This window comes from Gopherus evgoodei, chromosome 6, assembly GCF_007399415.2.
Source record: "Gopherus evgoodei ecotype Sinaloan lineage chromosome 6, rGopEvg1_v1.p, whole genome shotgun sequence".
Lineage (NCBI taxonomy): Eukaryota > Metazoa > Chordata > Testudines > Testudinidae > Gopherus > Gopherus evgoodei.
This window is the reverse complement of record NC_044327.1, coordinates 134,952,315-135,069,521: the sequence shown is the minus strand read 5'-3', so window position 1 is coordinate 135,069,521 and position 117,207 is coordinate 134,952,315. Positions and strand designations below refer to the sequence as shown.

General features: G+C 54.9%; 4 protein-coding genes across 11 annotated transcripts; all 4 read left to right on the top strand.

The window, feature by feature from the left end:
• Nucleotides 1–5,356: 5,356 nt before the first annotated feature.
• On the top strand, nt 5,357–14,486 carry STOML2 (stomatin like 2). The gene is made up of 10 exons (XM_030567156.1): nt 5,357–5,460; nt 7,206–7,358; nt 8,578–8,677; nt 8,958–9,016; nt 9,906–10,007; nt 10,894–11,028; nt 11,843–11,987; nt 12,418–12,497; nt 13,293–13,421; nt 14,173–14,486. The coding sequence occupies exons 1-10, from the start codon at nt 5,416–5,418 to the stop codon at nt 14,302–14,304; spliced, it is 1,080 nt and encodes a 359-aa protein (XP_030423016.1). The 5' UTR covers nt 5,357–5,415; the 3' UTR covers nt 14,305–14,486.
• Nucleotides 14,487–24,232: 9,746 nt separating this feature from the next.
• PIGO (phosphatidylinositol glycan anchor biosynthesis class O) lies at nt 24,233–46,874 on the top strand. 5 transcript variants are annotated; one of them, XM_030567329.1, is made up of 11 exons: nt 24,233–24,312; nt 27,256–27,749; nt 31,377–31,520; nt 33,910–34,033; nt 35,102–35,201; nt 36,009–36,182; nt 39,536–41,105; nt 41,717–41,920; nt 42,205–42,410; nt 46,127–46,197; nt 46,736–46,874. In XM_030567329.1, the coding sequence occupies exons 2-11, from the start codon at nt 27,257–27,259 to the stop codon at nt 46,854–46,856; spliced, it is 3,207 nt and encodes a 1,068-aa protein (XP_030423189.1). In that variant the 5' UTR covers nt 24,233–24,312; nt 27,256; the 3' UTR covers nt 46,857–46,874. The 5 variants fall into 5 exon arrangements, with proteins under 5 accessions (XP_030423189.1, XP_030423187.1, XP_030423190.1 ...); XM_030567327.1 differs by having other exon boundaries at nt 35,102–35,261; XM_030567328.1 differs by having other exon boundaries at nt 24,249–24,300; nt 35,102–35,261.
• FANCG (FA complementation group G) lies at nt 46,863–72,020 on the top strand. Of its 4 annotated transcripts, none has more exons than XM_030567333.1 (14): nt 46,863–47,084; nt 52,069–52,159; nt 53,281–53,412; nt 54,235–54,428; nt 55,711–55,864; nt 57,999–58,129; nt 60,047–60,193; nt 61,049–61,209; nt 61,514–61,580; nt 62,231–62,571; nt 62,789–62,829; nt 63,895–64,059; nt 64,524–64,656; nt 66,541–72,020. In XM_030567333.1, the coding sequence occupies exons 1-14, from the start codon at nt 46,962–46,964 to the stop codon at nt 66,650–66,652; spliced, it is 1,992 nt and encodes a 663-aa protein (XP_030423193.1). In that variant the 5' UTR covers nt 46,863–46,961; the 3' UTR covers nt 66,653–72,020. The 4 variants fall into 4 exon arrangements, with proteins under 4 accessions (XP_030423193.1, XP_030423192.1, XP_030423194.1 ...); XM_030567332.1 differs by having other exon boundaries at nt 64,524–64,726; XM_030567334.1 differs by lacking the exon at nt 66,541–72,020 and having other exon boundaries at nt 63,899–64,059; nt 64,524–64,611.
• A 10,642-nt stretch (nt 72,021–82,662) lies between these two features.
• On the top strand, nt 82,663–114,670 carry VCP (valosin containing protein). The gene is made up of 17 exons (XM_030566030.1): nt 82,663–82,783; nt 91,200–91,311; nt 91,723–91,895; nt 95,029–95,171; nt 98,131–98,261; nt 101,179–101,310; nt 101,823–101,925; nt 104,411–104,544; nt 104,801–104,936; nt 107,736–107,848; nt 109,142–109,306; nt 109,423–109,545; nt 110,680–110,892; nt 111,808–112,116; nt 113,201–113,356; nt 113,721–113,875; nt 114,232–114,670. Exons 1-17 carry the CDS (start codon nt 82,767–82,769, stop codon nt 114,335–114,337), a joined length of 2,421 nt encoding a protein of 806 aa, XP_030421890.1. The 5' UTR covers nt 82,663–82,766; the 3' UTR covers nt 114,338–114,670.
• The last annotated feature ends 2,537 nt before the right edge of the window (nt 114,671–117,207 follow it).

Genomic DNA, 117,207 nt, shown 5'->3' with positions numbered 1-117,207 from the left:
ATGGCTCCAGCCCTGTGACCTAGCAAACTTGGGGAGAAAAGAATGGAAACAGGAGACTAGGGGGCGAGCACAGGGCTCGATGTTTGGAGCAGTCACAATGGGATTTAGGGTCGCTTGGAGCAATATCTCCCCAGCCTGGAAGAACCATGCAGAGAATGTTATGGAGCCTGCCCTGGCCCCAGATGTGAGGGATGTCGGGGTGCGGAGGAGGTGGCCAGAGAAATGGGGAGTCCTTGGTGTTCTCCCTTGCCCGGGAGTTGGGCTTGCAAGAGTCTGGCCTGAGGTGCCTGGAATCAGGGGCAGGTATAAATACGGCCCTCCCTGTGACCCAGGTGGTGGGGAGTTAAACTAGGACCCCTCAGGAGGGAGTGGAAAGGCCTCCTGCACACACCTCCCCCAGCAGGACGAAGCATGAACTGTCGCATGCCAGGCCCCAGGCGAAAATCCTGCAGAGCACAGCTCCTCCTTCCCTATTGCGTATCAAGGGTGGCAGGAGTGGGGACTACAGTTCCCAGCAGGCCATGCGCCATCTCCAGCTGAGCAGCTCTTGCCACAGCTGGTGGGGTGGGGGGGTGCTATTTTAAATGTAACTTTTAGCAGCAGGCCTTTGTGCAGAGCCTGTGTCGCAGGCGGGGCGCTGGGGGTCCAGCACCATCTCTCCATTTCAAAGGAGGCAGTCAGGCCCCTGAGGGAGTGAGTGACTCCAGCCCAGCTACCTCAGGTTAGAGCTGCTGCTTCGTACATTTCATGGGGAGGCTCTGTCGTCCCCTCCCCCGTGACCCCTGTAGCTGCTGGGGTGCGCACGGTCCCTCAGCACTGTTCACACAACCTTGCCTCCTGCTCCAGAAACGAGTTGGGGGAACAAACACTCACAAAAACTTGAAAAAAAAAAAGAGAAGAAATATAGTATGTGGTACTTCTCCTTTGTAATTTAATAAATGTTTGTTTGGAAACTGAAGGCCGGGGGTTGTCTCCATTGTGCTAAGAGGAGAAGCCAGATGGCCAGTGGTAGGTCACTAGCCTGGGAGTTGGGAGACCTGGAATCCAGTCCCTGCCCTGCCACAGATGCCCGGTGTGACCCTGAGCATGTCCTTTAGTCCCTCTGCCTAACAGCATTTCCTGCCTCACAGGAGGGTTGTGAGCACAAATGCACTGAAGATCATGACATGCTCAGGTCCTATCAGGCTCCCACTTTCCGAAGGTGCAGGGGCTAGGCGAGAAGAGAGGCTGCCGAGGCTGGGGCCAGAGCTCGGCTTAAAACATGAGCTGCATCAGATCTCATCCTTTGTGGTTTCAGGCTCCTGCTCAAGCCAGGAGGTAGCTACTCTTGGGCTATAGCCAGTGCCCAGGGCTACTGAGCCCTTCCATTGTGGACACCACCACAAGGACTGTTTCTCTAGCTCCTTTCATGGTGTAGGCTTGGAGTGTGCTTCACAGCCATAGCAGTGCCTGGGAGCCACCTCTGGGCTGGAACCCTGCGGCTGGTTCGGCAGCACCCAGCAGCACTTCACAGTAGGTCAGGGCAGAAAGCCAACAAGAATCCCAAACCCCAGTGACACCTCAGGGGCCGGCAAAGTGCAGTGAGGCGAGCTGGGATTCAGCCATGATGCTGAGCTTAAGGTCCTGTTTAGGGGGTCTTCCAGGGTACCCACGGTCTGATCTTAAAGCCCCCACTTCCCTGAAAGCTGGTGCCTCCTGTTTGCCCTCGTACCATGTTCTCCCCTGCCTGCTGAATGCCACCATTAGTAAAACTCCAGACCTGAGCTGGACTGTGGCAACAGGACACCAGTGTCTTCCAAGGTGAAGCAGCCCAAGCTGTGCCCCTGGTTGCTGGGAAGTGTGAGGTCTTTGGGGATGGACTCAGGAGAGTCACTGCCTGCCCCAGCAGGACTGGGTTCGGGCCAAACTTATGAGCAGCCTACACAGGAATGGCCTGTACAGAGGCTGCCTTACGCTGAGGGAGGTTGGGCCATACCTTAAGTTGGGATAATGGCACCGTGCCCCCAGATCCTCTGACTGGCACAAGACCTATTCAGTGCATCATTGGTGCAGTTCCTCTGCCAGAGGCTGTCACAGGCCCCTATGGCACAAGGAGATTAGGGAGCACGGCCCTAAAGTGACACTTAGCGCCAAGACCCATCTGACATCCTGCCTGAGAGCTGCTCTCCCATTGAACATGCTTTGTATAGCTCACGTGCCCCTCCTGCCATCACTCAGCCCCTTCTCCCTGTGCACATGCAGGACAAGCTGGTCTCAGGTGCTGTGCCTGGAGTTCCCTGCCACCCTGCAGGCAGGAGAGGGGAATTCTGGGCTCCATCTCCCTGCAGATGGAAGAGCATGAGGGAGTGAGCGTGGAGATTATGTAAAGCTGCAGCGAGGCCAAGTCCCTGCTCCAGGCAGTCTCCACTCTCCACTTCATTCTGCATCACCCCCATGTGTGTTGGCCACTGCAGACAGAGATGGTCCCTGCCCCAAAGAGCAGGGGTAAGGGGCAGTAGGGAGGCACAGGGGGCAAGGCTGAGACCAGAGACATGCCATGGTACCTCAGCGAAATGCCAGTGCTCAGTCGCTGCACGGCAGGGACCAGGGGCAGCCCAAGGAGAGATTCACGGGGATGGGGACAGCAGCTGCTACAGCAGCCCTGGGAACAGGCTCTAGCTCAGGGGTGGGCAAACTTTTTGGCCCGAGGGTCACATCTGGGAATAGAAATTGTATGGCGGGCCATGAGTGCTCACAAAATTGGGGTAGGGGGTGTAGGAGGGGGTGAGGGCTCTGGGGTGGGGCCTGAAATGAGTTCAAGGTGCGGAAGGGGACTCCAGGCAGGGGAGCAGGGTACAAAGGGGGGATGAGGGCTCTGGCTGGGGGTGTAGGCTCTGGGGTGGGGTTGGGGATGAGGAGTTTGGGGTGTAGGAGGGGGCTCCGGGCTGGGGCCGAGGGGCTCAGAGGACAGGAGGGGGATCCGGGCTGGGGCCGAGGGGCTCAGAGGAGAGGAGGGGAATCCGGGCTGGGGCACAGGGGCTCAGAGGAGAGGAGGGGGAGCAGGGCTGGGGCCGAGGGGCTCAGGGGAGAGGAGAGGGATCCGGGCTGGGGCACAGGGGCTCAGAGGAGAGGAGGGGGAGCAGGGCTGGGGCCGAGGGGCTCAAGGGAGAGGAGGGGGAGCAGGGCTGGGGCCGAGGGGCTCAGGGGAGAGGAGGGGGAGCAGGGCTGGGGCCCAGGGGCTCAGGGGAGAGGAGGGGGATCCGGGCTGGGGCCGAGGGGCTCAGAGGAGAGGAGGGGGATCTGGGCTGGGGCACAGGGGCTCAGGGGAGAGGAGGGGGATCCGGGCTGGGGCCGAGGGGCTCAGGGGACAGGAGGGGGATCCGGGCTGGGGCCGAGGGGCTCAGAGGAGAGGAGGGGGCCCAGGGCTGGGGCCGAGGGGCTCAGAGGAGAGGAGGGGGCCCAGGGCTGGGGCCGAGGGGCTCAGGGGAGAGGAGGGGGATCCGGGCTGGGGCCGAGGGGCTCAGGGGAGAGGAGGGGGATCCGGGCTGGGGCCGAGGGGCACAGGGGAGAGGAGGGGGCGCAGGGCTGGGGCCGAGGGGCTCAGAGGAGAGGAGGGGGATCCTGGCTGGGGCCGAGGGGCTCAGAGGAGGGGAGGGAAATCCTGGCTGGGGCCGAGGGGCTCAGAGGAGAGGAGGGGGATCCGGGCCGGGGCCGAGGGGCTCAGGGGAGGGGAGGGGGATCCTGGCTGGGGCCGAGGGGCTCAGAGGAGAGGAGGGGGATCCGGGCCGGGGCCGAGGGGCTCAGGGGAGGGGAGGGGGATCCTGGCTGGGGCCGAGGGGCTCAGAGGAGGGGAGGGGGATCCTGGCTGGGGCCGAGGGGCTCAGAGGAGAGGAGGGGGCGCAGGGCTGGGGCCGAGGGGCTCAGAGGAGAGGAGGGGGCGCAGGGCTGGGGCCGAGGGGCTCAGAGGAGAGGAGGGGGCGCAGGGCCGGGGCCGAGGGGCTCAGGGGGGAGGAGGGGGATCCGGGCCGGGGCCGAGGGGCTCAGGGGAGAGGAGGGGGAGCCGGGCCGGGGCCGAGGGGCTCAGGGGAGAGGAGGGGGATCCGGGCCGGGGCCGAGGGGCTCAGGGGAGAGCAGGGGGATCCGGGCCGGGGCCGAGGGGCTCAGGGGAGAGCAGGGGGATCCGGGCCGGGGCCGAGGGGCTCAGGGGAGAGGAGGGGGATCCGGGCCGGGGCCGAGGGGCTCAGGGGAGAGCAGGGGGATCCGGGCCGGGGCCGAGGGGCTCAGGGGAGAGCAGGGGGATCCGGGCCGGGGCCGAGGGGCTCAGGGGAGAGGAGGGGGATCCGGGCTGGGGCCGAGGGGCTCAGGGGAGAGGAGGGGGAGCCGGGCTGGGGCCGAGGGGCTCAGGGGAGAGGAGGGGGAGCCGGGCTGGGGCCGAGGGGCTCAGGGGAGAGGAGGGGGCGCAGGGCTGGGGCCGAGGGGCTCAGGGGAGAGGAGGGGGATCCGGGCTGGGGCCGAGGGGCTCAGGGGAGAGCAGGGGGATCCGGGCCGGGGCCGAGGGGCTCAGGGGAGAGCAGGGGGATCCGGGCCGGGGCCGAGGGGCTCAGAGGAGAGGAGGGGGATCCGGGCCGGGGCCGAGGGGCTCAGGGGAGAGGAGGGGGAGCAGGACTGGGGCACAGGGGCTCAGGGGAGAGGAGGGGGATCCGGGCTGGGGCACAGGGGCTCAGGGGAGAGGAGGGGGATCCGGGCCGGGGCCGAGGGGCTCAGGGGAGAGGAGGGGGAGCAGGGCTGGGGCCGAGGGGCTCAGGGGAGAGGAGGGGGAGCAGGGCTGGGGCCGAGGGGCTCAGGGGACAGGAGGGGGATCCGGGCTGGGGCCGAGGGTTTGGCACCGGGAGGGGTTCGGGGTGCAGGCACCGAGCGGTGCTAACCACAAGCCGCTCCCAGCAGCAGTGGCCATGTCCCCGCTCCGGCTCCTGCCCAGAGGCGCGGCCCGGCGGCTCTGCCCGTGCTCAGGCACCGCCCTGCGGCGGCAGTTCCGGGCCCGTGGGAGCTGCAGGGGCAGAGCCGAGCCCCCGGCCGCCCCTGGGCGCAGCAGCCGGAGCGGGGCCATCCCGGGAGCTGCACGAGCGGCCCGGAACAGACCCCAGGGGAGCCGGAACGCCGGGTGCGGAGCCGCGATCACAGGCGCCGACCGGAGCCGGAAGAGTGATGGTGCCGCACCCGGCTGGAGGGACGCTCTGCCCCGAGAACTCGCTGGTGAGAGCGCCGGGAACAGCGCTCCGGGGGCGGGGCGGGCCGTGGGGGACGCTCTGGCCCAGTTCTCCCTGCTCCCGGGCGCAGAGGAAGCGTTTCCTGGGGGAAGGGTTTCGCAGCCGGAAGTGTTCCCGGCGGAGCGGGAGGGGTTGGACCGGCCGCACACACCCGCTTCCGGCTGGCGCGATGCTGGGCCGGGCGGCGCGCGGCACTGGGCGGCTCCTGCTGCAGGTGCGAGGCCGGGGCGGGACCCCGTGCTAGGAGCCGGCCCCTCCCCCCGGCCCCGGAGCCGCGTGGTTTGGGACAGGAAGTGGAGGGAGCGTCGGGAGAGTCACATGGGCTGGCATCGCCCCCCTCCCCCGCCCGGGGCTCGCGCTGACCCCGGGCTGAGTCCCCGCTGCGGGGGGGAGGGCGGTGGGTATGCGCTGGGGGGGGGCAGGACGGGGCTGGGGGGAGGGCGGTGGGTATGCGCGGGGGGGGGGCAGGACGGGGCTGGGGGGAGGGCGGTGGGTATGCGCGGGGGGCTGGGGGGAGGGCGGTGGGTATGCGCGGGGGGGGGCAGGACGGGGCTGGGGGGAGGGCGGTGGGTATGCGCTGGGGGGGGCAGGACGGGGCTGGGGGGAGGGCGGTGGGTATGCGCTGGGGGGGCAGGACGGGGCTAGGGGGAGGGCGGTGAGTATGCGCGGGGGGGGGCAGGACGGGGCTGGGGGGAGGGTGGTGGGTATGCGCGGGGGGGGGCAGGACGGGGCGGGGGGGAGGGCGGTGGGTATGCGCGGGGGGGGGCAGGACGGGGCTGGGGGGAGGGCGGTGGGTATGCGCTGGGGGGGGCAGGACGGGGCTGGGGGGAGGGCGGTGGGTATGCGCGGGGGGGGCAGGACGGGGCTAGGGGGAGGGCGGTGAGTATGCGCGGGGGGGGGGCAGGACGGGGCTGGGGGGAGGGTGGTGGGTATGCGCGGGGGGGGGCAGGACGGGGCTGGGGGGAGGGCGGTGGGTATGCGCTGGGGGGGGAAGGACGGGGCTGGGGGGAGGGCGGTGGGTATGCGCGGGGGGGGGGCAGGACGGGGCTGGGGGGAGGGCGGTGGGTATGCGCGGGGGGGGGCAGGACGGGGCTGGGGGGAGGGCGGTGGGTATGCGCGGGGGGGGCAGGACGGGGCTGGGGGGAGGGCGGTGGGTATGCGCTGGGGGGGGCAGGACGGGGCTGGGGGGAGGGCGGTGGGTATGCGCTGGGGGGGGCAGGACGGGGCTGGGGGGAGGGCGGTGGGTATGCGCTGGGGGGGCAGGACGGGGCCAGGGGGAGGGCGGTGAGTATGCGCGGGGGGGGGCAGGACGGGGCCGGGGGGAGGGTGGTGGGTATGCGCGGGGGGGGGGCAGGACGGGGCCGGGGGGAGGGCGGTGGGTATGCGCTGGGGGGGGCAGGACGGGGCTGGGGGGAGGGCGGTGGGTATGCGCTGGGGGGGCAGGACGGGGCTGGGGGGAGGGCGGTGGGTATGCGCGGGGGGGGCAGGACGGGGCTGGGGGGAGGGCGGTGGGTATGCGCTGGGGGGCAGGACGGGGCTGGGGGGAGGGCGGTGGGTATGCGCCGAGGGGGGCAGGATGGGGCTGGGGGGAGGGCGGTGGGTATGCGCCGAGGGGGGCAGGATGGGGCTGGAGGGAGGGCGGTGGGTATGCGCCGAGGGGGGCAGGATGGGGCTGGGGGGAGGGCGGTGGGTATGCGCTGGGGGGGCAGGACGGGGCCGGGGGGAGGGCGGTGGGTATGCACTGGGGGGGCAGGATGGGGCTGGGGGGAGGGCGGTGGGTATGCGCTGAGGGGGGCGGGATGGGGCTGGGGGGAGGGCGGTGGGTATGCGCTGGGGGGGCAGGACGGGGCTGGGGGGAGGGCGGTGGGTATGCACTGGGGGGGCAGGATGGGGCTGGGGGGGAGGGGCACTCATTGCACAGTCATGGCCTGGCTTGACTCTTCCCCCTTCTCTCCCCAGAGCTCCCGGCGGCCGGAGCCCAGGGCATGGCTGGCCCCAGCCCCAAAGCGATGCTCCTCCAGTCTACCCATGAACACCCTGGTGCTCTTCGTGCCCCAGCAGGAGGCCTGGGTGGTGGAGCGAATGGGCAGATTTCACCGCATCCTGGAGCCCGTAAGGAGTCTCCTCGCCCCCTGAAGTCTGAGCGAGGGGCCCCTTGTCCGGAGTATCAAGCAAAAGGGAGTGTGTTACCAGCTCCCGTTCCCTTGCATCAATCCTGTGCTTCACGTTCCTGCTGTCGCTGGCTCGTGGGGGCTGGGCTGACTATCCTGCCTGGCTTCATCCGCCAGCAGTGGCTGCAGAAACAGCGGGATCCTCTTCTGGGGGAGAGGGAGGAAATTCCTGCCATTGCTCCCCAGTGCTCTCACCCACCTGCTAAGATGGGCCTGATGGGGAGTGTGAGTAGGTCTCTGTGAGATGGGGTGGGGGAGGGTTAGAGCAGAGAGAGCATAGCGGCTTCACCAAAGGTACAAAGTGGACCCCCCCACACACTCATTCTGGATGGGGAGAGGCGATGAAAGCTGGAAACTGAATGTACTTGGTCTGTGTTTTTGCTTGCTGAATGCACCTGTCCTTCTGGGGTTTCCGGGCTGGATAGTGGCAGTGTGGGAGCTCCAGGTGGGGCTGTGTTCTTGGCCAGAGACAGATTTCCCTTACAGAGCATGTTAGGCTGTTTGTAGTCCCTGTGCCATCCCAAGCTCTCTTTCTGTGGCAATTTCACCAGTCACCAGCTGGTGGCGCTGCAGGCACAAACAGCAATGCTATTGGGAGGATTGGGAACACAGGCATCTAAGGTGGCAGGTGGAAATAGGGTGACCAGATGTCCCAATTTTATAGGACAGTCCCGATATTTGGGGCTTTTTCTTATGTAGGTGCCTATTACCCCCACCCCCTGTCCTGACTTTTCACACTTGCTGTCTGGTCACCCTCGGTGGAAATAGCTGGGAAGCCGAATGCCCTGCGTGTGGAGAACGAGGCAGGGATGGTGTCTCTAGTCTCTGTTTGCCAGAAGCTGGGAATGGGCGATGGGCTGGATCACTCGATGATTATCAGTTGTGTTCATTCCCTCTGGGGCACCTGGCATTGGCCCCTGTCGGCAGACAGGACACTGAGCTAGATGGACCCTTGGTCTGTCCCAGTCTGGCCGTTCTTATGAGTCCATTGCACTCCCTGGGGCTGCCCCTACACCCAGTGTGCGCTCTGGTTGCCCGTGCCGTAGTCTCCAGCTTTGCTGTCCAGTTGGTGGGAGCTGACCCAGCGTCCTGCTTAGTGCCCTCTGCTCTGAGGCCAGGATGCTGGGCTTTACCTGCGGCTTTCCCTGCTCTCCTCCCAGGGTTTGAATTTCCTCATCCCACTGCTGGATCGGATCCGCTACGTACAGAGCCTCAAGGAAATCGTCATCAATGTCCCGGAGCAGTCGGCCGTCACCCTGGGTGAGGAGGAACTCGTCTGCCCCGCCTCCCCCTTCCCAGCTCCCTGTCTGCACCTCGGGGTGGGAGCCTTGTGGATTCCTTGGCGAGTACGTGCAGATCTGCCCCATGGGACCTGGACTTGGCCTTGTTCGTAGCACTTTGGAAATGGAAAGTAGAGTATCCCTGTGACCCCTGCCTGATCCGTCCCTCTCCGGGGGCAGGCTGCCGGTGCCACTTCCTCCCTGCAGGATCCAGGGGGGTGCTGCCCTGGTGACAGGAGCGTTCTCCTTTTCCCTCGCAGATAACGTCACCCTGCAGATAGATGGCGTCCTGTACCTGCGGATCATGGACCCCTATAAGGTACCAGCGGGGCTCAATGTGGCCACGGCAATGTGCGGCGGCCACCTCCCACCATGTAGCTGCTCATGCAGAAAAACTGAGGGTGGAGGATATCTGTCATCACTGGAAGGACCAAGGCATGGAGCAGGGGAGGGATGCGGGGCTGACTGGTCCCAGCCCTGGAGGGAGAGGCTGGGAGGTCACCTCCTCATTGATCCAGCCTGGCCTATGCCAGGCCCTTAGCCTCTGCTCCTGAGCATGGAGGAGCTTGGCCCTGCAGGTCCCAGCTGCCTTGGTGTAGTGGGAAGACGCTGAACATGCTGCTCTCCCCCCTCGTCATCCTCTCATTCCATGAGCTTTTGGCCTGGCCTCCAGAGCAGTGGGAGTGGTTCAGATCTCTGTGTCCCAGCCCCGCCTGAAACACCACCCGCTCTCACTGCCAGAACTCGTAACGCCAGCCCTGAGGGCTGCGGGCCTGGGACGACACCGGACTGCAGTGACGTGGACGCTCAGGCAGTGCTGACAGGACTCTGTTGGGAGTTAGGCCTCGGACACTGGTTCCTGTAGCCCTGCCTGTCTCAGGGTCTCACCTGGGTTTGCTCTGTTGAGGACACCAGCAGGGGCTGGATGCTGATACTCCAGACTGGGCCTCGTTTCTGAAGGATCCTGGTGCAGACACCAGCTCTGGGGCCTGGACCTTGTCTGGCTTCAGAGGTATGTCTCTGTTGTTGCACTAGGTCCAGCAGAAAGGCTCTGCCCCAGGGGAGCAGCTGTCTGAACTGGCCACTCTGGGGAGAGCTTCACCCCACTGGCCAGTGAGGGAGGGGGCAGGCAGCAGCCTAAGTGGCTTCTGGGAAGGCAGGATTCTTGGATGCTGAGTCTGATCATGGTCTCTGCGCCCCCTTTCCAGGCCAGTTATGGGGTGGAGGACCCCGAGTATGCAGTGACCCAGCTGGCCCAGACCACCATGAGGTCCGAGCTGGGCAAAATCTCCCTGGACAAAGTCTTCCGGGTAAGTTATGGGCTGGGGCTAGACAGTGCTGCTGGGCTCTGGAGCCTTACAGGGTCTACCCTCGGCTGCTGACTTCAGTGCACTGCTGTGAGCGGCCCCTGTGGCCTGTGGGGCTGGGGTGCTGTGTTTGTTCTCAGAGGTATTTCACCAGCTGAGGGGCTTGGGGGCAGGGAGTCCAGCGTATGCGGAGTCAAGAAGGAGCTGGCAGCAGCAGCACCTCTGGGTGTCGGGGCATTGGCACTGACGGGGTCCCCCCCAGCCAGACATTTCCTCTTCAAACAGCCAAACTCCCTCAGCTCAGGACACTCTCCCAGCGAGGCACCAGACCCCAGGACGGGGCCCAGCCTCACATGTCCCTGTTGAACAGGAGCGACTCTTGCTGCCATGTAGACTGAGTGCCGGACGCAGGGTCAGGAGGGGCCCCGCCTGGATCTCACACCAAGGAGGTCGGTAGCCCGCGCCCCTCTCCCTGCAGCACGAACCCCTGTGTGATGGATGCTCCATGCCAGGACCCGGCTGGCTTGGCCTCCTGCGTGTTGAGAGCAGCTGCTGTTGGTGGCAGTCTGTGGCTGGCTGTGTCCCTGCCTCACGGAGCTGGAGCTATGGGCTGAGGGAACCATGTCCCCGTGGATGGCTGTCCCCTGTGAGCTGGGCTGAGTTCATCTGGCTGCTGCTCCTGTTGTCAGGGTTGCCGTTGTGTCCTGGGTGCCTGCACTACTCAATCCCTGCCCTCACGACAAGGGTAGGGGCAGTCGGCTCTGGGCTATAGCCACGGGGCCATGGTTCTGGCAAGTGAGTCCTCCCAGGCTGGATTTGGCCCCTCCCCTCCCCTTGCTGTTTCTCTGCCCCGTGTCATCGTGCTCCTGGGTTCCTGTGCCCTCTCCAGGAGCGGGAGTCCCTCAATGCCTGCATCGTAGATGCCATCAACCAGGCCTCGGACTGTTGGGGAATCCGGTGCCTGCGCTACGAGATCAAAGACATCCACGTGCCTCCCCGGGTGAAGGAGTCCATGCAGATGCAGGTCAGCTGATAGCTCTCTGCGTGCAGGCGGGGCTGGGTGGGTGCCGATCTCGGGTTTCAGCCCAACCCCTACAGGCTCCCCTCTTCCAGAGCTGGGTTAGCTGCACAGGCCGTGAACACTGCCTGGCCGGGTTAGTACCTACGGTGAGCACAGGGTGGGGATCTGCAGCTCAGAAGTCCCATCCCCCCACTCTCCAGCAGGCCGAGCAGGGCCCCGTCCCTACGGATCCCAGCCGAGCTCATGGGGCCGGAAGGGGAGAAGTGCTGGCATCTGCAGCTGAGGAGACCGAGCATGGTAACTCTGCGCACACAGCGGCTGGGCCACGTGCTACCGCAGACCTGCCAGTGCCCCCTTCAGGTGAAGGGCTGGCGCCAGGCTGAGAGACTCTCCAGATGCTCAGGCTCGAAGGGGGCAGCAGGAGGGCCTCTTACTGAGAGCGCCTGGTTTGCAGTCGTAGGGTGCGGATGGAGAGATTCGTTAGACGTGTCAGAGGGGAGCTGGGTAGCCAGGCCCAGAGCGAGGAGAAGGAGGAAGTCAGTGCTTTCTTGTGGAGCTGGTGTAAGCCGCTTCCTGTGGGTGAGAGCTGCAGCTGCTTCTCAGGGATGGCCCCATGGAAAGGGCAGTGCCCTCACGCAGCCCAGAGCAGGCACAGCCCTTCCTGGGGCTCACTTGGTGCCCAGCAGGGATGTCTTACCTCCTCGTGAGCAGCACGACCCTGCCTGGAGGAGATGAAAGGTGCCCCCTGCTCTTGTCTCCTAGAGGAGGGGCAATCTCTGGGGTGGCTGCAGCATCCGCCCTGGTGCTTTGGTTCCAGGTGGAGGCTGAGCGACGGAAACGGGCGACAGTGCTGGAGTCAGAGGGGACCAGGGAATCTGCCATCAATGTAGCAGAGGGGCAGAAGCAGGCCCAGATCCTGGCCTCCGAGGCCGAGAAGGCCGAACAGATCAACAAAGCTGCTGGTAACACATTGGGGCTCTGGGGCGGGGCTGGGCTCCGGGGCTGTCCGTGCTGCAGAGAGCTGGTCCCTGGGGGTGTCAGGACCACTCACTCGAGTGACAGCAGTAGGCCTTCCCCTGCAGAACTACGCCCTGTCCTGAGCAGGACCTGTGGGGTATTTAACTGAGACCCGGGCGTGGTGCGGACTAGTCCTGTGGGGCTGCGGTCTGAGCTGCTGTGGGCTGGCCGTGGTGGGAGGCACACTGCTGGGGGGGCGGAAGCTTGCCTTCCTGCTACCTTCAGTCTCCCAGGCTTGTGGCAGAGCACGAAGCTCGCCTGGTACAGAGCAGTCTCAGCCACATGGCAGTGATCCCAGGAGCTGGCTCGCGTCCCTTTCCCCGTGCTTCTTTCCTCTCCTCCCCTGACTCCTGCTCTCCTGCCTTTCCGTCCCAGGGGAGGCCAATGCCATGCTGGCCAAGGCCAAGGCCAAAGCAGAAGCTATTCGGCTCCTGGCTGATGCTTTGACGCAGCAGGTGAGTGCCCGTTGCTGGGGAGGCCGAGGCTCTGTGTCCTGCCAGGCCCTTGCTCTCCGTTGGTGTTGGGGACTCTCCTCCGCGGCGGCCTTTCCTCCTGATCCCACAGCCTAGCGGGCGAGAGGCTTTCCCAGCATGCATTGGGCTGAGTGCATTACCCACTAGTGAGGTACACGGCGCACCCCAAGCCCCTGCCTGTGGAGCTCCCCCTCTGGAGCCTCTGTCAGTGCCATGGTCGCAGACCCGTGGCCATGGGGAGGATGGTGCGTGGGGTCAGCAGTGGAGACCTGCTGCTGGAGGGGTCACCACAGGGTTTGGTAGCAATGCCTGGAGTCTCCCATCAGCGACGGGCCATGCTGTGCTGGGCACAACACTGCCACCCCCCTGCCCTGCAGAGGACTGCAGCTTCCTGCTCCTCTTCAGCACACTGGGGACCCCTCCTGCTCCCTTTCCCCTCCTTGAGGAGATTCCATCTCCTGAGCCCTCACCTCCCAGGAGACCTTCCAGCTCCTGCCACTGCTGCTGTGTGCCTCTGCCCAGCTGTGGGGGGAGGGGGTGCCCTGCAGGGAGCGGGGTAGTTGGTTACAGCCTGTCGGGATTCCCCCTGGGGATCAGCTGGCTTCCCGTTTTCAGATCCATTCCCAGAACTTCCTAACCCTAATCCAGAGCCCCACCACTTCAGACATGGGTACTGAGCCTCCCCTCACTCCATGGGATACAGGGGCCCAGTGTCTGGCTGGGGGCAGCCCTCCCATTGTGCTGTGTACGCAGTATGACCCTCTCCACCCCCTCCAGAACGGCAACGCAGCTGCCTCCCTGGCTGTGGCGGAGCAGTATGTGAGCGCCTTCTCCAAGCTGGCCAAGGACTCCAACACCATCCTGCTGCCCTCCAACACTGGGGACGTCACCAGCATGGTCACGCAGGTCGGTACAGGGCAGCGCTGCCGAACAGCCTGCTGGGCCTGTGGGTCGCAGCAGAGCTGAAGGGGAGAAGGAGAGAAATTGCCCCAGGGGCAGGGGTGGGAATTTGTTCTTGTGAATTGACTGACACTGACATGAAGACTCCTAGGTGGGGAATTCGTCATGGGACCTGGCAGAGCTGTGGTCCCTGCCAAGGCAGCTTGTGGCCAGGCACAGGGGAGGGAAGCCAGCTGCCTGCTCTGGGTCTGGCCAGGCTGGAGACTCTGCCTTGTCCCGTGCTGTCCTTGGAGACCTGGGCAAGGTGAGGTCTGAGCTACCCGCTGGGTTCCACACAGTCCCCTTGGGGTGAGAGTTGGCGTCACCTTTGTCCAACCCTGGGTCAGGCCAAGGGGAGTCACAGCACCTTGGCACAGGGAACCATGGGGCACTGAGTAGGGGGGTGTCAGCCCTCCAGAGCTGCCTTTCCTAGCATTGAGAAGTAGCCCAGCGAACTTTGGGGAGTGAGCAGGGGCTAGTGGTGACACTCAACATAGGCCGTTTTCGTCTGGCCTGCCCTGCGATGCCCACACTGTCCCTGCCTTTGCACCTGCCATGGCAGAGCTCTGAGCAGGGCAGCCCCTCCTGAGAGCCCTGTTCCATCACAGGCCTTGAAGCAAGGGCCCTGGCTGCACCTTGCAGTGCCAGAGTCCTCCGCTGCGACGTCTTGCTGTATTCATAGCACCCGCTGGGTCTCCTTTCCTTCTCCTTTCCCCAGGCCCTGGGCATCTACGGTGCCCTGACCAAGCCACACGCTGCCAAGAGCCCAGAAGTGACCCCACCCGCCCTCGAGGTCCCCGAGTGCACCCCTACAGAGCTGCCTGAGGCGGATCAGGTGAATTCCAGCTAGCAGAGGAGCCCAAAAGACATGGATCACTGTGAACAAACTGCTGTGGCAGCACCTGTCATGGAGCGTGGCACCCCTGCTGGGGGGTCACGCCCTGCAACTCTCCCTGTTCAGACTCTCTCCGCCCTCTTTTGGTTCTTATTTTAATTTGGATTAAATCATGTAATAAAGGAGATGGCACCAGAGCTGCAGCTTGTGTCCTCGGCCTTCTGTGCAGGAGGGGGTGGCAGCTCCTCTGCGCCTGGGGGGGTTGGTGAGGTAGGACTGGGCAGATGGGATGAGACCTGGGGCCTGTCCAGCTCCATCTCCTGTCTCTGCCACTGCCTGGCACCATCTCTTGGATAATATGGGAATTTAGTTTATTAATAGACTTTTTTATTTGATCTTAATAATATTAATTATTATCATTAATATTAATTAGTATGGATTTAGGTTCACCGATCTGTTTGATCAGAAGATAAAAGTTCTTGTCCTGAATCAGGCTCCACAGAATTTATAAAGGCCCCTTGGGGGTATGACAGGAAGCTCACACTGAGACAGATAGAGCCTTGAAGACATTTTATTAAAATCAACAATAGTAAGTAAAGGGTAAAATACTCAGAGTTACAAAGTTCCAATTGCATTACTGCTATTCAAAAGATACATATGAGAATATAGTATTATATGCAGCAAAGCTTTGGTTAATATACTCAACATCCCTCCTTGATAACCTGGGGGTAAGAGAGACAGGACCAGCCTTGCGGTTCAGGTTCCTCAATTCTCGAGTGAGGGATGCAGTGCTTAGAAAATGCTCAGAGCTGTTAAAGCTGGCTAGGGTTTTACTTGACTAACTTAAACTTAAATCAAAACATAATAAACAAACTAAGAATAAAACTTAGGAAACCGAGCTTAGCCTAGTTCCCTTGAAACTGAAAGTTTAAGAAGAAGAAGTTTAGCCTACAAATAGTAGCAGTCATCGCAGATAGATAGAGTGGAAGAAGTGAGAGAGAAATGGAGAGGATGAAGAAGATCTCGATTGAGGTGGGTTACCTCTTTTGTAGGGCAAAAGCCAGACATTCTTGTGCCCAAATTTCATTCCTCACCCTCAGAAATGTTAGGGTGCACTTACCCCATAGGCTAGTATGTATGTGCGTATTGATGACAGGTATGTACGCACGTCAGTCTCTTGTGGTGCACTTGTTAAGTCTGGGGGAAAACCCCCTATGCCATTCGTCATTGTCGGTCAGTCTAAATAAAAGGTCATTGACATAAGCATGGGTACTCATCTATTTAGGTAACAAGCTATAGGTCAACTTTGCTTTCTGAGTAAAAGGTCTTAATCTAGATATGCTAACTTTGCTTTAGCTTAACGTACAGGGTATGGCCTGTACGTCTCTTGCATTACAGCCAAACTTAGATTAATATAAATCTATAAACCTAATACATCAAATAAAAAGATCTCTATCTATCTATGCAAGCAGGTTAGTCCTATAGGCTACACTCTGTAGATTTAATTTCCCTCTACTTCCTTTCTCTAATTCTTCTTCGAGTGATTGCTCATATCCATTCCAGGTAGGTGTGCGCGCCGCGCGTGCACGTTTGCCGGAAACTTTTTACCCTAGCAACTCCAGTGGGTCGGCAGGTCGCCCCCTAGAGTGGCGCCGCTATGGCACTTGATATATACCCCTGCCAGCCCGCCCGCTTCTCAGTTCCTTCTTACCGCCGTGTCGGTTGCTGGAACTGTGGAGTGCGGCTTGCTGTCCTCCACGTCCCTAGCTCTCCCTTGTACACTGTTAGTAGTTGTAGTTGTAAATAGTTTCAGAAACAGTTTAAGTAGTATAGTAGTTAGTTGTTTATTGTATATAGTTGTAGAACTTATTCACGGGGTGGGCCGTTGCCCTTCCCCGCGCCCGGCACCAGGCTCATGCCTGGTTCGCCGGGCTTCAAGCAGTGCTCGGCATGCAAGAAGCCGATGCCGACTAGCGATCCCCACGACGCGTGCCTCAAGTGCCTGGGGGAATCGCACATCACTGAGAAGTGTCGTATCTGCAAGGCCTTTAAGCCTCGCACAAAGAAGGAGACGGATCAAAGACTCCGGCTCTCCTAATGGAAGCGGCACTGACTCCGGTACTGGCAGCACAACCGGCCACCTCTACTCCGGCACTGGACCGCGCCGGCACCAGCAAGACTCCCCGGCACTGTCCATCCCCGGCACCGGGAACTGATCCAAGACCCTCGACGTCTGCAACACCATCTAGGCAGGCTCGAGTGGAACGCCTGGCACCTACCTTGGCTGCGGCACCGCCTGCAGGGCTGCTGTCGACTCCGGGCCCGGAAGGTCCGTTGAGTCCGGCCCCTCCTAGCTCCCCCTTGAGATCGGGGGTCGAGCTGTTAGTCCCATCTACGCCGGAGACCTTCGCCTCGGCACGGGACTTGATAGCGCTCACTGAGCCATCGCAGCCTCAAACCACGGTACCCCCGGGGCGGGTGACCTCCAGAGGCAAGCCAATGCTGAGAGCGCTGTCTCCGGAGTCCAGGCACCGATCGCCCCGGAGACGTGAACGCTCGCGCTCTTGGCGCCGCTCACAGTCCCGGCACCGTTCTCCTCGGCGGTACCGGTCGCACTCGCGGCGCCGGTCAGCATCTGCACGGTCCCGGTCTGGCTCCTCTTACCACTGGAACCGAGACTCTAGGAGCCGTTCACCTCGGCGTTCAGCTCCTCGGTCGACCTCCCGGCACCGAGCCGGTGGTAGGTCCTGATCCCGGTCGACCTCCTGGCACCGTGTCGGTGGTAGGTCCCGGTCCCCAGTGCTATCCCAGCACCGCGCTGAACGCAGATCGCGGTCCCGCTCTCGGCACCAACCTCGAGGCAGATCCCGATCCGGATCCCGGCACCGACTACCACGCCATTCCCGATCCCGGCACCGGTACGACTCACGGTACCGATCCTCGGTACCGATCCTCGGCACCAAGGAGATCATCGGCGTTGGCGTACAGAGAGGTCTATCAAACTGGCTCGGCGCCTCCATGGCCTTCAAGGGAACCATCCGTGTCCTCTCAGGTGGAGAGCGCCTATACGCTGGGGCAGGACAGACACGCGGCCCTGTTTCAGGACCTTCCGCCTCAAGACAGAGGGCCTCAGCAGTGGGGGTTTTGGACACCCTGGGCATACCGCCAAGCCCAGGGTCCACAATATATTACTCTCCGCCCTGCGGCGGAACGCAGGCCACCAGAGGCAACGGTGTCTCGCCCCCCTCCCTCCCCGGAAGCCGAGGACAGGTCCAGCCACCAGGACCCAGAGCTCCCTCCAGAGACGGAGGTGCAGCCCCAGACAGAACCCGCCGTGGACGCTCTGCTGCCAGGGGTCTCCTCGTCGTCTTCCCCTGATGAGGCGGTGGCAGGTACCTTGTCCTCCAGCCCTCCCCCTCTAAATCTTAGGGCACGTCAGGACCTCCTCAGGCGCGTGGCGCAGAACCTGGACATTCAAGCAGAGGAGGTCTCTGAAATCGAGGACCCGGTGGTGAGCATCCTCTCTGCTGATGGGCCCACCAGAGTGGCCCTGCCCTTCATCAAGACTATTCAGGCCAACGCCACCACTATCTGGCAGTCACCGGCCTCCATCCCTCCAACCGCTCGAGGAGTGGAAAGAAAGTACATGGCCCTCTCTAAGGGCTATGAATACTTACACGTTCACCCGACACCCTGCTCCCTTGTGGTCCAGTTGGTGAACGACAGGGAGCGCCATGGTCAAGAGGCCCTGGCGCCCAAGTCTAAGGAGGCGAGGCGGATGGACCTCCTGGGCCGTAAGGTCTATTCAGCAGGGGCGCTACAGCTCAGGGTCTCGAACCAGCAGGTCCTCCTTAGTCGCTACTCTTTTAACTCCTGGGTAGCGGCGGGCAAATTTACAGAGCTGTTACCGCAGGATGCGCGTCAGGAATTTACCACCATTCTTGACGAGGGCAAAAAGGTAGCGAGGACCTCGCTGCAAGCCTCCTTAGATGCTGCGGACTCGGCCGCTCGGACCCTTGCCTCAGGGCTTATGATGTGCCGCATTTCCTGGCTCCAGGTCTCTGGCCTTCTGCCAGAGCTCCAGCATACTATCCAGGACCTCCCCTTCGAAGGTCAGGGCCTGTTTTCTGATAAGACAGACCCCAGACTAAAGGGCCTTAAGGACAATAGGGTCATCATACGGTCTTTGGGGATGCATACGCCTGCGACACAGCGCAGACCCTTCCGACAGCAGAACCAACAGCAGCAGCGTCGGCCGTATCCTCAGTTCCGCCCACGGCAGGACCTTAATAGGCGCCGCGGCAGGAACAGTAGGCGCAGACAGTCGGGTGGCCAAACGGGGCAAAACCAAGGCTCCACCAAGGCCCCACCCGGACCCAAGCCTTCATTTTGAAGGTGCGCCCGAGGGCGCAGTACCAGTTTCCCCTTCGGATCCTTCCCTGCAGTTTTCCAACCGTCTTTCATTTTTCCTCCAGGCATGGACCCAAATAACATCGGACCGTTGGGTCTTGCGCACTGTGCAGGCTGGTTATCGCTTGCAGTTTTCATCGCCCCCCCACCCTCGTCCCTCTTCAGGGACCCCTCTCACGAGCAATTCCTCCGTCAGGAGGTGCAGACGCTCCTCGACAAGGGAGCCATAGAGTAGGTTCCAGAGAGCGAGAAGGGCAAGGGGTTTTATTCCCGCTACTTTCTAATCCCCAAGTCCAAGGGGGGCCTCAGGCCTATCCTCGACCTGCGGGATCTCAACAAGTATATGGTGAAGTTGAGGTTCCGTATGGTATCCCTTGGGACCATCATCCCATCCCTGGATCCTGGTACGCCGCCCTCGACATGCAGGACGCTTACTTCCATATCGCCATATCTCCCCAGCACAGGCGTTTCCTTCGCTTTGTGGTCAATCGCCAGCATTATCAATTTGCGGTCCTCCCGTTTGGCCTCTCTACGGCCCCGAGGGTGTTCACGAAATGCATGGCAGTCGTCGTCGCATATCTTCAGCGCGGGCGCATTCACATGTTCCTTTACCTCGACGACTGGCTGGTCCAGGGCACATCAGAGCTGCAGGTCCGCGACCACGTCCGCAGGATCAGCAGCCTCTTTGCTGCCCTAGGCCTCGTGATCAACATGGACAAGTCTGCTCTGCTCCCCACGCAGAGGACGGAGTTCATCGGGGCCGTTCTGGACTCTACCCTGGCCAGGGCCTTGCTATCCTTGCCCAGGTTCCAGTCGCTATCAGCCATCAGTCTGCGCTTGCAGGCGGCCCCGCTGACCTCTGTAAGAACATGTCTGGCCCTCCTGGGCCATATGGCAGCCTGTACGTTCGTGACGGCATATGCCCGACTCCGCATGAGGCCTCTTCAATCTTGGCTCATCGCGCAGTACTGGCCGGTCAGACGTTCGTTGGACACAGTTGTCACCGTCCCCCCAGGGGTACTGGACTCCCTTCGGTGGTGGCTGGATCAGTCCGTAGTCTGTGCAGGGCTCCCCTTCCATCTGCCCCAACCCTCGGCATCCCTGACGACGGACGCCTCAGATCTGGGCTGGGGGGCGCACAGCAGCGCTCGGAGAACTCAGGGCCTGTGGACCCCTCAGGAGTTGGACCTCCACATCAACATACGGGAGTTGAGAGCGGTCCGTCTTGCTTGTCAAGCGTTCGTCCATCACCTTCAAGGTCATTGTGTTGCGGTGTTCACCGACAACACGACGACCATGTTCTACATCAACAAGAAGGGCGGCACCAGGTCTTCTCCCCTATGTCACGAGGTGATGCGACTCTGGGAATTTTGTATAGCCCATGCCATTCACCTTTCCGCCTCCTGTCTCCCGGGAGTACGAAACACTCTAGCGGATCGACTGAGCAGGTCCTTCTGCTCACACGAGTGGTCCCTCCGCCTGGACATCGCCCTCTCACTCTTCCAGAGGTGGGGTCGTCCCCGGATGGACCTCTTCGCATCCAGGGAGAACAGGAAATGTCAGACATTCTGCTCCTTTCAGGGTCGGGAGCCCAGGTCAATAGCGGACGCCTTCCTTATCCCATGGGCAACCCATCTGTTTTACGCGTTCCCTCCCTTTCCGCTGGTACACAGGGTCCTCCTCAAGGTGCGCAGGGAAAGAGCTTGCGTGATTCTGATAGCTCCAGCGTGGGCCAGGCAACATTGGTACCCCATGTTGCTGGACCTCTCAGTAGCCAACCCAGTTGCCCTGCCCCTTCATCTGGACCTGATCACCCAGGACCACGGCAGGCTCGGTCACCCGGACCTTCAGTCTCTGCACCTTACGGCATGGCTCCTGCGTGATTGACCGGCTCCGAGTTACGCTGCTCTACCCCGGTTTGGGAGGTTCTCCTGGGCAGTAGGAAGCCTTCCACCAGGGCTACTTACTCGGCTAAGTGGAAGCGTTTCTCCTGTTGATGTTCGGAGAAAGGTTTTCTCCCTACGGAGTTCCCATCACCACTATTCTGGACTACATCTGGTCCCTCAAGGCCCAGGGTCTGGCGTTATCGTCCCTTCGTGTTCACCTAGCGGCTATCTCCATGTTTCATCCCGGAGGGGACGGACGTTCCGTCTTCTCCCACCCCATGGTGGCAAGATTCCTGAAGGGGCTGGAATGTCTCTATCCACAGGTCCGCCCTCCTGCCCCTTCATGGGATCTCGACCTGGTCCTAACTCGGCTCATGGGCCCTCCATTTGAGCCGTTAGCAACTTGCTCCCTGCTCTACCTCTCATGGAAGACCGCCTTCCTAGTGGCCATCACCTCAGCTAGACGGGTGTCAGAACTACGGGCCCTCACAGTAGATCCCCCGTATACGGTCTTCCATAAAGACAAGGTGCAGCTGAGACCACACCCTGCCTTTCTACCCAAGGTGGTCTCAGCTTTTCACATTAACCAGGAGATCTTCCTCCCCGTCTTCTTCCCAAAGCCCCATTCGTCCCGCAGGGAGCAACAACTCCACTCGCTAGATGTCCGTCGGGCGCTAGCGTTTTATGTGGACAGGACCAAACCCTTCCGCAAGTCCCCCCAGCTATTCGTGGCGGTAGCGGACCGGGTCAAGGGACTACCGATTTCCTTGCAGAGGATATCTTCCTGGGTTACCTCCTGTATCAGGACCTGTTATGACCTGGCCCACGTTCCTCCGGGCCGTGTGACTGCTCACTCCACCAGGGCACAGGCGTCATCGCTGGCTTTCCTTGCCTGCGTGCCGATCCAAGACATTTGTAGGGCGGCGACTTGGTCATCGGTTCACACATTCGCTTCCCATTACGCCCTGGTCCAGCAGTCCAGAGATGATGTGGCCTGTGGCTCTGCAGTGCTCCGTGCCGCGACTTCTCACTCTGACCCCACCGCCTAGGTAAGGCTTGGGAATTACCTACCTGGAATGGATATGAGCAATCACTCGAAGAAGAAAAGACGGTTACTCAACTTTGTAACTGTTGTTCTTCGAGATGTGTTGCTCATATCCATTCCACACCCGCCCTCCTTCCCCACTGTCGGAGTAGCCGGCAAGAAGGAACTGAGGAGCGGGTGGGCCAGCAGGGGTATATATAGAGCGCCATGGCGGCGCCACTCTAGGGGGCGACCTGCCGGCCCACTGTAGTTACTAGGGTAAAAAGTTTCCAGCAAACGTGCACGTGCGGCGCGCACACCTACCTGGAATGGATATGAGCAACACATCTCGAAGAACACCAGTTACAAAGGTGAGTAACCGTCTTTTCTTTCTGCTCACATACCCAGGTCCATCTTTTCCTACTTCTGACCTGAAACCTTTCCAATTTTCTTCCTTTCTGCCTCCTCACGTCCCAGTCTCCTGCTTGTATTCGCCTGTTTTATTTGAGCACTTCATCTCCTGCCCCAGCTCCGGTTCATCCACTAGCTAGGCATCTTGATCCTTCTCCAGCAGCCTCCCCTTCCACCAGCTGCATCCTGCCCTTTCCAGGACCGCATTCCCTGCAGTAACATTATAGCTGCAGGCCCCCGGGGCCCCGCAGTAACTCAGAACTGCAGCAGGGACTAGTGCTGGGGCAGGTCACTCCGCTGTCTTCCATTTTCTTGGGCTGCCCCCATAGGCTTGTGTTCAGGCTCCTGGCTGGGTGGGGTGAGAGCGGTACGGAGGCATTTATAGGCTTGGCAGAGTTTGATATTTTTGTACAATTTCAGTGGATAACATCTGTGTTTGTTTTTATCACTTTACATTTCGCAGTTGTGGGAACTTCTGGGGGGGATGTCAGATAATAGGCAGATCAGACAATTATTGACAGATGTTGAGATTCCAAATGTTTTATAGCCATTAAAACACAAATTATCAAATTTGTCACAGGTCAAAATGTGCAATGTCAATATCTTCCACTCAAGCTATAATACATCCTCATTTCTTGTTGCCTGTCTGTATGTTTCGGTTATGATCACTGGAAGTGTTGTATGCGAAGTCGACATTTCCCGACAACAATCAAATTCTTACAAGCCTAGTTCTCAGAGATAGAACAAGTGGGATCGAACTGGCCCCCCGTTCTGCAGAAAATCCAGAGGCACCTGATTGTAGCCAGGGGACCAGCAGTGCTCAAACAGGAGGAAACGAGGGGTGGGGAGCAAATGCCGTTTAAATGCAAATCTTGCTGGTGCCTCAGAAATCTGAAAAGAACTTCACCAGCCTGCGCGATTGCAGAGCGCAGCCGAATCCAGATTCCCTTTGCTGTGAAAATCCCCCGTCTCACATGCACCTGCTGCTTCAGAGAACAAAGATCTAACTTTGCAGCCTGCTGCCCTGGCTGGAGCATCCTGCCTCTGGGGCGTGGGACCGGTCAGGCTCCTCTGCATTAGAGCTCCCGTTTGCAGCCCCGTCCAGGCTCGCTGGGCGCTGGGCTCATGAGCCTGCAGGGCATCAGGGGAAACATGGTCCCCCTGGCAAGCTTGAATTGCCGCAGAGTTGCCTTTCCGGGCTGGGAAGGGTAGGCGAGTTCTGCGCAGGGGCTGAGGCCCTGCATGGCTGTGGCTCCCGGCGAAGCGTTGCCCTTTCCCCAGCAGCAGTTGTAATGGGCCGTGGCAGGCTGGTGTCGGCCCTCAGTAGCAGGGTGGCACAGAGGCCCTTGCCCTCGCTGGGGCAGTGAGGAGGAGTGAGGGCAGCAGGCTGGGGGCTCGTTCCTTGGATGGGGACGATGCTCCACTGCAGGCTCCTACGTGAGTCTGCGCAGAGGGGGCGGGCACAGACCCCTCCTGGGGTGCTGATGGACAGGGGGACCTGGACTCGGGGGGGCGGGGGGGATCTCTTGCACCGTCTCTCCTGCCTTTCCACCTTCTCCCAAGCTGCCTGCTCCACGGGCCCCCAACCCCTCCCCCGCCCAGCCCAGTGGGGCCTGGACCCCTGTCTGCGGCGCGGTGATGGGCGGATCTGCACCTTTTGCCCCGGGCCAGGGGGTGCTGGCTGCCCGGGCTCCCCTCCCGCGGCGGGGGCTGCTCCTGCAGGTGGGGGAGAAAGGCAGGTGGCCAGATGGGGATTGGGCAGGGCTAGGGGGTACCAGACTGGGGGGAGGCTGGCTGGGGGGGGGGGGCAGGTGGGCCCAGTGGGTGGATGGGCCCGGCGGGGGGAGGGGCGCTGGGGGCGGGGCCAGCAGTGGGATCGGGGGGCAGGAGGCGGGGGGAAGGGCGCTGGGGGGCGGGGCCAGCAGTGGGATCCCGTGGGGGGGGCAGGAGGCGGGGGAGGGGCTCTGGGGGCGGGGCCCGCAGTGGGATCCCGTGGGGGGGGCAGGAGGCGGGGGGAGGGGCGCTGGGGGCGGGGCGGGGCCAGCAGGGGATCCCCTGGGGGGGCAGGAGGCGGGGGGTGGGGCGCTGGGGGCGGGGCGGGGCCCGCAGGGGATGGGGGGGGCAGGAGGCGGGGGGGAGGGGCGCTGGGGGCGGGGCCAGCAGTGGGTCCCCGTGGGCGGGGCCCAGGCCCGGCGGCTCCTCCCGCCGCTGGGGGGCGCTGGCTGAGCCCGGTCTCCGCCGCCCCCCTGACGCCGCGTGCAGCCGGCTCGGCACTTCCGGGTCCGCCCGCAGGTACCGGGACCCCGGCCCGGGCCTGGTGGGGCTGCTCCGGGGGGCGGGACAGGGAGCCGGGCCGGGGGGCACAGGGGTGGGGAGCAGGGACGGGGGGGAAGTCAGGCCGGGGGGCACGGGGTGGGGAGCAGGGACGGGGGGGAAGCCAGGCCGGGGGGCACAGGGGTGGGGAGCAGGGACGGGGGGGAAGCCAGGCCGGGGGGCACAGGGGTGGGGAGCAGGGACGGGGGGGAAGCCAGGCCGGGGGGCACAGGGGTGGGGTGCAGGGACGCGGGGGAAGCCAGGCCGGGGGGCACAGGGGGCGGGGTGCAGGGACGCGGGGGAAGCCAGGCCGGGGGGCACAGGGGTGGGGAGCAGGGACGGGGGGGAAGCCAGGCCGGGGGGCACAGGGGTGGGGAGCAGGGACGGGGGGGAAGCCAGGCCGGGGGGCACAGGGGGCGGGGAGCAGGGACGGGGGGGAAGCCAGGGCGGGGGGCACAGGGGGTGGGGAGCAGGGACGGGGGGGAAGCCAGGCTGGGGGGCACAGGGGGTGGGGAGCAGGGACGGGGGGGAAGCCAGGCTGGGGGGCACAGGGGGCGGGGAGCAGGGATGGCGGGGAAGCCAGGCCGGGGGGCACAGGGGCGGGGAGCAGGGACGGGGGGGAAGCCAGGCTGGGGGGCACAGGGGGTGGGGAGCAGGGACGGGGGGGAAGCCAGGCCGGGGGGCACAGGGGTGGGGTGCAGGGACGCGGGGGAAGCCAGGCCGGGGGGCACAGGGGGCGGGGTGCAGGGACGCGGGGGAAGCCAGGCCGGGGGGCACAGGGGTGGGGAGCAGGGACGGGGGGGAAGCCAGGCCGGGGGGCACAGGGGCGGGGAGCAGGGACGGGGGGGAAGCCAGGCCGGGGGGCACAGGGGGCGGGGAGCAGGGACGGGGGGGAAGCCAGGGCGGGGGGCACAGGGGGTGGGGAGCAGGGACGGGGGGGAAGCCAGGCTGGGGGGCACAGGGGGTGGGGAGCAGGGACGGGGGGGAAGCCAGGCTGGGGGGCACAGGGGGCGGGGAGCAGGGATGGCGGGGAAGCCAGGCCGGGGGGCACAGGGGCGGGGAGCAGGGACGGGGGGGAAGCCAGGCCGGGGGGCACAGGGGTGGGGAGCAGGGACGGGGGGGAAGTCAGGCCGGGGGGCACGGGGTGGGGTGCAGGGACGCGGGGGAAGCCAGGCCGGGGGGCACAGGGGTGGGGAGCAGGGACGGGGGGGAAGCCAGGCCGGGGGGCACAGGGGGCGGGGAGCAGGGACGGGGGGGAAGCCAGGGCGGGGGGCACAGGGGGTGGGGAGCAGGGACGGGGGGGAAGCCAGGGCGGGGGGCACAGGGGGTGGGGAGCAGGGACGGGGGGGAAGCCAGGCTGGGGGGCACAGTGGGTGGGGAGCAGGGACGGGGGGGAAGCCAGGCCGGGGGGCACAGGGGTGGGGAGCAGGGACGGGGGGGAAGCCAGGCTGGGGGGCACGGGGTGGGGAGCAGGGACGGGGGGAAGCCAGGGCGGGGGGCACAGTGGGTGGGGAGCAGGGACGGGGGGGAAGCCAGGCTGGGGGGCACAGGGGTGGGGAGCAGGGAAGGGGGGAAGCCAGGCCGGGGGGCACAGGGGTGGGGAGCAGGGACGGGGGGGAAGCCAGGCCGGGGGGCACAGGGGTGGGGAGCAGGGACGGGGGGGAAGTCAGGCCGGGGGGCACGGGGTGGGGAGCAGGGACGGGGGGGAAGCCAGGCTGGGGGGCACAGTGGGTGGGGTGCAGGGACGCGGGGGAAGCCAGGCCGGGGGGCACAGGGGTGGGGTGCAGGGACGCGGGGGAAGCCAGGCCGGGGGGCACAGGGGTGGGGAGCAGGGACGGGGGGGAAGCCAGGCCGGGGGGCACAGGGGGCGGGGTGCAGGGACGCGGGGGAAGCCAGGCCGGGGGGCACAGGGGTGGGGAGCAGGGACGGGGGGGAAGCCAGGCCGGGGGGCACAGGGGTGGGGAGCAGGGACGGGGGGGAAGCCAGGCCGGGGGGCACAGGGGGCGGGGAGCAGGGACGGGGGGGAAGCCAGGGCGGGGGGCACAGGGGGTGGGGAGCAGGGACGGGGGGGAAGCCAGGCTGGGGGGCACCGGGGGTGGGGAGCAGGGACGGGGGGGAAGCCAGGCTGGGGGGCACAGGGGGCGGGGAGCAGGGATGGCGGGGAAGCCAGGCCGGGGGGCACAGGGGCGGGGAGCAGGGACGGGGGGGAAGCCAGGCCGGGGGGCACAGGGGTGGGGAGCAGGGACGGGGGGGAAGTCAGGCCGGGGGGCACGGGGTGGGGTGCAGGGACGCGGGGGAAGCCAGGCCGGGGGGCACAGGGGTGGGGAGCAGGGACGGGGGGGAAGCCAGGCCGGGGGGCACAGGGGGCGGGGAGCAGGGACGGGGGGGAAGCCAGGGCGGGGGGCACAGGGGGTGGGGAGCAGGGACGGGGGGGAAGCCAGGCTGGGGGGCACAGTGGGTGGGGAGCAGGGACGGGGGGGAAGCCAGGCCGGGGGGCACAGGGGTGGGGAGCAGGGACGGGGGGGAAGCCAGGCCGGGGGGCACGGGGTGGGGAGCAGGGACGGGGGGAAGCCAGGGCGGGGGGCACAGTGGGTGGGGAGCAGGGACGGGGGGGAAGCCAGGCTGGGGGGCACAGGAGGTGGGGAGCAGGGACGGGGGGGAAGCCAGGCTGGGGGGCACAGGGGGTGGGGAGCAGGGACTGGGGGGAAGCCAGGCCGGGGGGCACAGGGGGTGGGGAGCAGGGACGGGGGGGAAGCCAGGCCGGGGGGCACGGGGTGGGGAGCAGGGACGGGGGGGAAGCCAGGCCGGGGGGCACAGGGGGTGGGGAGCAGGGAAGGGGGGAAGCCAGGCCGGGGGGCACAGGGGGTGGGGAGCAGGGATGAGGAGCACCATGCCGGCTCTGACTTTCTCCCACCCTTGCAGGATGCAGAGGTGGCCGGTGCTGCTCTTCCTGGCCTGGGCCTGTTTCCTCTTCTTCTCCGGCATCGGTCTCTTCACCAGCGGCTTCCTGCTCATGAGAATCGAGCTCACCAACCGCAGCTCCTGCTCGGACCCGCTGGCTGCCCCGGCCTGGGCCGGGCAGGGGGTCACTTCCAGAGCCTGCTGGATGCCGCAGCGCGTCCCCAAGGCCGTGCTGCTGATCATAGACGCCCTGACCTTTGAGTTCGCCCGCTTCGACCCAGCCAAGGCGCGGCCCCGGCCCTACGAGAACAAGCTGGGCTTCCTGCACCAGCTGGCCGGCTCCCAGCCCCGCCATGCCCGGCTCTACCGCTTCCGAGCTGACCCGCCCACCACCACCATGCAGCGCATCAAGGGCATCACCACCGGCTCCCTGCCCACCTTCATCGACGTGGGCAGCAACTTCGCCTCCTACGCCATCGAGGAGGACAATCTGCTCGGGCAGCTGGTGGAGAACGGTGTGTGGGCCTGGCTCACCCGGGGGTTTGCTGGCCACGTGTCGTGGGAGGGGAGTGGACCAGCCGGAGGAGGGAGTTGTGTCGGTCTGACCCATTGGTGGTAGTGTGTAACCCGAGTCCCTGCCCACTCCACAGAGCGTGTGAGGCTCTGACAGCCCCAGCGGGGGACCCTTGGTGCTGGAGCACTTGGACGCGCCTGGTCCGAACGCTGCGTGTACTGGGAGCTGATCTCGGGGGTTGCTTGGTGCTGTAGATGAAGAGATGGGCCTTTGCCCTGAGGGCCTGATGGTCTAGACGTGACCTAACCCAGCATAGGAGGGTGATACAGGCAGGGGAGAGAGGCGGAGGGGAGGGCCTGGAGAGTCAGGTCTGTGTCCTGTGCACATTGCTGTAGTGTCTCAGTGCCCAGGCCTGCGATGAGCTGACGTTATTGTTACGGACCCACAGGGTCGGTGCTATGGCCCCAGCTTTGGAACGATCTCTAGGAGGAACCGTTCAGTGAGCCAGACCCCCTGGAGGTCTCACTCTTCTTGGCAAGCCATGCGGCTTCACTGCCTCCTGAGACTGGACCTCTGGGCCTGAGGCATGCACAGGATTCATAAAAATGTTACAAAATATTCCTACTCTGTCACACCTCTGAGCGGCTTGTCAGCTCTGTCTGTATGGGGGTGAGAGGACAACAGCAAAAGGGGGAGAGGTGGTAGGTAAAAGAGACGTACACGACATGTTTCCATCCAGTGTCCTCTGCGTATTCCCACTCATGGGATTCTCCGACCTGTGCAGCCTGAATGGTAAAATTCTACTAGCAGTAGCCACTGGAGTGTCCAAGCGCCTCCCTTTCCTCCCCCATGAATGCCAGACCTTCTAGGGCAAGGGTTTAAAGGGAGCATGGCACTCAGCTGCCTCAGTTCCTTCAGCTGCGGCCAGCTGGACAGTTATGATGGTCCTGTGTGATCCTTTCGGATCCCTAGTAGACAGACAGTTTGTGTGGGTTGTTAACGTAAGTACACAGAGTTATATCATTTATTTAGAGCTAGCTAGTTAAAGGGTAACTTGCCAGATCAGAAGGCTGAGAAGCCTGGATTCAAAAGACCTGTCTCGTGCCCAGTGATATTCCCAGCGTGAGATGCACATGCCTGATGCTTGGCGTGGTGGGGGTTGGCATTGTCCCTCTAAATGTCTGACATGCTCAGCACTGGCCACGAGGGCGAAGAAGGTGAGAGAAACAGGCTCCAGGTAATTTTATTGCAGGAAGCTGTGACAGTGGCAGCTCATTCTCAGAAACCAGCTTCATCTGTGCCTCCAGCGAGGAAGAAGTGTAATTCAGCTGCTATGTCAGGTTCAGGATCTGAAAGAGGAGAAAAGGTCTGGATCAGCGATGGACACAGTCCCGTTTCAGAGAGACTTGGTTGAGGTTCCGAGGAAAAATTTGCAGCCTTCTTCGGTGTCAGCCTGACTACAAAGAGCCAGTCCGAAAGAGAAAACGGGGGCAGAATCTCGTGGTGGAGCCTGGCTCTGGTTCAGGCTGTCAGCGCCGAGGAAGGAGCCATTCTTCTGTGGATCTCTCAATATCGGATCCAACGAAGAGACCTCTGGTGAGGGGTTGCCAACTAGCACGGGACCGCATAGCGTTACTGTTAAAGCGACAGTTAGCGCCATCTGTGGCTCCATCTCAGGACACATCAGTTGTGTTGTTACAACCAGCCAGGCCGACTGCTTCTCCGAGAGGCAGCAAAGAACAGGATCCAGCCCTTCTGTCACTTCTCTTGCCTGCATGGGGAATGGACCTTTATCTGGGCTAGAAGAAAGCTGTCACTCAAAGTACAGAATGTACTGTTTTGTGCTAGAAAAAGTGCTGCAGTCTTGAATGGAAAAGGGTTTTATTGAGGATTTTCACGTACACTGGATCCTTCACAACCCCAATTAATTATATATTAGAGCAGCATCTGTATCTTAAGGAGACACCTCTTCTATTATCTTCAGTTAAGGTTCATCTCTCAGCCATGTCAGCACATCGTACCTGTATAGGGAAAATCAGTTTTTACTAATGATACAATTAAGAAGTTTTTAAAGGACCTTAATAATTTGTATCCTCCAGTAAGAACTCCTTTGCCCTTCTGGGATCTGAATGTAGTACTGGCACAAATGGTGAGATCTCCTTTTGAACTCCCGGGAAGCTGTTGTTTTTTATCGATCTGTAAAAACAGTGTTTTTGATAGCAATCACTTCTGCCAGGCACAGAAGTGGATTGCATGTGTTGATGGCTGAGACACCAGTCACTGTGTTTCATAAGCATAATGGTCCCTCGCATGCATCTTAAAGTTTCACCAGGAATACTCTCCGGTTTTCACATGAATGAATCGATCACGTTACCAGTTCGGTCCCCCAAGCCCCATACTTGTGGTGGGGAAGCTAATGCCAGATGTTAGATGTGAGGAGAGTGTTAGCTTTTTATTCAGACAGGACTAGAATTTCAGCAGTCTTCAAGGCTGTTTATAGCTTATGGACCAGAAAACAAGGGAAAAGCTGTTTCTGTGCCATCTCTCTGTAGCTGGCTCAGGTATTTATGAAGCTTGTACACGGAAGGGATTATCCATTCCTCACGGCATCAGAACTCATTCAGGTAGATCAAAGGGAGCATGCCTGGCTGTCTACAGACATGTTCCTCTGGGGGAGACTTGCAGAGCAGCACCCTGGCATTCTGCTCACACTTTCACTAAACCTTCTGTAGATTTGGAATCTAGGTCAGGTGCCATGTTTGGCAAGCAGTCCTGCACTCCTTGTTGGACTAGGCCCCATTCTCCTGGGGCAGGGTACTGCTTATGGGTCTAGCCCAGGAGTGGGAATGGGCAGAGGACACTGGAAGGAAGAAATGAGGGTTACTCCACTGTAATCAAGGTTCTTCGAGATGGACTCTGCATGTTCACACTCCTGTCCTGCCCCACTGTTCCCTGCTCCCTTGGGCTTATGTGGGATGAAATGGAGGCAGGAGTTAAACCCTGGCCCTAGATGGTCCGGTGTTCAGTGAGGGGGCGCATCCCATGAGCGTGACTAGGCCAAGTCCATCTAGAAGAACCTCGGTGATGAGCATAACTGTCGTTCAGACATGTGAAACGGGAAGGCTGTCCCTGGTGCAGCCGCTGCAGAGAAGACGTCTCTTACACCCGTACTGGGGAGACTGTGTGAGAATGCAGCGATGCCGCTGCTGTATGTGTGGGGAGGGGGAGGTCGGTGAGATGATCATGCTCTTGAAGGCATGGTGCTGCAGCTGGAGAACCGGTGCTGCAGTGTCTAACACAAGAGCCTGGCCATCAGGATGTGTTGGGCCGGTTTTCGCACTGCCACATCTGGCCCACTCACTCTGTGACTGGTAAGCGAGGCAGTAAGGGCCACTGGGCTTGGTGGATTTCTGGTGGGAACGGGGCTGACATCTCCCTAACTCACTTCATACGGGCCTCTGAACAGCTAGCAGGTGTTGCTAACTTTTGATCACTGAGCCTGGGGGGTGGGGAGTGGCGCTGGCGCTTTGCATCCCATTGCAGTTCTGGCCAGACTCCTCAAGCAGCGTGGGTAAGGCTGGGACCCCCCTCCTGGATCCCTGTGCTAATTCCCGTCCTGCTTTCCCAGGGAGGAGAGTGGTCTTCATGGGGGATGACACATGGGATGGACTCTTTCCCCAGAAGTTCTTCCGCTCGTATTTCTTCCCGTCGTTTAACGTGAAGGATCTTCACACGGTGGACGATGGGATCCTGCAACACCTCTACACGACTGGTGAGCTGCCATTGCCTGGGGGCTGGGACCGTGTTCTCTCTGCAGCCACATTGCGCTGGGAGCCCAGCCGAAGTTGGGTGTTAGAACTGAAGGGTCACTGCTGCCCAGCTGAGTGCCCTAGGGTGGAGCCCAGCCGAGGACTGTTCTGCATCCCAGCCAGGTCAGGGACATCCTGTCTGCAGTGATTGCAGCTGCAGCCCACGTAGCCTGCAATGCTCTGCCTGGATTCAGCAGCCCCAGACTCTCTCAATCCCCCTCCTCCAATCCAGAGCGAGTTAAGCATGCTGGGCCTTGCAAGCCACAGCCTAGAATGGCCTGGTCTGCTCTGGAAATGCCACACGGGAGTAGAGGGGACAGAGCAGTCAGTGAACCTTGTACCGGGCATTTAACCTTGAAGGGACCTTATGAAGCTGGTGCCTGCCTGGCTGTCATTGAAACACTCAGACAGGCACATAATGTTCTGGAATGGCCTGGGCACGATGGGAAGTGGGGCTTGCTCAAGACCTGGGTTTTGTGTGTTTGTAGCTGGACTTTGTCCAAGGCCCAGGACTGGGGGAAAGGTGCCTTTTACAATTTGTTTATAGACCTAAAGAAACAATTGTGGAGATGGTCTGTAATTCAGAAAACCAAAAATCTGCCCTGCAGGTAGGGGGAAGCCGCCTTGTGGGAGAGTTTTTGTCCCTTAAATTAAAATGCATCTCCTCCTATCTGTAGATCAGAGACGGAACAGTCTGCAGTGAAGTATGTGTCCATAGAGCGTACGGGAGGAGACAGCCTGGGTGCTGCTCTTACTGCAGTAACATCCCCAGTGTCTAGGCCAGTGGTCCCCAATGTGGTGCCTGCAGGTGCAATGACGCCCACCAGGGCATCTGTGTGCGCCCGCGTACAGGCCAGCGGACAAGCATCCACCGAAAAGCGGCGTCACCAAGAGGCGCCGCTGCCAAAATGCCACTGATTTTCGGCAGCGATGCCTCTTGACATTGCTGCTGCTTGGTGGCATTTTGGCAGATGCTTGTCTGCCAGCCATAGTCCTCGGTGGCTCGTTGTTTGGCACCCGCCACCTGGAAAAGGTTGGGGACCACTGGCCTAGGCCCTTCGTGAACCCGGAGGAGAGTGTAATCCCTGCCCTGTGGCGCTAGCAATATAAAAGAAGCAGCAGGCAGAATTACACACATTCAAGATAAGTTTGGTGAGCTGAGTTCTTGGAAGTGCCTTCGTTGTGGTGGGCCTCGGTTTCCCCAGCTGTACAACAGGGTGATCGTACCCTCCTCAGTAGGGTTGTGAGGCTCATCCGCACCACACAAGGATTTTGAGGGCGGGGCTCTGCCAGGTGAGCAGTCCAAGTTTGTGTCTTCGTACTGCGTCCTTGCTGCTTCATCTTAATGGGGTGGGTGTGGAATATGACCAAGCTGTGTAAAATGACTGGTGTAGAGAAAGTGGAATGTTAGATGGGGTGGGGATCTGAGTTACTACGGAGAATTCTTTCCTGGGTGCTGGCTGGTGAGTCGTGCCCACATGCTCAGGGTTTAGCTGATCGCCATATTTGCGGTCGGGAAGGAATTTTCCTCCAGGGCAGATTGGCAGAGGCCCTGGAGGTTTTTCGCCTTCCTCTGTAGCGTGGGGCACAGGTCACTTGCTGGAGGATTCTCTGCACCTTGAGGTCTTTAAACCATGATTTGAGGACTTTAGTAACTCAGACATAGGTTAGGGGGTTATTACGGGAGTGGGTGGGTGAGATTCTGTGGCCTGCATTATGCAGGAGGTCAGACTAGATGATCATAATGGTCCCTTCTGACCTTAAAGTCTATAAGTGAATAGGGAAGTGATATTTACCCCTTCACATAACACAAGAACTAGAGGTCACCCAATGAAATTAACAGGTTTAGCAGGTTTAAAACAAATATAAGGAATTCCTTCTTCACACATCATACAGTCAACCTGTGGAACTCCCTGCCAGGGGATGTTGTGAAGGGCAAAAGTATAACTGGGTTCAAAAAAAACCTGGATCAGTTCCTGGAGGACAGGTCCGTCAGTGGCTATTAGCCAAGATGGTCAGGGATGCGACCCCATGTCCTAGGTGTCCCAAAACCTCTGACTGCGAGTTGCTGGGAGTGGATAACAGGTGGATCACTCAAAACTGCCCTGTTCTGTTCATTCCCCCTGGGGCACCTGGCACCAGCCACTGTCAGCAGACAGGATCCAGGACTAGATGGACCATTGGTCTGACCCAGCATGGCCGTTATGTTCTTACACCTGTGGGGGTTCCCAGCGTAGTGGAAAGGGGCAAGCCAGGCTGATGGAAGGATGGCCGCAGGCTGGAGTCGCTGGCTGGCTGGCTAGCAGAAGGGGACAGCTTGTGGTCTAATGTGCCCTCTCCCTTGTTCTGCAGTGGATGGTGGTGAGTGGGACCTGCTGATCGCTCATTTCCTGGGTGTGGATCATTGTGGGCATAAGCATGGACCAGACCATCCAGAAATGGCCAAGAAACTCACCCAGATGAACGAGATGCTAAGGTGACCAGTGCCCTGGGGAGGGGGGTTGCCAGCTCACTCGCCTCGGCACCTGCTTTTCTAGGGGTTGTGAGGCCCCTGAACCCAGAGCTTCTCCTGAGTAGCCTCCCAGAGATCCACCACAGCAGCATGACAAGCCCCCATACAGCCTTTGCAGGCGAGCTGGGCAGCAGGGTGTGCTCACTCCGCGCGTCACCTCAGAGCCCTGGCTTTGAGAATACAGCAGGGAAATGACAGCTTGAAAACGAGCCTGCCCCGCCGTGGGGCCCTGAGGCTGTCCCCCACCAGGAGAGAGGGTCACAGTCAGCCACATGCTGTGACACTGGCAGGGATTGAACCGGGTCGTGGAGAGCAGGGGCTGCCCCCAGGCTTTGCCCAGAGAGGCTGTGCTGGAGCCTTCGCGCCGAACTGAACTTGCAGAAAATATTCTTTCCTGTTGGGGCCCAGCTGGAATGGAGACAGTGATTCCTGGTGGCTGTGAGGCTCGAGTCCAGTCTGAGAAGCACTTCCAGGGCCTTGGATAGAGGGCACTGAGATTGCGCAAAGCTTGGGGTCACAGAACAGCTGGAAGGGCTGGGAGTGAGTCACAAGAGCTCTGCCTGTGTGGGGTGTTAGAGCTGGAGCTGGCAGGGCTCTGAGCTGCCGTGCTGTGCACACAGCCCCATGGCAGGCTAAAGGCTTTCCCACAGCATCCAGCCCCCTTCCAGGCATGCTGAATGAGTCAGAGGTTTGTGACGGAGCCTGGGCCCCACAGAGGATCAGCTATGTGGAATGGCCTTCCAGTACTGAATTGTCGCTGCTGTTCATGTAGGATCTAGGCAGGAGTCTGCTCTCTCTGGGCTCTGAATAATCTTTGCATTCCTAAGGAGCCCATCAGCATAGCATCTGGGCTGCCACCCTCTGTTGTGGGGAAGCAGCCAGTTCCCAGCACAGGAACAGGCTCATCGTGGTTTCTCAGTGGTGCCTGGTCCTGCTTTGTTGTGCTCAGAGCCCTGCCAGTGATTCATTGCCCCGGGGCTGCATCTGGGCATGAGTCAGGTGGTGACTGATGAGCTGTGTCTCTGGGGGCAGGTCACTGGTGGATCACCTGGCGAACGACACCCTGCTGGTGGTGGCAGGGGACCATGGAATGACGGAGACTGGGGACCATGGAGGAGACAGCGAGAAGGAGGTGAACGCAGCACTCTTCGTGTACAGTAAAACGCCTCTCTTTGGAGCCCACCTTCCCGAGGTAACGGAGAGGGACGCCAGCAGAGCCCTAGTCGGGCATGTTCCTGGGATGGGGGAGTGAGCCCAGGGGTCCCAGGAGCAGGGAGACCTCTGGCCAGCAGCAAGGAAATATGACACACATCCTTCCCGGACCCAAATGCCTGTCTGCCCAGCCCAGGGCTTGAGTGGATTCCGGGGCTGCTCCTCCTCTGTCTGTGCCCCCAGAGTGGGGCTCTCCCCTCCAGGAGAAAGTGAGGTGGGTGAGACTTTCCCTTCCCATCTGCCCGAGGGTTCAGGGGCCTGCTGCGATTGTCTTCCCCACATGGCTCCCTTCCTAGGTTCTTCGTCCCCTCTCTGCACCACCCAGCTGAGTGCAGAGAAGCCGAGCAGGGCCAAATTAACCACCAGCCATGCTAGGCCTGGGCCCTGCAGAAACAGCTATGTCCTTCCCTGCAGCAGGGATGGTTGGGATGTGGTCACTGGGGTTTCTAGCTTCTCCATCCCCCTCAGAGCAGGGGGCCCAGGGGTTTCCCTCTGGCTCCCAAGCAGGACCACCTTCACTGCCTCCCAGCCCTGTGCTGGGGGTATGCATAGCAGGCTTACTGGGTTGTGGAGGCAGATGGGGCCTCAGAGGTGCAGGGTGGCAGGTGCCAAGTGCATCTGTGCCCTCTGGTCCCCAGGTTAGCGTAACCCTGCCCGGGAGATCGGTGCGTACTCATCCCCGCTAGTCTATTGACCGGATGGGCTCCCTTTTCTTGTCCTCCTCCAGGAGCCGGAAACCATCCCGCAGGTGAACCTGGTGCCCACGCTGGCCCTGCTGCTGGGCGTGCCCATTCCCTACAGTAACATCGGGGAGGTGATGGCTGAGCTGTTCTCGGGGGACGGCGGCACTGCTTTGGCAGCATTCAGTCAGCTCTCGGCGTATCGCATCAATGCCGGACAGGTGGGGGCAATCAGCGCTTACCAGACCCATTCCACGGAGAGGCCCAGGATCACAGAGGCAGTGCCAGGGCTGGTTCCCAGTCCCCTTGTCACCCTCTAGCCACACCTCTCGCTCTCCTCGAGAAGGTGGCCTGTTATAATCCTCCTCAGCCAGCTGGAGGGAATCCTGCCAGAGCCGATCTTCCTTATTTGGGGTCAGAAATTGTTTGCTAATAGAGGAGTGTTGCTGGGCCTGACCCAGCCACCCCATCCCTCTGGTGTCGCTGCCAGCCCTGCATGCCCCCTCCTGCTCACAGTCACATACGACCGACTGTTACCTTCGAGGATGCATTGCTCTACTTTCAGCCTGTCCTACTGCAGTGTGATCGGGCGACAGCAGCCAGACTCTGGGATTTGCTGGCAGCATCATGTGGAACAACACAGATTATAGAAAACTTCAGCAAGCCTAGGTCCTAAACCTGCTGCCTGAGGAGATTGCTGGTGTTAATTGTAAATAGGGCTGTCGATTAATCACAGGTTTAACCGGACTGTGAAACAATAGAATACTAATTGACATCTATTACATATTTTGGGTGTTTTTCTACATTTTCAAATATACTGATTTCAGTGACAACACAAAATACAAAGTGCACAGTGCCCACTTTATATTATTTTTTATTACAAATATTTGTACTGTAAAAAGACAGTGTTTTTCAATTCACCTCATTACTAGTACTATAGTGCAGTTTCTTTAGCATGAAAGTGCAACTTACAAATGTAGATTTTTTTTGTTACATAACTGCACTCAAAAACAAAACAGTGTAAAACTTTAGCGCCTACAAGTCCACTCAGTCCTACTTCTTGTTCAGCCAATCACTCAGACAAACAAGTTTGTTTACATTTTCGGAGGATAATGCTGCCATCTTCTTATTTACAATGTCACCTGAAAGTGAGAACAGGCATTCGTGTGGCACTTCTGTAGCTGGCATTGCAAGGTATTTATGTGCCAGATATGCTAAACATTCGTACGCCCCTTCATGCTTTGGCCACCATTCCAGAGGACATGCTTCCATGCTGATGACGCTCATTAAAAAAAAGTGTTAATTAAATTTGTGACTGAACTCCTTGGGAGAGAATTGTATGTCCCCTGCTCTGTTTTACCTGCATTCTGCCATATATTTCGTGTCATGGCAGTCTCAGATTACAACCCAGCACATGTTCGATTTAAGACCACTTTACCTGCAGATTTGACAAAACACAAAGAAGGTACCAAGGTGAGATTTCTAAAGATAGCTACAGCACTCGACCCAAGGATTAAGAATCTGAAGTGCCTTAAAAAATCTGAGAGGGACGAGGTGTGAGGCATGCTTTCAGAAGTCTTAAAAGAGCAACACTCTGATGCGGAAACTACAGAACCCGAACCATCAGAAAAGAAAATCAACTTTCTGCTTGTGGCATCTGACTCAGATGATGAAAATGAATGTGCATCGGTCCGCTCTGCTCTTGATCATTATCAAGCAGAACCCATCCTCAGCATGGATGCATGTCCCCTGGAATAGTAGATGACATATGAATCTCTACTGCATCTGGTACGTAAATATCTTACGATGCCAGCTACAACAGTGCCATGCGAATGCCTGTTCTCACTTTCAGGTGACATTCTAAACACAAAGCAGGCAACGTTATCTCCCATAAATGTAAACAAACTTGTTTTCTGAGTGATTGGCTGAACAAGAAGTAGGACTGAGTGGACGTGTAGGCTGTAAAGTTTTACATTGTTTTGGTTTTGAGTGCAGTTATTTTTTGTACATAATTCTACATTTGTAAGTTCAACTTTCATGATAGAGTTTGCATTACAGTACTTGTATTAGGTGAATTGAAAAATACTATTTCTTTTCTTTTTTACAGTGCAAATATTTGTAATAAATAGAAAGTGAGCACTGTACACTTTGTATTCTGTGTTGTAACTGAAATTGATCTATTTGAAAATGTAGAAACCCATCCAAAATATTTAAATGATATTCTATTATTGTCTAACAGTGCAATTAATTGCAATTAATTTTTAATCACAATTATTTTTTTTAATTGTTTGACAGCCCTAATTGTTAATAAAGCTTAGAATAATGGGGGACTTCCGGAAGACTGGAAGAGTGCTTCTGTTGTGCCAATATCCAAAAAAGGCAAAAGAGGTGACTCAGGGAACAAACAGCCAGTTAGCCTGCCACCAATCTTGTGCCAGTAATGGAATAACTGATATAGGATTCAACTGATAGATTTTCAGCAGTGATTTTCAACCTTTTTTCATTTGCAGACCTCTAAAAAATTACAAATGGAGTTGCGGACCCCTTTGGAAATCATAGACATAGTCTGTGGACCCCCAGGGGTACGCGATCCCCTGTTTGAAAACCACTGATTTAAAGGATCAGAATATAGGAACCAATAGTCAGCATGGTGTTATGGAAAATCAGTCATGTGAAACAAACCTGATTTCATTGTTTGATGAGATTACAAGTTTGGTTGATAAGGGTAACTGTGTGGGTGTAGCAGACTGAGACACTTGTTTCACTTTAAACCCATATGATCTGATTTTTTAAAAACCGCTAGCGTGATACAATATCAATAAAGCCCACGTTAACTGGAGTAAGAACCAGCTAACTGACAGATCTCAAAAACTAGTTGTTAGTGGGGAATTATCTTTGAATGGCGGGTGTTTCTAGTGGGGTTTTGCAGGGATCAGTTCTAGGCCCAGTGTTTTTCAATGTCTTTGTCAATGATCAGGAAGTAAATATAAAATCCCTGCTGATAAAACTTGTGGGTGACACACAGATTGGCAGAGAGGAAAGTAATGAGGACAGGGCAAACTGGGGAACTGCGTGAGCTCGTCCATTCAAACAAAATGCATTTTCATACAGCCGAATGCAAAGTTGTACATTGAAATGAAGAGTGAGGAGTGAGTTCATTACAGTGTGTCAGTACCTGCATGAGGGAGAATCCCTCTTAAATCTAGCAGGGCAAGGCAAAGCGAGAACCAGTGGCTGGAAGGCGAAGCCAGACAATTCAGGTTCAGAATGAGGCACATTAGAGGCCTGCCTGGAAGATGCTTTAGTCAGACACAAGTCGCTGGGGTAATGGTGAAATCCTCTGGCCTGTGTCAGATGAGATGATCCAATGGTCCCTTCCCTCCACAGTCTCCCTGAATCTCCGACTAGGGCTTATGTACCCCCTGTGTGTGCCGGCTGCAGCTGGTGCTGGGCAGGGCTGCTGCGGGTGGGTTTCCATTGGCAGGTGTTTGGGGACGCTCTGGACCAGCCTCTGTCTGAGGGACGGGGAGGCGGCAGTGAGCGTCTCCATTGTAACCCTGGCCCTTCTCTGCAGGTGGACCGTTTCCTGCACTCCTACTCGCTGGCTGCCCAGGACCTGCCGGCTGAGCGGCTCCGGTACCTGCGGGAGCTTTTCTCTGCCGCGCTGGAGGAGCACGACCGGCTGCTGGCCCAAGTGCGGGAGGGGCTGCCTGCATCGCCCGAGCAGGAGGCCAGGCTGGGGCGACTGGTTGTCCGCTTCCAGCATTACCTGCGGGAGGCCCGGGCTGTGTGCATGGAGTCCTGGGCCCGTTTCCACCCCCTGCGCATGGTGGCTGGCTGTGCGCTCATCGCCGCCTCCTGCCTGCTCTGCTGTGTTGCCTCGGAGCTGGCGGCGGCCCTGGACTTCTCCTACCGAAGCCGCCTCCTGTACCCGCTTCTCTGGGGCCTGGCGGTGGCGGCTGTGCTGGGGCTGGCCCACCTGCTCACCAGAGAGGGGCTGGACCTCATTCTGGTGGTGTCGTGGTCGGCTGCTACCTCTCAGCTGGCCTTCTTCTGGCACTCGTGGGGCCGCCGGCCCCGTCGAGCCCATTTGGCTGGTGTCCAGCCGCCGGTGGCCAATGTGGGCCTGTGGCAGAGATTGCGAGCGTGGCAGGGGCTGGTCCTCCCCATGGGCATCCTCTTCATCCGGTGCTGCGCCATGTTCTCGGACAGCTTCGTGGTGGCCGAGGCCCGGGTGGCTCCGTTCCTGCTCGCGTCCCTGGCCGTCCTGCTGGTGGGCAAGCTGCACTGGCACGGCCGGCTGACTGCTCCGGAAGCCCCCAAGCAATCCCCGGGCGCTGCCTTTTACCAGAAGGAGAGCTGGCAGCTTCTGTGCCTCCTGGCTGTGCTACTGGCCTGCCTGCGCCTCTCAGGCCTTTTCCACCAGTGCCGCGAGGAGATCCCGCACTGCCAGCCCTCGCCCTTCCTGGCCCCCCTCTCCAGCCTGCAGAGCGCTCAGGCCAAGAACCTCTTCTACCTCCTGTGTGTGGCCTCGTTGGCCGGGCTGGTCTACGCCGTGCGGTGCTGGCTGCAGCACTATGGGAACCTGAACAGCGCCAGCCCCCTGGTGCTCTTCGTGCGCTGGGCCTTCCCGCTGCTGGCCGTCTGGATCGCTTGCTACTGGGCCGTCACTTCGGGGGCGGAGGACACACTGGGCAAGCTGCAGGAGCTGGTGCAGGTGGCGCTGGTGGGCTTTCCACAGGCCGTCTACGGCCTGGCATCCCTGGGGCTCCTGCTGGTGCTGTGGACGCCCGTGACAGTGTTCGTGAAGGACAGCCGGGAGTCAGTGGGGCCAATTGTAACCCCTTATCAGGGGGCCCCCAGCTCCCAAGCCGACCTCCAGCACGTCATCCCACAGATCTACAGGAGGATGCAGGAGTCTCTGAAGACCCAGCTAGACAGGGGTCACCGGAGGGCCACGGTGGCAGCCTACGGGCTGGGGAGCGTGTACTCAGCCGCCTTGGTCATAGTTCTCACCCTGCTGGGCCTCCTCCTGTTGACCCTGCACAGCGAGAGGATGAGCCTCGCCTTCCTGCTCCTCTTCCTGGAGGGCTTTGTGCTGCTGCAGATCCACGCCTGGGTCGTGAGCCTCGCCGGGGACGCCGGTGAGCTGGGGCGGCCGAGGTGGGTTTGCTCTTGGTTGGGGGGTCCCAGATTCTCCTACACGCTGACCCCAGGCCCCGCTGCCCATCCTGGAGCCCGGGATGCACCGAGCCCTGTCTCATGGCTGCAAGAGCCGCCACAAGCCTAGGCAGCGCGGGCGCTGGGCTCCAAGGGACCCTGCTCTGCGGGGGCTGGTTACTGGGTGCCTGTGTTGTCAGTGGCTCTGGCTGACTGCAGGGTTTGAGCAAGGGGAGAGGGAGAGAAGGCCTGAGGCTGGGGGATAGGCCCCTGTGGGGTGGTGGGGTCCCTGCTGTTGGGGGCGGGGTTCTGCACATGCTCCACACCTGGGCTAACTGCCCAGCAGGAGGGATTGAAGGGCTGCCAGGGTGCATGAGGCCTGCACTGTCCCCCCAGCCTGGTGCTTTGCCCAGGAGGGCACCTACCATCCTTTACTCGGGGGGGAAAAAGGCCAAGGTGCCCAGTGCTGGAGCCTGGTTCATCCCTCCCCTTCTCAGGGCCGAGGGCAGAGAAAGGGCTGATGCGGCCTTGATGAGCTGTGGGTCAGACCATCTCGAGGCCTGTCCCCTGACACTGGTGTCTCTGTCCCTCTCAGAGCCTTTCGTGGTCCCCTGGTACGCGGTCACCGCCTGGGTCTTTGCTGCCACCCAGTTCTTCTATTCCACGGGCCACCAGCCCATCTTCCCAGCCATCCACTGGCATGCAGCCTTCGTGGGCTTCCAGGAGGGCCACAGCACCCACCTGCTGCCCGCTGTCCTGGTGGGGGCCAACACATTTGCCTCCCACATCCTCTTTGCAGGTAAGTGAATTTCTGCTTGAGCCCGGCTGCTTTCACAGGCCGCCCAGCTCGCTGCTGAGGGAGCCAGCCCTGTGGGAGCAGCCAGCTCCCTCCAGGTGGTCTGCAGACCCACTGGTGAGCTGCAGCCATACCGCTCTCTTGTGACTGGCATCCGAGGGGTTAACAGTCACTGCTGAGCCCTGTGCAGGAGAGCGATCCCCACCCCATCCCGTAGCTGGGTGCCCCCCCCCGCCCCCCGGGTGCCGGACGCCTGGTAACTTCCTGTGCCTTTGTCCTTGAGGTAGTTGGCTGCCCTCTGCTCCTGCTCTGGCCCTTCGTCTGTGAGGTGCCCAACTCCCAGAGGAGGAAGCTGAAGAAGGAACTGCGGGAGGAGCTTCAGGAGAAGGAGGAGCAGCCCATAATGGAGATGAGGCTGCGGGAGTCTCCGGAGAGGTTCTCAGCGGCTCTGCTGCAGCTGGGGCTCAAATACCTCTTTGTGCTTGGCGTGCAGGTAGGGGCAGGGGGGCCCAGCATTGACATGGGACAGTGTGGACACTGAAGGGTTAATAACGAAACCCGCAGTGTGGGGTGGGAATGGGACTCTTCCCTGAGGTTGGGGACAACAAGACCTCAGCCGGGGCCAAGAGCGACAGTGGGTGGAGGCGGAGTTCACTGTGGTGCTGCTGGCTCCTGGCCGTGCACAGGGCTCTGTGCTGGGGGCGTGCAACCTGCCCGACAAACCCACCTGCCCTTCTCAGCCACGCCCCTTGGCTCCTGCTGATGGAAGTGTGATTCTGTTCTGAAGTCGTGGGGCTGCTGCCACGCCTGGCCCATGCCATGAAATCCCTGCAAGACGGCTGCGCCTCACTTGCCAGCCAGCCTGGAAATCTGGCTGTGGACATGCTCTGCTTCCAAGTGAAAAATGGGTTTTTCTCCCTGCCAGTGCCATAGTCACAGCCCGGGCTCTCTCTGTTCTGCGTGGCCTGTAGCGAAAGGTTCTGCGGGGAAGAGTTTGCCCTTGATACTATCTGTGCAGCCCTGCCATCTGCAGCGTCTTTGCCCAAGTGCCACTGATTGGAACTGAGTCAATGCTGATGACTCTGGCGCACGGGAAGGAGGGGACTCGAGCTCCCGCTCCCAGGGCTGGGCTAGCTCTGCAGGGCTCACCGGAGGGAAAAGCAGTAAAGACATATCTGTCCCTACAGGTGGCAGTTCAGACCCAGGCGCACACGGGGGAGATTTGCTGAGTGAGGAGGGCGATATTGACAGGCACGTTGAGGGGCTGGTACATTAATAGACATCGGGACACTGAGTCCAGGTTGCCCTCAGACCTTTCCTACCTGGTTCTGAAAAGCTCTTGGGACTCCTGCCAATCTCAGCGAGTGGGAGCGCTGCAATGGCTGGGCCCAGTGGGATGAGTTCAGGGTGGATTTCCAGCCAGACCCCCTGGCTTAGCTTGGGCCCATCCAGTCTCAGAGTCATAGATGGGGCAAGTTCCCCGTGTCAGCCTGAGTATTTCCTTGTGGCTGCTGGGTTCCTTGGAGCTAATGAGCACAAATGGGTTTTCCCGCCAGTCCCCTCGCACTAGCTCCTATGGTGCATTGGCCTTGTATCAGGGTTAAGTGTTGGCTGCATCTTCACTGGAATGTGACGCTGATCTCTGCTTCCCCTTTGCCCCTTCGGTCTGTGACTCCGGGGGCGCCCCCCTAACAGCTCTGCCAGGCGGGGGGGATTCGTGAGCAGGGTCGTGGTAGCTGCTGCTGCTCCTAGCCGTACTCCCATCTATGTGGGGTGGGCTCTTCGAGCCTGTCTCCATTCCAGCGCCTTGAAGCTGTGTCTCGCTAATGCCGCAGCTAGTGAAATACTTTTTCTGTGGTACCCCAAAGGATGTTTTGGGTCTTGCAGCCTTTCTCTTACCCTCCACTCCCAAGTTTAACACCCTGTTTCCAGTTTATTCTTCTGATCTGCTTTTCCCATGTCCAGACCGTCTACGCCTGGGCTCCCTCAGCTTTTCTAACATTGGTCCCTCTTTCCCACTTCCCCGAATGAGTTCATTCCGAACGCCGGCCATTCTTGTCGCTCCCAGCAGCCATCTTAACGTTCTCATTTCCACTGTAGTCAAGATCTGCTCCTGTCTCTGTCTCACTGCCCAGCATGTGGAGCTGTACAGAAGTGAATTGTGTGTAATTACCGTCTGGTAGCTCTTACTTCTCAGGCTGACCAGTATTCTCCTATCACAGATCACTCCGCTCGCTTCACTCCATTTAGTCCACGTCTTTCCTATTCTTCTTATAATTTCATTGTTCACCATTTTCCTGGACTGTCAAACTAGCTACTTGACCATCATCATCTGCTAAAAGCAGGCACCAGGGTGCCACTCTGCATGTTCTGTGTAAGTGCCTCGAGAAGGGGCTTAGTGCCAAGCCATGGTGTGCTCTGACTCACTAGACATGGCTCAGTTTCTCCGCTTGGCCTTCTGGCAGTGGTAACGACGCTTGCCTACGTCCCGGATGAGTCTGACACATTCTTTGGTCTTTCGTTCTCCTCCCCCACATGACTTCTCTCAAGCCTTCCCAAGATCCATGAACACTGTGTGCAGGGTTTTCCTCTTTCCTCTGTTTTTGCGCAAGCGCTCTTAATGCAAAGCGAGCACAAACCCAAACTCACTGGCACTGATGGTAGCTTCTTAAAAACATGTTTTCTAAGTGCCAGCCCTGCAAATTCATCCTGGATTGGAGGGGTCCAGCTGGGCTCTCTCCATCTCTTACATCATCCCCAGCCATAAAGGGTTTGCAGGTTCCAGTGGAGTTGCCCAGGGATAATGGAGGACACAGTCTGGCCTGCATATGCCTGGGACCTAGCTAACAGTTCTGTCGGTGTCTGAGCTGGAGCAATTCCAGCTCCCTGTTCTGTAGCTTGGCTGGCCCTGCAGAGCTGGTAGGAGCAGGTGTGACTGACACCCCTCCAGGCGAAGGGGCTGTATGCTGAGAAGGGCTGCCTGTACCTTGTCCCTTTGCCCTGTGAAGACCAGGGCACATCAGTTGAGTGCAGCCTGTGGTGTCCTGGCAAGCTGTACAGCTCCCTCTGTGAGACTTCTTTTTTGCTTGGTGTCAAGGTTCCTTCCCCACTCTGAACTTTAGGGTGCAGATGTGGGGACCTGCACAGAGGCTGCTCCACCCGTGCTGCATGGACACTTCTAAGCTTAATTACTAGCTTAGATCTGGTATCACTGCCACCATCCAGAAGTTTCAGTGTCTGGATCACTCCCTTTTCCCCCAAAACCTTCCTCTCCCTGGGTAGCCTTGAGAGTCTCCTTCACCAATTCCCTGGTGAGTCCAGATCCAATCCCCTTGGATCTAAAAACAAGGAAAAATCAATCAGGTATTAAGAAATAAAAAAGGGTTTGAATTAAAGAAAAGAAAGGTAAAAATCATCTCTGTAAAATCAGGTTGGAAAATACTTTACAGGGTAATCAGATTCATATAGCCCAGAGGAACCCCCTCTAGCCTTAGGTTCAAAGTTACAGCAAACAGGTAAAATCCTCTCAGCAAAAAGCAACATTTACAAGTTGAGAAAACAAAAATAAGACTAACACGCCTTGCCCGGCTGTTACTTACAAGTTTGAAACATGAGAGACTGATTCAGAAAGATTTGGAGAGCCTGGATGGACTCTGGTCCCTCTTAGTCCCAAGAGCGAACAACCTCCAAAACAAAGAGCACAAACAAAAGACTTCCCCCCACCAAGATTTGAAAGTATCTTGTCCCATTATTGGTCCTCTGGTCAGGTGTCAGCCAGGTTTACTGAGCTTCTTAACCCTTTACAGGTAAAAGAGGCATTAACCCTTAACTATCTGTTTATGAAACTTGGTTATAGTTCTTCTCTTTGTGTGTGGCTGATCATCCTAGCCACTCCCCACAGCCTGGGGGCCTGGTGTCTGCCCCCAGGAGATACTGGTCTGGCTGTCCCGTCTCCCTCCTTGAAACCCATGCGTTGGGGAGACACTACACGTCTCCAGTGGATGCAGCCCCTTCGGAGGTGTGTGCACAGAGTGTGTGCCCCATGAGGAGAGAAGGGAGTCCCTTTTGGGGTGTTAATTAACTTGCTTTCCCATGATGCTTGCTGCACCTGGCCCAGGGACCTGCCTGGCTTAATACCCCTTGCCATGGGCTGGGTGAGGCTACTAAGGGTGATGTGTGACTCTGCCTTCTCCCTGCTCTTCCCCACAGCTCCTGGCCTGCGTCTTGGCAGCCATGGTCCTCAGGAGACATCTCATGGTCTGGAAGGTGTTTGCCCCAAAGTAAGTCCCAGGAGCTCTCCTCTGTCCTTGGGTCGGCCTGTTTTCCTGGCAGCTTGACTGATAGTCATAGATTCCAAGGCCAGAAGGGTCCACTGGGATCATGTGGCCTAGCAGGGGGTGCTGCAGGTCAGATTTGGGGGCATGGAAGAGCTGTGGAGTTGGCAAAGCTCATACAGTGAGATGAAGGGCGATTAATCACTGGAACAGATCGGCAGGGCAGTGGTGATCTTCCCTCGCTTGGAGCCTGTAAGTCCAGGCTGAATGTTGTTCTGAAAGACACAAGCTGTTGGGCTAGAGTCAGGACCCAGTGGGATACCCTGGCCCGTGCTGGGCAGGAGGCCCGAGATCTGGCTTTGGGATCTGTGACCCTGCAGCCCCTCATTGTCAGGAGAGTCAGATTCAAAATAGAAACTTAGATTTGCAAGAGCAGTCTATGCTGGGGGCATGGGGCAGGGGAGGTGATGCTTGCAGGGGAGGACTGTGGTCCCTGGAAGGGACGTTGGGTCCAATGCATGCACTGTGTCTGTCCTGCCTGCAGGTTCCTCTTTGAGGCTCTGGGCTTCATGGTGAGCAGCATATGCCTCCTGCTGGGGATTTTCCTGGTGATGCGTGTGGACTGTGCGGTCAGCGCCTGGTTTGAGCAGCTCCAGCCCAGGTAGCATCTGAGCAGCCGAGATGCAGGGCACCCAACGTGGAGCATCATCCCCTGAGGAGATGGCTGGGTCCCTGTTTTGCAGGCCTGGCAGGACCTGGGAGCCGCCACCATGGACAGTAGCTGGGGATTATCCCCGTCTCCCTGCTGGGTGCGACAGGGCAGGGCTGGCTGGTCTCTGGCCTCACTCACTGTGTCATTGAACTCTGAGCTCAACTTCATTGCCTCCCGCCAGGTGGGTTTGGAGCCCAGGCCAGGCACATTCAGCCACAACGAAGGGCCTGTTGGGGAAGGGGATGAAAGCACAAAGCCTCAAGTGCCCTCCTGTAGCTGGGTCTTACTGGCATTTCCCTGACATGTCTCCTTGCTGGGCAGAACACACCGCAGGCCACTGCAGGCCTGTGCGCTGCCTTGGTGTTTGCTACCTCGCCTGGGGCAGAGATGGGGCCTCGTCTACTGAGGAGCCTCTGGGGTGTGTGGGCACCAGAGGAGTGACCTCCCTGTTCCCTGCCCGTGCAGCAGCCTCCTCTCGGTCCCTGGCTCCCAAAGAGGGGAGTCTGGGCAGTGCACGTCCCTGGGCTCGGGCAGCAGCAGCTTCTCAGAGGCTGCTCCACCCGTGCTGAAGGAGGAATTGTCTGCTACTGTGTGATGAGGATGCCTCCTGCCTCACTGATTCTGGTCTTCCTCAGGGCGGCACATGGGAGTGCCACACCCTGCTTGAGAGAGAGAGAGAGAGAGTGTGTGTGTGTGTGTGTGTGTAAGAGAGAGGGGAGGGGGGAGAAAGAGAGAGGGCGGGGAGGGGGAGAGGCAAGCAGGCCAGAGAGGCCTGCACAGCATGGTGCTGTCAGATGGTACCTGGGGCTGGGTTAGCAACAGTCTGTACAAAGTCTGTGTGAAAGTGCTGGGGAGGGAGACAGCAAGGAGGGAGGGAGCTGTGCCCAGGAATTAAATCCTCTCTGAGCCAGGGCTTCAGCCTTTTCTGGTATCCAAACAGAGGCCTCGGCTGTAGCAGCAACTGCCCCCATCTCCTGTCCTGTTGCAAGTCCTTGAGTCTGCTGTGGAGCTGTGGCTGCTCCCAACCCCAATCTTGTGATGACGAGTGACCCAAGCAACGTGGCTGGTTCATGAGCACAGCTGAATGGCAGCCAGGTAGTGACAGGGCCTAGTATCAAGGCTCCTTGTTAAAGGAGGAAGGGAAAGCCAAGAACTGCAGGTGGCCGAAGACCGGTGCTCAAAAGCTTTTGGGAGCAGATAACGCCCCGGCAGGATTGATAGCTTAGCGCCTGCAGAAACGCTGGGGCACCACCTGGGGTTGAGGTTGGGCCACATCTCAAGCTCGTCAGGGTCGGGCCTGGCCGCGTGGCTGGAAGATCTGTAAGAAAACCCCAACTGCTGGAGGTGATGATGATTCAGAGCATGGTGCTTTTTGCAGTACTGACCTGGGTGCTCCAGCCAAGGGTGTTGTGCTGCTCTGGGTGACGTCTCAAAGGAGCTGTCCCAACCTCACGCCTACTATTTATGATCATGAGATTTTATCCCTTCTCCACAGGGGTTAACCATGGGGCCTGGCTAAATTCCGTTCTGCCTCCCTAAAGTCCCCCTGCAGTTATGGTTGTCTTCACTTCCTGCCCTAAGCCATTGTGATACTACTTGGTGCTATTAAACCCTGCTCTCTCCCCCCGCTGGGGTGGGTGAAGTGATCTGTGCTGGGTAAAGCAGCTCTCCAGGGCAAAAGGAGCTGAGAGCTCTTTGCCAGGGTCATTGAGCCCCGTCTCTTTCTGGCTTTGAACCAGAGCTGTACGTGTCTGACTTCAATTCACTGTGCTGTGGCTAGAGCAGTTCTGGGCCCTGCCTCTGGGTCCTTTTGTGGCCCCCAAAGTTATCCTGTCTTCTGAACTGCTGCTGTTCGCACCGAAGCGCCCAGCTGGTCCGAAGGGGGCGTGTCTTGTGGGTGGGTGGGTTTAGTACTCAGCTGTAATCCTGGGGGCCCTGTGTTTGCCCTCCCTGGAGTAGTAGCTGAGTGGGTTGGTTAGATGGGGTCACCTGTTACAGGATGGTTCTCTGCTGTAGCTGCTAGTGCAGACCCTATTGAATCCTGCTGGCCAGATCGCAGGGATTGCCCCATGGGCATGTGACAGGAATGGGGGCAGGTGGCATTAGAGCTCCAGGCAACTCGCATTACAGAAGCTTGGGAGTAACCCCCACCGTATCACCTGCATGCTGGGGTGCCCAGCCGTGCCGCCTAGTCCGTAGCCACTAGTCTGAACAACCTTGCAGTCCAACTCTCTGCAGTCTTTAAAGCTGTATTGCTGTCCCACAACATCCCTGTTCTGGACTTTGCTTTCCCCTTCTCCCAAATGTCAGACGACCTCCCTTTTCTCAGTAGCATTCACTGCACTGCTCAGCACTTTGGTGCATGTCACTGGAGATCCCTGTGCGCTTAGCAGCTAACGGCCTCCAGCCTTCCCCTCAGTCAGCTCTGGATTATCCCTGTTTTACAGATGAGGACCCTGAGGTGCTTGTGGCTGTGGTGTGCCTATTGTCACGCAATGAGTTTGTGGGCAAGCAGGAACACAGCCCAGGAGTCCTAGCTCCATGAAAAGCACAAAACTCTACCACCCCCCAGCCCCCATTTAACTCATGCTGTCCCCTTCCAGCTCAAGGTTGATTTTGAATCTTGTATCTTTAAAATGTTTAAATCCCCTTGTTCTTGTAGCTACAGGGTGGTCTAGTGAATTTGGGCCCAGGCCTGGGAGCTGGAACTCCTGATTTCTGAATCCAGATCTGCCACAGAATGTGTGACCTTGGGCAAATCACCCTGCCTCAGTTTCCCAGTCAATAAAATAGAAATCTAATTCCATAGACACCCACCCCCCCCGATTTTCCTAAATGGGGATTTTAGTAGGTTGGGACGTGGGGCCAGGAGTATCATCCATCATCTGCTCCTCAAACTTGTCCCTCCACACTGTCTACTAGGGCAGTGTGCAGAGATACGATCCATGGGATGCAGGCTTAGCCTCTCATGGACCCCGTAGATCAGGGCCAGTACCTAGAAATGGATCTGGTGGTGCCCGTCTGTCTGTGCAGGTGTAAAACTTATTTCTGGCTGTGCACACTCCACCCAAGGGTTGGACGAGTGCAATGTGTGCAGAGCTTTGGCATGGGAGAGCCATAGATACATTTGTGAGATTGGGTCTAATTTCTTAAGCCTGGGTGGGAAATCTCTATCAAACCTCCTCAAGAGGTGGGAGCTGGTCACAGACTGTGTTCTCAAGGCCTTGATCCTGTTTGGTTTATTCCACAGTGTCATATGTCAGCTGTCAGCACCGGTCTACAGTTAAGCCTGTTTCCTTTTGCTCCCATTCATCCTATTTCTGTTTATCCTCCCTTTAAATGTTTTAAACCATTCACCTCCCTTAAGGGTGCCAACACTCTCTCAGTAGGTTGCTGGGTATTGCACTCCATTGCCCCGAGGGGAGGTTGTGTGGTCCAGCAGACAGCACCTACAGCTGGGATTCAGGAGATGTGACTGCCACTGACTGACCATATGGCTTTGGGCAAGTTGCTTCACCTTGTTGTGCCTCAGGGACCCAGTCTGGAAAATGGGGGAAACAGCCATTTATGAGTGGGCGGGAGCAGAGTGCTCTAAGGATGCTGGGCACTAATATGTATCTCTGTGGATCTGATTGTCACTTTTCTTTCACCTGGAGCAACTCAGCCTACACGGTGGAAGTGGCTCTGGAGTCTCTGCCAGTGAGTAGAGATTTATAACAAAGACACAGGAGGGGCAATTTGGCAGCTGTCATTCATCTAAAAGCATCACCTCTGGACCACTCCAGTCATTGAGACAGAGTTGGTGAGTGCTCTAAACAGACGAGCGGGAAACAGGAAGTTTGTGTTCTCTTTTCAAGTCTGCAACTGACTTGCTGTGATCTTGGGCAAATTGTTTCGCTTCTTGTGTCTGTTTGCCTAAAATTACGATAATACTGACCTACCTTAATGGGGTATTGCAAGGCTGGGTTGTCTGTAAAATGCATTGAGCTCCTCATTGAAGGAGCTAGAAACTAATTAATGGTTTTGTTTAATTATATAATTGCTAGGTGGTGGGGAAGATTTGCTTTGTGAGTTTGGATGTTGCTTCTCCTAACTAAATCCAAGTAGGGTAACTTGTGCGTGGTCTCTGAGCCCAGTTCCAGGTTACTCCCATTTCTAGGCTATTGTCTGTTAATCTCCTTTTAGGGAAAATGGAAGGTGAAAGATTAAACCTGAGCATGTTAGCAGGTGGCAGGAGGCTCCTGCAATTGGTCTGGTTCTGTGCTGCAGCAAAACTGATCCTTCCAAATAAAGTGTGAGATCCAAAATGGAGGTGAGCTTGGGCCACTTTGTACTTGTGTGGGGCGGGGAGTAGAGGCAGCAACCTGGCAGTAGATGGGGTGTAGCCAGTGCAGAAGGGCAAGCGGGCGTGTGTGTGTGGCTGTACGGCATTGGAGGGGGCGTGGGGGGCAGCTCTGCAAAGGGAGCCAGTGAGCAGGACATGGGTACAGAGTGGGGCAGGGTGAGCGCCGTGTGCCAGCCCTCGCACCCCCGGGGCTCCTGGCACCAGTTCATGGCACTTCAGCCGGGTACCAGCCCCCCGGGGCAGAGGCAGGTACTTCGCAGCCAAGGGAGGTTTCTCTAGGGGCAGCTTCAGCAGCTGGGGCCGGGGGATGCACCTGCAGCGCCCCCTACCGGGGACTCTCGGTGCTGCACCCCCGGCCGCGGGGGCAGAGCCCAGGGCAGCCTTATCGCTGCTCCAGCAGCAGCCAGGAAAGAGATTGGGCTCTCCTCGGCCACCGTACCCCGAGCCCGCGCCCAGCGCGTGCGCGCCTCGCGCTCCCCACGTCTGGGACGCAAGAGCCACGTCCAACCTTCCGCTTCGCCGCTCCCTTAGCAACCGGCACTTCCGGCCCGGAGGCCGGGGGCCAATCAGCGGCGAGGGGGCGTGGCCGAGCGGGAGATGGCGCAGCGGCTCCGGCCCCGCGGCTCGAAGCGGGCCCGGCGCGAGGCCCCGGCGGGGGCCGGCTGCCTGCGCGCGTGGACGGAGGAGAACGACGGGCTGGCCCGGGGCTGGCGGGTAGGGGCGGGGCCGGGCCGGGCCGGGCGGGGGCGGCGGCGCGGGCCGGGGCGGGACCCCCTGACCCGCCGGCGGGACCCCCTGACCGCGGCTTCCCTCCTTGCAGGCCGGCCGCTCCTCGGGCCCGGGCCGCGCGGCGCAGCAGGCGGCGCGGCGCTGCCGACTCGCCTTCGACTCGCTGCTGCGCAAGATCCAAGGTAGGAGCGGGCCGGGCCCGGCCTCGGGGCAGCGCCGCTGGGTGCGGCTCAGCCCCCCCCCCCGCCCCGCCCCCGCAGCCGGGCCGGCACCGACCCCGACCCCAGCTCCGGCCCTTCCCCGGAGACCCACCGGGGGGGACCCCTGGCCTGGGGTCCCGGCAGCCTCGCCCGCCTGGCCGCGGAGCTGGAAGGAGGCGCAGGGGACGGCCGGTGGCTCGGCTCCAGGGAGCGGCCTGGGGGTGCAGCAGGTGACTGAGGAGGCAGATTTCCTGCAGGGAGTGTGGGTGTTAGGGAACGGGGAGTGCGGGGGGATTTGATAGCAGCCCTCGGCTACGTGACGGGGGGTCCGAAGAGGGTGGAGCTCGGCTGTTCTCAGTGGTGGCAGATGACAGAACAAGGAGCAATGGTCTCAAGTTGCAGTGCGGGAGGTTTAGGTTGGATATTAGGAAACACTATTTCACTAGGAGGGTGGTGAAGCACTGGAATGGGTTACCCAGGGAGGTGGTGGAATCTCCTTCCTTAGAGGTTTTTAAGGTCAGGCTTGACAAAGCCCTGGCTGGGATGATTTAATTGGGAATTGGTCCTGCTTTGAGCAGGGGGATTGGATTAGATACCTCCTGAGGTCCCTTCCAACCCTGATAGTCTGTGAAGGAGCAAGTGGTTCTGGCAGAGAGCTGGGCAGGTCACTCTTGGGAACAAGTCCCACTGCTGTCCCAGGGTTGGTGTCCCCCGACTGCACCACTAAAGAGAGCGCATGGAAACCTCGACTCACACCCCGGAGGCCAAGTGTCTGCTGATTCTCTGCTAGAATGGGTGAAAAGACTCTAATTTTTTGTCCCTGAGGACTAAAACCATGGAATACCTAACCAGTTGGAAGAAAACAGAGGCATAGGCAGACAGCCTGACACTTCCAGATTCTGGAGGTAACCTACGCTCTTATACCTGCCTGATGCTGTTCTCTTCTATGTGATTCTAGGGCTGAGGCAGTGTATTGAGGACTAGAGCAGGAACTATCAATTGCTGGTGCAGGGCAGCCTGATGAAATCTTCAATAGGGATTGCGGTTTGATACACCCTTTGGGCATCCAGCTAGCCTCTTGTTGCATTGGTCTCTAACTGCAGGGCTGCCGGCTGCTCTCCCCAGCCTTTCTCTGGAGCTTACTGTTCTCTACAACTCCCTGCTCTTTGCTGTTAGTGAGTCGGATGGCCTCGTCGAGGGAGAAGCAGAAAGAATCAACCATGGGCTCATTAGGGGTAAGGAAAACGTCCCATGTGTCTGAGAGGCAAGGTCACTAGGCTGGCTGGAGCAAGGCTGGGGGGTGATTTCTCTGCGCTCTCATATGAATGGCATTGGCAGCTGTCTGAGGCTAGGGTTGAATGAAGGTGGCAGCTGCGATGTTCTGCGTGTGCTGGAATCTGGAGACTTGGGGTTTAAAAGGGAATCAGAAAAGCTTAAAAAAGCCCAAAGAGCCGGAGAGAGCAGCATAGTGCAAACGGAAGTGTTACTAACTTACTTACGGGGATTTGAGATTGAGGATGCCTAAGAGAAATGGGCTGAAATTCAGGGAGGGAGACTCCAATAGTGTTCAAGTGTGTTCCCTCTTGGCAGACATGAGTGTTTAGCAGGAGTCTTTTTTTTTTTTTTTTTTTTTCCTCTCAGAGCCCAAGTGATTCCGGGGGACAACTAATAAAAGAACAGGGACAGGAGTGCGGTCAAAGGGTCATAAGAAGGGAGCCTGAGGGGAGCGAGTCGGCAAAGCTAATGTTGTGGCTTTGACTCGGGGGCTGGGATACAAACGAATGTTGATAATGTGAGCACTCATCACTCCTCAGTGCCTGCGTGGGAGACCCCTTGTTCCACTCTCCCCTTTTGGGGTGCTCTTCCTCTGGACCGTAGCAGGTAGAAAGCTCTTCTGTGTTGTTCCTAGAGTTAATGGCGCTTGCACTGCTCCAGGCCATGTCTAGTCCCTTCCTGAGGCAGGGCATCTCTTTTGCTAAGGCTCTGTCAGGCTGCTGGAACAGGATCAGTCGCTGAGCAGACTGACCCATTGTCCTCTGGCTGTTTTCCTCTCCTAGTGCTGGAGGCTTGCGGGGTGTCTGGGCAGGATCTCAGCACTGAGGAGCTCTGGCAGAAAGTGCTGCAGGATGTGACCACGGAAGAGCTGTGTGCACCTCTGCATCGACTAGGTGCTCTGCAGGGGGCGGTATGGCTGGCAGCAAACTGCCTGGGGAGCGTCACTGGTCTCTTCCGGCTCCTGAGTGACACCAAGGTAACGCCTCGGGGCCTCTCCCCCGGTGGATCAGTGCTGGGGCAGGGACCGAGCCGCTGGCTGGCGTATGGGAGATTTGCTGTACTGCACTGTGCCATGGGTCTCTGTCATCTCATATCCTGAGTCAGGTAGTGGCCACTACCTGATGCTTTAGCAGAAAGCTTAAATCCCAGCCCCTGTATAGCACCTGAGCACTAATGTGATGCTGCCTATACTGGAGGGGAAAGATTCCATTCTGCCCCTTGCAGGTATCACTTTGCACCGAGGAGCATGAATCTCGTTACCCACGTCATGCCTATGAGCTGGCCAGGTGTGTATTCCACCCTGTCTGGGACAGTCTCGGACCTGCATGTTGAGAGCAGAACCCGTGCACAACTAATTTGTGTGCTAGGGATCTATCTTTAGACCAAGAGGATCTGAGTTTGATTTCCTGCTGTTACAGTGAGTTCTGAATGGCTGTAGCATACGCTAGAGCAATATCTATGCAGGCCTAAATAAATGCCCACAGATCTGTGAGAGGGGGCCAAGTTGGTATGAATATTTGTCATAAAACCATTCAGCATAAAGTGCTGTGTCAACAGAAGATTTGAGCCCATCCATGCACTCGCTGTTCAGCATGAATAATTCGCTCGCTGGTACTAGAACTTTCTCCTAACACCCAAAGTGCACTGAATGACTCTCAAACAGTCCTCTTTTGCTGTGGGCCCTTAATGCCCAATGCAGTGAGATCCCTGGCAGGGAAGTCCGTAAGCAGACCTGCAGTTTCTGTAGCGAGTGAGTTGCTGACTGTGATTCAGAGGTAACTGTCTTCTGCTGACTGGAAAGGCGGCGAGGGCTTTTGTACCAGCAGAGAGGCTGTATCGATAGGGCTGAGCTGGGGAGTCTGGGTATCTCGCGCACACAAGCTCGTGGAACGAAGGATCTCTCCTCTGGGATTCTCTTTGCAGATGGGTTGCCCATGCATGCTGGTGTGCTAGGGGCAGCCCTGGAAAGTGCACTGAACTCATCCAGGGCAGGGAGACCGGATACCAGACTAATGGTCTGATCTAGTGCAGCAGTATGTGGGAAGAAGCCTGCTGCTGCCAGAGCGAGTGTGCAGCTCGCTGCAGGAAAGGGTCCAGAGGGAGGATGCGGTGGGGCATGGTCCGGGCACATGGAGCTCACAGTCTAAAGGCTCAAGAGGCGCAATACAGCCCCCAGACCTGCTCTGTCTCTGGTCCCTGGGATTGGTGCCTCCAGTGCTGAGTAACCCGCTGATGTTCTCCCCCCGTGCCTTTCGCAGGACCCTCTGCCTTCTGCCCATGGGGGTGAGAATGAGCTCCTTGCACTTCTCAAGGCATGGAGTGTGCCTGTTGAGGGAGACACGTCGCCCCTCGTGGTGCAGAGCACCAAGGACTTGAAAGAGATACTGTGGACCTCGGCTGCCTTCCTCCAAGGTATGGTTAGAGGTGCCTTCTCCAGCCCCAGGGGGGGTGCTGCTGCTTCTCCCCTTGCAGTGCCAGCCACCCTCCCTCCTGGCCCTACTGCCATCCGAGTCTGCCAGCACTGTGCCATCACCAGCTGGAGTTCCCTTCCCTGGGATGGGAGCAGGAGCTGAGCAACCAGCCGTGCTCCTGAAGGAAACCTGTTTCCTGCTCTTCATGTTCTTCTTTGATTTAGAATTGCAGAATGCAGACGCTCCCCAACTTACACAAGGCATTGCGTTCCGGAACACCTTGCGTTAAGTCAGGGATGTATACACGACAGTTATGCCAAAAACAAACACCAAAACACTAATGGAACTTTTTTTGCAAGTGTGAGTTTGCGTAAGTCAGGTTTGCGTAACCTGGGGAGAGTCTATAAAAGCCAATATCTTCTCCGATGTGCATGTAAATTCCCTACGTCAGTTCCTGACTCAGTCCTGCCCTGCAGTGTCACAAGGCTCTCAGAAACCCGTTCCCCGGTTCAGGCCTGGCCTGCAATGTCCTGGGGCCCCCCGTCTTTCCCAGTGACTCACTACCTCGCTCAGCTCTGCCCTGCAGCGTCACGGGGCTCCATGTCTCCCCCTGTGACCCACTCCCTGGCTCAGCACTGCCGTGCAACGTCGTAGGGCATCCCGGCTCAGCCCTGCCCTGCAATGTCACAGGGCTCCCCGTCTCCCTGACCTGTTCCCTGGCTCAACTCTGCCCTGCAGCGTCACAGGGCCTCCCCATATGCCTGCCCCATTCTTCAGCTGTGCCGGGGATGAGAAAGGGCCCCATATCAGGCTGAAGGCTAGCAGGGGGCTCACTGTGAGTTCAGAATGGGTTACAGTGCACCTGGGAGCCAGCTTTGCAACTTCTTGGTTAAGTTTCACTGCAGTGTGATTGGAGCCATGTCCAGCACTGCTCAGAGGGTTTCCTTCCCACTGCTCACCCTGGGGCAGAGGGTTTCCTTCCCACTGCTCACCCTGGGGCAGCCAATTGATGGCAGTGCCTCTGTGTGTTAAACAGGTAGGGAGAACTACATGTCCCAGCATGCCACGTTCCACGCTAAGCAGCCAGCTTATTTTAAGGTTGGGGCCTGTCCTCTCCACTGGCTGCACTTCTGTATGCAGACAGAGGGCAAGCCTTCCCCGCCTAACCCTGGTGTAGAGGGGGATGCAGATGGCTTTGCCTTGGTGTATTCCAAGTCCTAGGTAAGTGTACTGGGCCCAAGGGCGGAGTTCCACCTGGTACCTGAAAGAGTCAGGAGGGAGGCTTCAGATAGCTAGCGAGGGAGGTAGTCAACACTGTCACATGTGGCGGTATATAAAACATGCCAGACTCCCAGCTGAGGCCATTCTTTGTGGAGCTCCGGCCAGAATCCCAGCACTGCCCAGGGGTTAGCATTATAGCTGGAGAAGTCCCAGATTGCTGTGCCCTCGAGAAGAGAGGGAGGATGTGGGACAGATGGTAATTGGGAGGCAGTTTCAGGCAGGTGGGGTAGTGCCCAGGCAGGAGGGATGCCTAGCGTGTGAGGGGTTGAATGCGTAAAAAGATCACAATAAATGACTGGCCCAAGGCGTGTTCCCAGCCAGTGGTCCAGACGCAAGTGGAGCTTTTCAGTCAGTAACTGAGAAGGGGGCAGGTCTGGAGACCAAGGTCAGAATGATCCCACTAAGCTGCAGGCTTCAGCCCTCACCCCGAGCCCCAGCATGGCCCTGTCTGACCCTGCCTGCCTGCTCCCGGCTAAGGCTCTGTAGGGGAATATGAATCCTTCTGGGATTGGCACGCCCCTTCCCAGCCTGGCTAGCACTTGGCAATCCTCGTTGCAACGGCAGTGATGTTCCCATAGCACATGCGTGGTGCTGCGCAGTGTGCTGCCAGGGTCGGGAGATCGCAGTCCCATGGCAATGGCAGGGTATGGCGCAGACAGTTATAACGTGGTGTGAGACATGCACTGAGTGGGGAGGGTCGTTGAAGCGGGAATGCTGCGTGGGACCAGATGGGAGTGGGTGCAGGGAGTGCTGGTCATGGTGCCGTTCCAGGCCCACGGGATAGCGTGAAAGGCAGAGCCTATGGGGGCGAAGGAGATGGAGTAGAGTTAATGTTTTGTGCGTGTGTGTTTCAGGTTTGCAGGGCCTGGAGGCTGGAAATCTCCCCACAGCTCTCTCCCTGCTCCAGGCAGCCACATCTGGGTTCTGCTCCAAGAGGGTCCTGGCCCAGATCTACACCTCCATCGGCTGCTGCACTCAGCAAATGGTAACAAGCTGGGACCTGTCTCCCTCTAGCGGGGGCAGGGACGGTCCAAGGGCCAGTGCCTCCATTGCCCCGAGCAGAGCCGGCGTAGGAGGAGATTGGGTGCACGTCTGTTCTGTATACGTGTGCTGCACTGGACGGGGGTGCAGCGCCCCCAGCCTCCTTGGGAAGCTGCTGCCTTAGTTTCCCACAAGAAGACTGGCTGCACCAGCCAGTGTTTGCTGCCTCCTGAATACCCCCTGCCCAGTGGCAGGGGTGTGAGCACAAGCCCAGCTCGATGAGAGGTGAGCACTGGTGCCCTGCAAGGGCCTGGCACAGAGGGAGCCATCCCAGTGGAAGAGGAGGGGCAGAGTACCGGTTGGGAAGAGGGAGCTGTGAGTGACCTGCTCATTGGGCTGGAGTCACTGGAGAAACTGTAGGCTGGAGCTGCCGGTATGTATTGATCTAAGTTTATAGTGTGCTGTTGGAAAAACAAGCAAGGAAGCAACATAATGGATCTTGATAAGCAACATCTAAAGAAACATTAGAGGAAGCGATTAGAGGACATTGGCCTGCTTCTAGGTCCCAGGGGCCCGGCTGTTCTGCCAGTGCTGGGCACAGAGGGATCAAAGGAACATGAAACAGATAAAACGGGGGAGGCGTCAGTTGCCAGGCCTGAGACCCAAGAAGGATGCTCAGAGGTGCAGTTACCCTGGTAACATATGACTGGTAGGAGCCCATTGGGGATTGTGCTGAACCCCCCTCCTCCGGTGCTGTCTGTATGGTGGGGTCTGCTCGGGGGCACTGACCCAGACACCAGCGAGGAGCAATCTGCGTTGGTGCCCAGGAGAAGGACTGGCGGATCCAGCAGGGGTTTTCTGGCTCTCAGGTCCGAATCCATTCCCTGGTCTCTGATCCCAGTGCCCCAGAGGGAAATCCAGTAGTGGTTTCTGTGGAGGATGGATCCTGTACTGACACGGCAGGAAGCGTGACCTGGGGCTTGCTGGGCAGAGGAGCTGGTTTCCTTCTGATTCCCAGAGTGACTGACAGGAGACGGACTGACAAGCAGAATGGCTCAAAGTGACTGAGTCTTGGGTGCTTTCCTGGCCCTCATCACTGCAGAATCGGGTCCCTGCCCCATGGGTCTCTCACTTCGAAGGACAAACCTGTTCTGGTTCTTTCTGCCCTGGGAGAGCTGCCTGGGGTGGGCTGCTTGTCACTGAGCGGGAGATTGTGAACCCAGGGCTGAGGCTGTGCAGCAAAGGGGTTTGAAAACAGAGGGTGGGGAGGGTCACAGTGTGACAGGGAGGGAGGCCCACTCCCATAGGGCAGTGTGGAAGCTTACGAAGACCCTGACCCTGAAAAGTGCTGAGCACCAGTGTTGTCTGTGGGTGCTGAGCCCAGGGGCAGCAGTGGGACTGGAGGTGAGGGCAGAGTAGAGGAGATGAGATGTGACTTTGGAGAGTTTGGTGCTTACTGCCCCAAATCCATCCCAGAGAGCCATCGCTGTTCTTGGTGGGTGCAAGAACTGGGTCCCCACCGTGCCATCTGCCCTGGCTGACACCACTGGGACATGTCCAAATCTGCAGAGGGGTGTGCAACAAAGGGAGTGACATGGATGTGAGGGAGCGTTGCCAGACCAGGCATGTGGTCTAGAAACTAGAATGCCAGATGGTTGGGCTTGGGTTTCCAGCCCCAGGAGGTGACTGCAGCTAGGAAGTGGGAGGGGTGCAGGTTAGCCAACATTGAGACCCTCCCCCACCGCTCCATGCCAGCTTGGTGGCTGCTCTGGGCCTCTCTGATTCCGCTCCCCTGGTCTTTGGGGGCAGGGTGACCTGCTCAGGCAGCGATCAGGTTCCCTGGAATGTGTTTTTCCAGGTGATATTCCAGCCATATCAGCAGTGACTGATTCTGCTGTGTGTGATTCTCTCCCACCCCCAGGGCAAGCCTCAGACGGCTCTTCAGCACTTGAAGCGGGCGTTGCAGGTGGATTTCCAGTGCCTCTCTGCCCTGTCCCAGGCGGCGCTGGTGTACCGCCAGCTGGGGGAGACGGACGCAGAGTTGGAGGCCCTGGCTCTGCTGTACAAGGTTTGTCTGTTCCCAAGGTGAAGCATCACAAGCCAAGTGGCTGCACTGATGTCTCTGATCCAGCTGTGCCTGTACAGAGCCTCCTGCATCCCGCACCTCGAACATGGACTCTACCCCTGCGGCAGGGCGGGGTCGGCCTGGCCACTCAGAGCCCAGTGGTGGCTGCTGCTGGCACGACCTCAGGCATGCTGGGCCTCTAGCACCCAGGTTAGAAATGTTAGAGCCCCGCTGCCTGCTGCACCCTGCTCAGCAGGTGGACGCTGGCCAGTGGTGGGTAATCAGGGGTTGGGCTGTTTGACCAGCAACAGGAGCAAGGTGTATTAACTAGGAGGCGGCAGGTCAGTGCCCAGTGAGCACTGCTTTCAGTGGCAGGCGTGTGGTGATGAAGGGGGACATATGTAGCGTGGGCGTCTCACTGGACATGTAGTAGACAGATAATTTTCCAGCTCCTGGTTTGTAATGAAGTGCAAATGTGGGACTGAAGACAGATTTCCTGAGCTCCTGACAACACCGGACAGGGCTTACCAGGCCAACTGCTCTTCCAAGGGGGAACTGTCCCAGGCTGCTCTGGGAGCGCTAATCTTTAATTCTCTCTGCTCTGAGTGGCCATTAGAGATCCCCCAACGCAGGAGTTTGCCTGTGTCCTCTCCACACTGAGGCGCTTGCCTCTGTTCTCCACCCCAGAGATGGCTGTGTTTCAGCAGTGGGAGGTTGTGAGAGGCCCTCTAAGGGATGGTGCCGGAGCAGTGCGCGATATAGACTGGCTGGACCGGAATGTCTGTAGGTGAACTGACTGCAGCTCCCTAGGAATGCCAGCAGGGATCTACCATGTGCTCGCTCTTCTCCCCCCCGCAGGCTCTGGAAACCCCTGCTCAGGAGACTGTCTCCATCGATCCTTGCTTTCTAATCCGAACGGAGCTCCTTGTTCACACCCCGGCCCTGGCATCCCTGTTCAGCCGCAGCCACCCATCGGAAGTGAAGTACCTGCTGGCGCAGCGATGCCTCCAGGCTGGCAGGTAAAGCACTCCCTGCTCACCTGGGACCCTCCCTTCTCTCAGTGCCCAGGTAAACCCCTGTTTCAGCATCACCTTTGGGTCTGGTGGTGACAGAGCAGCAGTTACCCCTCTGCAGGCTCCGCCATCCACGCGGGGACCAGTACCACTGGCTGGAGTCGAGCAGGAGGCTGCCTGCGCAGCTCTGCTGGCACTTGTCAGTCCTGGGCCTGCTGGCTGCTGCTCTCCTTGGGGTCTTCTCTGTCCCCCAAGGTCCAGGCTGCTCCCTGGCTGCCTGAGTACCTCCTCACATTGCTCTCTGTTGCAGGGTGGCTGAGGCAGTGGAGCATTACCTGGATCTTCTGGCTCTGCTGCAGGAGGGGCCGCAGCACCAGGTAAGCCTCTTGGGAAGGAATCCACATGGTGTGTTTGGGGACTGGATTCCCATCCTAGGACTCCTTGGGATTCGGCAGGAAAGCTCCCTGAATCCCTCCAGCTAGCATCTCCTCTACCTGCCCCGGAGTCTCTGCAGGGACTGAGCCCCCACCTCTCCCTGGAGGGCATCCCGAGCCGCAGAGCACGAGGGGGCAGAGTAAAGGCTAACGGCCTGGCCTGCGGTTCGAGAGGCCGTGTAGAATGGATGTGGGGGAAGCTCACCCACATAGTACATGGACCCCGCCCTCATGTTTTCAAACTGGACTCTAAATGTGGGTGTTGTGAGACACCCAGAGGCTGTGTGCCCGCCCTGCAGCTGTGAGCACTCAGCACCTCTTCTGGTCAGGCCGAGGCGCGCACCGCACGAGAGCTCTGGCCTAGGGCTGTGTGAATGGGAGAGCTGTGGCCCCATGTCTCCGCTGGCTTCGGAAGCCCCTGTCTGGAGGCCATTGGAGCCTGTGACACTTGCTCCTTGCTTGACCTGTGCAGTAGCTGCTGCTGAGCTCCGTGAGGTGTCTCCCCCCCCAAGTGCCAGGTGGCGCACTGTGCCGCCAGTCCTCTAGGTGGTGCCGCGGGTGCTGAGGGTGACGCTGTTGCTGTCGCTGCCCAGGTGCCCCTGCACGGCAGGTCAGCTCTGCCCAGGATCCCGGAGGTGTTCCTGGAAGCTGCGTCTGCCCTCGAGCAGCTTGGGAGGCACCAGGACGCCATAGCTGTGTGTGAGGAGATCATCAGTCGAACAGATGACCTGATCCCAGAGACGCTGCGGATCGAATTGGACTCCAGTGCTGGAGGGGAGGCGCCAGGTAGGGCAGGCTCCCCTTCACCTGGCATCCCGCCCCAGCAGAGAGAGAGCCTGCGCTGCATCGTGTGGAGGGCGGCTGCGTATCTGCACCAGGGCTGGGCTTGGACCAGGCTGGGGGAGAGCAAGGAAGCCATAACACGGTTTACCAGGTGACTCCATCTGCCATGGAGGGGAGCTATGGGGCCATTTGCAGACGGGGCCTGGGGTGGGAGGTGCAGGGCCCCACATGCAGTGACTCTGGGGCAGGATAGAGCTCAGCGGTGTTGTCTGTGGCACTCTCACGCTGGGCTGGGCCGACACATGGCTTTGATGTGACCACACCTACTGGGAAGTGGCACAGAAATGACTTTGACCTTTCCCCTGCAGGTGCCTTAATGTCCTCCTGAGAGTCCAGCTCGTGAGCGCAGGTACGGTACAGCCCAGCCCACCCGCTGCGGTTCCTGCGTGGGAGGGACCAGCCTGGGGGCTGGCTAGTGCCTGGCCGGGGCTCTGAACGTGGAAAGCGCCATGGTAACGCTCAGTAGCAATAAGGGGATTAAACAAGGCTCCACGCCCAGCAGGAAAGCACCTGTCTCCTTGCCCTGAGCCATGATCTGCTCTGGACCATTGACAGAGATTGGCGGGTGGGATGGGGTGGGAGAAGCTCAGCTCTGCTCTTTGCCTGTGTTCTCACACCACTCGCTAAGGACAGTTCAACAGCTGTGGCTTGAGGAGACATGGGGAGAGTCAGGTTCCAGGGAATGGATTGGGGTTAGATCTTTATGTGGCTTTTCCTGGAGAATTAGCCCGGTTATGAGATAATTGTGGCTGGTCCTTATGCGCCTCCATCCCTGCAGGATCTGTGTGGGGAAGGGATCTTCAGTCAGGCTGATTGAAACCCTTAATGACATTCATTCCAAAGGTTAACGAGCAGCTTTTGCTGTTCATTCAGCTCCCATTCCTCTTCAGTGAAGGGCTGGGGGAGCGCCCAGCCCACTTCTCAGGGATCTTCAAGGAGCTCTCCAGGCAAACGCCAGACTTGTCATTCCCGATAGAGCCCTTGGTGCAAATCAGCAGGGAGCTTCTCCCCTGGCAGAGTCTCTTTACACACCATGAGGAATCACAAGAGCCCAAGCCACGTTTTCCCCCTGCTGGCCACCGTTAAGTCACAGCTGATCCTGCACAGGAAACTGCTTTGGACTCTTCCCTGCCTTTGCCCTGCGGCCTCTCCTGGGCCTCTTCCCTTCAGGGAGGTCCCCCGCGCAGTCTCTTAGGCCTTCCTGTGACCTCAGCTTCTTGCCTGTTAAGATCCACACTGGAAGCCTTTTTGCTGCACCGTGTTCAGCTGGGAGCCAGTGCTGCCCTCCCAGCAGAGCTTTCAAAGGGGTGGGGGAGTTGGAAATACCCACAGGCCAGCGCTGCCAGCCTGGGGATATGGGGAGCACTGCCCAGCAGACACCACAGCCACGTGTGGGGTGTTCTTTCCATGCCAGCCAGCATCCATAGCAGTGAGGAGATGGCAGAGGCCCTGCCAGAGGCAAAGGTGCTCCAGAAGATCAGGTTGCTGGCTCTCCTCGGACGAGGCTCCCAGTTCCAGGAGCTGGGTCGGGACAAAGAAGCTTTGATGAATTTCCAGCACAGTTTGCAAGTTTGCCCAGGTACCAGAGGCTCGTATTGCTGGGGGTGAGATGTAGCCTGTAGCCTGCTCTGACTTCCTGGTGCTCTGGGCCCAGGAAGCTAAGCCGCTCTGTAGTAGCCAATAAGCCATGGAGCCTGCTAAGTTATTGTGACGCTCTCCCACTGGAACTGGGTTGACAATCCCCTGGGTTCCCTCCCAGCTGCAGTGCCATTCAGCAAGGCCGCCTCTGTCCCAGTCAGACCAGGCCTGGCTGAATACAGCAGAGTGCCTTTGGTTTCCATGGCAAACTGTCCTGGTGAAAGGTGCTGGCCTGTCAGCCTGGGGGTGGGATTGGGGGCCAGTGACCCAGCTGGGGAAGGCTCCCTGTCCCATAGCTGTGCCGCTTCTGGCTCTCAGCCTCCTGGATGGTTCAGAAACCCCCACAGGACTCTCCCTAATCTGCACAATACCCGGTGTTGGCTGAGGCACCTCTGTGTCTTGCAGGTGACCCTGCTGCCACCTCTCACCTGCTGCGAACTTTATGGAAGCTGAACCGAAGGCAGGAAGCTGCTGCTCTCTGGCAGAAGTTGCACGCGGATGCTGCCCCGGCAGACGGACAGCAGGAAGCACCGGGGAGGTGTGTAAGGTGCTTGGTGGCTGCGGCTATTACTAGGCCTAGGCACGAGCTCCAGAGCTGCCAGGTTGAGGTAACCAAAGCACTCTGCACTGTGTAGCATGAAGGGCTTGCCCGGCTCTGGGCCTCAGCTCCTGTCTGGGCCACACCTGCACATGGGTCCTCCAACCCATACAGGGTGCAGAGCTGAGCCCACTGTACAGCATCTGGGGCGCTCATTTCCCAGCGAGACCCCTGCAGTCCATTCACCTGCTGCCCACACAGGTGGCTCCGGACCGTCGATCCCAGGGTTTGCCACTGGCCTCGATTACTGCCCAGCTGACCCCTCCCCTGAGAGCCTACAGGAGCAGTAGCTTGGGACTGACACATGGGAACCGGCTGGCTCGAAGGGAGCTTGAGGGCCAGGTCAGGGTGGATTTCCTGCAGCAGAGCATGGAGAGAGCCCCAAACCTTCCTGATCCCAATGGGACCCACTTCCACTCTGGGCTAGCATGGGACCTGCTGCTTTCATGTCTTTTTGCCCTGTTGGGCTTGAAGTCAGCAGGCAGATTTCAGGAGGGCATGTCTATGGGCAGGGGAGGGAGCTGGCAAGGAGCCCATAGGTGAGAAAGAGGGTCAGTCCCCAGGTGGGAGGGTCCAGCAGGGCATGGGATTCCTTGTGGAACAGGGAGTAGGGCCTGACAGCCAAAACCACAGTAATGTCTCTGCTGGGGACCCTGAGCCCAGGTTCGTTTCAAGCCGGATACCAGTGATTTCAGATCCAGTTCTGCCCGCTGTTCAAAAAGGAGCTTGGTAAATTGTAGTGGGATGCGAGAAAAGCCTTGTGAGTGATTAAAGGGTTGGAAATCCTGCCGTATAGTGAGACTCGGGGAACTCAGCCTGCTTAGCTTCACAAGGGGAAGGCTCTGGGGTGACTGGATCAGTCTATAAGTACCTACCCGGGGAGCAAATCTGTAATACTGGGCTCTTCAGTTTCGCAGAGGGAGGTCTAACACGGTCCTATGGCTGGTCGTTGAAGCTAGACACAATCGGACTGAAAAGCTGTCCCTTGTTTCTAACAGTGAGGGGACATACTCCCGGAGCAATTTACCAAGGGATGGGGGGATTCCCCATTACTGACACTTTTTAAATCAAGATTGGATGTTTCTTTAAAAGCTCTCCTCTAGGAATTATCGGGGGAAGCTCTCTGGCCTGTGTTCTGCAGGAGGTCAGACTAAATCATAGTGGTTTCTTCTGGCCTTGGAATCTATGAATTGTGCAAAAAAAAACCCTATTTCCCTCTTCCGCCCTCGGGAATCCCCATGGCCTGTACAGCTGTGTCTTCACTGGGAAAAGGGCTCTTTTTAGCGGGTGTTAAGATGCTACTGTCAACAGCCCACGTTGTAATTCTAATCTGTTGCTGGCGATGAACCTTATGTTCCCCGGTGTGGTTCATCTCCACCCACTAGCACAAGCTAAAACGACGGCTGCCTTGTCTGCCTTAGGATTTTAGCATGTTAAAAACACCTTTATTCTAGTGTAGCCGCAGCCTGTGTTGCCAGCCCTGGGTGGAGAGGATGGAGTATGTGGTGAGGCCAGAATTACCCCTTGCCCCAGGGCTGCTGTCTGAGCTGAAGCAGCTCCTGCCCTGGGACCAAGGAGCTTGGACAGACTGGTGTGGGATGAACCTGGTGCTAGGAATTCTCTCCTGCCTGTGCCCGTCTCCGGAGGCAGCTCAGACTGGAATGCTGCCGTGGGTCAATTACAGCACCTCGGGCAGATTTCAGAAACCAAAAGTCGCTGTCACAGGTGTCTGCCATCCCAGCTGTTGTCACTCCCCCGACAGCTGTCCTTTCTTACAGTACCCAAATAGGCTTGCTCCCTAACCGGTCCCATGGTCTCTTTCAGGCCCTACCCATTGTACCTGGTGTCATGTCTAAAGCAGGTGAACCTCCCACACGACGAATCTCTTGCTAGGAGTCTGCAGGACTATCTGAGGACCAGTGGCCAGGATCCTTAGAGCCATCCCCATCTCCCTCCCACTGCTAAAATCTCCTTCCCTGCTGAGGGCAACCGGACAGCATTATGCTCTGACGGCTTTCCCAGGACTCCGACTTGCCCTTGGGCAGAAGAACTCTTCCTAGCCAAAGCCCTGAAGCACAATGAAGCTATTTTTTTGTAATAAAAAGGACATGGGAGTAGGCCACGCCCCAGTGTGTTCGGCTTATGCACACTCTTCTCACCCTTGCCTGGACTGTGTACGTTAAGAGTGAAGCATTGTGTGCTGCAGGGCGCTTGCCCCAGCGCTGTCAGGAATGGCATGAGCCTCCTGTCTTTGTGTCCCCTCGCCGAGGAGAGTGGGGCTGCCTGCGTGCTGGATCCATTGGGCCATGCCTACCGTAGAAGCACAGGTGTGTGTTTTAACACGTTATCACCTAGTATAGACAGGGCAAGCTGCAGTTCTAACCCCTGTTCCCTGCTGACCTGGCGCTGGAGCCAGTACTAAACATGGGCGTTCCTGGCTCCAGGGACCGAGCTTCCCCACTGCCTTTCTGTCTGAGCCGCAGCAGCTTCCCCCAACTATGCTGCACCCAGGGGCTGCAGCAGGGAGCAGTTCTCAGGGTGAAGGCAGCTTAGAAATGTCACAGCGGAGAGAGGCAGGGGCAGGGCAGGGTACACATGTTCTCTTCAGTGAATGTCACAACGGAGGTGGGAGCTTGTGGACCAGGGAGGCCATGGCTGTGCTGGCTGGATTGTCAGGCCAGGGCAGGAGGGGATCTGCTCAGGTATGGCTCTGCATCAGCACATGATGGGCCTGGGCTGTGGGGAGAACAGGGATCAGACCTAGCTGCCCTGAGGTGCTCTAAGGGGGCGAGGGGAAGAGTTTTTTGCATGGAGGAGAGGATCGGCTGCATGTGTAATCACAAGGCAGGTGCGCTGGGAACTGCAGGGCTCTCTGTGCTTGGTGGGCTGATTTCCAGTGTGGGGCAGGAGCTTTCCCTGGGGCTGGCCATACAGGGTCTGTGTGGGGAGCTGCAGAGGGGATCTCTGCTCAATGGGTTGGGAAGTCACAGGGCTGGGGGAGGGTGCCTCTAGCTGCAGGGTCTGAGTCTCTTGAGTCAGGGGGTCTCTGGGAGGGAGTGTGCAGCCTGTCCAATCAGGAGGGAAGCGCATAGGCTCCTAGCCAATCAGAGTCAGGGGCTGCAGCTTCATGACCTCCTGTGGTGTGAGGGGGGCAGAGGGGGTAGGTGTGTGACCATAGCGTGGGGGCTGGTCTGGCTGGCCAGTCTGCCCCAAGCATGGGCCGGGGCACAGTTGTGAGAAGCAATGGCAGTTGGGCCACTGATTGAGCCTCTAAAGAATGGGGTGACACCCCCAGGGAGAGAGCTAGGGGGCGGGGGCTGCCCTTTGGGGGACCCTTCATAGAGTGAGGGAGTTGAGACACCCCCTCTCCCTATGCGGGTGACCCTCCTAGATTGAGGTGCCTCTGGGACATATTCTCCCTCTATGCACATAGGGTGAGACTGATTGGGGAGATTCACCCCCCCAACACACACAGGTTTCTGGGGCTAGTCCCCGGTACTGTCCCTGTGCCCCTGTTTTTTCAACTCTTTGTCTTGTCTAATTTATAAGTGAGTAACATTTCTCGTGTTTTTAAGGGCAAAGACACAATCTCCAGTAGCTGTAAGTGTTCTCCTAGAAACGTTTTGCTTCTCTACCAAAGAAGAATACAGAGAGGGACAGGGAAGTAATGAATCAGTTCATTAATCTGAAGAGAACAAACCTATAGAAGGCTAAAACTGACACCCCGAGTAACTGATAGAACAGCAACTGTCTATCAATGAGAACTGCAGTAGAGTTCCATCAGTCCACCCCTGAAATGGAGCTGAAAGGCGGTGGGAGGAAATCGTTTTTCCCAAAGTGTAATTTGTGTGCGGAACTCTCTGCCACAGGCAATCAGCAAGGCTCAGAACTTGGTAAGCTTCAAGGAGCGACGGTGCAGAGCAGGCAGGCGCTCAGTTCCCAGGGCCTCATCCGGTGCTGCAGGGAAGGCTGGGGTTTGGCCTTAGGAGGGGGCAGCTCTGGGTCGGCTCTGCAGGGGGCTGCAAACCTGCAACTTGGCTCGCTGAGCCCCTCCCAGCTTGGCTGGCCCCCCAGTCCCATTCCTCTCCCCAGGGGCTGGGTGGCTCAGGTGCTTGCTAAGGTAGGAAGGTGAACAATGGAGGATGCTGGGAGTTCTCCCTGCACAGATGGGGGGGTCTCTGGGGGGAGGGCACGGTGTCCCTGTCTGCGTAGGGCTTTTATAGGTTCTCGGGCCAAAAGGGACCCCTGAGGCCACCTGGTCTGACTTCTTGTATAACACAAGCCCCTCAGACTCCCATGAATTAATTAATTGCTGTTTGAACTAGAGCAAATCTTTTAGGGAAACATCCTCACTTGATTTGTAAATGGCCAGTGATAGAGCATCTGCCACACCCCTGGGTAAACTGCTCTCAGGGTTAATTACCGTCACTGTTAAAATTTTACACTTTATTCCCAATCTGAATCTGTCTAAGCAGCATGTGCACAGGCCAGGCACTTCCACCTTAGGTGTCCTGTCTCTGGCCTGCTCTGCTCTCCCTAGGGCCATGCTTCCTCTCTCCCTCAGGTGCTGGGATCTGCCTGGGGAGCCTTCCTGCTGCAGCAGAGCCCTCAGGGCTCAGGCAGTGCTGAACAGCTCCTCCAGGCCAGCGGCGAGCCAGCATGGCCATGGGGTGCTGACACGATGAGGGCTGTGTGTCTCTAGGGCACGGTGTGTGCTGGGCCAGTGCTGCCCGTGCTGCCAACATGGTGAGGCTGTTCCACCATGGGAAGGGAAACAGGCTGTTCCAGTGCCCATCCCTCCCATGCTGATAGGTTATTGGAGGGCTCCATAACAATCCCTGTCCCCAGCCGGCTGCATGAATAATCTGTCTTCTCCTGCTGGCCTTACGGGCTCTGGAGAGCAGCAGGGGCTGAATTTGACTGCTGCTAACAGAGACCCAAGCAGGGCCTGGCAGACTTGTTCCAGAACAGTGGTGGGTAGATGGCACGGCACAGCACGGCACCCAGGCTGCTGTTAGGACGGCTCATTCCCCTGGTTGCCTGCCTGCATTTTTGGCATAGGGTAAAGGTTTAACCTGTTGCTTGGCTGGTGCAATAGGAGATAAGCATTAATCTCCTTTGTGCTATTATAGGGGGGTTAACACAACATAAGCTTTTAAAGTCCATGTCACTGATGGCGACGTTGCTCAGGGTGGGGCCTGTGGCATGTGTTGGACACGCCCCTGGTCTGACATTGTGGGATGCCTGTGCATGTCAGGGCTGGGAGCTGAAGGGAGATACCATTAGGATCTAGCACCCAGAGGCTCCAGTCAGAGTCAGGACCTCTTGCTGGGCACTGCACGAAGATGGAGGCGGACAGTGGGAGGAAAGAATGGGGGCTGTGCCACTGTTAGATGAGATTAGGCGTGGGGCTGTGCTGGGGCTAGATGGTAACAGCCGGATCCGGGGAGGTTCCAGTTAGCTTTACGCAAGCGTGAGGCAGGGCCAGCGTTGCTGTGGGTCCACACCAGCTGTATGTGGTAGCATCAAGCACTGCGCTGAGCTGGCGTGTGCACACAGGGACTTTGCTGCCCTCTCCTGACCACATGGCGGAACGTCAGCGCAGCGTCCACTGCCCAGGGCACAGACTGCAGCAGGTGGCTGGCGACCTGGGTGCTTGTTTATATCCAGTTAGCTGAGAGCTGGGTTCCAGCTGATCCTGTGCCCGCACAAGAGCCAAGCCAACAGCTCCTGTGCCTGTCTCTGCCTTTGGGTGGGACAGGCCTCAGGCTCTGGGATGATGTGGCTCTGCTGCTCTGCCCTGGGAAGGGAGCAACAGCAGCCCTTGATCATCGTTGATTTCTGCCCGTGCCCAGAGCTATGCGCCTCCCATAATGCGGGCTAGGAGCTGACCCCCTAAAGGGGCCTGAAGCCGTGGGGTGGGGTGGGCTGGGGGACTGATGCCAGCAGGATGGCGAGAGCCAGGAGGTGCCCTTTGGCTTTGTGACTAAATGAATGGCTCAGATGGGGAATTCTCTGTTGGCAAGGCAGCAGATATGAGCATTAAGGATGCTCTTGCCATGGCAGGGGTGGGGGCGGCAGATCAGCACAACCCTCTCCATGCTGCTACTGGCCAGTAACGTCCCTGGATGTCACTTTTTGCCCTGCCACTGGCAGGCTTCAGTTACTGGTGATGTCAGTGACGCCCCCTCAGCTCCCTGTGCCCCGGCTTGGGGAGTTGCAGTCACAAAGGCAGAGTGGCTGTGTTTCCCAGAGGTGGGGCTGACAGAATCAGCATTTGTTAGCTGCAGGAATAGCAAGTGTACACTGCACGTTGGCTGGCACAGCTCCACCAGTCCGGGTGCGATTGGCCTAACAGAGCTGTGCTGGCAAAGGACTCTAGTGCCAGTGCTGTTGTAGGGGCAATACTGCACTCTTGTCGGGTTTGTTACATCTGCACTCGGGTACTCCGCTGGACTGGTAACCCAGTATAGCCACCCTGGCAAAGCACTCCTGGTGCAGATCTGGTCTGAGAGTGAACATGGCAGAACGTGCCGTTCAGTACTGACGCTCATTGGATCAGTCTCCCCATCACTGGCATTGATCCATTTCCTCTCCTCCCAAAAGGAAGGGCCCTCCTCCTGCCACAGTCACTGTAATGCAATGCTAAACGGTATTACACTGTTCAGCCACTAGGGCGGGGTGCTGGAACGAGTTTTGTAGAGGGGCTGCTGAGAGCCATAAACTGTAGACCCTGTATATAATGGAAACCACTTCAAGCCAGGGGGTACTGCAGAATTGAGGGGTGTGTTACCCCAGAATTTTATCAAGCTAATTGCAGCTATATTGTTGCATTCAACCACCATGAATTAGTAAAATAGAACACCACATAGTTAAGACAAGCAGGACTTCTGGAGGCAAGGTCAAATATTAGCTGCAGGCTGGCAGGCTCTGCTAATGGGAGGGGGGGAGAAAAGAGTCAACAATTGGAGACTGACAGAAAATAAGTGGATGGAGACCTTGAGTTTGGGTGCCCTTAATATAAAAGCTTATTATAGCTCAGATTGTTAGGAATGTTTTGTTAAGTAGTTGACTGAAGGTAGGAGAGGTGATGGCCCAGTAGGGGGTCACTACCAGCTGTGTGTTTTGTAAAAATTAGTTACAAAAAGACTAGATAAGAGTGGCAGGGAAGTGACCGGCCATTGCTGACCTGCTGCTGATTACTTGATACCATCTCAGATTTTAGGTAATTATTTGGGATGTTCTAAACCTATTGCTTATGTCTGTGTGTGCTTAAATCTAATAAATAGTAGTTTTAGATAAGAGTACGCTTACTTGTATTAATCTTTCATCAGCCGAAAGCACTGTGTTCCCATTGATTTATTCCTGATGCCGCCTGGAGTGAAACAGTGACGTTAGCACTGCTTTGGGTTCTGAAAACCTTGGGTCACACACCCATCGCTGGCAGTGCATTAAAGTGAGCCCATCTCTGGTACATCTCTCAGGGGAGGGAGTGCTGTAGGCGGTCCATATCTGGTACAAGAGCCTGACCTGCCAGTAGCAACTCTGCCAACTGTTATGTACAAGGTGTACGTGACATCGTGTCAGAAATAAATTAGGGCCAGATGAGAAAAGAAAGAGGAAGAACAAAGGTTGCAGAATCTCATCAACTTCCACACACCAGTGTCCCAGAGAACTTCACCTCTGATAGGCCTTCAGAATGGACTACAAAACTCCCTAAAGAAACTGGAGATATTCAGGTATCTTCTTTAACTTATGCTATGGGGATGCAGGCAGACCATATCTTTATCTTTACTGAAGACAGTCACAAAGATGACTGTGGAAGAGTTTTGGCTATGTTTGATGCATGCTTAATACTTCAGAGAAAAGTGGCCTATGAAAGAGCATGTTTTCACCAGGGAATTCAAGAACCAAGAGAAAATGTTGAATGTTTTATAAGAGTTCTGCATCCATTGGCTGAAAACTATGATTTTTGGGACCGCAAAACATGAAAATTTGAGACACACACTGGTTTTTGGGTTAATAGACAAGAACCTCTTGCAGCATCTGTGATTAAAAACACTTAAATCTACCCACAGCTATACAGATAGCAAAGCTCTCTGAACTAGTTAAACAGCAGAACAAAAGGCAGGAGGCAACATGGAAAAACTTGAAACTAACTTAGAAGCTGTAAACATACCCAGCATGAGGACCAGAAGTCATTACCATAAAATCCCTGAGGCTGTGAAGATATTCCAAGCAAACTACAAAGCCTTTCAGAATAAGTATACAAGATCAGGAAAAATACATAGCCCAGTAGATGTATGTTTAGCCAGAGGCATATGGTGTAATAAATACATAAAATATGGATATTTTGCAGCTGTTTGCTGCACCAAGGCAGTCAGGGAGGTGACTAATATTGCAGACATGCAGGAGCCATTTTTTCTGGGATCTATCACATATCTCAGAGCCTGCCTGGAGAGTGAAGTTAAATATTCAGGGAAAGACTATTGACTTTAATAGTGGCTCAGAAGAAGATGCAAGTCCCTTCTGAGATAGTTACAATCACCTTCAACCCCTCCCAAGGCTGAAATCACCTGACCCAGCTCTGACTAGCCCTGGAGGTATTCTGAACTGCATAAGAACGGCCATACTGGGTCAGACCAAGAGTTCATCTAGCCCAGTACCATGTCTTCCCACAATGGCCAATGCCAGGTGCTTCAGAGGGAACGAACAGAACAGAGAATCATCAAGTGATCCATTCCCTGTCGCCCATTCCCAGCTTCTGGCAAACAGAGGTTAGGGACACCATCCCTACCCATCCTGGCTAATAGCCATTGATGGACCTATCTTCCATTAACTTATCTAGTTCTTTTTTGAACCCTGTTATAGTCTTGGCCTTCACACAACGCACAGTCAACCTGTGGAACTCCTTGCCAGAGGGTGTTGTGAAGAAATACTTCTTTTTGTTTTAAACCTGCTGCCTATTAATTTCATTGGGTGACCTCTAGTTCGTGCATTATGAGAAGGAGTAAATAACGCTTCCTTATTTACTTTCTCCACACCAGTCATGATTTTACAGATCTCTATCATATCCCCCCTTAGTCTCCTCTTTTCCAAGCTGAAAAGTCCCAGTCTTATTAATGTCTCCTCATACGGAAGCTGTTCCATACCCCTAATCATTTTTGTTGCCCTTTTCTGAACTTTTTCCAATTCCAATAGATCTTTTTTGAGATGGGGCGACCACATCTGCACGCAGTATTCAAGGTGTGGGCGTACCATGGGATTTATATAGAGGCAATATATTTTTTATCTTATTATCTCTCCCTTTCTTAATGATTCCCAACATTGTTTGCTTTTTTGACACCGCTGCACGTTGAGTGGATGTTTTCAGAGAACTATCCACAGTGACTCCAAGAGCTTTCTTGAGTGGTAACAGCTAATTTAAACCCCATCATTTTATATATATAGTTGGGATTATGTTTTCCAATGTGCAATACTTTGCATTTATCAACATTGAATTTCATCTGCCATTTTGTTGCCCCGTCACCCAGTTTTGTGAGATCGTTTTGTAGCTCTTTGCAACTGCTTTGGACTTAACTATCTTGTGGTTTTGTATCATCTGCAGATTATGCCACTTCACTGTTTACTCGTTTTTCCAGATCATTTATGAATATGTTGAATAGGATTGGTCCTAGTACAGAACCCTGGGGGACACCACTATTTTACTTCTCTCCATTTTGAAAACTGACCATTTATTCCTACCCTTTGTTCCCCATCTTTTAACCAGTTACCGACCCATGAGAGGACCTTCCCTCTTATCCCATGACAGCTTCCTTTGCTTAAGAGCCTTTGGTGAGGGACCTTATCAAAGACTTTCTGAAAATCCATATACATTATATCCACTGGCTCCCCCTTGTCCACATGCTTGTTGACCCCCTCAGATAATTCTAGTAGATTGGTAAGACATGATTTCCTGTTACAAAAACCATGTTGACTCTTTCCCAACAAGTTATGTTCATCCATGTGGCTGACAGTTTTGTTCTTTACTATAGTTTCAACCAGTTTGCCCGGTACTGAAGTCAGGCTTCCTGGCCTGTAATTGCTGGGATCACATCTGGAGCCCTTTTTAAAAATTGGTGTCATGTTAGCTATCCTCATCATTTGGTACAGAAGCTGATTTAAATGATAGGTTACAGACGACAGTTAGTAGTTCTGCAATTTCACATTTGAGTTCCTTCAGAACTCTTGGGTGATACCATCTGGTCCTGGTGACTTATTGCTGTTTAGTTTATCAATTTGTTCCAACACTTCCTCTAATGACACCTCAATCGCGGCAGTTCCCCAGATCTGTCACCTAAAAAGAATGGCTCATGTTTGGAAATCTCCCTACCGTGAAAACTGATGCGAAGAATTCATCTAGTTTCTCCGCAACAGTCTTGTTATCCTTGAGTGCTCCTTTAGCGTCTCAATCATTCAGTGGCCCCAATGGTTGGTTAGCAGATTTCCTGCTTCTGATGTAATAGCAAATTTTTTTAAGTACTTTTTGAGTCTTTGGCTAGCTGTTCTTCAGATTCTTTTGGACCTTCCTAATTATATTTTTACACTTCATTTGCCAGAGTTTATGTGCCTTCTATTTTTCTCACTAGGATTTAACTTCTGCTTTTTAAAAGATGCTTTTTGTGCCTCTCACTGCTTCTTTTACTTTGTTGTTTAGCCACGGTAGAACTTTTTTGGTTCTCTTACTGTGTTTTTTAATTCGGGAGATACATTTAAGTTGAGCCTCTATTATGATATCTTTAAAAAGTTTCCATGCAGCTTGCAGAGATTTCACTTTTGGCGCTGTACCATTTTTAATTTCTGTTTCACTAACTTCCTCACTTTTGTGTCGTTCCCCTTTCTGAAATGAAATGCTACTGTGTTGGGCCATTGTGGTGGTTTCCCCACCACAGGGATGTTAAATTTAATTATATTATGGTCACTATTACCAAGTGGTCTAGCTATAGTCACCTCTTGGACCTGATCCTGTGCTCCATTTAAGACTAAATCAAGAATTGCCTCTCCTCTTGTGGGTTCCAGGACTAGCTGCTCCAAGAAGCAGTTATTTAAGGTGTCAAGAAACTTTATCTCTGCAGCCTGTCCTGAGGTGACATATACCCAGTCAATATGGGGATAGCTGAAATCCCCCATTATTAGTGAGGTTTTTATTTGTATAGCCGGTCTTATCTCCCGGAGCATTTCACAGTCACTATCACCGTCCTGGTCACATGGCTGGTAATAGACCCCTACTGCTATATTCTTAATAGAGCATGGAATTACTATCCAGAGGGATTCTGTGGTACAGTTTGGTTCATTAAAGATTTTTACTTCGTTTGACTCTACACTTTTTCACATATAGTGTCACCCCCACCACGATGACCTATTCTGTCCTTATAATATATTTTGTACCCTGGTATTACTGTCTCCCACTGATTGCCCTTATTCCACCAAGTTTCTGTGATGCCTCTTATGTCAATATCTTCATTTAAGACAAAGCACTCTAGTTCACCCAGCTGCTTCTTTAGACTTCTAGCGCTGGTAGACAGGCGCTTTTTAGCTGTCTTCCATTACATGATGTAATTGAGCGAGACTTTTTTTCAATTGTCTTTCATTTTTTTTGCATTTCATTTCATTCAGTACTGGGTAAATTGGTAAAAATTATAGTAAACAACAGAATGATCAGACCCATACATGAGCACGATCTGTTGGGGAAGAATCAACACGGCTTTTAGAGGGGGAAATCATGCCTTGCCAATCTATTTGAATTTGGTGGGGGGGGCAGGGTCAGCAAGCGTGTGGATAAGGATGATTCAGTCGATATAGCGTACATGGAATTTTAGAAAGCCTTTGACAAGGCCCTTCACCAAAAGCTCTTAAGAAAACTATGTAGCCATGGGAGAAGAGGGAAGGTTTTCTCATGGATAAGTAACTGGTTAAAAGATAGGAAACATAGAATTGGACTAAATAATGACTTTTCACAATGGAGAGAGATAAACAGCGGGATCCCCCAAGAAAGGATCTATAATGGGACCTGTGCTGTTCAATGTATTAATGAATGATCTGGAAAAAGGAGTGAACAGTGAAATGGTAAAGTTTGCAGATGATACAAAATTAGTCAAGATAGTCAAGTCCAAAGCAGACTGTGAAGAGCTTCAAAGGCATATTGCTAAAACTGGGTGACGGAGCAACACAATGGCAGATGAAATTCCGTGTTGATTAATCCAAAAATCGTGCACATTACAGAACATAATCCCAACTATACATTTAAAATTTGTGGGGTCTAAATTAGCTGTTACCACTCAAGAAAGAGATCTTGGAGTCGTCATGGATAATTCTCTGAAAACATCTGCTCAATGAGCAGAAGCAGTCAAAAAGGCTAACAGAATCTTAGACACTATTAGGAAAGGGATAGAAATACAGAAAATATACTACTACTACTGCTCTCTAAATCAGGGGTGGGCAAACTTATTGGCCTGAGGCCCACATCGGGATTCCAAAACTATATGGAGGGCCAGGTAGGGAAGGCTATGCTTCCCCAAACAGCCTGGCCTCCGCCTCCTCCCACTTCCTGCCCCCTGACTACCCTCTCAGAACCCCTGACCCATCCAACCCCCCCTGCTCCTAACCGCCCCCCTGGGGCCCCACCTCCTGTCCAACCCACCCTGCTCCCTGACTGCTCTGACCCCTGTGCTCTGACTGCCCCCTGGAACTCCCTACCCCTTATCCAACCCCCCCACTCCTTTTCCATGCCGCTCAGAGCACCAGGACTGCCAGCCGCCTAGCTGGAGCCAGCCGTGCCACTGCAGTCTAGAGCACCGGGGCAGGCCAGTGGCTCTCGCAGCTGTGCTGTCCAGCAGGAGCTCGCAGCCCCACCGCCCAGAGTGCTGGCGACACTGCGAGCTGAGGCTGCAGGGAAGGGAGGACAGCAGGGGAGGGGCCGGGAGCTCAAGGGCTGGGCAAGATGGTCCCGCAGGCCAGATGTGGCCCATAGTTTGCCCACCTCTGCTCTAAATCCAGAGTGTGCCCACACCTTGAGTATTGTGTGCAGTTCAGATCCGCCAATCTCAAAAAGGCTAGAAAAGGTTCAGAGAAGTGCAACAAACATGATCAAAGATATAGAGCAGCTTCCTCATGAGGAGAGACTAAAAGATGAGGGTGGTTCAGCTTAGGAAAGAGGTGGTTAAAGGGGGATATGACACAGGTCTGTACCATCCTGACTGGTGTGGAGAAAGTGAATAAGAAAGTGTTTTATTTACCCTTTTCCACAATACTATAACCAGAGCTCACCCGATAAAATTAATTGACAGCAGGTTTAATACAAACCAAAGGAAGTATTTCTTCACACAACGCACAGTCAACCTGTGGAACTCCTTGCCAGAGGATGTTGTGAAGGCCAGGACTATAACAGGGTTAAAAAAAGACCAAGATAAGTTCCTGGAGGATAGGTCCATCCATGGCTATTTGCCAAGATGGTCAGAGATGCAACACTATGCTTGGAGCGACCCCTAAACCTCTGACTGCCAGATGACAGGGTGACTCTCTTGGAAGCTCTGGTACAGGCCAATGTCTGAGACAGGCTACTGGGTTAGATGGACCATTGCTCTGACCCAGTCTGTATCTTATGGATCTCACAGAGGAGAGAGAAGTCCTCTGGATCCATTCACTGAGGAACCCCTTGTGGAGTGGGGGTGTTTTCATGAATGTTTGGATCCTGGTTCTTGTGAAACCAGCTAGCTCTGCAACAGACTAACCATTGGAGGGAAAACCTACTTTATAGGCAAGGTAACTATAGGAGAGAGAGCTATTAATAACCGGAGACCCAGCTTTGCGTTGTATGGTTTAGTTTTGTGTCGTAACCAACTGTTTCCATCACTTTCTCTCATTTCTAGTTAAATCTTTATCCTTTCTTAAATAAACCTACTTTTGTTTTATTGTAAGTGCTCACAAAGCTGTGTTACACAAGAGCAGGGGTTCTCAAACCCCAATGCACCACGACCTCCTTCTGACAATGCAAATTACTACATGACCCCAATGGGGGGGACCGAAGCCTGAGCCTGCGCCAGCCCCAGCACCCCTGGTGGGGGAGCCAAAGCCCCAGCCTAGCCATCCTGAGCGGGGGACCTGTAACCTGAGCCCCTCCACCCATGGCCGAAGCCCTTCAGTTTTGGCTTCAGCCATAGGCAGTGGGGCTCAGGCTTTGTCTTCAAGCCCTGCACCCCAGCAAGTCTAAACCAGCCCTGGTGACCCCATTAAAACAGGGTCGTGACCCACAGTTTGAGAACCGCTGGTTTAAGGTGAAGCTAGTAAACAGGGGCAGAGGATGTGGAATTTCAGTGTGTTGCCAGCAGCAGAGGCCGGATATCACTGGGGAGCGATTCAGAGGGATTCGGGACTGGGGTGCACTTACTGTTAACCTGCAGGGCGAGGACACGGCTGGCCTAGGCCAGAGGGGGATGATTGACTAGCCGGCAGAGTTAAAGAGCTGACATCCAGCCAGGCAGAGCCAAGACTCCCTCCTCCAGGTCATTCTAAGCATGGATTTGCTGCAGGAAACTTTCCAGGCCTGGTCTTCCTGTGCTGCCTTCTCGGATCATCTAGTGCAGACCCTTCTCTGCCCCTTCACACAGCCTCTCCTGCCACGTGCAACAGCCTCTGCCTGGCAGTCTGCTCCGTTCATTCTCCAGCCCTTCAGATCCTACCTGAGCACAGACCGTAGTACTGCTCCCTTCTCCGTGTTCATAATTCCTTCTTCTCTCGTTACTTAAGCTCTGTAAAGGATTGGGGGATGCAGTGGCCATGAAAGTTGACTGTGCGCCATAGACGTGTGTCACCACCAAAGCTGGGCCTGTGAGCCCAGGGTCCCCAGCTGGCCTCCTTGGAGGAGCTCCAACAGGCAGACACTCATCAGGCTGCTGTACCGGCCCCAAACTTTGGGTCCCATGTGCTCTCGGCTTGCTGGGGCAAGGCAGAATTCAGGCACTGTCTCTGGGCCACTAGGCACATGTGTCGGTGCAGATCCAGCATCTGACACCCCTTTTAGACTCATAGACTTTAAGGTCAGAAGGGACCATTGTGATCATCTAGTCTGACTGGCAGTGGAGACCCCATAGTCCACATGCCTAGCTAGGCCCTGACACTAGTGCTGGTTTTCCGAACACCCCCAAGCAGCTGCTGCATGTTCTCAGAGTTCCACCGTGGCTGCTGACCCCCCGCCCGCCTTACTCTGTTTCCCCCTTCTGGACCCACATGACAGTGTAAACATGTAACTCACAGGCTCTGCAAAGGAATTTCCAGACCCATGACACACTTTACTTTTAGATAGCACAGATCTGTGGAAAGCAACAAATCTCCATGCAGATCCCTGCCTCAGTTTCCTCACCACTGCAAGTGTCTGTTAGGACTTTGTCAGTGCCTTTACAGGGGGCCCCAGATTACTGCTGCTCAACTTTCTCCCCATGGCATCTGCCAGCAGTCCCGCCCTCTGCTAGAAATGGCTGCTGAGAAAAACCTCATTGCAATCCCCCTTTGTCACACTGTGACCACCTGCAGTGAGGATTCCTTGCCTGCTTACCAGCTCACTAGAAGAGGTTTCCCCAGGCATCACCAGTTCGTTGTCCTGCCAGGGCAGATTAGTCAATTGTTGACTGTCCCCTTAGCACAAGAAGGATGATGCAAGGATGCAGTGGAAGACACCCGGCAGGCCCAGCGTTCTCGCAGTCTCACTGGAATTCCACACAGACAGATTGCCAGCAGGTCACACAACGCAGACCTGGATTGCACAGCAGGCCTGAGACGTTGTGCGCAGTGTCCCTAGCCAGTTGCTGCTGGGAAACTAGGCCTCTGCTGAGACCCGCTGCTCTCAGCACAGCGATGCTGCTATCCCGGGGGGGGACATGTGTGCGTGTCACTGCTGAGACCCGCTGCTCTCAGCACAGCAACGCTGCCATCCCGGGGGGGGGTGTTTCACTGCTGAGACCCACTGCTCTCAGCACAGCAACGCTGCCATCCCGGGGGGGGGGGTGTCACTGCTGAGACCTGCTGCTCTCAGCACAGCGATGCTGCCATCCCGGGGGGGGACATGTGTGCGTGTCACTGCTGAGACCCGCTGCTCTCAGCACAGCGATGCTGCCATCGGGGGGGCGGGGGGGTCACTGCTGAGACCTGCTGCTCTCAGCGCAGCGATGCTGCTATCCGGGGGGGGGGGGGGGTCACTGCTGAGACCTGCTGCTCTCAGCACAGCGATGCTGCCATCCCGGGGGCGGGGGGTCACTGCTGAGACCCACTGCTCCTAGCACAGCGATGCTGCCATCCCGGGGGGGGGGCGTGTGTGCGTGTCACTGCTGAGACCCGCTGCTCTCAGCACAGCGATGCTGCCATCGGGGGGGCGGGGGGGTCACTGCTGAGACCTGCTGCTCTCAGCGCAGCGATGCTGCTATCCGGGGGGGGGGGGTCACTGCTGAGACCTGCTGCTCTCAGCACAGCGATGCTGCCATCCCGGGGGCGGGGGGTCACTGCTGAGACCCACTGCTCCCAGCACAGCGATGCTGCCATCCCGGGGGGGTGGTCACTGCTGAGACCTGCTGCTCTCAGCGCAGCGATGCTGCTATCCGGGGGGGGGGGGTCACTGCTGAGACCCACTGCTCCCAGCACAGCGATGCTGCCATCCCGGGGGGGGGGTCACTGCTGAGACCTGCTGCTCTCAGCACAGCGATGCTGCCATCCCGGGGGTGGGGGGTCACTGCTGAGACCCACTGCTCCAAGCACAGCGATGCTGCCATCCCGGGGGGGGGGGGTCACTGCTGAGACCTGCTGCTCTCAGCGCAGCGATGCTGCTATCCGGGGGGGGGGTCACTGCTGAGACCGGGGTATGTCTACATCTAAAATTTTGCAGCGCTGGTTGTTACAGCTGTATTAGTACAGCTGTATAGGGCCAGCGCTGCAGAGTGGCCACACTTACAGCAACCAGCGCTGCAAGTGGTGTTAGATGTGGCCACACTGCAGCGCTGTTGGGCGGCTTCAAGGGGGGTTTGGGGAACGCGAGAGCAAACCGCGGGGAAGCAGGTCTCCTTCCCCGGGTTGCTCCAGTGTTCCCCGAACCTCCCTGCAAGCAGATCTCCTTCCCCGCAGTTTGCTCTTGCGTTCCCCGAACCCCCGTGCAAGCAGGTCTCCTTCCCCGTGGTTTGCTATCACGTTCCCCGAGCCCCCCTGCAAACCGCGGGGAAGGAGATCTGCTTGATTACCAGAGAGGTATCCTCAGGTATGCTGGGATCCCTGCTTATTCCACGGAGGTCAAGAAAAGCGCTGGTAAGTGTCTACATTGGATTACCAGCGCTGGATCACCAGCGCTGGATCCTCTACACCCGAGACAAAACGGGAGTACGGCCAGCGCTGCAAACAGGGAGTTGCAGCGCTGGTGGTGCCCTGCAGATGTGTACACCTCCTAAGTTGCAGCGCTGTAACTCCCTCACCAGCGCTGCAACTTTTGTGAGGTAGACAAGCCCGAATTCGGTCTCCGCCCGCCCATGCCCCAAGGAGCAGAGACACCAGCTGCAGCCCGACCTCTCCGAGGGGTTAATATTGGCCTGTCAATCACCTCTCTTCCCTTTCTGATTGGCTGAATCTGTCCAGATTTTACTGGGTTTTAGCTACTGGTGGCGACGTTGCTAGGCAGGATAGCAATGAGGGCGGACCCTGCCTGCCTCATTTTTCCATTGGTGCATTTTTGTGATTGGCCGTACGCTCCGTGTTGCCGGGTAGAGTCACCACTCTTCCTAGGGCACTGTGATTGGCGGAAGAAGTGGCGGTTGGAGCTTTCTGATTGGCCAGAGCAGTATGTTTTTTTCCACTGGCTGCTCTGCTGCCAGCCTAAATTTCTGATTGGGGGGCGCGGCCTGTTGCTAGGCAGAGTAGCCGGCGCCGGGCGGAGCTCCGCTTCCGATGAGTCGGCTCTGAGGGTTCAGTCAGAGCGAAGCGCCGGAGCCGCCGCCAGCCCGAGCCGAGCCCGCGAGACCCGCCGCCCCCCGCCCGCCGCCATGGCTTCGGGATCCGAGTAAGTGCGGGGCCGCCCGCCGGGAGGAGCCGGGAGGGCCCGGGCTGCCGGGCACGGGGGGGGGCGCGAAGCGCCTGGGCCTGCCCGGAACCGAGCCCGCCCCGCGCCGGGCCCGATCCTGCTGTGTCATGCAGGCCCCGAGGGGCGGAGCCGGGCCCGGCTGTGGGGCCCGGGCCTAGGCCGCCCCCCCCCCCGTAGCGCTTCTGGGCGGGTGTCTCGGCGCGGAGCGGAGCGGGGGGGCCCTGCTGGAGCGGCCGGTGCCCCCGGCGCACGCCCGAGTCCGGCTCCCCGCCCCTCGGGGCGCTTCCTGCTGCTCCAGAAACGCCGAGTCACGTGGTCACAAGATGGTGGGGGCCCCGGCCCCGCGCTGGCCCCGCTTCGGGACTAGACTTCAGCCCGAGTGCGGAGCCCTCCAGCGCCTGGGGGGAGCGTCTTTGCGCTGCTTGAGTCTCCGGGGGAGGGGGCCACGTCCTGGCGCAGAATCCCGAGCACACCCTGGACTCTGCCGTCGTGCAGCCCAGCGGCGCCCCCCTTTCCAGACTGCTGGCCCCTGTCAGGGCTCTGAGCTGACTTGCCTGCCCCACCTTCCACCTCCGGCAGAACCTGCTGGCTTACAAACCCGCACATACCAGTATAGACGTGTCACCGCACACGGTTAGCGAAAACCCGCCGACTCTCTTCTGTTACCCTATGGTTATAAAATCAATTGGAACATAAATATTTCAGTGTCGAGCCTACGGAGCAGTGTGAACAAGTCATTGTCTGTATGGAATTTTCGTTTGTACTGATTTTGCTAGTGCTTTTAATATAGCTTGTTGCAAAACTACACAAATATCTAGATGAGTTGATATTCTCCCTGGAAGACCTCTGCGTCCCCCCAGCTGTGCATGTACCCCTGCTTGAGAACCATTGGTCTACCCATTGGAAATCCACAGCACGGCAGTTGTGGTGTTTTAGATCAGTGATTCTCAAACTTTTGTGCTAGTGATCCCTTTCACATAGCAAGCCTCTGAGTGCGACCCCCCCACCCCTTATAAATTAAAAAAAAACTTTGAAATATATTTGACACCATTATAAATGCTGGCTGCAAAGCGGGGTTTGGGATGGATGCTGACAGCTCATGACCCCCCATGCAATAACCTTGCAACCCCCTGAGGGGCCCTGACCCCCAGTTTGAGAACCCCTCTTTTAAACTCTGTTAGGGCATAGAAGGAAATGGCAGATTCCTGGGAAGTTGATGGCCATCAGCACCGCCAACAAGAATACCACAGACTAAAAAATGAGGACTGATTGTCCTAAAAACAAATTCAGAGTGACCAGATAGATGGAAATGGGAGCTGCCAAGGGGCTCGGTGTGAGAAGGCCTGGACATGTTCTTTGGAGATGTGGTTGTCATATGGCAACCGAGAGGAATCCTGTTATTTCCTTGTGCGGTGTGTTGCTTCGTATTGTTACCTGTGATCACACGCTGAGAATGGAGGTCTTCCACCTTTCAAACATAAGTTGGGTGATAGCTACACAGCCGCTGAGATGAGCTGCCACAGAATTTAAAGATGATCTTCCAAACTAAAGAATATTTGGAACAACCCATTAGCCAGAGTCAGAGGGGCATTCAGTGTCTTAGGAATCCATACCTTAACTCTTTGTTCTTTTTCAGGTCCCAAAGTCCAGACCTGCTGTGGATCAACAGCTCTGGCATGACACCAGATTGCTTGGTCCTGATGGGTCAGCTGCAGCAAGGATCTGCCATGGGTTTGGTGCCCATGGCAGAGTTCATGCTGGAACTGGTGATCTAAGATACACATTCTGACACTGAGTCACGTTGACTGTCTCTTTTTAAAATAAACCTGTCCCTGTATCACTTAAGAAAACTCTTCCGACCCTGCGATTACAAGATAAATAATTCTTTAACTGAATTAAATGATATTATTTTAATTACAATTTCTGGGCTCCTGCTGGTGGCAACTATCTTGCTGAGGTGACTCCTCTGATCACACCACATGGAAGTCCAGTAACTGAGTAAACTAGTTCAGCGTGACTTTTTAAAGATTTTTATCTCTTAAATGTATATATTTTTTAACCAATATTAGTAAATGGGAACCAGGGTGGATTTGATTTAAACCACTAGTCAGGAAGACTCAATTTAATCATGGATTTCTACGTAAAAGTGCATTTTTGGTGATTGATATAACCTTAATACGTATTCTTCACAACTCAGAGATAGATGTAGGTTTCATTTTTAGAAGGTACACACTGTACAATTTTTAAATGATTTATTTTGAAAACTTTTTTGATTAGTTTTACAGCTATATCAGAAGACGAATGATTGTTTGATTATTTCATTTACCAAAGGTAATTGAAGCGGATATTTATGAAGTCATTGGGAGGTGAACTATCTCCAATTCAACGGGTTAATCATTAATATTTGGAGGATTTCTTGCCATGTTGTACTAGGAGGTGAACATCACCAGACATTTAAATTGTTTTATTTAACTAGAACAACAACATTCTGTATTCTGGATTTTTTTCTTCAATAGCAAACATAATATTTTAACAAAACAAGCATATGAATTTCTGAATTTTGTTAAACATTCAAGTTTTTAAAAATCAGGTTTGTTTTTGTTAAAATTGTTTTTTACTAAAATAGTTAAAAGAAATATTTAAAAAAACCAAACAAATTAAATTTACTGTGTCAGCCAGGTCAACATGAGAAACTTAAAATACTGACTTCTGCAGCTGACTCAGTCATCCTCATCTTTATTTTCCTGTTTGTTCATAATCTGGAAAAGAAAAACAAGCTTTCCTACTTTTCAGATCCCAAATGATTTTTCAGTTTGCAATGAATTAATCCAAAGGAAGAAAATCTTCTTTCTACACCAGCAGAAGAAGCTACTGCTATTAAAAGGTTTCAGAGTGGTAGCTGTGTTAGTCTGTGTCTGCAAAAAGAACAGGAGTCCTTGTGGCACCTTAGAGACTAACACGTTTATTTGGGCATAAGCTTTCATGGGCTAAAACTCACTTCATTAGATGCATGGAGTGAAAAATACAGTACTGCTTACTATCAGAGGGGTAGCCTACTATCAGTGTTAGTCTGGATCTGTAAAAGCAGCAAAGAATCCTGTGGCACCTTATAGACTAACAGACGTTTTAGAGCATACTATAAGGTGCCACAGGATTCTTTGCTGCTTTTACAGTATTGCTTACTGTATTTTTCACTCCATGCATCTGTTGAAGTGGGTTTTAGCCCACGAAAGCTCATGCCCAAATAAATGTGTTAGTCTCTAAGGCCTGGTCTATGCTGGGGGGAATCAATCTAAGTTACGCAACTTCAGCTACGTGAATAACATAGCTGAAGTCGATGTACTTAGATCTACCTACTGCGGTGTCTTCACTGTGGTAGGTCACTCCGCCGTTGACTCCGCCTATGCTTCTCGCTCTGGTGGAGTACTGGAGTCGACAGGAGAGCACTCAGCAGTCGATTTATCGCATCTTCACTAGACACAATAAATCGACCCCCATTGGACTGATCACTCTAGGGATAAGTGTAGACATGCCCTAATGTAGTGGTTCTCAAACTTTTGTACTGGTGACCCCTTTCACACAGCAAGCCTCTGAGTGCGACCCCTCCCTTAAAAACATTTTTATATTGTAAATGCTGGAGGAAAAGCCCTATTTGGGGTGGCGGTTAACAGCTTCCGACCCCCTATGTAATAACCTCGTGACCCCCTGAGGGGTCCCCACCCTAGGTTTGATAACCCCTGCCCTAAGGTGCCACAATGACTCTTCATTGTTTTTGCTGTTAAAAGTGAGATTATCACTTCAACAACAGTCTCTGAATCCAAGTGCTTAAGTGACTTCTACCAGTTCACTGGTTTGACTTTCTTTAAAACATCATCAGCAAACATATAGTTCTTGAGTGCTTCTTTTTCCCAAACTGGGTCTCTCTTACAGCCTGCTGCCATTATAAGTTTTACCTTCTGGTGAGAGGATGGTATGATAGATCTCAAATCAATGAAGGCTACACTGAGATAAAGCTCCAGACTTCTGGAATATGCTGCTCAAACAGTTTCACTTTTGTTTCTACTGCCTGTTCCTCCCTTCTCACGCTTATCTTCTACTTCTGCTTGTCCAGGTCTATTCTGCCCCCAACAATCTTCTGGTCATTGAACTTTTTGAAACTTTGCACTTTTAGAGAGAGGTGAGGGATTGACTCTGTGTACCCAAATTTGCAGAGGGACAAGAGGGTTGAGGTCTGTTATTTCTCGCCTCTCTATATTTTAAAACATTTTTGCTGTTAACAAGCATGTTATCTCTGGAGACACAAATCCACAGTTTGAGAACTGCAAAACTGAGCCTCTCTGCTGGTATCTTCTAGACTGAGCACTGAGTCCCATTGGGTAGATAGAAAGATTAACCTAAATAATCGATACAGAAGCCCCTGGAACCCCATACGGTTGGGTCCCTAATCCATGAACTATTGGAACTCATTTACAAAACTTTTCTTAAACATGACATGAATATATTGTCTCATACTATAGAATTAGAATTTATAATCCCTATTCCATGATGAGATGTCTTTGAGCTATAATATATCTTTATCTTTAGATAAGTTTTTTCCTCAAAAAGCATTTTATCAAAAAAAAATTTTTTTTAATTTTTTTAGAAAAATCGTTTATTTGTGTCCACCCTGATGGGAACTGACCATCTGGTAATGGGTTCCAGTCATACTGTTCCAAATGGTACCTCAGCAAGATAGTTGCCATCAGCAGGCAGCTTTAAGGAAAAATTGTGTTCCTTATTTTTATAAATACCTGGGGAAAGTGCTGACTTGCAGCATGGACATTCTAGCTCAATCAGTTGTGAAACTGACCTCTCCCTCGGTGTCTGTCAGCAGCAGGTCTATCTGAATCAGTGCTAAAACCCGTTTAACTACTAGCGTAGTGGGGACAAAACGCCTATCAGACTCATTGCAGGAATGTGAGTCTCAATCAAATTTTCCATCACATATGCATATAACTTTGCCCATCTGTGTTAGCAGTAATTGTCAGCAGCAAGTCAATTTCCTAACATGGATGGGCCCTCAGACCCAAGCATAGCTGGTTCTTGTCACAAGCATGCTAATCAGTACTGTAGGTTCCTCTCTGGCCCTGTGTACCAAAGTACATGGGCTTCAGAGAAACTTAGCCTGGAAAGGGGAATTTGACGAGGTCCTTAAGAACAAGTTGCTTATATTTTCAACTCATTGTCCATTTTCTCCTCCATTTCACTACTAAATGTGCAACATCTGACCTACTACCAGCCCCCAGGCTCACACTGCTAACCTCTCCCCTCTCAGAGGCAGCAATTCACAGTACCATTTCCTGTTCATTCAACTTCTTCAGTCTTGTATGAGGAACCTTATCAGAAGATGGATTTTGTCCAGTAGGTGTGATTTCCATTTGAAACGTGTAATGAGTTTGGAAGGAATGATTATTGCTTTGTAGAATCTGTGCTGCCTTCACTCCCTGAGGTTGTATGTGACTTTTCAAAACATTGTCCTAGTCATTTCTTAGACTTGCCATCAGTTCCCACAATATCAAGGCCAAGATCTTCTGGTTTCTGACATCCGGGGGTTTCCCTTGGCTCTAGCTTTAAAGCTGGGCCACTAAGGCCTTGGCTACACTGGCGCTTTACAGCGCTGCAACTTTCTCGCTCAGGAGCGTGAAAAAACACACCCCTGAGCGCAGCAAGTTACAGCGCTGCAAAGCACCAGTGTAAAAAGTGCCTTGGGGAGGTGGAGTGCCTGCAGCACTGGGAACGCTCTCTCCCAGCACTGGTGCCGCGACCACACTCAGTTCAAAGCACTGCCGTGGGAGCGCTCCGGCGGCAGCGCTTTGGCGTTTCGAGTGTGGCCAAGCCCTCTGTTAATGACTTTCCAATCTACAAGAGCGGTGCTGTTTGTAAGGACCTTGCATCTCCTTGTACATACCTGCTGTGTCACCCAGAGGATCCTAGTTTGTCTGATGACTTACAGGTTTTGAGTTTCTTATATTGCTCCGTTGCTTCCTCATGGGAAACTTGAGTCCTTTTGAACTCTTCCAAGACTGGTTGGGCATCAGTTCCTCCCACAGCCCTTCTCTGCGCAGGGGTTTAAAGACTGCCTGCCTGGGTGATTGCACATAGCTGTCTACGTGGACAGTCACTAGTCCCTTTCCTCAGGATAGGAAGAGAGAGCCCTGTTCTACAGATACAGAGGTGAAAGTGACTTACCCAGGGCCACACGAGGCTATGGCAAGCTGACTCGAGAGTTGGTGTTTTCCTTTTGGGCAGTACTGCCTCTCTGGTTATTCTGAATTTGTCTCTTAGCTGTAAATTGATTGTCACAGCATACTTGTGCTCAAGCTGGATTTCCAAACAGTTCCCAGAAAAGTTGCCCTCCTGTTATTCCTGTGATCTCGTCTCTGAAGTGGCAGGAAAGGGGCCCGTGCTGCATAGTTGTCTACTCAGCAGGAACTCTGTCATCACTACACTGAAATCACATTGCATGTACTTACAGTGACATGCAGACAAGTGGTAACATTTTTCTTAAAGATCCAGTGAACATGCAAAACAAAGCAACTGATCAGTTGTAGGCAACATTCCCCAGGAATGTTAATGAAGAACACTGCACCCAGCTGCTCTGTTCTGCTCGCAACTTCTGCAAGCTCTTAAATGATCACTTGGTTCAAAATCATACTTTAAAAACAACCTAAAACGTTTTGGTTGGTATGTTAGATGTTGAAACACATCACTTCAAAAATGTACCTCTTCAGCATTTTTTTGCTCTTCAATTTACTCAGTTTGGGAAATGAAAATAAACTGTCAGTTTCATTTCTTGGTGGGTACTAGCATAAAGCTGCAGAGTTCTGTGTTTGTAAACATTTCCCTGCAGCATTCATCCAAACAAAACTCTTTTCTTCATGGACATTTAAAACTAGGGGTGGGCAAAGTTTTTGGCCCAAGGGCCACGTCTCAGAATAGGAATTGTATGGCAGGCCATGAATGCTCACAAAGTTGGGGTGCGGGTTCTGGTTTGGTGGGTGGGGCCAGAAATGAAGAGTTCAAGGTGTGGGAGGGGGCTCTGGGCTGGGGAGGGGGGTGTGGGCTCTGGATTAGGGCCGGGAATGAGGAGTGTGGGGTGTAGGAAGGTGCTCTGGGCTAGGACTGAGGGGTTTGGTTTGAAGGGTGGGAGAGGGATCAGGGCAGGGGGTTGGGGTACAGGCTCTAGCTGGGGGTGCGGGCTCTGGAGTGGGGCTGGGGATGAGGTGTTTGGGGTGAAGGAGGATGCTCCAGGCTGGGATTGAGGGATTTGGAGGGCGGGGGGGGATCAGGGCTGGGGCAGGTGGTTGGGGCATGCCTCAGGGGGCAGGCTCCAGGCTGTGCTTACCTCAAGTGGCTCCCAGAAGAAGCGGCATGTCCCTTCTCTGGCGGAGGTGCAGCCAGGCAGCTCTGCAAGCTCCCTGTCTGCAGACACTGCCCCCGTAGCTCCCATTGGCTGCAGTTCCAGGCCAATGGGAGCTGTGGGGGCAGCATGCAGAGCGGAGCCCACTTGCTGCCCCTACATGTAGGAGCCAGAGGGGGGCCATGCCGCTGCTTCCAGGAGCTGAGTGGAGTGCACCGACCCTGCTCCCTTGCTGGAGAATGGCAAGCCCAGACCCTGCTCCCCTTTGGGAACTTGGGGCTGGCTTAAAATGGCTGGGGGCTGGATCCAGCCCACGGCTGTAGTTTGCCCACCCCTGCTTAAAACTATTGATAAACATGTGATTAGGTTTGTAAGTTTTACCTGACGGACCTCAGTAGGCTAAACTCATTTGAACTGGGGATTTGTAACATTGCCCTGTAACTCCTTGCTCTGGCTCACAACTGCCTGTGCCCTGGCCTCCAATGTCCGTTTATTACAATAGTAAATATGGCTCCACTTCAATTAAAAAAAAAAAAACCTCCTTGTGTGTGGTCTGGGATTTGTGTGACCAGATAGATTCCACCCTCCTGGCCATTTCTATGGGATTGTTAAACCCACAATTTGCATATGAGTGCTAGTGATTGTCTTGCTACTGTGTCTTTGTTTTTAGGCAAGAGACATTCCAGGAAGGAACATCTCGATGATCCTGTTTTTCATAAATGTCTTCACAGCTATTTTAGTTCAAGGCTGCCAACTTAGCCAAAGTCACTTTCTTACAGAACATAATTCTGCTCTCTCACTTTGCCCTCCATGTAGAACTGAATCAGTTGCATTCCAGAAGATAATTGTATTTTGTCTTTCAGACAGGTTTAGTGTGTAAAAGAGAAGGTAGCCAAGGAAGTTTTTAATGTGTGTAGACAATGGAGACCAAAGCAGGGTTTGCCCAGAAAAGGAGCAGCAGCATTACCCAGACTCAGCGGTTTTGTTTCTTTCCAGTTCTAAAGCAGACGACTTATCTACCGCAATTCTAAAGCAGAAGAACAGGCCCAATCGGTTAATTGTCGATGAAGCCATCAATGAGGACAACAGTGTTGTATCGCTCTCCCAGGTGTGTCTCAAGTCAAGTTAAGAACTGTGTAGTTAATATGCAAACTTTCAGTATCTTTTGCCCTGTAGCTCAGTATTAGACCATTGTTGAACATGCTACATGAATGTAAAGATTATACAGAAAGCCATGAGGAAACAGCAGATGGGCTGTGATGGGTGAAAATGGTTTCCGATAGGTCTCTTGCTTCTAAGACTTCTGAGCAATTATCATGGTTCTCTAATGATGCTAGTGTTCAAGCAGGAGGCCTTGCCCTTGCGCCAGGATATGCAATTGTGGGATCCCATGTCTCTTCATGGCTCACTCAACACTACTATTACCAGGATGTAGCACTTTGGGGTCCGGTTGCTGTCTTCCGAACACTTACATTCTGGCTTTGTCCAGTGCATGGCCTAATTCTGTCACTGTTCACAGGCAAAAATGGATGAATTGCAGCTGTTCAGAGGAGACACAGTTCTGCTAAAAGGAAAGAAGAGGCGAGAAGCAGTCTGCATTGTCCTGTCAGATGATACCTGCTCAGATGAGAAGATTCGCATGAATAGGGTTGTTCGTAACAACCTGAGAGTGCGCCTTGGTGATGTGATCAGGTGAGGTGTGCTTTGCTAGCTTGGTGCATCTTCCTGGATTTGTTTACCTGGTTCTAAATTAAGTCAGTCAGTGATGGAGATTGGGATTGTAGCAAGTGTTTAGTTACCTTTCCGGGTAGTTCTAAGAAGCAGTGCCTCTTAGAAAAGAATGTTCTGTAGCTGGAAGCTAAAGTGTGCTGCTAGCTATATGACTATTCCTAAGACCGAGACAGGGGAACTGTGTTCTGTGGGCTACAAGAGGGGTTTTCAAAAGAGCTCAGGTGATTTAGGAGCACAAGTTCCATCTCTAAATCTCTTAGCTGTCTTTGAAAATTCCACCCCACAATCTCTCTCCTCTCTAAATGTTACGTTTGACTGTTGCATAGTTTAAGCCTATGTCTTTTCACAGTCTGATTATTAGTAGAAATGGTAATAGTAATCTCAGTGAAAAGAAAGGGTGTGTTTCCCCATAGTATCTGTAGCTTAGGCAATGAACTTTTGCATGAGAAGCAGAAGTTGATATTGTTTGGAAACAAAAGTAAAAGTGACTAATCTGTTTTCAGTGTCAAAGCTGTGTGAAACCTGAAACAATCAAATAGCATAAGCAATGAAAATTAAAACTCCATTTTAATCTGAGGGGTTAGCAACTCATGCAAACGTGTTGTGGGAGTCCTGCCGCTTGAGACTTCTCCGAGTAGAGTGAGCTAGAACTGTAACATGAATCATAGGGAACAGTCTTGCATTGACTTGAGGGAGATGAACTAGATTTACCTAACAGGGAAAACCAGTCAATGGCTCCAAATCACAGCAATGTCCTTTTGTGTGCACAAGCTGTGGAGAGTTGGCGCCTAATCCAGCACTCCCCAAATGTTGGGTGGACATATGAGGCTCCTGTTGCTTGCACGGGATTTTCAGGAGTGAGATCTAGTAGATTCTTCAGACTCTGCAAAATATATTTTTTGGTATCTTTGAGGAGGACTAAGGCACTTTCTAATGGAGTACCCCAAAGTGGCACACTTTGAACAGCACATGGGAAAAGGTGACATCTGAGCTGTCAGGCTGTGTAGCTATGGTACTGGATTCAAAGTAAAGATGTGCTCGTATGGGTGTTGAGTAGAGGACATAGCTGATATTTATAGCTGTAACAATTACTTATGACGTGACTATTCCTGATAACCCAGTAGCTCCTCCCATAGAGCATTCAGCTCTTACCTCCTAAAATTTCAAATAATCTTTTCCGAATCCTCAGTCTGTCAGCAGCTAATCATCTCTCCTTTAGTCCATTTATCTCTGCCTAGGTCTCTGTCCAGTGCCGCCTCTTGAGATTTCATTTCAAATCCACAATCACTTGTCTTAACTTGGTCCCAGAGGCTGGAAATCTCTGAATCCTCCTTGGCCTCAGACTTTTCCTTGCTTATCTCCTTTGCCTGTAAATTTCCTGTTGCATTTCTTACTGTGAAATCCTGATTCATGTCTTTATCACACCTTCATTCTTGGTCTCTGAATTCCTCCTCCCTCTGGGCCACTTGGTCTCTTCCTTTACTCTTCAACTTAATTCCTTCTCTGTACAGCATTTGCTAACATGGTGTGTAAAAGGTGCTGTGCAAAGCAAGGCTTGAAAACACTCAGGTGAGCAGTAGGTCACACTGTAGGTGCAAGCTGTCTAAGTGAAATTGACAAGTCTCTTGTCACTTGCTGATTCTAGTGAGATCTGCCATTTCACAGCTGCTCAGAAGCTGTCTCCAAAGTTATTAGTAGCAGAAGCTCAGTTTTTCTCGTGTTGCAGTCAGGAAGAGAGGGATTTTCTCTGCCCCATTTATAGTCTTGCCAGCAGCAGCTGCTTGTTAAAATAAAAAGAAGCCATTGAGTCTTCCAGCTGCCCAGAATGTTACCTGCACACATTAGGGCACCCCACCTTTTCCCAGTCCGTAGGGCTCCAGGCAAAACGCACCTGCCCTTACCCAAGTCGTAGGGCTCAGGGCCACCTGTAGCCAATTCATAGGGCTCAAGGTGTAACTAGCCTGCTCAGTGTAAGCACCCACACCCTTTCCCAGTCCATAGGGCTCTGGGTGTACACTGCTTCTGCGGGCGTGCAGGACCTTTTACCAGTGAAAGAGCCTTACACAATAATATCCCAGTCCTCTATTTATTAACAGTTACCACGCCGAATACATATTACACACACAATGCCATGCTCACCAACCTGATCACGCAGGCAGAGTTTCCCTGTTGGCCAAGCAAGGCTGGTCTCATCTGGGTCCTAGTTGCTGCACGTCACGGTCGTGCAGAGGATTCTTAACAACTCTGATCTTAGGCTGAGTCTTGGGGATGAGTTCTTCTTCCAGGTCTTTCCTCCTCCTTCTCTTCCCAGCCAATCTCCTTCTTGGACCCCAGTTTATATAGTGAAACTTGAGTCCTGCTTAGCTAGACCTTAACCAATCTAACATAATTCTCTGACCCACTACCCTAACTAACTTATACCCAGCAAAATTAATTATACAGCAATCAGAAACAGTTAAAGAACCAGACAGGTAAACAATAGGGAACTGGGTACCATAATGACAAAACAATAAAGAAACGAGGGTTTCACAACCACAACCATTGAGAAGTGAGTTCTTGCCAGACAGATGCTGTCAAATGTAGATAGTGGGAGCCATTAGGTTGGGGTCTCCTTCTTAACAGCGGATATGACATTGTTTTAATGTAATGTAGGTGGAATGGGAGAATGTGACTTCCTGCTTCTCAGCTAATGGCTGCTACTCGGCTGCTCTTTTAATCTGGCTGCAGACGAAGGCCTTAGGCTTTAGGCTTTACAAGAATGCACTAGGTAATAACTGGGGCAGTGGCCGGATACTTGTCCACTTCACTCTGCAGCTTGGGAAGGAGGCTCTGAAAGAACCAGGCTTGGGAAGCAGCTCTTTTCCAGCAGTCATTGTGGGAAGGGTGGAGAAGAACAGAGGAAAATGAGCAGAATGAAGGACAAGCCCTAATGTGGGTGTCAGGGGAGCTCTTCACATACTCCTAGAGCAGGGTGGATGCACCCTGGGGTTTTCATCCTGGCATTGGGAGTCTCTGTATTTTGTGTCTACCTTTCCAGGCACTGTGTATAAGAAAGAAATGAGTTGTAGCTTACTGGAATCTGCTTGTGTTTCAGCATCCAGCCCTGCCCAGATGTGAAGTATGGCAAACGCATACATGTGTTACCGATTGATGACACAGTGGAAGGGATCACCGGGAATCTGTTTGAGGTCTACCTCAAACCATACTTCCTGGAAGCATATAGACCAATCAGAAAAGGTAATGACACCCGCCCCTAAAATCAGGAGGAAAGATGAAAGATGGTGACACACTTTGTAAGGAGACTGACCATAAGGAGAAGAGCTCCAGAAACTTGCCTGGATCAGTACATGGCATTAGGGTAGCTTGAGTCTGGCTGGTGTTTTTGTGACTAAGACTATGTCTGCCCTGCAGTTAGACACTCGTGGCTGGCCCATGCCAGCTGGCTTAGGCTAAGGCGTGATTTAATTGCAGAGTAAACTTCTGGGGTCGGGCTGAAGGACCCTGTGAGATGGGCTGCAGCCTGAGCTCAAAAGTCTATACTGCAGTGAAACAGCTGTGCTGACCGAGCCCTGGGTGTCTGAGTCAGCTGGCATGTTCCAGCTGTGGGTGGTTTGCAGTGTAGACATACCTCCAGTCCTGCCACGCCTGGTCTCACTTCCACCATTGAGGAGCAAGTCAGTTGCCAGCTGCTGGGTGGCTCAGAGCCACATAATGGTCCTCTAGCCACAGGGTTTGTGTGGCTCTGCAACTGATTTTGGTGCACATGCAAGAGAGGATCCTGAAAGGCTGGGGTGAGGTAATGGTCTTGACACAATGTTGTTAGGCTTCTTTGATTTTGTACTTCACAACATTTTGATTAAGAAACTAGAATGATATAAAATCAACGTGGTACACACTAAACGGATTAAAAACTGGTTAACTCACAGGGGGAAATGAAATTGTAAATAGGGGGTCGTAATTGTTGATTGGTGTGTTTGTAGTGGGTCCCGCAGCAACTGTTTCTTGGCTGCACACTGTTTAACACTTCTCCCAGGTCACTGATAAAAAACATAAAGTGATCACTGATCAAGTTTGCAGATGACACATGGTTGGGAGAGTAGTAACTAATGAAGAGGGCAGGTCAGTGCTACGGAGTGATCTGGATCTCTTGGGAAGCTGGGCATTAGCAAACAGTAAGTGTTTCAGTATGACCAAATCTAAAGGTGTATGTTGAAGAACAGAGAACACAGGCCAGACTTGCAGGATGGGGGACTCTATCCTGGAAAGCAGTAGTTGTGCAAAAGAATTGGAGTTTCTGGTGGATAATCAGCTGAACATCAGCTCCTAATGCAACACTGGTCAAAAGAGTTAATGTGATCCTGGGATGGATAAACAGGGAAGTCCCTTCATGGGGAACAGAGACTTGATAATCGATGGCTCTTCAGTCTAGCAGACAAAGGCAGAACAAGAGCCAATGGCTGGAGGTTGAAGCCAGACAGATTCAGACTAGAAATAGGGCACATGTTTAACAGTGAGGGTAATTAACCATTGGAACAACTGCCCAAGGGGTGTGGTGGATTCTCCACCACTAGCAATTTTTTAATCAAGATTGGATGTTTTTCTAAAAGCTCTGCTTTAGCCCAAACATGAATTAATTCAGGGAAGTCCTAGGGCTGATGTTATAAAGGAGGTCAGACTAGATCAGTGGTTCTCAAACGGGGGGTCAGGACCCCAAATGGGGTCGCCAGGGCTGGCGTTAGACTTCCTGTGGCCCAGGGCCAAACCCAGCCACACCCTCCTCCCTTCCCCCCTCGCCCCCCTACATCTAGGGCTGAAGCCCGAGCCCAACTGCCCAAGGCCAAGGTCTTCAGCCCTGGGTGGCAGGGCTCAAGTTACAGGCCCCTACACCTGGGTCTGAAGCCCTTGGGCTCTGCCTCCCTCCCCCCACCCAGGGTGGTGGGGTTGGGTCTTGGGCTTTTCCCCTCTGTTGCCTAGGGAACCAGGGTTGGGCAGGCTCAGGCTTCAGTCTTGGCTCTGGGGTCGTATAGCAATTTTTGTTGTCAGCAGGGGGTCGTAGTGCAATGAAGTTTGAGAACCACTGGACTAGATGATCCCAGCGATCTCTTCTCATCTTCTAATCAAGCCAAGGGATCAGAGAAGGGAATATGTCAAACTAAGGTATCTAGCCAGTCAGGTTTTCACTCCCGTGGTAGGCACTGCACAGAGCTAAGTGCCTTTTGTATGGGGAATTGTCCTGCTCTGGAATCCAGAGCTTCCCACTTCCCCTGCCTGCTTCTAATGCTCCTGGCTAAGAGTCCCCGCTCCCCGGCCAGTGCTGACAGCTTGGTGGTGGGAGGGGAAGGCCATCTAGGTACCATACTTTCTCTCAGACTCCCCCGGCGTGAAGCTGCAGAGAGGAAGGAAAGTGAGAGGAGAGATGGGAGGAGATGAGTGGGTAGGTTGCACTGCCAGGTTTGAAACTTGAACTCTGGCAGTCACTCGTTTTGCGTGCAGGGGACAAAAATTAGAGGGAGCCTTGGTTGGAGTGACCTTCCTTTCCTAATGTGCACTGCGGATGAGGCACATTGAATTGGTTTCTTCTGGCCACTGCGTTGTAGTTTTGGAGTTGGGCTTTCTCTCATCCCACTACTAGCCAGTTAATTTGGCTGACTTTCTTTCTGGGTCTGATTCCCAGTATTGCACCCCCTTCCTCTCAGATCTGCAGTGGCACAGGAACTGCAGATCTAAGAGGAGGGGGGTACTAGACTGTGGGGAGGCCAGGCAGCCTGTATTGAGGGTCTGTAGTCACTCACTTTGAGAACAAGCATGATGCCCTTTGCACCCTGTCTTGTGTGGTGGTGGTGAAGCCTCCTCCAGGAAGGCATTGGCTGCTCCATAGCCCAGATCTTACCTGTGCAGGTTATTTCACTGACTTCTGAGTGGAGAACTCCTCTCTCCTCACAGCAGTTGCCCTTGTTCCTGATCAGAGCTTTGGAAACATTCACCACCAGAGGGGCAGTTTGGTACGCTGACAGCCACAGTGCATGCTGCGTTTGGAATTAACACAGACCGCACCGGTAAATGGCAGTTACTGGCACCTCTTTTTATTACCAAGTACATGCTGTCTGCCCCCTTAGACCTCTTTGGTAACATGAGGACTCTGACACTGTACGTGCTCTGGTAACTGCAGTTCACTGAAATGTGATGGTTCTTCCAGGTGACATCTTCCTTGTGCGTGGAGGGATGCGTGCTGTGGAGTTCAAAGTGGTGGAGACAGACCCAAGCCCTTACTGTATAGTGGCTCCAGATACCGTGATCCATTGTGAAGGGGAGCCCATCAAACGAGAGGTAAGCTGAGCCCCAGCACCTGGTTTCTCCCACCGTATCCTTTTTGCAGAAGAGAATCTATTTCTGGGGGGTCTCTGTGTTTCTGTCTGTCTCTGTCTTTTAGACTTGCTGTGCAGATTTCACACTGCCCTTTGCAGCTGTCGGACAGTGGTCTGTGTTCTGGAAGCTTACAGTCATCACTTTAGTAGACACTAAAAATCATGGATTTAATAGATACTGGATTTATGGCGTAAGGTGTTTTGCTGCCCCAAGCACAGCAGGCAGGCTGTCTTTGACGGCTTGCCTGCGGGAGGTCCCCGGTCCCACGGATTCGGCGGCATGCCTGTGGGAGGTCAGCCAAAGCCCACGGGACCAGTGGACCCTCCGCAGGCATGCCACCGAATGCAACCTGCCTGCCGCCCTCGCGGGGACCGGCAGAACACCCCCCGATGGCTTGCCGCCCCTGTCTGTAACCCTCTGTTTTGTCCTGTGACTGCAGAGGTGTTAACAGATCACTTCACCTTGAATGGTCTCTTGTAATATACGTTAATTACGTATGCTAAATGACTTGTTCCACCTTTATTTAGCTGTGACGCTCCTTGGTCTTGTCTACACTTAAAATGCTGCACGCTTCAGTGCAGACACCACCTATGGCAGCAGGAGGGGTTCTCATGTCAGCATAGGTAATCCATCTCCCTGAGAGGCAGTAGCTGGTTGGCGAGAGAATTGTCCTGTACCTAGCACTGTCTACACCAGGGGTTAGGTTGGTTTAATTGTATCACTCACAGGTGTGGATTATTCCAACTTAACTTCCCAGTGTAGACCAGGCTTGAGTGCCTTTCCCAGAGCTGATGAAGATCTCTGTGTAGCTCGAAAGCTTGTCTCGTTTACCAGCAGAAGCTGGTCCAATCAAAGAAGTTACCTCACCCACCTTGTGTTCTGTTTCTGCAGTTCCTGTGGTCTGTAGCAGGTCATGTATATGATGTGGCTGACCAAACTCAGCTCTTTTCCTGTCAGGGAAAGGAGTGAATGTGGACATTAGAAAAGACTTCCAGAAGTGTCTTGTGATTTTTTGTGTGCCAAGTCTGGGATACCTAGAGGGGGCTGATTTTTGGAGGGCACTTCCTGTAAATCAGGCCTCACTATACGGTGTCTCGGGTTGGGCATGCAAAACTGGAGACTCTTCAAAGCACTAGTTCCTCTTGAAAGTCTTGGCCATTCTGCATGTAGGGTAGGAAGCACTGAATGTACTAGGCATATGGGCCCTACCTTTCCTTAGGCGCAGGTGCCTTTGAAATCTCATGTAGGAGAATCTAGCGTGTGAGCCCCTACAGCAGCTAGTGTCTGCAGCCACTCAGCTAGCTCTCTGCTGGAAACCATTCGCATTCCTGTCAATAGCCACTGCTGAGTCCAGGTCTCTGAACAGCCACGAGACCTGAAATCCTGAAAGCCACTAACGCTGGGGGGGTTGAGTGTTCCACTGAGAGTATTAGCTAGAGCTGGCTTGGAACTTTCTGCAGAGTTCGGTGTCTTTACCTTCCACACTGTGCGTGAGTCAGTCCTAAAAGAAGAGCCTCCCATGCAGTGTAACTGCCTGTTAGCCAAGGTGCTTTGAGTGCCTTGACTGAAATGTATCTGCCTAATTCCTTAAACTATAGCTGCTCCCTGACGTTGGGCTTCCCTGGCTAATTCCATCTCCACCTTAGCAATACCAGAGGGTTACATGCATCGTTGCTTATGCAGACCCCGCTGGCAGATGGTGGGAGGGGCAAGAACAGCCTTCACCCCTGAGCTTAGTGTTTTTACAAGAAACTGCCTCTAAACCTACATTTGATTCACTTGTCTAAGCCGCTGTGCTTTGTTTTATCACCTTCCCCTTGACCATACCCATTTGATGCTGCTTTTCTGACTGCCACCACAAGCAGTAAGGTTCTTCCCTCTGGTGCCTGGAATGGTCCTGAAATTGGACACCTTCTTCAAGTGTCAGACAGAGAAGGGCCTGAGTGTTGGGTGTCACTTCACTCAACCAATAAACTGTGGATCTTCAGCCAGGCCTTTAGCTTGTGCCAGAGCCGCTCAGCTCTGAACTCTGCCATGAGGGGAAACGCTCCCATGGTCCTTGCTGTCATGTAGGAACTTACTGGAATAGTCCAGGTTTGCTGGTTGGTGATCAGCTCTTTGTGTAGTGACACATCAGGTGCGGTGATACCAAGGCATTTGGGTACCACAGTGATGGACGTGGTATAAGAGCTAGAAGAGTCTTTGGGGCTAGATCATAGTCTGTTGCTTGGTGCAGACCAACTCCCTCACAAGCCTGAAATGGATTGTATGTGGTAGGAGGCAAAGTACTGGCATATGGATCTAATTCTGGGAAGGACGTTGAAAGGGACAAGAGACCCTGGCAGCATCCCTGCTCCCCTAACAGCTTAGGAGGTATTTTAAAAACATTCAAATTTCACTTTTAAATTTGCTGGAGCTCCTCAGCTGGTTCAGTGTAGCCACATCACAGGCTGTTGGTCAGTGGTCTCCACTGCAGTTCGGTAGCTTACTCAAGAAGCCATGCTTGTGTCACACCATGATTATAGCCGAAGATGAGCACTACTTCGCAGTGACATACCCTTTCGTTCTCTAGAGCGAGTTACAAACATTGCCCCCCTCAGCATCTCGCTATTTTACATCTGAGGAGATTACTGCTAAGACACTGTGACCGGCCCACGGCCACAGGCAAATCCATTAGAACTGGTTCCCCGTTCTGTGCCATGGCCAGTGACCTGTGCCCTTCCGTAACCCAGTTGGAGGAAAAGAAACTTACAAGTCCTGTGGTGATCCCCATTGCTTTCTCCAGTGCCTGAGGTCTCCCAGGTCCTGCTTGGCTGAGGAGAGTGTTGAACTAAGTCTCTTGTTTCCCTTGTGCACTAATGACTTTCCCTGCTGGCAGGATGAGGAAGAGTCCCTGAATGAAGTGGGCTATGATGACATTGGAGGCTGCCGGAAGCAGCTGGCCCAGATCAAGGAGATGGTGGAGCTTCCACTCAGACACCCTGCGCTTTTCAAGGCCATAGGTGTGAAGGTAAGGGTTGGCCTGAGTCAGCTCTGCAAGTGCCAAATGAATGATCAGCCTAGCCCGGTGTTTGAAGCTCTGCTGGAATCTTCCTCCTTGCTCCAGCAAGACGCTGGGAGTGTGCTTGGTGCTTGGGGGGGAAGTAACCTGTGACCTTTCTTGCTGACCTCCTGAGTCCCATTGCTGGCCTAGGAAGCTACCTTAGGTTTTCAGGCCACCACTGGTGGGTGCGGAGTGAAAAGCTGGAAGCCTCGGTCTATTGCGCATTGCTTGTCCCTGGAGAGACAGTGATGTGAAGAGCAGGGCCTCGCTTTGGAACAGCCCTGCCACCTGTTGGATAGTTCTAGTCTCTGTGTACTGCAGAAGGACGTTAGCAGGGTTGATAGGACTGATTGTTGCTGCCTGAACTTGCATCCGAGCTTTGGAGTGAGTGCACTCTTCAGATTCTCTTAGGTTCATTAGGAATCTCCATAGACATTTAAAATGAACTTACTAACAAGGGCTCTGCTCCTTGTCCTCAGCCTCCACGTGGAATCCTGCTGTACGGCCCTCCTGGTACCGGTAAGACCCTGATTGCACGTGCAGTGGCTAACGAAACTGGAGCTTTCTTCTTCCTGATCAATGGTAAGTTGTGTGAATTCCTTGTGCCTCAAATCTATGTTAAGCCCTCATTTGAAATGTGCATCCAGCTCGGGGGCACAGAAGACATCAATGCTGTTTGTAAAGTACCCTCAGCTGAGCAGAGCCACCTTGTGTTTAAGTTTTTCCTGACCTGTTTCAAGCATTCCTCTGGGCCATTTGGAGCCCATCCTTGTGAAAACCCCTCTAGTGTCAGTGTGGAGTAAACTACAGTCTCCTCACGGACAAGAAGAGTTGTAAAGGTGTGTTCAGATCTAGGCCATAGATTCTTTCATCTGCTGAGGTGCTGGTAGGGAGTGTGGAGGTTGCGGGTTGACACATCTGGCTAGAAAATACATCAGCATAGAGCGTCAGCCTCTGCCAGCATGTTTCATTCGTGAAGGGGTAATGCTACCTGGCTGGCCTGGAGTGGAGCCCTCTGTGGTCATTCCTGGTATGGGGAGCTCCCTACAAATGAAGGAGGAGAGCTGTTCTTGCTTCACTTCATATCAGCTGGAAGGAACTTTCCCAAGGGCTGTAATGTGAGTCTTACAATCTAACAAAAGGGTCAAAACTCCTTATTAAGCCTTTCATGGGAACACCAGAGGGCTGGGTCAGAGTGACCTGGGGAATATATGATATAGCCAGCAATGGCCAGGTTACTGTAGTGTTTTTCTGTTTGCTGAGCCTTGTGCCGCACATCATACTTAGTGTTTCAGGGACTGAGGATACGTGCTTAGGAACTGCTTTTTCTTTCGATTTTGGTCAGATTGCATCAAACTCTGTCCTGGGAGGGTGAAAAGAGCCAAATGGACGGTGCAGTGTAAGAGTGACCAGTGTCTGGAGTTGGCAAGCTCGGTATCTGTAGAGTGACCCCAGGCTGCAGGGCTGGAGGAGATTGTGCGTAAATGCACTAGCTCATCCTCTAGAGGCTTGAGCGCCCATTGCATCCCAGAATAACTGCATAGTAGGTAAAAAGAACAGGAGTACTTGTGGCACCTTGTAGACTGAGGGTACGTCTACACTACAGCATAATTTCGAATTAACTAAAACTGGTTTTATAATACCGATATTATAAAGTCGATTTTATGCGTCCACACTAGGGCACATTAATTCAGCAGTCTGCGTCCATGGTCCTAGGCTAGCGTCGATTTCTGGAGCGGTGCACTGTGGGTAGCTACTGTAAAAGAAAGTGGCCAATAATGTCGATTTGCGTCCACACTAACCCTAAATCGATATAGTAATATCGATTTTAGCATTAGTCTCGTTGGGGAGGAGTACAGAAATCGATTTTAAGAGCCCTTAAAATCGATTTAAAGTGCATTGTAGTGTGAACGGGTACAGCGTTAAATCGATTTAACGCTGTTTAAATCGATTTAACTGTGTAGTGTGGACCAGGCCTGACACATTTATTTGAGCATAAGCTTTCATGGGCTACAGCCCCACTTCATCGGATGCATGTAGTGGAAAATACAGTAGGAAGATATAGATAGATAACTACTGTATTTTCCACTACGTGCATCCGATGAAGTGGGTTTTAGCCTATGAAAGCTTATGCTCAAATAAATGTGTTAGTCTCTAAGGTGCCACAAGGACTCCTGTTCTTTTTGTGGATACAGACTAACACGGCTGCTACTCTGAAACCTGCATAGTAGGTAATGGCCTAGTTTTTGAATGGGAGTCCCCAGACTGCTGTAGGGCAGGATCTGGGTGCATCCACAGAGCTGCATGGGGAAGCCTTCGTGAATACTGGCTCGGTCATGGCTGTCCGGTTCCCCTCAGATATTGTAAAGAACATTCAGTCCTGGGGTTCCGTTGCCACAGTGGTGGGTGCAATAGAAAAGAACCTTAATAGAGCAAGTCAGTAACATTTGTCATTGTTGCCGATTGTAGGCGATCTCTTAGCCGCTCCTTGCCCTCCTCGGAGGAGTACTTCTCTTCCTTCTGGAATTCACGTGCTTACTAAAGGTCTGTCCCTGCTGAAGTCTCTTCAGACTGTCTGCAGAGGAGCTAGTCTGGAAAGCTGGCTTGTATTTTTAGGACCCTACAGAAGGAAATTCTATCTGTGCACTGCAAACCACACAAACAAAAGGCAACTGTAGTATTTGACTCTTTCCCTAAATTCTTTACCATGTAATTTGGTCGCGTCTCTTTCAAGTCAGAACTGACGCCAGCAATTTGCCGTGATATGATGAGTCCTCGAGAGAAATAGGCTAAGTAGAAGTGAAGGTAAAAGGTGGCTCGGTTATTCTAATTCTGAATGTAGTTAGCTGGTTTGGAGACTCTCTAGGCTGGTGTTAAAAAGCAGCTTTGCTGCTGCTGTGGATTCGGTGAGTAATCACAGGCCTGACAGTTCCCGGGCCTGTTTAAAAATGCACATTCCTTTGCAGGTAGAAATGGAACTCTTTTGCTCTGAGTAATGAGCACCTTGGTCACAGGTCCTGTTGTTTGTTGCTTCCCCAAACCCTGTCATCTTGCTGCTGTTTTCCAGGCCCTGAGATCATGAGCAAGCTGGCTGGTGAGTCTGAGAGCAATCTCAGGAAAGCTTTTGAGGAAGCTGAAAAAAATGCGCCTGCCATCATCTTCATCGATGAACTGGATGCCATTGCTCCAAAGAGGGAGAAGGTAAACAAGGAGTCCCACTCCTGCATTCCCACAGGCAATTTTAGCACCAGGACTTGAATGTGGTGCAGAAGCGGCGTAGATGCATCACGCTAGCCTAGTGCTTGGGTTTCAGTCTGAATTGGGAAGAATCCAAAGACTGGGGCTGGCACAGATCAGTAGGTTTCCTTAGAGCTTGAGGATTTCACTAACGTTGGGCAGTGTTGCTGACCTGCTTCTGTTGGGTCTCTTGCTGATCTGCTGTTTGCTTTCTCTGTAGACGCATGGAGAGGTGGAACGTCGCATAGTGTCTCAGCTGCTGACTCTTATGGATGGCCTGAAACAGAGAGCACATGTGATTGTTATGGCAGCTACCAACAGACCTAACAGCATTGACCCTGCACTCAGGCGATTCGGTAACTGAGCTTTGTTGATTTTATTGTGGGTGCAACCAGTGCTTTGTTACAGGTGGCACTTGAGTGTTCCTTGCTTAGGGCTGTGAAATGATTCATTAGACATTACAATGTGCCCGATAACTTCGTAGGGCTGATTAACAACTTGCTGACTCATCTCCTCAGAGCTCACAGGAAACTCATTTCTGGCTTCCACCATTTGGTATCGCAGGGCTATAAACAGCAGAAACTGCAAAATGCTGGAATGATGGTGACTCCCGCTTAGGCAAAACCCTGTCTGAAGTGGCCATTTACTTTTAAACAAAATTCGACTGGAAACTTTGAGGGTGCTTTAAAGGCCACCTCTTCTAGCTGGTCACTTCAGACAGGTTCGTCCCTGAACTTGCAGTAAACCCCAAATTGTCCGACCTTCAATTTAAGTGTTGAGACATGTCCAGTGAATTTTCAAAACTTTGTGCTAAGAATGAATGTCCAATTTGCATGAGCAGTTACTGCCAGGCTGCAGCTGCAAATTGGTGGAACTTGCATGGGCAAGTGGCCAGTTAAATGCACAACTAGCCATCTGAGTGCACAGTTATGGTGACGCTGTGCAGCTGTGGCATGTTTACATTTTTGCATGTGCTATTAATTTTTGTTATAGTAGTGGCAGTCAGGGATCGGGGCTCTTTCATGCTAAGCACTGTAATACGCTTCATACATAGCTCAGATGCTACAGCGATAGGCATTATAGAAAGTCATGAGAGAGATTTAAATCTGCCTCTAAATATTTGAACAGTCTCTACCTGTGCTGTGCATGCATGGGTAGAAATGAAAGAGGAGCCATGCTGGTAAACTGGGTGTAAGCAAACAATATGTGTTTTAATGCGGATAAACATATACATCTGGAAACAAAGAAGGTAGGCCAGATTTATGGGATGGGTGACCTCTATCCTGGGAAGCAGTGACTTGGCAAAAGATCTGGGGGTGATGGATAATCAGCTGAACATGAGCTTCCACTATGACTGGCCAAAAGAGAAAATGCGATCCTGGGATGCATACACAGGGGAATCTGGAGTAGGAGCAGAGAGGTTATTTTACATCTGTATCTGGCACTGGTGCAACCGCTGCTGGAATCCTGGGTCCTGTTTGGTGCCCACAGTTCAAGAAGGATGTTGGTAAATTGCAGAGGGTTCAAAGAAGAGCCACGAGAATGAGTAAAGGCTTAGAAAACCTGCGTTAGAGTGATAGTCTCAGAGTCCAGTCTATTGAGCTTAATAAAGAGAAGGTTACGGAGTGATTTGATTACAATCTATAAGTATCTAATGGGGAACAAAGATTTAATAAAGGGCTCTGCAATCTTGTGGGGAAGGTCTAATGTGATCCAGTGGGTGGAAGTTGAAGCCACACAAATTCAGACTGGAAATAAGGGTAAGAGTACCGTATATACTTGTTCATTAGCCCGTTCGTTTATAAACTGACCCCCCCCCCCCAAATGGATAGGTAAAAATAGCAAAAACTGTATGACCCTTTCATAAGCTGACCCTCTCTTTCAGGGGTTGAAAAACTTTGGCTTCCAGCCCGTCAGGGTAAGCCTCTGGTGGGTCGGGACGTTTTGTTTACTTGGAGCGTTTGCAGGCATGGAACCCCTCAACTCCCTGTGGCTGCAGTGCGTCATTCCCAGCCAATGGGAGCTGCAGGAAGTGGCGCTTCCTGCAGTTCCCGTTGGCTGGGAATGGTGAACCGCGGCCACAGGGAGTTGAGGGGCTCCGTGCCTGAAGACGTGCCAGGTAAACAAAATTACAATGTGTTAGATCAGGGATCGGCAACCTTTGGCATGTGGCCCACCAGGGTAAGCACCCTGGCAGGCCGGGCTGGTTTGTTTACCTGCCGTATCCGCAGGTTCAGCCGATCGCGGATCCCACTGACCGCAGTTCGCCATCCCAGGCCAATGGGGGTGGCGGGGCGGCACGGGTGAGGGATGTGCTGGCCACGGCTTCCCACTACCCCCATTGGCCGGGGATGGTGAACCGCGGACAGTGGGAGCCACAATCGGCTGAACCTGCAGACACAGCAGGTAAACAAACCGGCCCACCAGGGTGCTTACCCTGGTGGGCCACGTGCCAAAGGTTGTATTAGATATTCAATTCAATGATTCCATAGAGTTTAAAATCATCAGATTTTGTTGTAGACCTGTTTATAAGCCGACCCCCACTCTTTGATGCAACACTTTTTTAAACAAAAATATTCGGCTTATGAACAAGTATATATGGTAATTAACCATTGGAACAACTTACCCAGGGTGGTGCTGGAGTCTCCAGCTCTGACCATATTAAAATCAGGATGGGAAATTTTTCTAAAAGTTCTAAAAATTACTGTGGGGCGAGTCTCTGGCCTGTGTCTCACAGGGGTTCTGACTAGATGATTGCAATGGGCCGTCCTGGCCTTGGAATCTACATATCTGTGGTGCTGCTTCTGTTAGAAGCAGAGCAGTGCTGGTGAGGGGGAGACTTACCTTCACCGAAGCATAAATCACTCTAGAAAAATGACTGACCCAAGCAATGCTCCTCAACGTTTAGCAATCCTGACTTCTAATCAAACCACTGCTCTCACTTGCCTTGACTGGCTGAATCTCTCCCTCACTCTCTGATCTTTCTTGGGTTTTTTAAAGCATCCATCACTGTAGTTCAATGTACTGGCACCTCCTGGAACATGTGGACAGTCCTCACTTTGCTTTTCAGTGGGACCACGGGTAGGGGAATGCTGTAAACAGTTTACCCACTTCCAGAGAATTCAGCAGCTAGGTGTGTGTTTTGTGCTCCCCAGGTCGCTTTGACAGAGAGGTAGATATCGGTATCCCTGATGCCACCGGCCGCCTGGAGATTCTGCAGATCCACACAAAGAATATGAAACTGGCTGATGATGTTGATCTGGAACAGGTTGGTAGCATGCTTTCTGGGAAGGCCTCTGTTGTACCCACACATCAGTGCTCTCATTAAGGAGTTACGTAATGGATGAATTGTTGCAGTTACGGTGATGTAATTTATATGTGGGATTGATAAGGCAGGAAACTGGAGTAGCAGGAAATCTTTGGCCTTAATTCTACCCAGCCAGCTTGTGACTAAAAGTCACTGCGTTGTGGAAAGTGGTGTGGCTGCATTAGAATGTATGAATAGTCAGATTGGGTCAGACCAGTGGTCCATCTAGCCCAGTATCCTGTTTCCAACTATGGCCAGTGTCAGGTGCCCCAGAGGGAATGAACAGAACAGGGCAATTACCGAGCGATCCATCCCCTGCCGTCCAGTCCCAGGGCCTGGGCTTAGGGACAGCCAGAGAATGGGGTGGATCCCTGATCATCTTTTCTAATAGTCATTGATGGACCTGTCCTCCAGGAACTGATTCTTCTTTGAACCCACTTATACTTGTGGCATTCCCAACATCCCCTGGCAAGGAGTTCCACAGGTTCGCTGTGTGAAGAAATACTTCATTTTGTTTGTTTTAAACCTGCTGCCTGTTAATTTCATTGGGTGATCCCTAGTTCTTGTGTTATGTGAAGGGGTAAAGAACACTTCCTTATTCACTTTCTTTACACCAGTCATGATTTTACTGACCTCTCTCATATCCCACATTAGTTGCACACCATTGATCTATATAGTGACGACATATTTGTCGTATTAGCTCACCTTTTCCTAATGGTTCCTAACATTCTGCCTGCTGCTGCACATTGAGACGATGTTTTCAGAGAACTGTCCACAACTCCAAGATCTCTCAAGTGGGAACAGCTAACTTAGATCCCATCATTTTCTATGTAGCGTTGGGGTTTTGTTCCCCAATATGCACAAATTGCTCTTAGGCCAGTTGGAGGAGTGTTGTGTTACCGTATCTTCAGAGTCCCCGAGTTGGCAGTCTTCTGAGAAGCCAAGGGTTGAGCAGACCACAGACTGAGTTGTCTGAGCGTTTGGCAGTGCATACGGGAAGTGGTGCAGTGCGCTTGCAGTATCGGTCCTGTGGATAGAGGACTCCTATCTCCAGGGCTGTCATGTTGCCCCCTTTCTGAATTAGTCCTAGCTCCGATCCCATATGAAACGCAGCTTCTCCCTGCCTGCCAGCTGGGGTGTTATGTGCTCCTCCTGAACTTACGGCAAAGCATCACGGTTTCTGTCCCCCAAATTCTGCCAGTGTGATGTGTTTGCGCATGTCCCGGTAAGTCACGGCTGATGCTTTGCTTTCAGGTGGCCAATGAGACCCACGGCCATGTTGGTGCAGACTTGGCTGCTCTTTGCTCCGAAGCTGCTCTTCAGGCCATCAGGAAGAAGATGGATCTCATAGACCTGGAGGATGAAACCATAGATGCTGAAGTGATGAATTCACTGGCTGTGACCATGGATGACTTCAGGGTAAAGTAGACATGCTCAGTTTGCGGCCGGCACAAGTCTCTCTCCCTGTTCATTACTGTCCTAGAACAAGTGAATGGAGCATGTAAGTCATGTCACCCTTTCTCTCCTGGTGCTAGTGGGCTCTGAGCCAGAGCAACCCCTCAGCTCTGCGGGAGACCGTGGTGGAAGTGCCGCAGGTTACCTGGGAAGATATTGGTGGTCTAGAAGATGTGAAGAGAGAACTCCAGGAGCTTGTGCAGGTGAGGGCTGGGGCGAGGGATTCCTGGCTGTTGGCTAAATTGCTTAATTAAAAAATCTACTGAGAGATGCCAGCGTGGCTGCAAATGGAGATGTTTACCGAAAAAGGGGTGCTGGTCAGTCTTAATCCCACAGGCCACCTCTTCCCAAACATTTTCACATGAATTCTGATTTCCTCACACTTGAGTGGAAATTTCATGCTGCTTCCTGTCAGTTTGAACAGTGTGGTGTGCACGAGGAGGGCTGTGCACATGCTGAGGGGAACAGTGCACTTTTCTGTCTGTTCTGAGTTGTGTCTACACTGAGCCTTCTTGGCAGATCTTGTCTTGGTGCTAGCAGTGGTGGAAATGCTAATGTGGATGGGCACTGGAGTTCTTGTGTTATCTAGGCTGCTCAGAGACCAAGAGTGGGAAAATTGCTGAGGTCTCAGTGTAGCCAAGACCTTCGTATCCAAGAAACTAAATGCTGAAAGCAAGTGCAGGTTCTGCACTGTTAGGGAGTGTGGCGTGTTTGATCGAGGGCTTTCTACTATTGTGAAGTTTTTCCCACGAAGAGATACTGGAAATTCTCTTCTCTGTTAGCCCTGAGATGCCAGGATCTGGGTGGTCTTGACGTCCCCCTGTCTTTGGTGGCTTGCCACTGTCTGCACGGCAGATGCTGAAGATCCATCACTGCCCTTTTATGAAATATGAATTGGAGAATCTTATCCCCTCTTGTTTTCTGGTTTTAATCCATCCCGAGTTAGTGTTAACCAAAAGCTATCCCTTAGCCCTGGTGAATTGGTGGGTCTGTCCAATTTCTGGTGGACATCACTGTCTCAGGAGAGAGACCCTGGCTGAGTGGGCCTCTCTCCCCTCTAGTGCAGTCCCTGCAGGGCAGCAGTGAGGCACAATGTGCAGGAAGCTTGCCCTGCTGCTAACCAGGCAGTGCCTGGCCTGGGGATAAAGAGGCTCTTCGGGCCCCAGGACTGTTGATGAAGGCGTTAGGCATCAGCTTGAGAACTGCGTTAGAATCTAGCAGGCAGAACCCTTCAAGTGTTGGAGCTTTAGGCCTCCCAGCTGACAGGGTCAAGGTGTGATCCTTTGGTCTGGCTCATTATTTACTTAGGGCTGATGCTAAATTTCTCCCTTCTCTAGTATCCTGTGGAGCACCCAGACAAATTCCTCAAATTCGGCATGACTCCATCCAAAGGAGTCCTGTTTTATGGACCACCTGGCTGTGGTAAGACACTGCTGGCTAAAGCCATTGCCAACGAATGCCAGGCCAACTTCATCTCCATCAAGGGGCCAGAGCTTCTCACCATGTGGTTTGGTGAGTCTGAAGCCAACGTGCGTGAGATCTTTGACAAGGTGAGTAGCTTTGTTTCTGAACAAGGATTTTAATGTTCTGTCTGTCCCATCTCCCCAGTGCATCACCTGTGCTGAGCTAGTCTGGAAGCCTGCTGACCCCAGCGCTATCATGATTTTGTCTCGTGGTCAGGTGTTGCCGCCTCGTGTCATGAGCACACCCCATGTTCCTAACGTTAGAAAACTAATGACCAATAGTGCGAGTCACATAGATGTAATAGGCCTGCTCCTGCTGCTCCCTGAGCCTGTTGGAAGATAGATGCTCAGATATCCCAGCGATGGGTGCAGGGTAAGGACCAGAATAGAAGGGAAGCAGGGTTGTTGAAAGGTAACCCCCGTAGAGCTCTGTTACATGAGATGTCCCATTAGCAGATAGTAGCTAAAGGGTGTTTAGTCTGTCAGGCTCTGTTTTCAAGGTCCTCAGCCTTGGCCAGCAATACACTCAGCTTAAGGAGGCCACCCACCTTCATGAATGTCTCGTTCCTCAGTGGAAATGTGAGCCTCTGCCCGAGCTGCATGCTTGTCTTGGGAGTCTGCTTTCGGAGCATGTTGCCTGGCTGTGGGAATGGGGAGTTCGAAGGGAGTGAAATCTCCTGCAAGAAGGGCGCCAGTCCAGCCAGAATACTTCGCAGCTTTTCTCTAGGCCTGGGAGTCGCCAACATTCTGCTAGTTCACGTTGCTCCCAGTTCTTGGGGAAATGCCTCGGTCCACTGAGCATAAGCGTTCGTGATGTAAATCTAGGACAGACCCAGAGCTGCTGGTCTAAGCTGCCCTGAGGTCCAGCACCTCTCCGTGTATGAGGAGAGAGGGCTTTTATTTGTCTATCAAAGGCCAGGAGATGCTTCAGGTGAATTTTGGTGTGATCCTGGCACTTGCTGTTAAGTGCACAAGGGAACTGTGTGTGTTTGCCTTGTGCAGGCCCGCCAAGCAGCGCCCTGCGTGCTCTTCTTCGATGAGCTGGACTCCATTGCAAAGGCTCGAGGTGGGAACATCGGGGACGGTGGTGGCGCCGCAGACCGTGTCATTAACCAGATTCTGACAGAGATGGATGGCATGTCCACCAAGAAGAACGTCTTCATCATTGGTGCTACCAACAGGCCAGACATCATCGACCCGGCCATCCTGCGCCCTGGCCGCCTGGATCAGCTCATCTATATCCCCCTGCCTGATGAGAAGTCACGAATCGCCATCCTCAAGGCCAACCTGAGGAAGTCCCCCGTTGCTAAGGCAAGACCTGAGCTCTTTGACCAAGGCTGTGGTGTTCTTGGGGTCTGGTGAACATGGACCCCAAAGGAGCAAGGGGAATGGCGGAGAAGCGACTGCTGCTGTTAGCACATGAGCTTCGGTCCATGCCGTTGAGGGATGGGGAGGGAGGGTGGAATTTGACTCTTTGGGTATAAGTGACGGCTCCTTAAAATACAGTCACCCTTAATGGCTGCCACCCTCCCCCAACACCGCTAAAGCCTGACCCAGTGCATTCTGGGAAGGGGACGAGCTCAGGCTGGTTCAAGAGAACAAGGTTCTCTCTTGTGAACACAAAATAGGAGAGGGAAATGTTGGAACCCATTCACTGAGCTCAGGCTGTAGGCAGTGGCACACCTCAAAGAGGCAAACCAAACAGAGCAGCCCTGTCCAGGAGTGAAGGGCCCATGTGGGGCCGGGGCTGGGTTCCCTGATACAGAGCCCACCTTTCCTGTGGGGTATGACTGGCTGGAGGGTGGGGACTGAAATGGTGTATTGCTCTGGAGGGTGGGGACTGAAATGGTGTATTGCTCTTTAAAATGGGCTTCTCAAGCCATGCTTATCTCAGTGCCCTCGGGGGGCGGTCACTGCTGCTCTCTGGGTGCAGATGGGTCCCTAGGCAGTCACATGAGCTGTGCCCTTCCTTACCCAAGGGCAGCATTTCCATCACCGTCTGGTGCTGAGCTGGGCTCCCACGCTCCCCGGCGGCTTTGCAGTTCTGACGCTGTCACACCAGGGGCCAGTGGCTTCAGGGCTTTGCTGGATGCAGCCTAACGTTCCTTCAGGTGGTGCCCAGCACTGACATCTGAACCAAGGGCCCTGACCCCTGGAGCTGTGCTGCGTCCAGCTGCCTTTCCTGGTGGGGAGAGCCATACAGAGAGGCACCTGGAGCTGCCTGCCCAGGTTCATGCAGGACGGTGGGCAGGCCTTTGCCCAAAGCTGAGCTGTAGCATTCTCCTGCTGCTGGCTAATTCTAGGAGGGCAGTCTGTTCCCTCAAGAGCCCGTGACCCCTTGGTATTAGCTGGCAGTGTAACATGTAAGGAATGGGCCTTCCTGATTCTCCCGCAGGATGTGGACCTGGAGTTCCTGGCGAAGATGACCAACGGCTTTTCGGGAGCTGACCTGACCGAGATCTGCCAGCGCGCCTGCAAACTGGCCATCCGCGAATCCATTGAGAACGAGATCAGGCGAGAGCGTGAGAGGCAGACCAACCCTTCTGCCATGGTGAGTGAGGCTGGGTCTCAGTGCCGCTAGAGAGACGGGGCCTGGCTCTTTCCAGGCTGCTGGCGCAGGGCACCCCAGGCCGGTGGGCGTTTCCCAGCCCCGGAGCAGGGCACCGAACTTGGTCAGATGAGGTGCCCTTTGCAGCAGGTGGGCTCTTTGCTCTTGGCTAGGCTTTCCCACTGCCCTGGGGACCCTTCCTTGAGGTGAGGTCACTTCTCTGCTAGGGTGTCCAGTTGCTCCCGCTGGCTATATCGGAGCATTAACCAAGGCAGAGCTCTTGGGTGCTTGGCTGGAGCCAAAGCGCTGCTGGCAGTGGGAGCTTGGGTGCAGAGTCAGCCGTGGTTTTGTCTCTGCTCTGTTGCAGGAGGTGGAGGAGGACGACCCAGTTCCGGAGATCCGCAGGGATCACTTTGAGGAGGCCATGCGCTTTGCTCGCCGCTCTGTCAGTGACAACGACATCAGGAAATACGAGATGTTTGCACAGACTCTACAGCAAAGTCGCGGCTTCGGCAGCTTCAGGTAACTCGGGGCAGTGGGTCCCTAACGATGAGCAGCTTCAGCTGTGCCCTAGTTCTGTCCCCCAACTCTCCGTTCGCCCAGCAGTGTCAGTCGCTCAACTCCTGTCTAAGCCACATGTTCTTAACCAGCAGCGGGCCCACCCCAGGGGCGGGCTCTTTGTAAAGCGCTGTGGGATTGCGTGGAATGCTGGCGCTGGAGGTCCCTGTTTCTGCCTGTGTTTAAAAAAACAAACAAACCCCGAACTCATCAGCAGAGAGCACAGTCTCCTCCACTTGTCTCTGAGCCGGGGACTGGTGTGGCGGGGAAGGGGGCGGCTGTTGGGCCGTGCTTGACTGGTGTTTCTCTGCTCCGTGCAGATTCCCATCAGGTAACCAGGGCGGTGCTGGCCCGAGCCAAGGCCCAGGCAGTGGCAGCGGAGGGAACGTGTACAGTGAAGACAATGACGACGATCTCTATGGTTAACTTGCCGCCCTCTGCGGACCAAACTGCAGACCAGGCCATGTTGTGCAGGGAAATTCCAATGGACTCTCGGCTTCTTCATTCCTCAGTCAGAACAGTGTAGCTGCACGTCAGACTTTGTACAGGGGTGTCTGTTGCAAACACAATAAATTACAAACCGGTGTCGTTTGGGAGGCAGACAGTGAATTAACCAGGAGGGGAAGTGACTTAATTTCTGAGAAATTTCTGTTCTAGTTTGTGGCAGAATCAGCAGCTTTAGCAAAGGGTACAACGCTAGCCTGTATAAAAACCACAAAAATAATAAAAAAACCAAAAAAGTTCCCATAAAATTCCAACCAGGCCCCGGCCCTTACTTTGTGTGACGCCCGCGGCATAACCAACTCTGTCACCTGCAGCTTCTGCGTCTCACTCGCTTCCCTGGGCCTTTTCACCCCTCTGCTTGGCTGGGAAAACCTAGTTCTGTGTTGACGTAGTGAATGTTTGGAAAATAAACTTGTCTGCTCGCAAGCGGTTTCTAACCTAACCCCAGTGAACATTGAGTAAAGGTGGCCCCCAGGGAACAGCTGGCGCTGAATTTTCCTTCTCAAAGTGGGTGTGAGGCTGCATCTCTCTTCCCAGCTGGGACCTGTTTGGTGCAATGTTGCGGGTCATGTGCCTGTGTGAGCTTCTGAGCTGTCAGCCTGCTGCCCATGTGACTGCCTGCACCCCCAGCTAGCTGGCTGGGTTCGCTGCATCTCACTGGGTGCTCAGAGTGTCCGTGGGAATGCAGGATCTCAGGTACATGGGCAGGCAATAGAGGAGCTTCCTCTTCAGCATCTTCCTTGCTGCCCCCAAGCAGCTGCCCTATGCTTGTCAGGCAGCAGAACAATTCGTACTCGCAGAGGGACCTGTCCTCCCCTGGGCCTGAAACCAAATCCAGCCAAGGGAGAAGGGTTTAGTTCTTAGCTGCCAAGCTCTCGCTCTCATTGTTCCTCTTACCAGCCCATCAGGGCTATCCTTTCTTCGGCGTGGGTGTCCTCCTTCTGCCGGGCTCGTCCTCCCCTCCTGCAGCAGTGCAATGAGATGGACAAGCCCTGTGTGTCCTGTTGCTTCACTTTGCAGTGCTGTAGCTGGGGAAAGCCCTGGAGCAGCCTGCCACGGCTAGCGCATGTCATGGGCTGCACTCGCTGCTGGCCCTGTCTGCAGCAGAGCGCAGAGGGCTGGCTATGGAGAGCTGGGCTCTCCTTCTGGAGTTGTTTACTGTTCCTGCGGGCACAGACAGCAGCCTCTGTTTCCCCAAAAGCCTGCTGCTTCGGGCTGGGCACAGCTGGCTGTGGGTCTGTCACAGGGCAAACAGCCGTGAACTTGAACTCTTGGTCGTTGCAGTTCTAGAGGTGAAGTCACCCTACGATGCTGAAGAGCTACAAGCCACCTGCCCTATTCAGGCCCCTCGTGCCCCAGTTATGCCCCCAGTAGCACACATGGTTCTGGAGGGGGTTGCTAAGAAGCAGCCTGGACTATTGAATAAGTTGTGCTGGAGGGTAGCTGGCTGTCAAGGAAAGGGCTCGTCACACGGTTCCCTGGTGCTTATGTGGTGGGGCGGATATGCAGGATGGGGCTACAGCTCCACGGTGTTCAGTGCTAGGCAGCAAGGGGGGGGACCCCACCAACAAGCAGGTGCTACATCAGCTCGACTAAAGCAAGATGGGGGAAAGAGAAAGCGCTGTGGTAACAGTCTCAGTAGCTGAAGGATGCAAACACCCAGGAGAAAGGACTTGGCAGGGTGGCTGTATCGGGGATCAATGCAGGGCCATTGAGAGCACACGTAGGAGAAAGGACTTGGCAGGGTGGCTGTATCGGGGATCAATGCAGGGCCATTGAGAGCACACGTAGGAGAAAGGACTTGGCAGGGTGGCTGTATCGGGGATCTATGCAGGGCCATTGAGAGCACACGTAGCTAGAATAGCATGTGCTAGTTTGCAGGGAGAGTGATGAGCTTTGGGCTAGTCCCAAGGCCGGGGTGGAAGCCCCACAGCTCAGGGTATTTAAATTAGGACACAGACCTGTGGACCAGACTGCCAGGAACAACTCTGCATTGCCCTGTCTGCTGGCAAGACTCTGCCAACCTTGCCCCAAGCCAAGGAAGGGGGACAGGCCAGTGCCACATATCCTAGCACTGATAGGGTGATCAGTAATAACCCCATCATAGCCAAACCAAGCTATTGTCCTCATCTGATGGGAACCAGGCTGCTGCATGGGGGGAAGCAGTAGAAGTGGGACAGCTTTTGACACAGGCTGATGTGACAGTGTCAAGCGAACTAGGGAAATATGGTCCAGAGGAAATTGCAATAAAATGGGTGCGTAGCTGGTTGAAAACTACTCAAGGAATCATTCCCCAGCGTTGCTCTCAGACTTCATGGAAGTAGCAAGCTGGGTCCTGGAGCGGTCTGTCGTGGGCTGACCCTAACACTATTCGGGATCTTTGTTAATGATGGCATGGGCAATATGCTTATAAAATCTCTGGAGGGCACCAAGCAGGGAGGGGTTGCAAGCGCTTTGGAGGACAGGATTAGAATTTCAAATGCACTTGATAAACTAGAGCAGTGAGGCTGAATTCACTATGACAGTCAAGAAAACCAGGTGCATAGTATGACTGTGTGTAAGGAAAAATCAAATGCACAACTACAAAAACGGGCTAGGTGGTAGCACTGCAGAGAAGGATCTGGGGGTTATGGTAGCTCACAAAGGGAACATGAGCCAAGGGTGGAGCTGTGGTGAAGGCGGCAAGGACAGTCTGGATGCATTATGCAGGTGTCAGGCCTGGGAGGCAACGGTCCCACTCCTGGGCACTGGTGCGGGGAGAGGGTGGCCAGCACGGCCAATGGGGCTTAGGT

Excerpts from the sequence above, each read along its gene's own strand:
- STOML2 (XM_030567156.1), top strand. The coding sequence starts at position 5,416 with ATGCTGGGCCGGGCGGCGCGCGGCACTGGGCGGCTCCTGCTGCAG. Across the intron at positions 10,008-10,893 it reads CCCTGGACAAAGTCTTCCGG|GAGCGGGAGTCCCTCAATGC; the intron begins GTAAGTTATGGG and ends TGCCCTCTCCAG. Across the intron at positions 12,498-13,292 it reads CTGATGCTTTGACGCAGCAG|AACGGCAACGCAGCTGCCTC; the intron begins GTGAGTGCCCGT and ends CACCCCCTCCAG.
- PIGO (XM_030567327.1), top strand. The coding sequence starts at position 27,257 with ATGCAGAGGTGGCCGGTGCTGCTCTTCCTGGCCTGGGCCTGTTTCCTC. Across the intron at positions 41,106-41,716 it reads GAGCCTCGCCGGGGACGCCG|AGCCTTTCGTGGTCCCCTGG; the intron begins GTGAGCTGGGGC and ends TGTCCCTCTCAG. Across the intron at positions 41,921-42,204 it reads CTCCCACATCCTCTTTGCAG|TTGGCTGCCCTCTGCTCCTG; the intron begins GTAAGTGAATTT and ends TCCTTGAGGTAG.
- FANCG (XM_030567332.1), top strand. The coding sequence starts at position 46,962 with ATGGACAGTAGCTGGGGATTATCCCCGTCTCCCTGCTGGGTGCGACAG. Across the intron at positions 47,085-52,068 it reads ACTTCATTGCCTCCCGCCAG|GCCGGCCGCTCCTCGGGCCC; the intron begins GTGGGTTTGGAG and ends CCCTCCTTGCAG. Across the intron at positions 53,413-54,234 it reads CAACCATGGGCTCATTAGGG|TGCTGGAGGCTTGCGGGGTG; the intron begins GTAAGGAAAACG and ends TTCCTCTCCTAG.
- VCP (XM_030566030.1), top strand. Across the intron at positions 101,926-104,410 it reads TTTCTTCTTCCTGATCAATG|GCCCTGAGATCATGAGCAAG; the intron begins GTAAGTTGTGTG and ends GCTGTTTTCCAG. Across the intron at positions 109,546-110,679 it reads AACTCCAGGAGCTTGTGCAG|TATCCTGTGGAGCACCCAGA; the intron begins GTGAGGGCTGGG and ends TCCCTTCTCTAG.